Source organism: Mobula birostris, chromosome 1, assembly GCF_030028105.1.
Source record: "Mobula birostris isolate sMobBir1 chromosome 1, sMobBir1.hap1, whole genome shotgun sequence".
Taxonomy (NCBI): Eukaryota; Metazoa; Chordata; class Chondrichthyes; order Myliobatiformes; family Myliobatidae; genus Mobula; species Mobula birostris.
The window spans coordinates 34,178,893-34,323,071 of record NC_092370.1 but is presented as its reverse complement, the minus strand read 5'-3'; the positions used below and the strand labels follow the sequence as shown (position 1 = coordinate 34,323,071).

Genomic DNA, 144,179 nt, shown 5'->3' with positions numbered 1-144,179 from the left:
TTGCCTCTCCCACAAACCAAAACTGGCCTTGGACATAATCAACCTGAAGTGTCTTTTACCTTTATTCAGTTTGTCCAACATGAAAGTATAATGTTAGGCTAAGGTAGTTCATGTATAATGAATATTTAAAGTGTTGCCTTGCAGACAACACTGCAAAAATAAATCTATCCTTTTTTATTAAATTTTTTTGTGTTTTCCTTTGGAGCCGATCACAAAGGCACTAGAGTAATCAGCAATTCATTATGCCTTGCCACAGATTTCAAGTAACATCATAGTTTTCACACACAAAAATTGCTGGTGAACGCAGCAGGCCAGGCAGCATCTATAGGAAGAGGTACAGCCGACATTTCGGGCCGAGACCCTTCGTCAGGACTAACAGGACTAACGGTGGGAAGTGATGGGGTGGATGAATGGACAAAGGAGTCATGTAGGGAGCGATCCCTGCGGAAAGCAGAAAGTGGGGGGAGGGGAAGATGTGCTTGGTGGTGGGATCCCATTGGAGGTGGCGGCAGTTTCGGAGAATTATATGTTGGACCTGGAGGCTGGTGGAGTGGTAGGTGAGGACAAGGGGAACCCTATTCCTAGTGAGATGGCGGGAGGATGGGGTGAGAGCAGATGTATGTGAATCATAGCGTTATCTGTTTTGGAAGGACTCCCACTGGGATGGAGCACAGATGATGAAGGGGGGAATGGTGTGCTTGACAGCCCAAATGCAATATTAGCATCTCTGCATGTATCCTGTAGCTGACCTGAATGAGTAGGAACCTATGGTGATAGCACTACACATTTTGCTGAAATTGTTGTCGGTTCCCGGGGTCATCTAATCCTGGGTGGAATAAAATACAAGGTCTGCCTCAGAGAGCTTCTCCAATATACAATATATAATATGCTTTTGAATGTCAAGTTTAATATATCTATTCTCTACAAATAAGTTAGGATTTAGTTCCCAGTATAAGTAAAACTAAGCAGATTTAGCATATTACTTGTGAATAGATTCAATAAAAGCTCATTCAAAAACAATGTAATTTACTGTGTTAAATCTGGCTTAACTTTCCAAAATGTTATCATTTTGCACTTGTCTGAGTTAAATTCCATTACCCATTCCCTTGACCATTTCCCCAGTTGATCAATATTCTGTTGTAATCTTAGACAATCTGTCTCACTGTTCCCTATACCATGAACTTGGTGTCATCTGCAAACTTACATTACCCCTATATTTTCCTATATATGGTCTATGATAAACAATATCACTGGTTACAAATCTCCAATCTGAAAAACAACTTGTCACTACCACACTCTGCTTCCTACCACCACTAGGCCAATTTTGTATCCAATTTGCTGTCCTTGTGGATGAGTATACCATGCAGGGCAAAAGCTAAATTGCATATGGACTGTAATGTATGAATCTATTTCCATTAGAGCAATGATTCCCTTCAGCACCACACATTGACTAGTTGTCTATGCATGGGCATTGTTCTCTCTCTCTTGCTGCAATGTGAGTACACCAGCTGAAGCCATCTCCCAAGTGCATGCTTTTATTTCATTGATGGTGGTGGCATCCGTTAGTCTCCCGAGACCATGGATCTGTGCCTGGAAGGTCTCCAGGGTGCAGGCCTGGGCAAGGTTGTATGGAAGACCGTCAGTTGTCCATGCAGCAAGTCTCCCCTCTCCACAACACCTATATTGTCCAAGGGAAGGGCAAGGGCCAATACAGCTTGGCACTAGTGTCGTTTCAGGAGTTGCCAGAATGAGGTTGAAGGCAACATTGGACTGCCTTAGGGGCTCCAGCTCTGAAGTGGCCAGAGGTTATGCTAATGAAGTCAACCACCTCAGTGAAAACTGTCTCCGCTTTGAGAACTATCTTCGCTAGAAATGGCTTACCATATCAAATTGTGAGTGACAACAGACCACAGCAAACATCAGAAGAATTCTGACTGTTCATGAAGAAAAATGGCACCAGACATTTCAAGTCAGCTTCTCACCACCAAGCAGTGAATGGGTTCGCTGAAAGGTTTATCCAAACCTTCATGAAGTCCATTAAAGCAATGGACAAGAAGGACATTTCTCTACAGTGCAGGGTAGATAACTTCCTTTTTGTGTATTGGAACTGTCCATGCGATGACAAATCAAACACCTGCAACACTGTTCATGAGCAGATCTCGCATAGACCTACTGAAACCAGATCTATGGGGGGAAATGCAGAATACACAGTTCAGCCAGTTGCCAGGTGAATCAGCAAGGAGCGTCGAGAGTGGGCAAGAAGTCCTAGCACATTATTACGAAGAGAACAAGTGGACAACCGGTAGGATAGCTACAAGAACTGGACCACTGATGTACACAGTGAATGTTGGAGATCAGACATGGAGATGTCATGTGGACCAGATACTGGATGCTCAACCGAAGAACACACCTGAGTCGACTGCATTCGACAAGACGGACACTATACAGTCACTGGACTTACCTCTCTGCAATGATCATGTCACTGACAGCAACGTGACACCGGTAACCGAGAACATTGTTTTAGACAAGTCACCTCACACCACCTGATTCCACTTCACAGGTCCAGAGGCGCTACCCTGAGAGAAACAGAGCACCGCCCAAAAGAATGAATCTACAGTATAGTGAATTAGCTATGGACCATTATTGTGAAAGCATGTTTATTTGGAATATGGTTTATGAATGCAAAATTGAATGTTTTGTACATATACAGTTTTATGTTGCATTAATCTAAAGGCAGAGGAAGTGTAATGCACTGATCTAGTTCTTTTAGTGTTATAACTCCTTTCAGCACTACGTATTGATCTGTTGTCTATTCGTGCATATTGTTCTCTCTCGCTCACTGCAATGTGATTCACCAGTTAAAGCCACCTCCCGCGTGCATGCTTTTATTTAATTGATATGTAGTTGCAAACATGGACATTATTCACTGTTCTGCCCTTTCAATCCTCCTGATCACCCCCTCAGAAAACTCAGTCAAAACAAGGCTGACTCTCGTGAATCAGTTGTTGTGAATAGATCCAATAACACCAATGCCCTCCCCTTCTCTTTCCTGAACTCATTATCTTCTATATCTTTCTCCATGGAACATACAAGATTCAAAGATTCAAAGTATATTCATTATTAAAGTATGAATACAGTAGACAACCCTGAAATTCGTCTTTCTCACAGACAGTCATAAAATGAAGAATAACCGTGGAACCAAACCATTCAAAGAAAAACAATAAACATCAAACACCCTGTTCCCCGAGGCGCAAAAAATGAATCACACAAACAGCAACAAAAAAAGCGCCAAAGCACAGAACATAGAAACACAAAATCAAAAAGCATATTTCAGTACAGATGAGGAGTACTCAAGTAAGACCTCATTCATTTCCCATGGTCCCACACATAGATTACCAAAATCTTGCAGTCTAAATCTTGAATTGCAATGTTTAGTAGACTCTTGTATAGTCTTAACTTGCTCAGGGACAAATCTGTGAGGATCTTCCGTGGTCAGTTAGATGTTGATGGCAGGAGATTGCTTGCAATACAAAATAACAAGGAATGGCTTACTTGATGTATGTTGTTGTGAATAATGTGTTGGAACTTGTGACACCTCATTTTATAGGAAACTTCAGTGACTTCTATTGCCATGGCAGTATTCTAGGAAAGATGATGATCTGTTCCCTGGCATTAGTACACTTTGGATTAACCCATGTTTCTGACATTCCATTTTGTTTCTGAATAAGTCTGAAGCCTGAAAAATCAGAGCTGTAGCAGGCTTATTCACTACTAATTGATCAACAGCACCAGTTCTTCTGGATTCAAGCAAATGTCATCATTTGGGTTATTGACGCCCCGCAGAAACCAAGTCTGCAATGTCCAGAGTTTTCAGTTTTGATTTGTCTCATAGTTAGGCCTGGAAAAGCCAACAAAAGTACCTTCTCACTGTGAGGCTCCCTAATGAATTAACGTAATCATAATAAGGGTCTTGTTTTGTGAATAGATCCAATAACACCAATGCCCTCCCCTTCTCTTTCCTGAACTCATTATCTTCTATATCTTCTATTTCAGTAAAAGCAAAAAGTGAACCACTCACAGGAAGTTTCTCTATTGATCATGGCTGCTACCTCCTTGAGTCAAGAATGTTTGTATGTTTAAATTTAATTTCTCAAGAGTGCTTAAAACAATCTTCCAATTCAATAGAGTTACAACATTCCCTCCTTCTGCTAGTTCTTTGGAATATTTTCTCCTTTAGTTCACTACAACTCTTCAATTGTCTCTAGTTCTTTTGATTAATTCATCCCATCTTTGCTTGTTCTTTCTCTATCTTTTACTTTTATTTATTGAGGAAGTAAAACAATAGTTGCAACATTCCTTAGGTCTGAGGTGCAATAAGACCATAAGACACAGGAGCAGAATTAGGCCATTCAGCCAATCAGTCTGTTCCGCCATTCCATCATGGCTTATTTATTATCCCTCTCAAACTCATTCTCCTGCCTTTTCCCATAACGGTTGATGCCATGACTAATCAGGAATCCGTCAACCTCTGCTTTAAAAATGCCCAATGACTTGGCCTTCACAGCTACATGAGACAATACATTCCACAGATTCACCACCGTCTGGCTAAAGAAGCTCTTCTTCAGTAATACACACAAAATGCTGAACTTGCTCAGCAGGCCAGGCAGCAGCTATGGAAAAGAGTAAATAGTCGGCGTTTTGGGCCGAGATCTTTCCTCATCTCCATTTTAAATGGATGTCCTTTAGAACAGAGATGATGAGGAACTTGCAAACATTGGCGACTCCGCATGGAGAGGTTTGGGATATAGATACTGTGCGATGACACGTCAACGATCAGTGTAACAATCCAGTGATAATCATTTATTGCTGAGGTCAGCCCTGCAGTCTTTTCTATGTGTCCTAGAAATCTGAAAACACCAAAAATAAGCAAATTACTTTGATGGAACAAATATTATAGAGGATGATTTTCCTGTTTCAGTGTCAATGGTACCCTAAATAATAAGAAATTGGACGGCAAAAATCACCAAATGGCCTGACACCTACAATTTCTTAATAACAAGATGCACTTTACAAGATAGTCACTGTCAGCCACAAGTTTAACCATTACATAAATGTGAAATGTAGTACCTGTTACAGAAAATGGAAGGGTATATATCATCTGTCCAAGAAGACCATAAGACCATAAGTTATTGGAGCAGAATTAGGCCATTTGGCCCATTGAGTTTACTCTGCCATTTCATCATGGCTGATCCAATTTTCCTCACAGCCCCAGTCTCCTGCCTTCTCCCACTATCCCTTCATGTCCTAACCAATCCAGAGTTTCCTCCTCATCTCCATTCTAAAAGGATGCCTCTCTATTCTGAGGCTATTCTACAGTCTTAGACTCTCCCACCATAAGAAACATCCTCTCCACATCCACTCTTTCAAGGCCTTTCACAATTTGATAGGCTTCAAAGAGGTTACCCCTCATTCTTCTGAATTCTAATGAATACAGTCCCAGAGCCATCGGACACTCTTCATATGACAAGACATTCAATCTTGGAATAATTTTCTGAACCTCCCTTCAACCCTCTACAGTTTCAGCACATCCTTTCTAAGATAAAGGGCCCAAAACTACTCACAATACTCCAAATGATGCTGTATTCCTTCTTCCACATTTTTGCCCATTCTCCTAATCTGTGTAAGTCCTTCTGTAGCCTCTCTACTTCCTCAAAACTACCTGTCCCTCCACCAATATTCATATCATCTGCAAGCTTAGCCACAAAGCCATCAATTCCATCATCCACATCATTGACATATAACCTAAAAAGTATTGGTCCCAACATAGACCGCTGTGGCACCCCACTAGTCACTGGCAGCCAGTCAGAAAAGGCTCCCTTTACTTCTTATTTGCATCCTGCCTATCAGCCACTGCTTTAACCACACAAGAATCTTTCCTGTAATAGCATAGGCTCATAGCTTGTTAAGCAGCCTCATGTATGGCACCTTATCAAAGACCTTTTGAAAATCCAAGTAAGCAACATCCACCAATTCTTCTTTGTCTATCCTGCTTGTAATTTCTTCAAAGAATTCCATCAGATTTGTCAAGCAAGATTTCCTTTCAGGAAATCATGCTGACTACAGCCTATTTTGTCAGGTGCCTCCAAGTACCCTGAGACCTCATCCTTAATAATTGATTCCAATGTCTTCCTAACCACTGAGGCCTTACTAATTGGCTTATAGTTTGCTTTCTTCTGCCTCTCTCCCTTCTTGAAGAGTGGAGTGACATTTGCAATATTCCAAACCTCTGGATCATTCCCAAATCTAGTGATTCTTGAAAAATCAGTACTAATGCCTTCATGCAACACACATCAAAGTTGCTGGTGAACGCAGCAGGCCAGGCAGCATCTCTAGGAAGAGGTGCCTTCATGATCTTTTCAGCCACCTTTTTCGAAACTCGGTGCACACCCCATCCGGTCCAGGTGATTTATCTACCTTCAGGCCTTTCAGTGTCCTAAGAACCTTCTCTCTTTGCACACTTCATGCCTCCTGACACCTGGAACGTCCGCCATACTGCTAGTGTCTTCCACAGTGAGGACTGATGCAAAATACTTATTCAGTTCAGCCACTATCCTGTTGCCCCTACTCCATCACTACCTCTCCAGCATCGTTTTCCAGCTGTCTGATATCCACTTGCCCTTGCCCTTTATGTATCTGAAGAAACTTTTGGCATCCTCTTTAATATTATTAGCTATCTTATTTTCATATTCCATCTTTACCATCTTATTGACTTTTTATTGTTGCCTTCTGTTAGTTTTCAGAAGCATCCTAATCCTCCAACTTCCCACTAATCTTTGCTCTATTATATGCCCTCTCTTTGGCTGTAATGTTGGCTTTGACTTGTTAGCCATGGTTGTGTCATCTTTCTTTTAGAATACTTCTTCCTGTTTGGGATGTATTTATCCTATGCCTTCCGAATGGCTTCCAGAAATTCCAGCCTTTGCTGTTCTACCACCATCCCTGCCAGTGTTCTTTTGCAATCATTTCTGGCCAACTCCTCTCTGATGCCTCTGTAATTCCCTTCACTCCACTGTAATACTGATGCATCTGACTATAGTTTCTCCTTCTCAAATTTCAGAGTGAATTTGATCATATAATATGACTTATCCCTCATATAACTTATCCCTCAGGGTTAGAAACATAGAAAACCTACAAGCACAATACAGGCCCTTCAGCCCACAATGCTGTGCCAAACATGTACGTACTTAGAAATTACCTAGGGTTACCCATAGCCCTTATTTTTCAAAGCTCAATGTACCTGTTCAGGATTCTCCTGAAAGATCCTATCATATCCGCCTCCACCACCGTCACCTGCAGCCCATTCCACGCACTCTGCATGAAAAACTTACCCCTGACATCTCCTCTGAGCCAGCTTCCAAACACCTTAAAACTGTGCCCTCTCCTGTTAGCCATTTCAGCCCTGGGAAAAATCCTCTGACTATCCACACAAACAATGCCTCTCATCATCTTATACACGTCTATCAGGTCATCTTTCATCCTCCGTCGCTCCAAGGAGAAAAGGCCGAGTTCACTCAACCTATTCTCATAAGACCTGCTCCCCAATCCAGGCAACATCCTTGTAAATCTCCTCTGCACCTTTTTTATGGTTTCCACATCCTTTCTGTAGTGAGGTGATCAGAATGGAGCACAGTACTCCAAGTGAGGTCTGACCAGGGTCTGATATAGCTGTAACGTTACATCCCATCTGTTAAACTCAATCCCACGATTGATGAAGGCCAATGCACCATATTCCTTCTTAACCACAGAGTCAACCTGCACAGCAGCTTTGAGTGTCCTAGGGACACGGACCCCAAGATCCCTCTCATCCTCCACACTGCCAAGAGTCTTACCATTAATACTATATTCTGCCATCATATTTGACCTACCAAAATGAACCACCTCACACTTAGCTGGGTTGAACTCCATCTGCCACTTCTCAGCCCAGTTTTGCATCCTATTGATATCCCACTGTAACCTCTGACAGCCCTCCACACTGTCCACAACACCTCCAACCTTTACGTCATCAGCAAATTTACTAACCTATCCCTTTACTTCCTCATCCAGATCATTTATAAAAATCATGAAGAGAAGGGGTCCCAGAACAGATCACTGGGGCACACCACTGGTCACCGACCTCCATGAAGAATATGACCCTTTTACAACCACTCTTTGCCTTCTGTGAGCAAGCCAATTCTGGATCCACAGAGCAAAGTCCCCTTGGATCCCATGCGTCTTTACTTTCTCAATAAGTCTTGCATGGGGTACCTTATCAAAGGCCTTTGCTGAAATCCATATACACTACATCTACTGCTCTACTTTCATTAACATGTTTTGTCACATCCTCAGAAAATTCAATCAGGCTCATAAGGCATGACCTACCTTTGACAAAGCCATGCTGACTATTCCAAATCATATTATGCCTCTCCAAATGTTCATAAATCCTGCCTCTCAGGATCTTTGCCATCAACTTACTAACCACTGACGTAAGACTCACTGGCTATAATTTTCTGGGCTATCTCTACTCCCTTTCTTGAATAAGGGAACAACATCTGCAACCCTCCAATCCTCTGGAACCTCTTCCGTCCCCATTGATGATGCAAAGATCATCGCCAGAGGCTCAGCAATCTCCTCGCTCGGCTTCCACAGTAGCCTGGGGTATATCTCATCCGGCCCTGGAGACTTACCCAACTTGTTGCTTTCCAAAAGCTCCAGCACGTCCTCTTTCTTAATGTCTATAAGCTCAAGCTTTTCAATCTGCTGTAAGTCATCCCTACAATCGCCAAGATCCTTTTCTGCAGTGAATATTGAATCAAAGTATTCATTAAGTATCTCTGCTATCTCCTCCGGTTCCATACACACTTTTCCACTGTCATACTTTGTAGAGCCTTTGTGCACCACGGTTCCTGTACCCTACCATCCTTTCCCTTCTCATTGGGATGTACCTTTGCAGAATGCCACACGAATATTCCCTGAACATTTGCCGCATTTCTGCCGTACATTTCCGTGAGAACATCTGTTCCCAATTTATGCTTCCAAGTTCCTGCCTGATAGCCTTATATTTCCCTTACTCCAATTATACACTTTCCTATCTTGTCTGTTCCAATCCCTCTCCAATGCTATGGTAAAGGAGATAGAATTGTGATCACTATCTCCAAAATACTCTCCCACTGAGAGACCTGACACCAGATCAAGTACAGCCTCTCCTCTTGTAGGCTTATCTACATATTGTGTCAGATAACCTTCCTGAACATACTTAACAAACTCCACCCCATCTAATCCCCTTGCTCCAGCGAGATGCCAATCAATATTTGGGAAATTAAAATCTCCCACCATGACAGCTCTGTTATTATTACACCTTTCCAGAATCTGTCTCTCTATCTGCTCCTCGATGTCCCTGTTACTATTAGGTGGTCTAAAAAACCAACCGGTAGAGTTTTTGGCCCCTTCCTGTTTCTAACTTCCACCCACAGTAGACAATCCCTCCATGATTTCCTCCTTTTCTGCAGCCATTACACTTTCTCTGATCAGCAGTGCCACGCCCTAGCTCTTTTGCCTCCATCCCTATCCTTTCTGAAATGTCTATAGCCTGACACTCTAAGGAACCATTCCTGCCTCTGAACCATCCAGGTTTCTGGAATGGCCACAACATCATAGATCCAAGTACTGATCCACGCTCTAAGTCATCCGCTTTGTTCATGATGCTTCTTGCATTAAAATAGACACATCTCAAACCATCGGTCTGAGCATATCCCTTCTCTATCACCTGCCTATCCTCCCTCTCACACTGTCTACAAGCTTTCTCTATTTGTCAGCCAACAGCCCCTTCCTCCATCTCTTCAGTTCGTTTCCCCTCCCCCCCACAGCAATTTGAGTTTAAACTCTCCCCAACAGCCTTGGCAAACCTCCCTGCCAGGATATTGGTCCCCCTAGGATTCAAGTGCAACCTGTCTTTTTTGTACATGTCATGCCTGCCTCAAAAGAGGTCCAGAAATCTGAATCTTTGCCCCCTGCCCCAACCCTTAGCCACACATTTATCTTCCATCTCACTCTATTCCTATACTTACTGTCGCAGTAATCCCGAGATTACTAACTTTGAGGTCCTGCTTCTCAGCTTTCTTCCTAACTTTTCCTAATGTTCTTTTGCTTTAAGCTCTCTAATCAATTCTGGTTCATTGCATGACATCTAATCTAGAAGAGATGGATCAGGAGATAGCTCACTCAGAACATTGTACCAAGAAGAGGGGAAATAAAAGAGAGAAAAATGAGAAAGAAAGCAAATGGAAAATCAGGAAAGCAAACATAATGAATTTTTACATAGTTAAGATCTCTGAAAGTCCTTCAAAAATGAATACTTACTTTTGGAGTCTGGTTACTCTTATAATAAAAGGTTATCTAGCAGCTCAAGTAAGCTATCAGCAAAGTACCAACTTGGCCAAGTGGGTATTTACGGATGAGAAGTAGCCATATCACTGCAATTATGCATTTTCTGCAAACAAGTCATTTTGTTGACAAGCACTTGGGGTAGATTTGGCAATATTTCCAGTACTTGAGGTAGAGTTGGCAACATTTCCATTAGAAATTTAAAGGCTATAAACCAAATGACTCTAGTCATTAGAGTAAGATTTTACCTTTTTAACTATGTAATGTCCTAGTTCACAGTTTTGCTGTTATGCTGAGGGTATTCCATTTAGCAGTTCTGTAAGAGCAGTCTGTTCTGCTTTCAGCTTATTTGGGTTATTGGTGAAGATAAGGGATGATGAAGAATTAGGATGGTGGAACTGGGGGTTTCTGGTGTGGTTGGGCTTGGGGATTTTGTTCGGCAGGAAATGAAAAGAGAAGACGCTGGAGAAAAGAAGACCCGATGCAGGACTGTGACTCAGTGAAGCCAGGTGCCGAGATTGAGTGAGGATCGGTGAATATGGTGAAACATAGAGCTCCAACTTGTGCACATTTGACTGTTTAATTAAATTGGGTCCTTTTCTTTTTGTTTTTCTTTACTAAGTTAAGTTTCATAAATATAATTCCTTTAATTGTATGCAGTGTGCTGTCTGTTATTTTGTGGCACTAATTTGTAACAGGGTTAGCAAATTACACAGCGTCCACACAAACCAGAGTTTGGGACGGGAGAGGCGTCTCAATCTCATGAGCTTGGCGGGAGCGGAGTGTGTCTTCCCTAGACTTACGCAACCAAGGAAACCAGGGGTTTCAAATATATATTCCAAGATCTGCTATTGCGATAAGAGCAGATTATTGTCCATGCTTATCTATCTTTAGGAATGTGGTACTGAAATACCTTCAGGAGCTACTGTAGTCCATCTGTTGAAGTTCATTGCACTGAGCCATTGGTTGGTATGATGGTAGAGACAGTTTGCAAGATAGACGAAGTCTGCAGTTTTCATTCTGGGTCCTCTGCAACATTGATGCATTCAGGCATGTGGTCCCTCAGAATGTTCAGTGCCTTCTAACTGTGTACAGTGCATTTCTGATGACCACCTCTACAATTTTCTGACAAAAATACATGGTGGCATCATCTGCTGAATGCTCTTATAGAAACCGACTTTGATAGCACCTGTGTCTTTGTGTTTCCTGAGGTGACTTCCCCCTGAATCTCAGCTCATGACCTTCAATCAGCCTGACCCAACTTAATGATCTGTTCAACTCCTGGTGTCCTGACCAACAACTCCAGTGTATCAATACTCTGTACCTGCAAACACTGAACTTCTATTCACCTCACTGCCCCTACCCACAAACACCAAATCCAAGCAGCAAGCCTCCTGCTGAACAATTAACCCACTGTCGACTCCAATCAGATGCAATTAATACATATTTCTCTTTCATGTTCAACAGACTTTCTGGAGCAATGTTTTGGAAATTGATTCACAATGACCCGGCAGAGCTCAGTACTGAGAATCCTTGGCACAGCCATTGTTTCATGTAGCAACTCCATACGTAGACCACATTAGTTCATTCCTAATGCTTACTTTACCTCCTGTGGTCACCCTGCCCACACCATACCCAACTCCCTACCAATGGTAACAACATGCTCTTCAATCCCACCCCCTAGAATCCAACAAATGAACCAGCTCTGAATCTCTCTTTTGGCCTGATTCCTGGAACACTCAGTCCTTGATACCCTGATAGGTTCCCTACTCCTCCACCCACAATGCACCCAGTCTTCAGCCTCACTCTCTAGGCCCATATTGAACTCTCACACTGCTGACTTTCCTTGTGTTCCTGAACCTGTGGACCAGACCCAGTTTGAGTCCCAGATAGTGCATTTTACTCTGTGTGCTGCACATCTTGTGATGTAAAATAGTTAACAAGTCATTTTGGAACATACAACATCAAAGATGTTTTGTTAACACTTCTTATAATGATCTACGCCTTGTGTGGAACACATTAACTCCTAGACACCTCTTCTTTGTGATCCAGCATATAATAGTTGAACCCCAGGTTCAGGTACTACAGTGAAATGATAATGGTCTGAGGAATATTAAACAAGAAGAACCCCATCAGTCTCTCAGACCAGTTGATCATCCAGTTAAGTGCTGATGTATTTTCAACTTAGTTCAATTTTCTGCCCAAGTTTCATTGAACTGAGCCAACAAAAAGGAAGCAGAATCATTTTTATAGAAACATAGAATAGAAAATCTATAGCGCAATACAGGCCCTTCAGCCCACAAAGCTCTGCCAAACATGTCCTTACCTTAGAACTACCTAGGCTTACCCATAGACCTCTATTTTTCTAAGCTCCATGTACCTATCCAGGAGTCACTTAAAAGACCCTATTGTTTCCTCCGCCGGCAGCTTATTCCGCGCACTCACGACTCTCTGTGTAAAAAGCTTACTCCTGACATCTCCTTTGTACCTACTTCTAAGCACCTTAAAACTATGCCCTCTCGTGCTAGCCATTTCAGTCCTGGGAAAAAGACTCTGACTATCCACACAATCAATACCTTGCATTACCTTGTACACCTCTATCAGGTCACCTCTCATCCTCTGTCGCTCCAAGGAGAAAAGGTCGAGTTCACTCAACCTATTCTCATAAGGCATGCTCCCCAATCCAGGCAACATCCTTGTAAATCTCCTCTGCACCCTTTCTATGGTTTCCACATCCTCCCTATAGTGAGGTGACCAGAACTGAGCACAGTACTCCAAGTGGGGTCTGACCAGGGTCCTATATAGCTGCATCATTACCTCTCAGCTCTTAGACTCAGTCCCACGATTGATGAAGGCCAATTCACCGTATGTCTTCTTAACCACAGAGTCAACCTACGCAGCAGCTTTGAGTGTCCTAACTGACAATCGCTGACATGTGTCATGAAATTTGTTGTTGTGTGGTATCAGTACAATGCAATACATAAAAAACTGCTGAGCTTGAATAAGAAATAAAATCAAAAAAGGGTGCAAAAGAGTGGAATGGTGAAATAGTGTTTAAGGGTTCATGGAACACTCAGAAATCTGAGGGCATAGGGAAAGAAACTATCCTAAACATTGCGTGCGCATCTTCAGGCTCCTGTACCTCCTCCCTGTTGGCCGTAATAAGAACAGGTCATGTTCCAGATGGCGAGGCTCCTTAAAAACTGTCTAAACAGGATTATCTCTGCAGATTCTCCAGTGCTTGCCAGTTTTACTGTGGCTCTATGCAGCCACATGCAGATTTGGTCTGTCTCTAAATAATGTTAATGACACTCAACTCTCCCTGTAAACTAGACTGCAATTCCTGCGCCCTTGTGAAAGCCAGTTTCACCCTATATGCATTGATACCTCTGTGCAAACATTCTTTTAATCAAGTTAGGAGGTGCACTGAGACTGCACCAGATGTCAAGCATTTTGCATCAAAACCTGATTTTATAAACTGTTAAGAATGCTGTGGTTCTCAGTCGCTAGACCAAAGAGCATGGTGGGGGATACAAAGCCCCCATTGCTGGGGAACAGGACAAGACATCAGAGAGATACTGGATGAGAAAACTATGATGATCAATGAGAAAATTAAAGCCAGGATGCAGTGCCGTGAACTGTCCAGAAACCTCATATATGCGAACTGGATTGTGATTGCAAATGTCATATCACACTAACTTCATGTCTAGCCTGTTTAACACATCGCTTGCCCATCACTCACCTATCAACGTTTGCTGTCAATCAGAGCTCACAACTAACATTCACTGTGTTCTCTCTCTCTCTCTCTCTCTCTGTCTCACACCAATGTCACAAGGCTCTTATCACACAGTTTGTTCACACTGTTATATACACAACCTACGATAGACACAAAAGCATTTTACAATACTAGTCTCAGCCCTTTGCAGGATTAGGAGAAATCAAAAATTAGAGGCAACATCTTGCCATGGAAAGGGATGTATTGCCAGAAATCGAGAACCTGTAAACAATTGAGAACTAAAATCATAGAAACCCCTCAAAATGGTATCTGATTCCTCAAACAGAAACATTAGCAAACCTATGATATACGCAAGCACTTAAACTGATCCTTCCATTTGTAGCCATGCTTACAGAAGTGTGGGTCAGAGAGTCAAGGCTAACCATTGGAACTGTATCACTAACCTCTGACCCATCTGTATATGGTGTTCCCCATGGGACTGCAGGATATCTGAATAAACTGACACCTATGAAGGTGAATCATCTGAAGGAACTTGAAACTTCTGCAGGTCTAAACAAAATCAAGTTAAATCTAGCACAGTTTCTGTTTGAAGGTGACAATGCATGTTTTTCACATCTTGGTAAGTAAAAAGTTCAGCTTTAGTATATTATTCAAACTCTTTCTAGCTCCTAATCAGTTACTTTAAATCTTCGATTTTGTTGGCAATTAGATTTTTGGTTTTAACAAACATTTAAAACTCTTCCAGTAAAAAGGAATTTAAGGGAGAAATACGTTCTCGTTGAAGTGAGGCATAATAAGAGGAGGGACGTGGGAAAGATTGGCATATGGAGTGACATACAGGAACAATCCTTATTGAATAAGGAAATGAAGGGGATTTTTTTGGCTATGGCAAATGTAGAAGTTTATTCATGGAGGATGATAAGATAAATTTGCACCTTGCTGCAATTACATAGACCTCAGTGGAGCCCATAATTCAAAATAATGGGTGCAAGTGTCTCCTAACCTAAGGAAGGATATACTTATCATCAAAGGAGTGCGATGAAGATTTGCTTAAAGATGTTGCATATGACACGAGATTAAGCAGCCTTGGTCTATACTCATTAAGATGAATATGAGTCATCTCACCAAAGCTTACAAAATTCTTAATTTGACAGGGCAGGTACAGGAATGGTGTTTCTCATGCTGAATTGTACAGGACCAGGGACCTTAAAACAAAATATCAGCCAGTCAGGAAGAAATTTCTTCAAAGTTCAAAGTAACTTTTATTTTCAAAGTACATATATGTCACCATATACAACCCTGAGATTATTTTTCCTGCGGGCATACTCTGCAAATCTACGGAACAGTATCTGTAACTGGATCAATGAAAGATCAACTCGAGTGCAGAGACAACAAACTGTGCAAATGCAGATGTAAATAAATAGTAATAAATAACCAGAACATGAAATAACAAGATAATGAGCCCTTGAAGTGAGATCATTGGTTGTGGGAACATCTGAAAGGATGGGCAAGTATTTGCAGTTATCCCTTTCTGTTCAAGAGCCTGATGGTTGAGGGGTAGTAACTGTTCTGGAATCTGCGAGTCCTGAGACTTTTGTACCTTCTACTTGAAGGCAGCAGCAAGAAAAGAGCATGGCTTGGGCAGTGGTGAACTCTAACGATGGATGCTGCTTTCCTATGACAGTGTTTCATGTAGATGTGTTCAATGGTTGGGAGGATTTTACCCACGATACACTGAGCCAAATCCCGTACCTTTGTAGGATTTTCCATTAAAAGGCATTGGTGTTTCCACACCGGGCTGTAATGCAGGCAGTCAATACATGTTCTGCTGCACAACTATAGAAGATTGTTAAAGTTTTAGATGTCTTGCTGAATCTTTGCAGACTCCTAAGGAAGTAGAGGCGCTGCTGTGCATTCCTTGCAATTGCACTTAAATGCTGGGTGCAGGGCAGTCCCTCTGAAATAGTAACACATCAGAATTTAAAGTTGCTAATCCTCTACACCTCTGACCCTCTGATGAGGACTGGCTCATAGGCCTCTGGTTTCGCTCTCTTGAAGTCTGCAATCAGTTCTTGCTGACATTGAGTCAGAGGTTGTTGTTCTGGCCCCAGTCAGCCAGATTTTCAAGCTCCCTCCTATTCCTCACCACCTTTGATTCAGACCACAACTGTGGTTCCATCAGCAAACTTGAACATAGAACATAGAATAGTACAGCACAGTACAGGCCCTTCGGCCCACAATGTTGTGCTGACTCTTAAACCCAACCTCCCATATAACCCCCCCACCTTAAATTCCTCCATATATCTGTCTAGCAGTCTCTTAAATTTCACTAGTGTATCTGCCTCCACCACTGACTCAGGTAGTGCATTCCACGCACCAACCACCCTCTGAGTAAAAAACCTTCCTCTAATATCCCCCTTGAACTTCCCACCCCTTACCTTAAAGCCATGTTCTCTTGTACTGAGCAGTGGTGCCCTGGGGAAGAGATGCTGGCTGTCCACTCTATCTATTCCTCTTAATATCTTGTATACCTCTATCATGTCCCCTCTCATCCTCCTTCTCTCCAAAGAGTAAAGCCCTAGCTCCCTTAATCTCTGATCATAATGCATACTCTCTAAACCAGGCAGCATCCTGGTAAATCTCCTCTGTACCCTTTCCAATGCTTCCACATCCTTCCTATAGTGAGGCGACCAGAACTGGACACCGTACTCCAAGGGTGGCCTAACCAGAGTTTTATAGAGCTACATCATTACCCCTTGACTCTTAAACTCTATCCCTCGACTAATGAAAGCTAACACCCCATAAGCTTTCTTAACTACCCTACCTACCTGTGAGGCAACTTTCAGGGATCTATGGACATGTATCCCCACACTACCAAGTACCTTGCCATTTACTTTATACTCTGCCTTGGAGTTTGTCCTTCCAAAGTGTACCACCTCACACTTCTCCAGGTTGAACTCCGTCTGCCATTTCTCAGTCCACTTCTGCATCCTATCAATGTCTTTCTGCAATCTTCGACAATCCTCTACACTATCTACAACACTACCAACCTTTGCATCGTCTGCAAACTTGCCAACTCACCCTTCTACCCCCACATCCAGGTCGTTAATAAAAATCACGAAAAGTAGAGGTCCCAGACCAATCCTTATGGGACACCACTAGTCACAACCCTCCAATCCGAATGTACTCCCTCCACCACAGCCCTCTGATTTCTGCAGGCGAGCCAATTCTGAATCCACCCAGCCAAACCTCCCTGGATCCCATGCCGTCTGACTTTCTGAATAAGCCTTATTTCTGAATATGGTATTGGAGCTTTGCTAAAACAACATCAGAGGTGGAAAGCAAGTAGAGCAGAGGATTAATCACACAGTCCTGTGGTCCATCTTCATCCAACGAGTGATGAACCTTTGCAATTCTCAGCTGACAGGCAGTGCAAGTTCATAACGAATTCAAGAGACACAGGGCTACTGTAGGCAAGTGGAGTGGTGCTGGGGTTAAATATCAACCATGACCTAAAAGAGTGGCAGAAATTCAAAGCCACCAGGGGGCTGAATGTTTTTAAAGAGGCATGATTCTATTTCTTCCTTTCTTATATTTTTATGTGAAGTAGCAACTTGTCTATGGTCCCTTCCTCAGCGCTGAAGAGCTTGAAATGTATGTTTTGAAAAACCTTGACTGAGGGGCTATCTTGTTACTGCAGTCCTTGCTTTGGCCCTTTGCTTTTCTCTTATGAAAACAACTGATGTCACATGGTGGTTAATTCGTCACTTTTGTGGATAAACATGTAATGGTGTTCTGGGGTGTGCGTCCAAGGGTGCACCTGCCTGAGATCAGGTAAGGATATTGCCGGAATATTCCCAGGGATTTTCTTGAACAAGATGCAGAAAAATTGAAAATGAATAGGACTAGAAGAGCATCCAGTTTGCTTCTGCAGTTTCCTCAGCTGCAGCCCCAGCTGGCATGCAATCATACTGGAGGTATGCATTTGGAAAATGTTTCTTGGATTTCACCATTTATTGGAATATAAACACTATCTTGGCCCGAAGGAATATGAATGGATATGATTCATCTTGCGCAGACCAGAAGATCTCTCACAGGGAAATGTTCACAGGCAAAGAGCTTATCACCTTAGCTGCTCTTTCTGCTTATGGCCAGCAGACAGTATTTCTCTGCTTCTTTCTGCCATCCCCAAAACGAAGCACTTCATCAGGAATGACAACCTTTCTATCCCCTCCTTTTTCTATTAGTACTCCAATTTATAAATTTAACAGTTGGTGTAATGCATTTCGAAAGTACATAAGCGCAGGCGCAGCTTTTAAAAGATACTTTAATAAAACTTAATTTTCACTTGACAGTTTATTTGTGTATTACTTGTGATATATTTCTGAAAGTATGTTATTTTGTCAAGTTATTGCTAGTAAGCTACCTTTGTCTCTGCACATTTACAATCCAATATATAGCTTGAAATATCCTCAAATCTATCATGTGTAGGGATTAAAGATGTGGGAATGTTATATGATGCCATCATTCCTGACAACATGCTTTTATTTTAGTCTGAATTGATATATTGTAACATCCATGGATATTCTATGATAATTAACAATGTTCTGATGAAATTACATGTTCCGATGCAGAAGTTGTACAAAATAAAACACTTATGAGTTTATTATACTTTGCACCATATATTTATGTATACTGCCCTTGTTCAGGACCAAGCTCAATTCAATATAAAAGCTTAGAAATCGAGAAGATGCTGGGGGAAAAATGACCCAGTTCATCTTGTTCATTCATTTTCTACCATCCATGCATACAGTAACAATAATACAGTTGTCAAGTGATCATAGTAACCAATTTCTGTCATTTATACACAAACCTAGATATGGTTATAATGCCATGTGTTCTCCAAAGCCTACAGTGCACACAAAGAGGCTGCTTGAGGAACCCAGCATGTCAGGCAGCATCTGTGGAGGGAAATGGACAATCTCAACCCAGAATGTCATCTGACCTTTTCCCTCCACAGATGCTGCCTAATCCACTTTGTTCCTCCAGCAAACCTCTTTTTTTGCTCCAGATTCCAGCATCTATTTGCCACGTTTCAAATATAATTTTAGGATTGAACATATGATTATTTATCTTCAAATAAAAAAACATCATTTTAGTAAAGCAATGCTACCTGCTTCCACCATTTTTCTACATGTAGAGTAGATAGCTGACTTGTCCCATAACGTTACATGAATTCATACCACTTCTGCTGAATGCAGGCTTCATCAAAAAAGATTCAAGATGGCTTAATATCATTCCCAGTGCACAGCTGGAAAGGAGAATTAAGTAATTGTTACCCCAGATTCGATGCAGCACAAAAAAGACTAAGACAGTTAGAAACACAATAAATATAAATGCATGAGTTCCTGTACATAAGGTGACTCTGACAAGAAATGACAAAGTAGTGGCACTGGGGGCGGGGGTTGTGGAGGGTGGGTTAGTGGGTGGAGGTGTTGATCAGCCTTACTGCTTAGGTAAATGAACCATTTTTGAGTCTGTTGGTCCTGGCATGGATGCTACATAGCTTCCTCCCTCATGGTCCATGAGCAGGGTGAGTGAGATCCTTTCTGATGTTACTGGCCCTTTTCTGGCACCTTTCTGTATATATGCCCTTGATGGTGGGTAAGCTGGTGCCAGTGATGCGTTGGGCTATTTTGACTAACTTGTAAAGCCTTCCTACCACTAAATACATCAACTCTCTACTTTTCCCTGGGATCACTCCCTCTGTGAATCCCTTGTACATCTGTTCCTCACTACTAACCTTCCTCCTGGCCCATATCCCTATAACCGACAGAAATACTACACTTGCCCATTCACCTCTTCCTTCACCACCCATTCAGAGCCCCAAACAGTCCTTCTAGGTAAAGCAACATTCACCTGTGAATCCACTGAGGCCATCCATTGTATCTGGTGCTCCCGATGCAGCCTCTTCTATATTGGTGAGACCCGACATAAACTGGGGGATCACTTCAACGAGCACCTGCATGCCATCCACCAAAAACGGAATTTCACAGTGGCCAACTATTTTAATTCCTATCCCCATCTTGTTCTGACATGTTGGTCTTCTTCTGCAATGAAGAGGTCCCACTCAGGCTGGAGGAGCAATACTTCATATTTCACCTGGGTAGCCTCCAACCTGATGGCATGAACATCATTTTCTCCTTCCGGTAATTTTGTTTTCCTTTTTCTTTCTCCCTTACCTCTTCAATTCCCCAATTTGGCCTCTTACTTCTTCTTCTCACCTGCCTATCTCCTCCCACTGGTGTCCCTCCTTTTTCCTTTTCTCCCGTGGTGCATCCACCTCTCCTATCAGATTCCTTCTTTGCCAGCCCCTTACCATTCCCAACCACCTGGCTTCACCTTTCACCGTCTGGCATGTCTTCTCCCTCTCTATCCAGCCCTGATGAAGGGTCTCGGCATGAAGCGTTGGCTGTTTATTCATTTCCATAGATGCAGCGTGACCTGCTAAGTTCCTTCAGCATTTTGTGTGTGTTGACCTGGGTTATTTAGTTTGGAGTGCCTTATGGATGAACATACTTCAACAAGATTTAAAAGTACCATTTGTTCTTCAGCAGAGGGCACAATTCCCCAAGCTCAGGGTCTGAGCTGCTGAAACAGAATGAATTGCTTAAAAATATAGGAAAAATATGATTAAATTCCATTGGAAAATATAGCTTTGCTACAAGTCATCAGTTTTATATACTTGGAGGTATGAGCAGAAATTTTTAATATATTAGTTAAGTCAAGTTTATTCTCATTTATTGTACATGTATACCGCCAAACAAGACAACGTTTCTCCAGACCAGCATGTAAAGCACAGTAGTACACATAGAAACATAGAAAATAGGTGCAGGAGTAGGCCATTCGGCCCTTCGAGCCTGCACCGCCATTTATTATGATCATGGCTGATCATCCAACTCAGAACCCCGCCCCAGCCTTCCCTCCATACCCCGTGACCCCCGTAGCCACAAGGGCCATATCTAACTCCCTCTTAAATATAGCCAATGAACTGGCCTCAACTGTTTCCTGTGGCAGAGAATTCCACAGATTCACCACTCTCTGTGTGAAGAAGTTTTTCCTAATCTCGGTCCTAAAATGCTTCCCCTCTATCCTCAAACTGTGACCCCTCGTTCTGGACTTCCCCAACATCGGGAACAATCTTCCTGCATCTAGCCTGTCCAATCCCTTTAGGATCTTATACGTTTCAATCAGATACCCCCTCAGTCTTCTAAATTCCAACGAGTACAAGCCCAGTTCATCCAGTCTTTTTTTCATATGAAAGTCCTGCCATCCCAGGAATCAATCTGGTGAACCTTCTTTGTACTCCCTCTATAACATGTATATAACATAAAATAACTTAGGAAAGTAGGAATTAAATCTACATATCTACAAATCACATAAAATCCTTTCAAAATGTAACCTATCTATATTTTTAAGATGCGTTTTCAACAAGTCTTTGGAAGCCACATGTATGTATATACCCAAAATCACTGTGGAAGGTATTGTAGCTTAGTGTAAATATCACTGTGGGTGTGTTTACACAACTGAAATACATTTTCAGATTCACATCATTCATCAAACCTTTGAAAGTAGAGAGTCCTTTAATCGTTAGGATTTATGACAGCCCAGGATTAGCCAAGAAAAGTTAATGCCCTCTTGGAAACACGTATTTCTGTGATTTGACAGAAATGTAAGTTATGATGAAAATTTAGAAAGCTCTGCAGAGCCTGAGGTCAGATAAAGGTAAAGTTATTAGGAGGGAAACAATTCCTGGACTAAAGAATTCACTCATAGTACAGAATTAATTACCAGGATTACCATAATAAAAGCTGTGAGTTCAACAAACTTTTGTGGATCTAGGATGTAATGGGAACCATCCAAACTAACCAAGTGTCTTTGGTAGTTCTTGAAGATTTAATCCTTGTCAATGAGGCTATAAGTTCAGATGACTTAAACAAAACAGATTGTGTGTTAGTAGCGTAGCATCTGGTAATGTCTCTTAAAGACAGCTGTGTTAATAAAACATTTTGAAATGCAAGATAAGCAGTATTTTATTATATTTTTTGTTAATAACATGGAATAAAACACAATAAAATGGGAAGTTTTCTCCACAGCCTTTAATTTTGTAGCTTCTACAGAAGAGTCTTTGGAAAAATCCTAATATCTCCCAGTATTAATGCACTAGACTAGTATTTTGGTTAAAACTTAGCAAAATTTGTTTGTATGAAAAATAAGTTTAAAAGTGGCCTATGATTTCTCCCCAGTGATTGTGCTTTTATAGAAGCCATTCTGAATGTTAGGTTTGCCTCAGCCAGCTGTTAAATATTTTTTCAGCTGCTTTGTAGATAGGGCTCATTCATATGATGATATTAGGTCAGGGCTTTGTTATTTTGAATTAGTACAGCTTCTGTAAGTGCCTTCACACCAGTGGATCATCCATAGGACAATCAGGAACACTGAAAAATGGTACAAAAGAATGAAAAACTACTGAAACTAAAACTATCTTAAATATTATTAAAGTTTAATAAAACTTAAATGTTCAAAATAATTGTGAACAATAAAAAGCAACAAAGGAAACTGAATGAGTTCAAATGCTTCTTGCTGTGTATGTTGGCAGCAAGCTCAAGCAGTTTACCAGTTCAGGCAACAAGTTCTGACTCAACAAAATAGCACATAGATTGTATATGGACATTGTTAGCAAGTTGCTTAGTGATTTCCTGAAACAAAAAAAAAACAATAGAACAACACACTACAATACTGGAGAAGCTCAGCACGTCAGGCAGACTCTGTGGATGGGAATAATGAGTGACAGTTTATTCCCCTCCATAGATGCTGCCTGACTTGCTGAGTTTCTTCAGCATTTTATGCATGTTGCTCAGGATTTCCAGCATCTATAGAGTCTCCTCTGTCTATAGTCAACAGAATCAAGTAACTTACTGGAGAAGGGTCGCTGGAACAAGTTGTATGGTCCCAAAGACTTAGAGACGGGAGTGGAAACAGGTTCGGGTGTGAGGGTAGATAGTCAAAAATTTTCAGTTGTTCCTGAACCATATTCCAGTCTTGGGCCTGATCCTGGCCTTGTCTTAAGGAAAAACAGTCTCAAAGAGGAGACCTAAGCAGGCATTAGACATCTTATTTGTCTGTACAAAGTAAGGTTGACCTATTTCAGAATATGGACATTGTACAGTTCTTTGCAAAAGTCTTAGCCACATAAACAATATATAGCTAGGGTGCCTAAGACTTTTGCCTAGACTGTAGTAATTTTATGTATTGCACTGTACTGCTGCTGCAGAAAATGAACAAATTTCATGGCATATGTGAGCGATGATAAACCTGGTTCTGATATGGGTCTCTATTGTGGACTGACAGTGCAAAAGGGTCAGGGAGAGGGGAGTTATGCTTGGGAAAAGGGGAAGGGAGAGGAAAGGGAAGTACCAAAGAGGCATTCTGTAATCCTCAATAAACCACTTGTTTGAAATCAAACTACTTTGCCTGCTGTCTCAGGGCTGGGTGTGTCTACACCCGTACCAACACCCTTCCCCTGGCACTCCTTCTCTGCTACCTATCACACACCCCTCCCACCGAGCTCCACCCTCACCATTCCCAAAATCCTTTGCTCCCGCCAAATTTACCAACTCACTCTCCACTTCACATTGACCAATGCAGTATTGTGCACTAATATTTTAGCCATCAGTATGATAGGCAATGCATTGCAGCTTATAATCTTCATGTATAGGCTACACATCTTACTAAAGAGTACAGGCCTAAAAGCAGTGCATAGATGTGTACGTGAAGTGAGGGAGGTTGTTCATCTGTTTTATTCACTGCTGTCAGAATTTACTTGATACATTCTATTCTGTTCTGAATATTTTTATATTGAGGTGCGGGCAAGGTTCATAGATTAGCTGTTGTTAGAAATGTGGGAAGACAAAATAGACTGCAGATGCTACAATCTGGAACACAAAACAGAACACTATAAGAATCAGTGGATTAAATAGCATTTGTGGAAACACATGGTGTGAATCAAAGTTTTAAATTTTGACCCACTAAGTTCTTTGAGCATTCATTTTTTTTCTTGGGATAGCTGGTAATGGGTTTGTGGTTGTGGAGTGTGACGTAGCTCCTCTACTGTCATGAGGAGACCATACTCAGGTTGGAAGTGCAATTCCTCATATTCTGTCTGGGTTCTCTCCAACGTGATGGCATGGACATCAATTTCTCTAACTTTCAGTAATTTATACTCACTCCCTTTCTCTTTTTTTTAGGTGTACAAGATGATGATCGTGTGGATAGTCAGAGGCTTTTCCCCAGGCCTGAAATGGCTAGCACGAGAAGGCATAGTTTTAAGGTGCTTGGAAGCAGGTACAGAGGAGATGTCAGGGGTATGTTTTTTGGGCAGAGAGTGGTGATTGCGTGGAATGAGCTACCGGTGGTGGCGGTGGAGGCGGAAATGATAGGGCCTTTTAAGAGACTCCTGGATGGATAAATGGAGCTTAGAAAAATTGAGGGCTATGGGTAAGCCTAGGTAGTTCTAAGGTAGGGACATGCTGGGCACAGCTTTGTGGGCCGAAGGGCCTGTATTTTGCTGCAGGTTTTCTAGTTTCTATGTTTCCATTCCCCTCTCTGGTTCCTCTCTCACATTTTCTCTTCTCCTTACATATCCATCATCTCCCTCTGATTCCCCTCCTCCTCCTCTTTCTTCCATGGTCCACGGTTCTCTCCTATTAGATTCTTTCTTCTTCAGCCCCCTACCTCTTTCACATATCTCGCCCCTTCCCCCCACCAGCTTCTTACTTCATCACCCACCCAACCATCCACGTTCCCTGCAGCTTGCCTCACATATCACCTGCAGGCCAGTACTTCTTACCCTCTCCCCAGCTTCTCATCTGACTTCTTCCCACTTCTTTCCCAGTCCTGATGAAAGGTCTCGGGCCAAAACGTTGAATCTTTTTACCCATAGATGCTGCCTGACTTGCTGAGTTCCTTCAAGCATTTCAGTGACAACTTGGTGATAAAGCTAAGACACTCTATGTACAGTTTCTCAGTAAATCTGAAGCAAAGTTGGCAGTGGGGCCCTTCAGGCTCCTCAATGTATAAGATTTTCTCTGTCAGTATCATTTAAATGCATATTTCAAAATATATTTGCTCAATCTCATTATGTCTTGTCAGTAGAATAAATAAATATTTAAAAAATAGAACATTATAACATTCTATAAGACTTAACTATCATAATGGTCTTATGATCTTAAGCTCCACTGAACGTTTGAAAACAAAGCTCTTTTCAATAAATGCAAGAAAAATATGTTCTAGTTTGGAATCACTGAAATATCAGCATTCTGAGCCATATATTGTCTCTTATAAACTGGGGCACATGCCAAATAAATTGCCTTTATTCTTAATTTTCCTCTGTGCTGTGTGTGGGTTCTGCAGTTCTGTAAGAATTAATGCGACATTTATACGAGTAAGTTGCCTTTGGAGAAAATTGGCTCTGTGTGAGGTCAGGATAGAGGTGAACATCGCTGACAAGATTATAAACTCCCTTGGACAGTCTGCCAGTAAAAACATCCAGGATCAACACAGACCTTGGGTGGATCTGCAACTCATCAATAGCAACTTCCAAGCTTTTGAAATTATTTAGGATCTTTATATACAATGTATATTTTGCACACTCAGAAACCAGAGTACAAAAGCTATGAAATACTACATAAAATATAAACCAGTACAACTCAGAACTGGTTATATAAAACCAGGTCACACACAGAGTAAGTTTAACCATGTAACTCTGTTTCCTTAGTTTCAGATTATTTACTAGTGATCTGATCCACATCGAGAAAGTAGAGTGAAAGTTAAAAAATAAAACTGAACACAAACTAAGATGAAAGCAAATTAAGTAAAATACCAAAAGTTCATTGTGGGTGGAGATTCACTAGATTATTCTCTAGATGCCAAGCCATTTTTGTAGTGACAACACCATGACAGAAAGGCTCAACTAAAAAGATGTTTGGATACCCCTGGATAAAACAGAGACTCAGACAATAGTTCCTAGTTCAAACCTGGCCCACAACACTATTTTGAGTTATAGAAACATAGAAACATAGAAAATAGGTACAGGAGTAGGCCATTCGGCCCTTCGAGCCTGCACCGCCATTTATTATGATCATGGCTGATCATCCAACTCAGAACCCCGCCCCAGCCTTCCCTCCATACCCCCTGACCCCCGTAGCCACAAGGGCCATATCTAACTCCCTCTTAAATATAGCCAATGAACTGGCCTCAACTGTTTCCTGTGGCAGAGAATTCCACAGATTCACCAGTCTCTGTGTGAAGAAGTTTTTCCTAATCTCGGTCCTAAAAGGCTTCCCCCCATCCTCAAACTGTGACCCCTCGTTCTGGACTTCCCCAACATCGGGAACAATCTTCCTGCATCCAGCCTGTCCAATCCCTTTAGGATTTTATACGTTTCAATCAGATCCCCCCTCAATCTTCTAAATTCCAACGAGTACAAGCCCAGTTCATCCAGTCTTTCTTCATATGAAAGTCCTGCCATCCCAGGAATCAATCTGGTGAACCTTCTTTGTATTCCCTCTATGGCAAGGATGTCTTTCCTCAGATTAGGGGACCAAAACTGCACACAATACTCCAGGTGTGGTCTCACCAAGGCCTTGTACAACTGCAGTAGTACCTCCCTGCTCCTGTACTCGAATCCTCTCGCTATAAATGCCAGCATACCATTCGCCTTTTTCACCGCCTGCTGTACCTGCATGCCCACTTTCAATGACTGGTGTATAATGACACCCAGGTCTCGTTGCACCTCCCCTTTTGCTAATCGGCCACCATTCAGATAATAATCTGTTTTCCTATTTTTGCTACCAAAGTGGATAACTTCACATTTATCCACATTAAATTGCATCTGCCATGAATTTGCCCACTCACCCAACCTATCCAAGTCACCCTGCATCCTCTTAGCATCCTCCTCATTATCTTGTTAACATGCCTACAGTATCTTAGTTCATGGAATGTAAGGCACTGTTCTTGATGGATAGGCTATGCTTTTTCAATCTCCCAGTGCTGCAGAGTGATAGGGTTCAAGTGAGGATTGTATGAGGTGGTGAGGGGAGGGGAGAGTGGAAAAGAGAATTGTGTGGAGAAAAGCATTGAAAGGAGATCAAGTCAATAATAGAGACTGGCTGAAGACCAAGGTGGGGTACCAATAGCAAAGAAGCAAATTTAGAGTAAACAGCTACTTGGAGGAAGGTGAATGCCTCTGAAAATTAACACCAAAGCACCCCTTAATCTTCTGAGTAGCAACTACCTTGATGTCTGAACCTCAAAATCTGTGCCTGAAAGATAGAGGGGAATTTTATGAAATTAGTGTCAAAAAACATTGCTTGTCATTTTCCCTGTATCTACCCTAGGCAATGTGTAATACACATAGAAATGACAGCACTAATTTAGGCCTTTATCTTCTGCTCCAACTTGAAAGTGGCCTTCAAAGTCTAAAGAAAGCTAAGTTCCTAGGGAGTATTAAGAAGCAGAGGTAATCTGGTGTGAAGATCAAAAGATCTTTGAAGACAGCAGTGAACATTGATAATATTATTGAGAAAATGCATAGGATGCTGGACTTCATTAGTTGTGCCATTGAATACAACAGCAGGGAGATTACAGTCCAATTATTTAGAACACCAGTCAGACATCAGCTGTAGTACTGTGTGTAGTTCTGGCCAACACAGTGTAAGAAAAATGTGTTAGCAATGGAGAGAGTGCAGAGGAGATTCACCACAATGTAGCCTGGGATGGAGTATTTTGCAAGGAAAAACTGGAGAGATTAGGTCTGTTTTCCCTTGAGTCGAGTGGTTAAGAAGACATTATTATATACATTATTGTGCAAAAGTCTTGGACAGCCTAGATTTTTCATATAGTTTCAGATGGTATGGGCTTTATTAATCCCTGATCTCAACATCTGTCTAGGATTATCTGGGGAAGAGAAGCAAGTAAGACAGCAAACTCTGCAGAAGAACTATGACAAGTTCACCAAAATGCTTGGAACAACCTACCAGCCAATTTTCTTATAAAAAACCAAAGCTTTTACTTCTCTTTATAGTAAATATTTTGATATTTGGAAACTTTCCAATTCATTATTTTTGAAAGCATCTTCTCTTTACAGAATTGTTTAACACATGCCTAAGACTTTTGCACAATTCTGTAAAATTATGTTACACACACAGAATGCTGGAGGAACTCAGAAGGCCAGGCAGCATCTATGGAAAAAAAGCACAGTCGACCTTTCGGACCTGCTGAAGGGCCTCGGCCCGAAATGTTGACTGTACTCTTTTCCATAGATGCTGCCTGGCCTGCTGTGTTCCTCCAGCATTTTGTGGGTGTTGCTTGCATTTCCAGCATCTGCAGATTTTCTCTTATTTGTGATCTGTAAAATTGTGAGCAGTTTTAAATAAGGCTGGCTGTAGGAATCTTTTCCCCTTATCAGAGGTGAATGGAACCAGAAGACATAGATTAAAGACAGTTGTAAGAGATCTCTTACCCGGTGAGTGTTGAAAACCTGGAATGAGCTGCCAGCGAAAATGGTGAAAGTAGTGTCCTCAACAACATTTAAAAGGTGTCTAAATGAGCACTTAGATCACTCTACGCATAGAAGGCTATGTACCAAGTCTTGGAAGAGGAGATTAATGCAGACAGATGCCCACTGGTCTGTATGAACAAGTTAGGCTGTAAGGCACGTTTCCATGATGCTTGACTCAGTGACTCTAATAGCATGCGTACTCATGATCTACAGATTGAAATGTCAAAATCTGGGTTTATCAAGGAATTTTAAGATGTAAAATTTTAAAACTTTATTAATTATGACATCGGAAGTTCAAGGCGCATATCAGAAAAAAATCATTTCTGTTGGTGAGCAAACCCAGATCAAAAAGTGACAATCTTAAAATCAGGAATAACATTTTCACGTGTTTAGTGAGAACATGGAACTCTGGAGGCTGGATTAACTCAAATCAATAGGATGGAAATCAAGATATTTTTGAATTGTTAAGGTATCAAGGGACACAGAACAAAAGCAGACAAATGGAGCTTAGGTAAAAATCAGCTCTGATCTGATTGGCTAAATTTCAGAGCTTGTTCCCATGTTGAACCAAAAAAGCCACAGGAAACACATTCGAGATAAATATTTGGATATTTATTGAACAAACTTAAGTTAATGAACATACGTCCACACTTAGATATAATTTTATTTTGAAACCTCTCTTCACTTAACTCATCAAGATGTATAGTCAAATCATCTGAATTGCCTGATATTTCAAATGTTTCCTAGAATTAATTTTGCCTAATTAGTTAACAAACTGCTATAATCACAGTTACATTGTTCTTTTCCTTAATGGTTCTGATAATCAAGGAATGGATTCAGTTGATGCTGTTTTTCCAAGATTATAAACCTCTTGTTGTGAATCCACTATCAATTACCTTGACGGAAAGTCACCCCATTCCTCTATAATACTTCTATTTAAATATCTTCTAGACATAAGTTGCCACAATATCAAAAAAAAACCAAATTCGATTGTGTACAAGGTGCATATAATACATACAGTATTTCTAACGTTATAATGTTTAGCATATTGTTAAGGCAATCCTGATTGAATGCCTTGACCCAAGTTATTGACTATCCCTTTACTCCCACAGCTGCTGCTTAACCAATTGGGTTTCTAGAGATTTCTCTCTCTCCAGATCCCAGTATCTGCAATCTCTGTGTCTCTGTCACATCACACCATTCGATTCACTTTTAATATTAATTTTGGATAACCTTATTTACTTTGATAGATATAATCCCTGTAAGCAATACCACAAGGCTCCATGCAGATTCATAAAGTATTGTTAATACTTTGCAACAACCAAAACAAATGCAATAAGAATGCATACATTTAACGAGCACTAAATATATCAGAGCTTTCGACGTCAGTGTGGTTTAAAGCTTCCTGCTTTAATTTTTATCCAACAAAAGATGTACAGTTAAAAGTAATATTGCAGCACCAACATATTAAGTGCCTTTATACTCAGGTTTGTTACCAAGGGTAAACGAACAAGAGGATGATTATTTCTGAGTGCATTGCACTGATTTCAATGCAAGATCCCACTTGCTTCCAGCCTTCTTAAAACGCTGTCTTTTAGCTTTGATGTAGCATGAATATTCATCTTGGTCCCTGTCTTCTACCTCGGAAGAAATTCCCATCTTCTGAACTATGAGCACAAGCAGTTCATATTGTTTCTGAACGGAGGCTTCAATGTCCTTCAACCTGCAGGTTTAACAAATTGAAAGGAATAAGTGCAGCATAATAATACAAAGGGACAACATCTGAATTATTTTAAAACAATTACACACCTGTATTTCTGCTTCTCCAACTGTAATTCAAGCTTTTTGAGATCAGTTGCCTGATTGTTCATTTCAGAGCGCGTTTCGTTGTTTTGTGATTCTGAAAACCTCTGTAGGAAAGACTGAAAGATAAACATGAATTTTACCAATTGATATTTTTTAGCCGAGCCAAAGGTATATTACAATATTGTGATCTATTTTTGGATAATTGTTTCATGTCCTTTGAACAATTATCTAATAAATATAATTTGCCTAGATCCCATTTCTTTAGATATTTACAGATTAGAAACTTTTTAAATACTGCTCTTCCTACCTTTCCGAATTTATATCCAACGAATATTTTGGAAAAAATTTTAGATTTAAATACTTTTCAGAAAGGTGTAATAGCATCCATTTATAATATAATTATGAAAATATGTCCAGATTTGTCTAATAAGATTAAGAATGATTGGGAAAGGGAACTTGGAGGGAGGAGAAGATAGTGGCGTGACGCAGCGTGCGCGGCCATTCTGAATGATATTGATATGTGTAACTAGGGGTGTCGTGCACAATGGAGACAGCCGTGAGAAGCGCAGAGGAACATCGGGAGTAACTTTTGAAATGCCCGCTTCACTGCCATTGCTACTGTGCGATCGAGAATCTCCGGAGACGAAGGCCCCAGATCCTTGGCTTTGCGTATTGTCTGTCGCTGGGGCCAGGGTCGGAACGCTTGGCAGAGATGGTGTGCAGTGCTCAGTGTCGGGAGGTGGTCAGAAGCTCGGAGTTTTTCGGACGGACTCGGAGTCGGACTGTAGTCAGATGCTTCCAGGATGCTGCACCAGCAAGTTGGCGGCGCTGGATGTTTACCGTCTGCGTGAGATAGAAACCATAGAACCATAGAAACTAGCAGCACAGAAACAGGCCTTTTGGCCCTTCTTGGCTGTGCTGATCCATTTTCTGCCTAGTCCCACTGACCTGCACACGGACCATATCCCTCCATACACCTCCCATCCATGTATCTGTCCAATTTATTCTTAAATGTTAAAAAAGAATCCACATTTACCACCTCGTCTGGCAGCTCATTCCATACTCCCACACTCTCTGTGTGAAGAAGCCCCCCCTAATGTTCCCTTTAAACTTTTCCCCCCTCACCCTTAACCCATGTCCTCTGTTTTTTTTCTCCCCTTGCCTCAGTGGAAAAAGCCTGCTTGCATTCACTCTGTCGATACCCATCATAATTTTATATACGTCTATCAAATCTCCCCTCATTCTTCTACACTCCAGGGAATAAAGTCCTAACCTATTCAACCTTTCTCTGTAACTGAGTTTCTCAAGTCCCGGCAACATCTTTGTAAACCTTCCCTGCACTCTTTCAACCTTATTTATATCCTTCCTGTAATTTGGTGACCAAAACGGAGCACAATACTCCAGATTCGGCCTCACCAGTGCCTTATACAACCTCATCATAACACTCCAGCTCTTATACTCAGTACTTTGATTAATAAAGGCCAATGTACCAAAAGCTCTCTTTACGACCCTAGCTACCTGTGATGCCACTTTTAGGGAATTTTGTATCTGAATTCCCAGATCCCTCTGTTCTACTGCATTCCTCAGTGCCTTACCATTAACCCTGTTTGTTCTACCTTGGTTTGTCCTTCCAACGTGCAATACCTCACACTTGTCTGTATTAAACTTCATCTGCCATTTCTCAGCCCATTTTTCCAGCTGGTCTAAGTCCCTCTGCAGGCTCTGAAAACCTTCCTCACTGTCTACTACACCTCCAATCTTTGTATCATCAGCAAATTTGCTGATCCAATTTACCACATTATCATCCAGATCATTGATAGAGATGACAAATAACAATGGACCCAGCACTGATCCCTGTGGCACACCACTAGTCACAGGCATCCACTTGGAGAAGCAATTCTCTACTACCACTCTTTGGCTTCTTCCATTGAGCCAATGTCTAATCCAATTTACCACCTCTCCATATATATCTAGCGACTGAATTTTCCTAACTAACCTCCCATGCGGGACCTTGTCAAAGGCCTTACTGAAGTCCATGTAGACAATATCCACTGCCTTCCCTTCATCCACTCTCCTGGTAACCTCCTCGAAAAACTCCAATAGATTGGTGAAACATGACCTACCACGCACAAAGCCATGTTGACTCTCCCTAATAAGTCCCTGTCTATCCAAATGCTTGTAGATTCTGTCTCTTAGTACTCCCTCCAATAACTTACCTTCTACCAACGTTAAACTTACTGGCCTATAATTTCCCGGATTACTTTTCAATCCTTTTTTAAACAACGGAACAACATGAGCCACTCTCTAATCCTCCAGCACCTCACCTGTAGACAGCGACAATTTAAATATTTCTGCCAGCCCCCTGCAATTTCAACACTAGTCTCCTTCAAGGTCTGAGGGAACACCCTGTCAGGTCCCGGGGATTTAACCACTTTAATTTTCCTCAAGACAGCAAGGACCTCCTCCTTTTCGATCTGTACGGTTTCCATGATCTCACTACTTGTTTCCCTTAATTCCATAGGCTTCATGCCAGTTTCCTTAGTAAATACAGACGCAAAAAACCTATTTAAGATCTCCCCCATTTCCTTTGGTTCTGCACATAGCCGACCACTCTGATCTTCAAGGGGACCAATTTTATCCCTTACAATCCTTTTGCTCTTAATATACCTGTAAAAGCTCTTTGGATTATCCTTCACTTTGACTGCCAAGGCAACCTCATGTCTTCTTTTAGCCCTCCTGATTTCTTTCTTAAGTATTTTCTTGCACTTCTTATACTCCTCAAGCACCTTATTTACTCCCTGCTTCCTATACATGTCATACAACTCCCTCTTCTTCTTTATCAGAGTTGCAATATCCCTTGAGAACCAAGGTTCCTTATTCCTATTCACTTTGCCTTTAATCCTGACAGGAACATACAAATTCTGCACTCTCAAAATTTCTCCTTTGAAGGCTTCCCACCTACCGATCACATCCTTGCCAGAGAGCAACCTGTCCCAATCCACGCTTTTTAGATCCTTTCTCATGATGGGACTTTCGAGAGACTTTGAGACTTTTACTGTGTCATGGTCTGTTCTTATCAAATTACGCTATTGCTTTGCACTGTTGTAACTATATGTTATAATTATGTGGTTTTTGTTAGTTTTTAAGTCAGTTTGTTATGTGTTTTCGTGATATCATTCTGGAAAAACATTTTATCATTTCTTAATGCATGCATTACTAGATGACAATAAAAGGGGACTGCGTGTCCTCATAATCATAATCATAAAGCTTACTTTACCTATTGAAAAATGGACCAAATTCTTCAATTAGTTAATTCATCCTCTATATGTGCTAAACATGCGCTGATACAGTTTAAAGTAGAACATAGGGCCCATATGTCTAAGGATAAATTAGCTCGTTATTACTCTCATATAAATCCTGTATGTGATAGATGTCACTCTGAGATAGCTTCTTTAACTCATATATTTTGGTTATGTCTTTTTTTGAAAAAATATTGGAAAGATATCTTTGATATTATTTCAACTGTTTTGAGTATTGATTTACAACCTCACCCTATTACGACAATTTTTTGTTTACCAATGATAGAACCAATTCATCAAACCTCTTCAGCTCGTCGGTTGATTGCATTTGTGACATTAATGGCTAGAAGATCCATTTTGCTGAATTGGAAAGAGATTAATCCTCCCACTATATTTCATTGGTTCTCTCAAACTATGTTGTGCTTAAATTTAGAAAAAATTAGAAGTGTCATTTATGATCCTTCTATTAAATTCAAAAAGACCTGGAGGCCATTTATTCAACACTTCCATATGATGTAATTTGACCTTTTCCAAACCTATTCTATTACTTTTAAATATATGAAGAGTTAATGACACTAATGGTCCTATTTGACGTTACACAACAGCCCATGTCTTTTTTTTCTTAGTTTAGTTGCTTAGTATTGTTTAGTTTAGTTTTTTGGGGGGTATTTTGTTTTTTTTCTTTTCTTTTTCTATGCTAGTTCTACATTTTTTCTTATATTATATTTGTATTCATATTTTGTAAGATTTTGGGGGGTTTAATATCTGTGTGCTAACTGAATTTATATTTTTATATGCTAATTATTAATAACGTAAACCCAATAGCTTTGTAGTAATATTATGTTATGTTTAACATTTTGATATCAATAAAAAGATTGGAAAAGAAAAAAATGATATTTTTTAGCACTCCATATTTCAGTAAATGCATTGAAATCTCCCAGTTGATCTGTGAGCCATTAAGTCTTTCAGCTAGATGAACTGTACAATTTCATATTTTTAATATTATTATTACTTAGATTAACGATGGACACACATCTTTAATAGCTGAATATTTATGTAAGGCGAGGATGATAGTACATAATTGGAAGAGTGAAGGGAACTCCTCTACAAACGTATTTCATTCATCCTGTGAAGCTGTTCCTGCTTCTCTGAAGTTGGAATTGCTGCTGTGTCTCTGCACAGTAACAGAGGAGAAACATATACAAAACACAAATCAGCTGAATTGATCTTGCTGAGGTTTTTTTTTCCTAATTCAATCACTTTTCACTGGAACAAAGATATGTAACAAGTTGCATGTAAATAGCATATTTAATGTCACAAAATGTCTGAAGATGCATCATCAGACAGAATTTAACATGAGTCAGATATTAGAATATGCAACCAAAGTGTCAGACAAATATATGAGGATTTAATCATCTTAAAAGAAGAAGAAAGAGCGGCTACTGTAGTAAATAAATCCTATACAATATGAATTAGCTTTGATCAAAAAACTTGCATTTCAAAACCAGAAGCAAATCCATCTAAGTATAATTACATTATACCCTCAGGCAGCTGTTGGGTAATAACCATTACTTGCTTACATTTATAATACCAGTCTTTCGCTTGTTAGGATATACCGTTGTTTTCACTTCATCGACTTTATTAAGAAACCAAAAGGGAAGCTTCTCCTCCAAACTGGTATGAAGGAAAATCTGTAGGAATAGAATGGAGACATTGAAAAAGTTTTCTTGATAGTATTGTATTTTCTTGCCTTTTCGTAAAGGAATCACAAAGGCTCACCTGCATCGCCATTCTCTTTAAGGATGCAGTTCTCTGGACTTCAGCAATGTCACCCACTGCTAAACCAATCTAAATTGGAAACAAACACTTGACAGAAAGTGTTTACACTGATAAAATCAGATGAGCAGACTCTGCTAACAATGTTTTTCTGCTCCTCTAGGAACATACTTCATTTGCAGTTTTTGTCTCTTTCAGGTTGGAATTCCCGCTGTTCTCCGCACAGTAACAGAAGAGGAATAACTCGGCTGACAAACTGAAATTATTTTGCTGAGGTTTTTTTGCTCTCATTCAGTTGCTCCTCATTGGAACAAAGATATGCACAACAGGTTGCATGTAAATAGTGTATTTAACATCACAAGATATCTGGAAGCGCTTTAGATTCCGAATCAGGTTTATTATCACTGACATATAAGACCATAAGACGTAGGAGCCAAATTAGGCCATTTGGCCAATTGAGTCTGCTCTGCCATTTCATCGTGCCTGGTCATTTTTCCTCTCAGCCCCAATCTCCTGCCTTACCCCTATATCCCTTCATGCCCTGACCAATCAAGAATTTATCAACCTCTGTTTTAAATATACATAAAGACTTGGCCTCCACAGCTACCTGTGGCAATAAATTCCACAGATTCACCACTCCCTGGCTAAAAAAATTCCTCCTCATCTCTATTCTAAGAAGATGCCCCTTTATTCTGAGATTGTGTCCTTTGGTCTTAGACTCTCCCACCATAGGAAACATCCTCTCCACATCCACTCTATCGAGGCCTTTCACCATTTGATAGGTTACAATTAGGTCACCCATCAACAACGTTGTGGGCCGAAGGGCCTGTACTGTGCTGTACTGTTCTATGTTCTATGCTCTATACAGGCCGAGAGTCATCAGATGCTCTTCATATGACAAGCCATTCAATCCTGCAATCATTTTTTGTGGACCTCCTTCAAACTCTCTAAAGTTTCAGCACATTCTTTCTAAGGTAAGGGCTCAAAACTGCTCACAATACTCCAAGTGAGGCCTCACCAGTGCTTTACAAAGTTTGAACATTACGTCCTTGCTCTTATATTCTAGTCCTCTTGAAATTAATGCTAACATTGCATTTGTCTCAACCTGCAAATTAACCTTTAGGGAATCCTGCACAAGGACTGATAAGTCCCTTTGTATCTCAGTTTTTTGTATTTTCTCTCCATTTAGCAAATAGTCAACCCTTTCATTTCTTCTACCAAAGTGCATGACCATACATTTCCCAACACCGTATTCCATCTGCCATTCCTTGCCCGTTCTCTTAATCTGTCTGTCAGTCTGTAGCCTCTCTATATGTATCCTCAAAACTACCTGCCCCTCCACTTATCTTCATGTTGTCTGCAAACTTTTCAAAAAAGCCTTCAATTCCGTCATCTACACTATTTACATATTTAATGTAAAAGAAGCGGTCCCAACACCACTTGTTTTGAGGCAGCTGTATAGCACAATATGTAAATTACTATAAATTACAATAAGAAATATAGTTATACCATATATTTATTTGTTTACTTGTTATTGTAATTTGTACAAGTTGGACAAGATCCACACCAAATGGGTGCGAACTTCCATCCGGTCTATCAGTGGATTCTTGCTATTACTTTTAAATTTTATTTTCTTTTGCCTCTAGGTCTCAACACTTTCTAGAAACTTCAGTTTGACTTGACGATAGACCGGTGAGCCTTACGTCTGTGGTGAGAAAGCTGTTGGAAAAGAATCTTAGAGATAGAATCTATGGGCATTTAGAGAATCATGGTCTGATCAGGGACAGTCAGCATGGCTTTGTGAAGGGCAGATTGTGTCTAACAAGTCTGATAGAGTTCTTTGAGGAGGTGACCAGGCATATAGATGAGGGTAGTGCAGTGGATGTGATCTACATGGAGTTTAGTAAGGCATTTGACAGGGTTCCACATGGTAGGCTTATTCAGAAAGTCAGAAGGCATGGGATCCAGAGAAGTTTGGCCAGGTGGATTCAGAATTGGCTTGCCTGCAGAAAGCAGAGGGTCATGGTGGAGGGAGTCCTTTCGGAGTGGAGGGTTGTGACTAGTGGTGTCCCATAAGGATTGGTTCTGGGACCTCTACTTTTCGTGATTTTTATTAATGACCTGAATGTGGAGGTAGAAGGGTGGGTTGGCAAGTTTGCAATCGACACAAAGGTTGGTGGTGTTGTTGATAGTGTAGAGGATTGTCGAAGATTACAGAGAGACATTGATAGGATGCAGAAGTGGGCTGAGAAGTGGCAGATGGAGTTCAACCCGGAGAATGTGTGAGGTGGTACACTTTGGAAGGACAAACTCCAAGGCAGAGTACAAAGTAAATGGCAGGATACTTGGTAGTGTGGAGGAGCAGAGGGATCTTGGGGTACATGTCCACAGATCCCTGAAAGTTGCCTCACAGGTAGATAGGGTAGTTAAGAAAGCCTATGGAGCGTTAGCCTTCATAAGTCGAGGGATAGAGTTTAACAGTCGCGAGGTAGTGATGCAGCTCTATAAAACTCTGGTTAGGCCACACTTGGAGTACTGTGTCCAGTTCTGGTCACCTCACTATAGGAAGGATGTGGAAGCATTGGAAAGGGTACAGAGGAGATTTACCAGGATTCTGCCTGGTTTAGAGAGTATGCATTATGATCAGAGATTAAGGGAGCTAAGGCTTTACTCTTTGGAGAGAAGGAGGATGAGAGGAGACATGATAGAGGTATACAAGATATTAAGAGGAATAGATAGAGTGGATAGCCAGTGCGTCTTCCCCAGGGCACCACTGCTCAATACAAGAGGATATGGCTTTAAGGTAAGGAGTGGGAAGTTCAAGGGGGATAATAGAGGAAGGTTTTTTACTCAGAGAGTGGTTGGTGCATGGAACGCACTGCCTGAGTCAGTGGTGGAGGCAGATACACTAGTGAAGTTTAAGAGACTACTAGACAGGTATATGGAGGAATTTAAGGTAGGGGTTTATATGGGAGGCAGGGTTTAAGGGTCAGCACAACTTTGTGGGCCGAAGGGCCTATACTGTGCTGTACTATTCTACGTTCTATGACATTGACAGCTGGCGAAAACACATCCCCGATTTCACAATCCAACTTGTACAAATATGAATGCCCCAAACTAAAGAAAATAATGCTAAAATTATTTTTTAAAAACCCTACCACAGAATTCTATGCTCTAGTATACACTGTAAAATAGAAAAGTTCTTTGGTCATTTAGCCAAAATCCTGAATCTGCCCTTAGTTACTAATTTGACAGTTGGTAGTCTCCACATTCATTTTACCTCCTGAACAAAAAAGAGACACGACATTAGTAGCCTAATGAAGGGGAACTTGTCTACAATGCGGCACCTCTTGCTGATTTCCTGCCGAAAAGAAAGCATCAGCATGGCTGAGAAACTAATAATACTAATTTATGTTATTGCTAAGGTTCTAAGGCAGTGGCAAAGACATAGTCAGGGGCTGAGAAAGCAGGAGAAATATAAGGTGAGACCCATTGTAAAATTTCAGTTTACCCCGGTCCAGGAGAAGCTTTAAAAATCAAGTGAAAACTTGAATTCTGCCCCGATCCCTATTTCCACCACATTTTCCACTGTGCACATATCACTTGAATATAGCAAACAGGACAAGATGATACATTAGCATGATCTGTGTGTTTACAAAGGGCTGTGCTGTGACAGTGTTCTGATGGAAGTTTGTCAATTTGAAACACATATTCTCCTCTGTTTGCAGATTGTTGCTGACTTCCGAAGTATTTCAAACATCTGGTGTTTTTATTGCAGTATTTATCTACATGTTGCTTATGAGCCAGACAGACCCTGTTTTGCATCATGCATCTTTTGTTGTGTTTCTGTGTTACTACTTTCCTACCAGTTGAGCTGCACCTTCTTCAGCACAATTTTTATGTCCCACTTCTCAAAAAAAAACATGTAATTAAGGTAGATTATCTTGGCATTAAAAACAATTGTTAAAACCAAAATGTCCTCCCTGCCATTTCCAGGGTAAAGAAATGAAAAGAGAACAAAATGAGCTTAATAACAATGATGCATGTAAAAATGAAAGTCAGAAAAACAGATTGCTGCACTGGTTTCACTGACCTGATCACCTTCACATTTGTCAAAAACTAATTAAAGTGAATTTTAATTTTAAAAAAATCACAAGATCTGCAGATGCCTGAATTCTGAAATAAAAACAAACACACAGAAAAACCCAGGAACATCCAGCAGGTCAGGCAACATTTATAGAACAAGACGTTAACATTTCAACTCTTACAAAGGCTCTTTGATCTGAAACATCTATGTTTCTCCACCCTGAAACACTACTTGAACCTTTGATGTTTCCAGCATTTTCTGTTTTTTATTAAAATGAATTTAAGTTAAATTAATTATCAGGACATGCCCTCTACTCTTTACTACCACCAGGGAGGAAGCAGAAGAGCCTGAAGATGCACACTTAATATTTTAGGAACAGTTTCTTCTGCTCTGCTGTCAAATTTTGTAACAGTCCATGAACTTTGTGTACCATTTTAAAAAATATATTTCTTGTAACTTAGAATTTTTTATGTATTGCACTGTACTGCTACTGCGTAATAACAAATTTCATAACCTACGTCAATAATAGACCTAATTCTAATTCTGATTAAAGCCTTGTCAAATCTGAAGACATTCTCAAATGAAAATCACATTTGAAATGCACTCAAGATGTAATAATTGTTCTAATGTTGACAAAGCTATCCTTTAGACTTACCAGCAAGTTCATGAGGAGGATTGGTATGAACAGCATAAAAGTTGTTAGCATTGTGAATGTCAGGGCAGGGAATGGCATTTTCTTTTCAAAATATACTCTAAGAAAGTTATCATCGTAGTTAATATCTCCCAGCATCATTGCAAGTATCCTCAAGAGAGAAAGAAAAGGATTTTTGTATGCCATCTGCAAACATAGAACAAAGCATCAGTTTTTTTTCTCTGTACCTTCCTTATAGAAACATAGAAACATAGAAAATAGGTGCAGGAGTAGGCCATTCGGCCCTTCGAGCCTGCACCGCCATTTATTATGATCATGGCTGATCATCCAACTCAGAACCCCGCCCCAGCCTTCCCTCCATACCCCCTGATCCCCATAGCCACAAGGGCCATATCTAACTCCCTCTTAAATATAGCCAATGTACTGGCCTCAACTGCTTCCTGTGGCAGAGAATTCCACAGATTCACTACTCTCTGAGTGAAGAAGTTTTTCCTAATCTCGGTCCTAAAAGGCTTCCCCTTTATCCTCAAACTGTGACCCCTTGTTCTGGACTTCCCCAACATCGAGAACAATCTTCCTGCATCTAGCCTGTCCAATCCCTTTAGGATTTTATACGTTTCAATCAGATCCTCCCTCAATCTTCTAAATTCCAACGAGTACAAGCCCAGTTCATCCAGTCTTTCTTCATATGAAAGTCCTGCCATCCCAGGAATCAATCTGGTGAACCTTCTTTGTATTCCCTCTATGGCAAGGATGTCTTTCCTCAGATTAGGGGACCAAAACTGCACACAATACTCCAGGTGTGGTCTCACCAAGGCCTTGTACAACTGCAGTAGTACCTCCCTGCTCCTGTACTCGAATCCTCTCGCTATAAATGCCAGCATACCATTCGCCTTTTTCACCGCCTGCTGTACCTGCATGCCCACTTTCAATGACTGGTGTATAATGACACCCAGGTCTCGTTGCACCTCCCCTTTTGCTAATCGGCCACCATTCAGATAATAATCTGTTTTCCTATTTTTGCTACCAAAGTGGATAACTTCACATTTATCCACATTAAATTGCATCTGCCATGAATTTGCCCACTCACCCAACCTATCCAAGTCACTCTGCATCCTCTTAGCATCCTCCTCACAGCTAACACTGCCACCCAGCTTCGTGTCATCCGCAAACTTGGAGATGCTGCAATTAATTCCCTCATCCAAGTCATTAATATATATTGTAAACAACTGGGGTCCCAGCACTGAGCCTTGCGGTACCCCACTAGTCACCGCCTGCCATTCTGAAAAGGTCCGTTTATTCCCACTCTTTGCTTCCTGTCTGCTAACCAATTCTCCACCCACACCAATACCTTACCCCCAATACCGTGTGCTTTAAGTTTGCACACTAATCTCCTGTGTGGGACCTTGTCAAAAGCCTTTTGAAAATCCAAATATACCACATCCACTGGTTCTCCCCTATCCACTCTATTAGTTACATCCTCAAAAAATTCAATGAGATTCGTCAGACATGATTTTCCCTTCACAAATCCATGTTGACTTTGTCCGATGATTTCACCGCTTTCCAAATGTGCTGTTATCATATCTTTGATAACTGACTCCAGCAGTTTCCCCACCACCGACGTTAGGCTAACTGGTCTATAATTCCCCGGTTTCTCTCTCCCTCCTTTTTTAAAAAGTGGGGTTACATTAGCCACCCTCCAATCCTCAGGAACTAGTCCAGAATCTAACGAGTTTTGAAAAATTATCACTAATGCATCCACTATTTCTTGAGCTACTTCCTTATGCAAGACCATAAGATATAGATGCAGAATTAGGCCATTTGTCCCATCGAGTCTGCTCTGCCATTTCATCACGGTTGATCCATTTTCCCTTTCAGCCCCAGTTTCCTGCCTTCTCCCCGTATCCTTTCATGCCCTGACTAATCAATTACTTGGTCTCCACAGCCATCTGTGGCAACAAATTCCACAGATTCAACACTCTCTGACTAAAGATCTTCCTCTTCATTAACCATTCTAAAAGGATGACCCTGTATTCTGAGGCTGTGTCCTCTGGTCTTAGATTCTCCCACCGTAGGAAACGTCCTTTCCACATTCAATCTATCGAGGCCTTTCAACATTCAATAGGTTTCAATGAGGTCCTTCCTCATTTTTCTGAATTCCACTGAGAAGAGGCTCAGAGCCATCAAAAGTTCCTCACCTGGCAAGGCCTTCAATCCCAGTATTATTTTTGTGAACCTCCTTAGAGCCCTCTGCAATGTCAGCACATCCTTTCATAGATAAGGGGCCCAAAAAGGCCTCAGCAGTGCTTTATAAAGCCCCAACATTACATCCCTGCTTTTACATTCTAGTCCTCCTGAAATGAATGCCAACATCACATTTGTCTTCCTCACCACTGTCAACCTGCATGAGGATTCCCTTCGCAACTCTGATTTCTGAATATTCTCTCCATTTAGAAAACAGTCTATGCTTTTATATCTTCTACCAAAGTACATGACTATACACTTCCCGACACTGTATTCCATCTGTCAAATCTCTGAGAATTTTTGATATCGTGAAACCACATAAATACTCAAGTTGTTTTGATGTCTAACAATGACTAATGACAATTTTAAAAAATCATACACATTTGCCTGTCATATCTAGAGACACATTCACACACCCACATTCCATAATGATCTGCAAATAAAAAGAGTTGTTTAGTAAATATTTAGGCATTGTTCCTAAATTGAAGCTGCATACTCTTTCAACACTTGTATGTAAATTCATTCATGAATAGTTATGAATAGCTAACATACTGAGGAATGTAGTGCAAAGCATCAGCTTTGCTGCACAGATTATGATTACTTTTGGAACTAAAGTGAATCAATATACATGTACAGTATTTCACCAACGTAACGTGAAGCCTTGATTCATCAGGAATTAACTCATTAGGACAGAGATAAGCACGAATTGCTTATCATTCAAACCAGTACTGCCGAAGGATCTCAGCATGAAATATTGACTGTACTCTTTTCCATAGACACTGCCTGGCCTGCTGGCTTCCTCTATCAATTTGGGTGTGTTGCTTGGATTTCCAGCAAATCTGCAGATTTTCTCTTGTTCAAAAAATCTACCTATTTTCAAATAAACCTGGACGCAAAAGATTCTGCATATGCTGGAAGTCTTAAGTAATCCACACAAAATGCTGGAGGAACTCAGCAGGTCAGGTAGCGTCTGTTGAGGGCAATAAACAATCGACGTTTTGGGCCAAGACCCTTTACACAGAGCTGTTCACAGCATTGACAAATGAGCATTTCAGTGAGGAAAATTATTGCCATCAAAGGACAATACTTATTGTCATATCAAGAATAATTTAGAAAAAGTAAATATTGCTGAAACAAGGCTTCTTAAATGATTCTGCTTCAGAGATTTTCAGTGTTGCAAAAACAAAAATACATTGTTTGAACAGTGAATGTCAGTCCTCCCGGCATTACATGCAGCAACTGCTCATCAGTTGTACAATCGCACAAGTGCTATGAATTTTTCAGCAAGTTCATGTCAAAGATGGAGGTCTTAGAACATTCGTTCCCCACGAAGTACCAATAATCTCTGATAAGCATGCCATCAGAGGCAGGCACTAGAAAGTAGGCCTGGCCGTGGTCAGGGACACCATCAGGTAAGGGAGATGCTTTACTTTGGAGATGAAGACTATTGGGACCGGCAAAGAATTTTGTGCAATACTGCACTGTGGCTCAGAACAGGTCCTTTAAAAGATGCTGGAGCAGGCCTTCAGCCTTTGGTAAAGGGCTGTTCTGACGCATAAGGATCATATGATTTCTAAACATTTTGCTAACACTAATAGAACAACAATGTCAATCAATGGTCCCACCAACAGTAAAACATCGTTGATGTGCATTGGTAGTCTCTGTGTATTATGGCATCATTCTCATGAAGGACCTCATTACAATTTCCAAAAAAATAGTTTATGTATAAATGTATGTCCTTGTTTTTAGTAATCAGTTTTCAGATTAAAAATTTTTATCGTATAAAATTGCCCTACACTATTTTAAGCCTGGGATCTTTTGATACCCAGCTAATGAACTGAGATGAAAGAAGTTTCAGACATATAAAACAGAGAACTCTCTATTACAAAGATGTTAGAAAAATAAATAAAAGTATCTGCTGGGACTAATGAAAGTTTTTTTTCCCCCAATCTCTTCTATAAATTTGTACAGTGTTTCCTGCTTTTTTAATTTACTAAATATATTTGTATAATCCTGCTGCTTATAATGTAAAGATTGAACATGAGAAAAAAAAGAGGTGTACTTGTGGTACACAAGAGATTCTGCAGATGCTAGAAATCCAGAACAACACACACAAAATGATAGAGGAGCTCAGCGTGTCAGGCAGTATCTGTGGAAATAAATAAACAGTTGATATTTCAGGCATCAGCTTCTGCTTCCGGTTGGTACTACGCAAGCACTGCCGGACGGCTGTTATAACGCACATTCGGTGTGAACAGTGTGGGAGTTAAATTGTAAAATAAGCTTTTTTGACTATATCCCCTAAATCAATTTGTTTGAGTCTATCTTTAAAAATATCAATGTCAGAAATACTGCGCAGGTCTGGTGGCAGAAGATTCCACTCTCTTGTTGATCTTGGGCAGAGGGAGTACTGGTAGCAAATCTTATTGAATGAAGGAGTTTCCAATATGTGAGGTCCAGTTTGCTGTCAAGTCAAACTGACCCTGTGACGGATTTGGATGTTTGATGGAGTGATGTTGTGAACTTCTTTGAAAATGCAAATTAACCGTAGTTTAATACGTCGGTTTTCAATTGGATCCCATTGAAGGGCAGACAGCATGTTAGTCACACTGGATTTCCTGCTGTAATTGTTTAACACAAAGCGAGCAGCACAGTGTTGGATTTTTTTGATGGACTTCTTATTGTTAGCTTGATGGGGATCCCATATGGCCACGCAATACTCAAGCTTTGGACGGACGAGTGTCTTGTATGCCAGGTCCTTGACGGATTTACTACATGAGCGGCGGTTTCTTCTCAGGATACCCAGCATTTTATTTGCTTTGGTGTAATCTGATTGATGTGGGATGCCCAGTTAAGATCCTGACTGTTTCAAGAATCTGTCCATTCATGTCATATGTCGTGTTGATTGGTTTAACTTTGTGACTGACATGCATAGCATAACATTTAGATGAGTTGAAGGACATTTGCCATTGAGACTCCCATTGACATAATGAATCAATATCATTTTGCGGCAGCTGAGCATCTTGGTCATTTTTTATCTCACGGTAGATCATGCAGTCATCTTCAAAAAGTCTGACTTTGGACTTGACTATATTTGGCAAGTCGTTGATGTAAATGAGAAAAGGTAAGGGTCCCAACACAATCCCCTGGGGCCCCCTCAAGAAGCACACATTGCTGTCTGTTGGTAAGGAACATGTTTAACCAATGTAGAAGGCTGTTGTTAATGCCCACATGTTCAAGCTTATGTAGCAAGCTCTAGTGGGGGACCGTGTCAAAAGCCTTACTGAAGTCGAGTATGATCAAGTCTGCTTGGCTTCTATTGTCAAGGATCTTTGCTAGGTCGTTGATCAACCCTGCAAGTTGTGTGTCACAAGATCTGCCCTGACGGAATCCATGTTGATGATGAGTAAGAGCATTGTGTCTGTCTAGATGGTCCATAATGTGACAGTGAATAATATGGTCAAGAATTTTACAAGGGATGGAAGTGAGTGAAACTGGTCTGTAATTTCCCAGGTTTGTACATTTGCCCTTATAAATTGGAACAACATTCGCTTTCAACCGATCGTCTAGTAATGTCCCAGTATCAATAGACTTCTGGAATATCTTTTGCAAAACGGAAGCTAGACTGGAAGCACAACTCTTTACAATCATAGCTGGTATTTGATCAGGTCCTGGTGCTTTCTTAGGCTGTAATTCCTCAAGAAGCTTCTTAACACCTGTTACAGTTATAATGAGATCTGGCAAGTCTGGGGTATTGCAGGGGTCTAAAGTGGGGAGTTCATTCAAATTTTCCCTTGTAAACACAGAGCAAAACTGTTGGTTAAGTGCTTGTGCTTTGTCTGCAGCAAGAGATACCATGCGGCCCCGGGATGAGAGAGAAGAAATTCCAAAAACTTCTTGCCTTGTAGATTTAATAAAGCTCCAGAAGGGTTTGGTGTTGTCAGTCTTTAAGCTCTCACCTATTACCTCATTAACATACTGATGGTGAGCTTTCCTGATGTTTCTATCAATAAGTCAGCGCAAGGATTTAAACTTTTGCCAGTCTTCACTATGACCAGATTTCCTAGCTTTATTATAGACTCATCGCTTTCTACGTATCGCACGCCGGGTGGACTGGTTTACCCATGGTAAATTAAACCTGGAAGAGCTCATTTTAGAGGGAACATACTTGTCAACTGCTGCTTGAAGGACCTCTTGGAAGTTAGACCAAAGAGTATTAATACTGACCGATGATAAATATTCCTTAGTTAGTGACTGGTCAAAATCACTAACAAGTTCCACTAAAATCTGCTTTCCTATACAGAAATATTTTCCTTTTGGGGGGTTTAATTAATTTCACAGTAAGCTTTGCATTCACAACAACAACATCATGGTTGCTAATCCCTGCAGTGACATAGTAATTCACAACTAAAGCTGGATTTGACACAAAACATAAGTCCAGTATGTTACTTTCTCTAGTTGGATGTCTAACAATTTGTGTCAAATTAAAATCAGCTACAATATCAAGGATTAGTTTACTGACTGCTACATAACTGCCCCCTTAGCGGACAGTACTGCTGTCCCAGTCCAAACTAGGCAAATTAAAATCTCCAAGAAGCCAAATAGAAGCTGATTGAGGGATTTTTGAAAGAGACAAATCCAGTTCCTTTAAATAATCAACATCAGAAGATGGAGGACAATAGAATGCTCCAACGTACACTGGTTTTAGACCTTTAACATGAATACTAATCCACTTTATTTCACAATTTGAATCCAGGGTATTTTCTTCAGTAACTATGTGAGTATTTTTCACTGCAATAAACACTCCACCATGGGAACTAGATTTCCTGTCCTTCCTAAAAACCTGGAAGTAGGGGGGAAAGATTTCTCCCGAAACAATGTCGTTGTTGAGCCATGACTCAATACCAACTATTATGTTGGGGTTTTCATTGTCAATCGAGGCTCGAAAATAGCTTTCTTTGCTCTCATTCTCTGACAATTCATGTTTATAATTTTTAAATTTTTAAGCTGAGACCTTTCATCAGGATTGGAAAGTAATGGGGAAGATGCCAGAACTAGGAGGATGGAGGACAGGTAGGAGTACAAGCTGGAAGGTGGGGAGCGGGGGTTAAAGTGGGAAGCTGGGAGGTGATAGGTAGAAGAGGTAAAGGGCTGGTGAAGAAATAATCTGATAGATGAGGAGAGTGGACTATGGGAAGGAAGGGAAGAAAGATGGGCATCAGAGGGAGCTGATAGGCAGGTGAGGAGAAGAGGTAAGAGGATTGCCAGAGTGGGGAAATAAAGCAGAGAGAAAAGGAAAGAGGAAAAATTACTGGAAGTTGGAGAAATTAATTTCATGCCATCAGGTTGAAGGCTAATTAGATGGAAAATGAGGTATTGCTCCTCTAACCTGAGAATGGCCTCATCATGCAAAGGAGGAGGCCACGGGCCAACGTGCCGGGATGAGAATGGGAACTGGAATTAAAATGGCTGCCACCAGGAAATCCTAGTTTTTTTAAGATAAGAGTGAAGGTGCTTGACAAAGTGGTCCTCCAACCTATGATGGGTCTCACCAATCTAGGAAAGTCCAGATACTGTAGATGACCCCAACGGATTCGCAGGTGACGTTGCTTCACATGGAAGGACTTTTTGGGGCCCTGAATGGTCTGTTGTCTAGAAAGATAGCTTTAAGGCCTAGTTGTTGTCAAGAAAGATAACTTTAAGGCCTACTTGATGGGGGATAGAAGTGTGTAGGGACTGGACATCCATGCTGAAAAAAAGGCGACCAGGACCAGGGAATTGAAAGTTGTTGAGGAGATCGAGAGCATGTGAACTGTCATGGATGAGGTGGGAAGGGATTGAACCAAGAGGAATAAAATGGAGTCAAGGTATGGAGACAGCAGGACAGCAGCAGGCAGAAACAATAGGCCTATCTGGAAAATTAGGTTTGGGATCTCATGTATGAGGCAGAAACAAGCAGAGTGGGGTCAGGGTCATGTTCCAAAGAATGAGGTTTCCTTTCCTCCACTATTGATGCAGCCCTCATTCATATTTTTTCCATTTCCCGGACATCCGTGCTTACCCCATCTTCCTGTCATCTTAACAGGGATAAAGTTCCTCTTGTTCTCATCGCCCACCCCATGTACCACCACATCTAACACATCATTCTCTGTAACTTATGCCATCTTTGGGACCCTACCACCAAACTCATCTTTACCTCCCCACCCTCCCCTTAACTTTCTGTCTTCGCAGGGCTTGCTCCCTCTGTGATTCCTTTGTCCATTCTCACCCCCCACCCCACTAATCTTCCTCCTTTACCTTTTCCAACAATCACATCTCAGCTTTTTACCTCATCGTCCTCCCCGACACACCTGGCTTCACCTATCACCTTCTAGCTCGTTCTCCTTCCCTCCCCCCAGCCTTCTGATTCTGGCACCTTCCCTCTTCATTTCCAGTCCTGCTGACAGATCCAAAACATCGACTGCGTATTCATGGTCCATAGATGCTGCCTCATTTGCTGAGTTCTTCCAGCATTTTGTGCACTATACTCTTGGTAAATTTTCTGTGCAGCGCTTATGGTATTCCACAACATAAGAAAAATAGAATTTCTGTAATGTTTAAAAACATGAAAAAAGTAAAATTATATCCAAAATGAGAGATTAAACTACTTTAAGCAATTCTTCAAATGACCCACTTCATATTACGCCCAATTCTATAGGCTGAATTAGTTGATATCAAAATATCGTATCAGTAGGTTTACATGGATCCTGCTCACTGACCCATACTCAACATGATGTGTTTATGTATTGTTACCCTTGTCTACGAGTCTAACCAGTGGGCCACCTACCTGTTCATACAAAAGAATGTAGAAGGCCAATCCGAAAGCAAAGACGAGGAAGAAAAATATGGTCATGATGTGAAGCAAGGTTTTCAGAATCTCTGCAAACATTACTACATAGATCCCACAAATATCGAATCTGAAAGAAAGAGGCAATCACAGAATTTGCACTGAAGCAGAAAATTACCATGACATTTAACACTGTGCATATTCTTTGCATTTACTGAAATTAATGATATCACTGGATGCCGGAATCAGTGCTGTTGTTGTGCAAAACTATGCTCTGCTAGCTGGAAAACTGAGTTTTAAATTTCAAATGATCCAGTGCTCAGAGATCATCGAGCTGACGGAATACAATATTTCCAGTGAGAACTGTTCCTCTCACTGGTTGAGGCTCAGTTTTCTTTGGACCTCCTCTAGAAGTCGGATGTCAGTGTACCTGGAGATGTCGTAGGCTGGGATATGGGGGCCATCCCATTTGGTCTCTCAACTTTCTCTCATACAGGTAATAGCTTCAATCACTAGATGTCTCCATACAACTATCTTACATTATTTCATTGCCTTTAACTTTTTTGCCAATTTAACAGTTTTAATTAACTTCATTTGATACTTATTATAAATATTTAATGATCTTTAGACCTCTTATATGTCTTTATCAGGAGTATTTAAGAACAGCTCAAAGGACTCTGGAACCACTAACCTGGGACAGACTGCCAATGCATGGTGGGATGGAACATCAATAGAAGGTTGTCGATGCCTAGTCACTGCTCTATCTCACTTAAAGCTTCTGGAGTCTGGAGGTTTCCATCATCTGGCCACCCGCATCCAGTAAAGTTACGCATGAGTGGCCCAGGTGAGGACTGTGGTCAGTGCTTTCAGCAAGACCAGGTGTTGGGTTGGTTACAATGAGACCTGGCCCAGTGAGGAAGATGCAAATGTTGGCCTTGGCCTCCTGCCTCATCATGGAGACCCAGAGCCAGAGTGTGCTCCTGTTTCCTTCTGATCCTCAAGAAGCCATAAAGCATACAGTACACAACTGGTCTCAAGGAAGTCTCAACCAACTTCAGGGCTTCAATTAATATGATAGTTGTGTTCTGATGACATCATGGTCTTGGTCTGCATATTTATGGAAGAACCAAGCATCTCACATAACCCCAGTCTCCTGCACAAAGGGGAAGGTTAGCATGAGGTCATGCTGAGATATCAGCAGGATCAGAGGAGAAAATGACATAGAACATAGAACAGTGCAGCCTACGATGCTGACATTACAACCCACTCGAAGATCAATTTCACACTCCATTCTATGTAGTCCTCAAATTTCAATCTTCAAATTTGACCTACCAAAATGAACCACTTCACACTTATCTGGGTTGAACCCAGCCCAGTTCTGCATCCTATTGATGTCCCACTGTAACTTCTGACAACCCTCCTCAACACCACCAACTTTTGTGTCATCAGCAAACTTACTAACCCACCTTTCTACTTCCTCATCTAGGTCATTTATAAAAATCACAAAGAGGAGGGGTCCCAGAACGGATCCCTGCGGAACACCACTGGTCACTAACCACCATGCAGAATACAAACCATCTACAACCACCCTTTGCATTCTATGCTCAATCCAATTCTGGACCTTCAAAGGTACTAAGGTATAGAATGTAGCTTCTTCTGTTCACCAGCAACTTTTATGTATGTTGCTTGAAATTCTAGCATCTGCAGATTTCCTTGTGTTTGCGTTCTTCTGTTACATTCTGGTTGGGCAATGGCTTAACTATTAATAAGACACAGTATATTTTTGCTGAAATATAAAATATTATGATACCTTTGAAGAAAGAGTAGGAAATTCACCCATGATGTATATGCAGAAATCATACCACAGTGCCACTGTAGTGAATGAGAGATGCGGAACACCCAGGGAATTACAAACAGAATGGATGTCACGTACATGACTCCGTCTAAAAGATTGGATGAATCGTGGAAGTACTGCCATCGCTGTTTATTAAGACAAGAAAAAATTAGCAGCAATTAATGAAGTCGAAGTAGCACATACGTTATTATTTTATTTCATGAATTAGTATAGAGATAGATCACTTTAATATGTTACATTCTACCATCTTCCAGATGACAAATACTTCCATTACAGCACAGATATCCTAACTTTTCAAATTCTTTTATTTCTTTTACGTTTTACTGAGCTATTTTAAACTGCATCTTATCATGTCAGTGAACATATAGTGCTACTTTAGAGTTCCTAAATCTATTTCACAATGGTATTTGATTCCTCTAGCAGATGCACAAGGCCTCCCTGATTATATTTAAGTAGTTAGATCTACTTAAATAAAAAAAGCTATGTTATACATAGAGGTGAAAAAGGCGAATGGTATGCTGGCATTTATAGCGAGAGGATTCGAGTACAGGAGCAGGGAGGTACTCCTGCAGTTGTACAAGGCCTTGGTGAGACCACACCTGGAGTATTGTGTGCAGTTTTGGTCCCCTAATCTGAGGAAAGACATCCTTGCCATAGAGCGAGTACAAAGAAGGTTCACCAGATTGATTCCTGGGATGGCAGGACTTTCATATGAAGAAAGACTGGATGAACTGGGCTTGTACTCGTTGGAATTTAGAAGATTGAGGGGGGATCTGATTGAAACGTATAAGATCCTAAAGGGATTGGACAGGCTAGATGCAGGAAGATTGTTCCCGATGTTGGGGAAGTCCAGAACGAGGGGCCACAGTTTGAGGATAGAGGGGAAGCCTTTTAGGACCGAGATTAGGAAAAACTTCTTCACACAGAGAGTGGTGAATCTGTGGAATTCTTTGCCACAGGAAACCGTTGAGGCCAGTTCATTGGCTATATTTAAGAGGGAGTTAGATATGGCCCTTGTGGCTACGGGGGTCAGGGGGTATGGAGGGAAGGCTGGGGCGGGGTGCTGAGTTGGATGATCAGCCATGATCATAATAAATGGCAGTGCAGGCTGGAAGGGCTGAATGGCCTACTCCTGCACCTATTTTCTATGTTTCTATGTTTCTATGTAGGTACAGATAGGAGGTTCTGTGGTCATGACAGAGAATCCAGGATGGTTTGTTGCCTCCCAGGTGCCAGGGTCAAGGATGTCTCTGATCGCTTGCATGACATTCTGAAGTGGGAGGGTGACCAGCCAGATGTCGTGTTGCACATCGGTACCAATGACATAGCAAGGAAGAGTGAGGAGGTCCTGGAGAGTGAGTATAGAGAGCTTGGTAGGAAGTTGAAAAGCAGGACCTCGAGGGTGGTAATCTCAGGATTGCTACCTGTGCTACGTGCCAGTGAGAGTAGGAATAGGATGCTCTGGAGGATGAATAAGTGGCTGAGGAACTGGTGTAGGGGGCAGGGTTTCAGATTTCAGGATCATTGGGACCTCTTCTGGGGCAGGTGGGACCTGTACAAGAGAGACGGGTTACACTTGAACTACAAGGGGACCAATATCCTTTCAGGGAGGTTTGTTAGTGCTATTGGGGAGGCTTTAAACTAGATTTGCAGGGGGATGGGAACCAGAGTGCCAGAGCTGACAGTGGGGCTGGGGTGAAAATAAATGATGTTAAAAGTTCAAGCAAATCCGCTAATAGAAAGGTTGTGAGAGGTGGTAAAAATCTTCTGAGGTGTATATATTTCAATGCTAGGAGTATTGCGGGGAAGGCAGATGAGTTGAGGGCGTGGATTGATACGTGGAATTACGACGTTATAGCAATTAGTGAAACTTGGCTACAGGAGGGGCAGGATTGGCAGCTTAATATTCCAGGGTTCCGATGTTTCAGATGTGATAGAGGCAGAGGAATGAAAGGTGGGGGAGTAACATTGCTCGTTAGGGAAAATATTACAGCAGTGCTCAGGCCGGACAGATTAGAGGGTTTGTCTACTGAGTCCTTATGGGTGGAGCTGAGAAACAGGAAAGGTATGGCCACATTAGTGGGGTTGTATTATAGACCACCCAATAGTCAGCGAGAATTGGAGGAGCAAATCTGCAGAGAGATAGCAGGCAACTGCAGGAAACATAAAGTTGTGGTGGTAGGGGATTTTAATTTTCCACCTATTGATTGGGACTCCCATACTGTTAGGGGTCTAGGTGGGTTAGAGTCTGTAAAATGTGTTCAGGAAAGTTTTCTAAATCAATATATAGAGGTACCAACTAGAGGGGATGCAATATTAGATCTCCTATTAGGAAATGAGTTAGGACAAGTGACGGAAGCGTGTGTAGGGGAGCACTTTGGTTCCAGTGACCATAACACCATTAGTTTCAACTTGATCATGGGTAAAGATAGATCTGGTCCTAGGGCTGAGGTTCCAAACTGGAAGAAGGCCAAATTTGAAGAAATGAGAAAGGATCTATAAAGCGTGGATTGGGACAGGTTGTTCTCTGGCAAGGATGTGATCGGTAAGTGGGAAGCCTTCAAAGGAGAAATTTTGAGAGTGCAGAGTCTGTATGTTCCTGTTGGGATTAAAGGCAAAGTGAATAGAAATAAGGAACCTTGGTTCTCAAGGGATATTGCAACTCTGATAAAGAAGAAGAGGGAGTTGTATGACGTGTATAGGAAACAGGAAGTAAATAAGGTGCTTGAGGAGTATAAAAAGTGCAAGAAAATACTTAAGAAGGAAATCAGGAGGGCTAAAAGAAGACATGAGGTTGCCTTGGCAGTCAAAGTGAAGGATAATCCAAAGAGCTTTTACAGGTTTATTAAGAGTAAAAGGATTGCAAGGGATTAAATTGGTCCTCTTGAAGATCAGAGTGGTCAGCTATGTGCAGAACCAAAAGAAATGGGAGAGATCTTAAATGGGTTTTTTGCGTCTGTATTTACTAAGGAAACTGGCATGAAGTCTATAGAATTAAGGGAAACAAGTAGTGAGATCATGGAAACTGTACAGATTGAAAAGGAGGAGGTGTTTGCTATCGTGAGTCAAATTAAAGTGGATAAATCCCCAGGACCTGACAGGATATTCCCTCAGACCTTGAAGGAGTCTAGTGTTGAAATTGCAGGGGCCCTGGCAGATATATTTAAAATGTCGGTGTCTACGGGTGAGGTGCCAGAGGATTGGAGAATGGTTGATGTTGTTCCGTTGTTTAAAAAGGGATCGAAAAGTAATCCGGGAAATTATAGGCCAGTAAGTTTGATGTCGGTAGTGGGTAAGTTATTGGTAGGAGTACTAAGAGACAGAATCTACAAGCATTTGGATAGACAAGGACTTATTAGGGAGAGTCAACATGGCTTTGTGCGTGGTAGATCATGTTTGACCAATCTATTGGAGTTTTTTGAGGAAGTTACCAGGAAACCGGATTAAGGGAAGACAGTAGATGTTGTCTACATGGACTTCAGTAAGGCTTTTGACAAGGTCCCACATGGGAGCAACACACATAAAAGTTGCTGGTGAACGCAGCAGGCCAGGCAGCATCTCTAGGAAGAGGTACAGTCGACGTTTTGGGCCAAGACCCTTCATCAGGACTAACTGTCTCGGCCCAAAACGTCAACTGTAGCTCTTACTAGAGATGCTGCCTGGCCTGCTGTGTTCACCAGCAATTTTTACGTGTGTTGCTTGAATTTCCAGCATCTGCAGATTTTCTCGCGTGGGAGGTTAGTTAGGAAAATTCAATCGCTAGGTATACATGGAGAAGTGGTAAATTGGATTAGACATTGGCTCAAGAGTGGTGGTAGAGGATTGCTTCTCAGGGTGGAGGCCTGTGACTAGTGGTGTGCCACAGGGATCAGTGCTGGGTCCATTGTTATTTGTCATCTATATCAATGATCTGGATGATAATGTGGTAAATTGGATCAGCAAATTTGCTGATGATACAAAGATTGGAGGTGTAGTGGACAGTGAGGAAGGTTTTCAAAGCTTGCAGAGGGATTTGGAAAAATGGGCTGAAAAATGGCAGATGGAGTTTAATACAGACAAGTGTGAGGTATTGCACTTTGGAAGGACAAACCAAGGTAGAACATACAGGGTAAATGGTAAGGCACTGAGGAGTGCAGTAGATCAGAGGGATCTGGGAATACAGATACAAAATTCCCTAAAAGTGGCATCACAGGTAGATAGAGTCATAAAGAGAGCTTTTGGTACATTGGCCTTTATTAATCAAAGTATTGAGTATTAGAGCTGGAATGTTATGGTGAGGTTGTATAAGGTATTGTTGAGGCCGAATCTGGAGTATTGTGTTCAGTTTTGGTCACCAAATTACAGGAAGGATATTAATAAGGTTGAAAGAGTGCAGAGAAGGTTTACAAAGATGTTGCCGGGACTTGAGAAACTCAGTTACAGAGAAAAGTTGAATAGGTTAGGACTTTATTCCCTGGAGCGTAGAAGAATGAGGGGAGATTTGATAGAGGTATATAAAATTATGATGGGTATAGATAGAGTGAATGCAAGCAGGCTTTTTCCACTGAGGCAAGGGGAGAAAAAAACCAGGGGACATGGGTTAAGGGTGAGGGGGGAAAAGTTTAAAGGGAACATTGGGGGGGCTTCTTCACACAGAGAGTGGTGGGAGTATGGAATGAGCTGCCAGACGAGGTGGTAAATGCGGGTTCTTTTTTTAACATTTAAGAATAAATTGGACAGATACATGGATGGGAGGTGTATGGAGGGATATGGTCTGTGTGCAGGTCAGTGGGACTAGGCAGAAAATGGTTCGGCACAGCCAGGAAGGGCCAAAAGGCCTGTTTCTGTGCTGTAATTTTTCTATGGTTTCTATGGTTTTCTACACATTTCCCACCCATTTGAAAAGCAAAATTAATATTCATTCCAGTCTTTAATTTTAAGACAATAAATATATAAAAACCAGTATGAAAAGAAGGAAATAAAAGAAGGGATATTTACATCAAGAAGGGTTTGGTGATCTTGGTATGAAGGTGCAGAGGTTTCCTGGCAGATTGCCTTGCATTGGGAGGAAGGGAACAGTCTGAGGGAAGTCCCACTTGTCTTCACACAAGCACAAAAGTAAAAAGGAGTAGATGAAGCTCACCAGGACATTCAAGCTTGCCTCTCCATTAAATGTATTCATCACCACCTTAGCCCAGGCCTCAGCTTCTCTTCTGTTCCAGTTCAACATGGCTCTCAACAAAAAAAAGATCTACTTTCTCTATAAATACCTTCAGTGAACCAGTCTCCACAATCCACTAAAGTTTCAGAGGCTCAGAACCATCAACAACTGAAGTGTAGAGGAATCTTAGTTGTTCAATACTAAAGTGTAGAAGAAATTCCTCCACACTTCAGTTTTAAACAACTGCTACCCCTTCCTCTGGCCTCTCACTCCATTTTGTAACTATGGCCTCTTGCCTGAGACTCTACCACTAACATTTACTAACATTTTAACAGCGCCACTTAGGATTTTACGTCTTTCAATAAGATCTAAGCTCCAAAGAATAGACTAACATTTTTAGCCTTTTAGTAATAAGACAATCAGCTCATCCAAACAATTATCCCAATAGATTTTTTCTAGATCACCTTTCTTATGTAGAGGTCCAAACCTGTACACAGTATTTGAGATGCAACTTCACTAGCTTGCTGAACAATTGTAACTAATTTTCTGTTTTTTATTTCCAGTTCCTGAGCAAAAAAGTCCATCATGTCATTTGACTTAATTACTTACTGCTTACTTTGTGTTTCAAGCTCAAGAGTACTACCGTCTCTCTGAACTCCACTCATTTTCAGTTTCCTTTTCATTTTATTTATTTATTGAGACACAACATGGAGGAGGCCCTTCTTCCCTCTGAGCTGTGCTGCCCAGCAACCTCCAACTTAAAACTAGTCTTATCACATGAAAATTCACAATGACCAATTAACCTATCAACTGGTGAGCCTTTGGACAGTGGGAGGAAGCTGAGCACCCGGAGGAAACCCACGTGGTCGTAGGGGGAATGTATACACTCCTTACAGGCAGCAGTGGAAATCGAACCCGGGTCACCTGTACTATAAAGTGTTGTGCTAACCACTATGCTATGGTGCTGCCCCAGTTAACAGACTGCTCTTTGATTCATCCTATCAATGAGCATGCCCTCAATTTCCCTAGTTAAACTCCATATGCCCAGCTTTGCACAGTACTTCAACTGTGTTGCAAATTCTTAATATATTCATTGCAGCACGCCCTTCCCCGCATACTGCTGTGCCATCAGTGAAGTTATATACTGTACGTTATACTTTTCTCCTTTCTCCATATCGTTAACATACTGGCCAATAATTGTGGGCCAAAGGACTGATATTTGTGGCAATAATTAAGGCCTGAAAAAGACCATTTTCTCTGACTTCCTTTCTTTCTTGTAATAACCTGTCTTTGAGCATTTTTATCCTTGGGTGATGTGAACTCATTTTTTAGCACTGGCATTTTATTAAGCTACTTATAAAAAGGTTTTTGAAAAAATACACCATATTCAGTAGTTTTTAGCTATCAGCTCCAGCACATTTGTCAAACCTATTTCATAAAACTGTCTCCATTTAATTAGCTTGCATTAAGCCTTTCTAAATGACAATCTAATTCTTCCTTAATTATAGACACCAGCATCTTCCCAGTAGCAGAGGTAATTTTCTGCTTTTTGCCTCCTTTCCTACTTGAGCAAAAATGGCACATTCACTGTTGTTCATACTGTAGGTTCCCTCCCATAATTTTGTGAATTTGGAAGAACTTCAGTCATGGATCTACTGTCCCTGAAGATGCTTCCATTAAAGGACTTGGATACAGGCCATTGGTCCTGACAATTTGTCTGCTTTTAGTGCACTGGATTCCCTGTAATTTCATCTGTTGAGTTTGGGATCATTACCAATTATTAGCTCCTGCTTAAAAATACCCTCTGGGTATTTGTAGTGGAAACTGACGCAAAGTATTGTTTCAAATTATTTTGCTTTCTTTTTTCACATTATCCTCCACTGCAACAAAAGTGGCAATGCTATCACAGATGATGAAAAGGGGGCCCTTTACCTTTCTGTATTATGGTTCATCAGTTCTTATAAAGGTCAACCTGTGATCTCAATCCTGGATTTTTTTTGAAAGTTTTTTGCACATGCAAACTTGTAGAGGAATTGTTAAAGGAACAGGACATAAAACAGACCTTTTACCAGAGGGAAGTCCCATCAAATCTAAAATAATGTTTAGGCCAAGCATGCTGTCCTGAAGATTGGGATTCTGTGTGTGTGTTTTTTTTTAAACGCACAACAACCTTTCTCAGTTTCAGGTATATACGTAACAGAATTTAAATTTTGTGTGCAGATTACCTGTAGCAAAATTTGGAAAATTTCCTTGCATATACCCAGGATGCACATGGCAAATACAGTTATTGTGCATATTCTATGGAATGGAAATTCCTGTGGAAGGAACAATAGATCAAAATGGACAACAAGTTAATGTTATATCAGTGTTCTATCTCACACAAGTAAAACATTAAAATCATTCCACTTTTGGCACAAGATTTGCATAACCTGGGAATAAGACCATAAGACAAGGATACCCCGTATACACTACAACGCCCAACCAGCATTTTCAGATTTAAACATTCTGGAGAATGTTTTAGAAAAGCTCCGTTTTCGGGGGAGGAAAGCACCGTTCCAGTGTGGATGGAGGGTCAAAACGAAGAGAAAAAGCTTCGGTTACAGATTTATCTGATCTAGTGTGGCCGTAGCCTGAGGCATGAAAGCCTCCAAACCCTACGACAAGATTGCATTTATTTATCAACACCCACAGAGGTCATGAGCGATGATCTTTCAAAAGTCGATAGATTCTGGCATGGTTCCGGAGGACTGGAAGATTGCTAATGTCACTCCGCTATTTAAGAAGGGGGCAAGGAAGCAAAAAGGAAATTATAGACCTGTTAACTTGACATCGGTGGTTGGGAAGTTGTTGGAGTCGATTGTCAAGGATGAGGTTACAGAGTACCTGGAGGCATATGACAAGATAGGCAGAACTCAGCATGGATTCCTTAAAGGAAAATCCTGCCTGACAAACCTAATACAATTTTTTGAGGAAATTACCAGTAGGCTAGACAAGGGAGATGCAGTGGATGTTGTATATTTGGATTTTCAGAAGGCCTTTGACAAGGTGCCACACATGAGGCTACTTAACAAGATAAGAGCCCATGGAATTACAGGAAAGTTACATACGTGGATAGAGCGTTGGCTGATTGGCAGGAAACAGAGAGTGGGAATAAAGGGATCCTATTCTGGTTGGCTGCCGGTTACCAGTGGTGTTCCACAGGGGTCCGTGTTGGGGCCGCTTCTTTTTACATTGTACATCAACGATTTGGATTATGGAATAGATGGCTTTGTGGCTAAGTTTGCTGACGATACGAAGATAGATGGAGGGGCCGGTAGTGCTGAGGAAACGGAGAGTCTGCAGAGAGACTTGGATAGATTGGAAGAATGGGCAGAGAAGTGGCAAATGAAGTACAATGTTGGAAAGTGTATGGTTATGCACTTTGGCAGAAAAAATAAACGGGCAGGCTATTATTTAAATGGGGAAAGAATTCAAAGTTCTGAGATGCAACGGGACTTGGGAGTCCTCGTACAGGATACCCTTAAAGTTAACCTCCAGGTTGAGTCAGTAGTGAAGAAGGCGAATGCAATGTTGGCATTCATTTCTAGAGGAATAGAGTATAGGAGCAGGGATGTGATGTTGAGGCTCTATAAGGCGCTGGTGAGACCTCACTTGGAGTACTGTGGGCAGTTTTGGTCTCCTTATTTAAGAAAGGATGTGCTAACGCTGGAGAGGGTACAGAGAAGATTCACTAGAATGATTCCGGGAATGAGAGGGTTAACATATGAGGAACGTTTGTCCGCTCATGGACTGTATTCCTTGGAGTTTAGAAGAATGAGGGGAGACCTCATAGAAACATTTTGAATGTTGAAAGGCATGGACAGAGCGGATGTGGCAAAGTTGTTTCCCATGATGGGGGAGTCTAGTATGAGAGGGCATGACTTAAGGATTGAAGGGCGCCCATTCAGAATAGAGATGCGAAGAAATTTTTTTAGTCAGAGGGTGGTGAATCTATGGAATTTGTTACCACGGGCAGCAGTGGAGGCCAAGTCATTGGGTGTATTTAAGGCAGAGATTGATAGGTATCTGAGTAGCCAGGGCATCAAAGGTTATGGTGAGAAGGCGGGGGTGTGGGACTAAATGGGAGAATGGATCAGCTCATGATAAAATGGCAGAGCAGACTCGATGGGCCGAATGGCCTACTTCTGCTCCTTTGTCTTATGGTCTTATGGACACAGAAGCAGAATTAGGCCACTTAACCCATTGAGTCTGCTGCAACGTTCCATCATGGTTGATTCATCATTCCTCTCAGCCCTACTCTCCTGCCTTCTCCCGTAACCTTTGACACCCTTACTAATCAAGAACGTATCAACCTCAGCTTTAAATATACTCAATGACTTGGCCTTCACAGCCATCCACGGCAATGAATTCCTTAGATTCACCACCCTCTGGCTAAAGAAAATCCTCTTCATCCCTGTCCTAAAGGGACATCCTTCTATTCTGAGGCTGTGCCCTCTGGTCCTAGACTCCTCCACTGGAGGAAATATCCATTCCACATTCACTCTATTGAGGTCTTTCAAATTTGGTGGGTTTCACTGAGATTTTCCCTCATTCTTCTAAACACCAGCATGTAAAGACCCAGAGCCATCAAAAGACCGAGTTTCAACCTGTTTATATTGGGATTATGATTAATTCTTCGTGCCTTTAGAAGAGATGCATAACAGGAATAGAAAGAGTTTTCTATGTAATTCAAGCAGATTGGCTTGAGACCTCCCGAATTATCCTCCATTCCAGGAATGCTACAAAAACATGTGCTTTCACAAAAACAAGCCCTATAATAGAATGAGGTGGAGGATAAATGAGTGGATGAGGGATTGGAGCACGGGGCAGGGATTCAGATTTCTGGATCATTGGGACATCTTTTGGGACAGGTGTGACCTGTACAAAAAGGACGTGTTGCACTTCGATCCCAGGGGGACCAATATCCTGGTGGGGAGGTTTGCTAAGGCTACTGGAGAGAGTTTAAACTAGAATTGCTGGGAGGTGGGATCCAAACTGAAGAGACCGTGGAACGGGTGGTTGGCTCACAAATAGAGAAAGCTTGGAGACAGTGCGAGGGGGAGGATAGGCAGGTGATAGAGAAGGGATGCACTCAGATGGACGGTTTGAGATGTGTCTATTTTAACGCAAGGAGTATTGTGAACAAAGCGGATGAGCTTAGAGCGTGGATCAATACTTGGAGCTATGATCTGGTGGCCATTACAGAGACTTGGATTGCTCAGGGACAGGAATGGTTACTTCAAGTACCGGGTCTTAAATGTTTCAGAAAGGACAGGGATGGAGGCAAAAGGGGTGGGGGTGTGGCACTGTTGATCAGAGATAGTGTCACGGCTGCAGAAAAGGTGGACGTCATGGAGGGATTGCCTACGGAGGCTCTGTGGGTGGAGGTTAGGAACAGGAAGGGGTCAATAACTTTACTGGGTGTTTTTTATAGGCCACCCAATAGTAACAGGGATATCAAGGAGCAGACAGGGAAACAGATCCTAGAAAGGTGTAATAACAACAGAGTTGTCGTGATGGGAAATTTTAATTTCCCAAATGTTGATTGGCATCTTCCTAGAGCAAAGGGGTTTAGATGGGGTAGAGTTTGTTAGGTGTGTTCAGGAAGGTTTCTTGACACAATATGTAGATAAGCCTATAAGAGAAGAGACTGTACTTGATTTGGTATTGGGAAATGAACCTGGTCAGGTGTCAGATCTCTCAGTGGGAGAGCATTTTGGAGATAGTGATCATAATTCTATCTCCTTTACAATAGCATTGGAGAGAGATAGGAACAGACAAGTTACAAAAGTGTTTAATTGGAGTAAGGGGAATTATGAGGCAATCAGGCAGGAAATTGGAAGCTTAAATTGGGAACAGATGTTCTCAGGGAAAAGTACAGAAGAAATGTGGCAAACGTTCAGGGGATATTTGTGCAGAGTTCTGCATAGGTATGTTCCAATGAGACAGGGATGTTATGGTAGGGTACAGGAACCATGGTGTACAAAGGCTGTAATAAATCTAACCAAGAAGAAAAGTTTACAAAAGGTTCAGAGAGTTAGGTAAGGTTAGGGATCTAGAAGATTATAAGGCTAACAGGAAAGAGCTTAAAAAGGAAATTAGGAGAGCCAGAAGGGGCCATGAGAAGGCCTTGGAGGGCAAGATTAAGGAAAACCCCAAGGCATTCTACAAGTATATGAAGAGCAAGAGGATAAAGTGTGGAAGAATAGAACCTATCAAGTGTGACAGTGGGAAAGTGTGTATGGAACCGGAGGAAATAGCAGGGGTACTTAACAAGTACTTTACTTCAGTATTCACTATGGAAAAAGATCTTGATGATTGTAGTGCTGACTTGCAGCAGACTGAATAGCTTGAGCATGTAGATATTGAGAGAGAGGACGTGCTGGAGCTTTTGGAAAGCATCAAGTTGGATAAGTCACCGGGACCAGATGAGATGTACCCCAGGCTACTGTGGGAGGCGAGGGAGGAGATTGCTGAGCCTCTGGCAATGATCTTTGAATCATCAGTGGGGACAGGAGAGGTTCCAGAGGATTGGAAGGTTGTGGATGTTGTTCCTTTATTCAAGAAAGGGAGTAAAGGAAATTAGTAACTTATAGACCAGTGAGTCTTACTTCAGTGGTTGGTAAGTTGATGGAGAAGATCCTGAGAGACAGGATTTATGAACATTTGGAGAGGTATAATATGATTAGGGATAGTCAGCATGGCTTTGTCAAGGACAGGTCATGCCTTATGAGCCTGATTGAGTTTTTTGAGGATGTGACTAAACACATTGATGAAGGAAGAGCAGTAGATGTAGTGTGTATGGAATTCAGCAAGGCATTTGATAAGGTACCCCATGCAAGGCTTATTGAGAAAGTAAGGAGGCATGGGATCCAAGGGGACATTGCATTGTGGATCCAGAACTGGCTTGCCCACAGAAGGCAAAGAGTGGTTGTAGACGGGTCATATCCTGCATGGAGGGTGGTGCCAGTGGTGTGCCCAGGGATCTGTTCTGGGACCTTTATTCTTCGTGATTTTTATAAATGACCTGGATGAGGAAGTGGAGGGATGGGTTCATAAGCTTGCTGGTGACACAAAGGTTGGAGGTGTTGTGGATAGTGTGGAGGGATGTCAGAGGTTACAGCGGGACATTGATAGGATGTAAAACTGGGCTGAGAAGTGGAAGATGAAGTTCAACCCAGATAAGGGTAAGGTGGTTCATTTTGGTAGGTCAAACAGATGGCAGAATATAGTATTAATGGTAAGACTCTTGGCAGTGTGGAGGATCAGAGGGATCTTGGGGTCCGAGTCCATAGGATGTTCAAAGCAGCTGTGCAGGTTGACGCTGTGATTAAGAAGGCATACAGTGTATTGGCCTTTATTAATCGTGGAATTGAATTTAGGATCTGAGAGGTAATGTTGCAGCTATATAGAACCCTGGTCAGATTGCACTTGGAGTATTGTGCTCAGTTTTAGTTGCCTCACTACAGGAAGGATGTGGAAACCATAGAAAGGGTGCAGAGGAGATTTACAAGGATGTTGCCTGGATTGGGGAGCATACCTTTTGAAAACAGGTTGAGTGAACTCAGCCTTTTCTCCTTGAAGTGACTGAGGATGAGAAGTGACCTGATAGAGGTGTATAAGTTGATGAGATGCATTGATTGTGTGGATATTCAGAGGCTGTTTCCGAGGGCTGAAATGGTTGCCACAAGAGGACACAGGTTTAAGGTGCTGGGGAGTAGGTGCAGAGGAGATGTCAGGGGTAAGTTTTTTTACTCAGAGAGTAGTGAGTGCATGGAATAGGCTGCCGGCAATGGTGGTGGAGGTGGATACGATAGGGTTTTTTAAGAGACTTTTAGATAGGTACATGGAGCTTAGAAAAATAGAGGGCTATGGGGAAGTCTAGTAATTTCTAAGGTAGGGACGTGTTCGGCACAACTTTGTGGGCCGAAGGGCCTGTATTTTGCTGTAGGTTTGCTATGTTCCTATGTTTTTAATAATGCTGCAAATGACCCACTGAGAGATTGCCCTCTTTCATTTGTGGTTCTGTACCCAGGATTAACGCTGGGTCCAACCTAGGCAAGCAAGGAGAAAGGAATCCCAGAGTCTCATTTAATTAGTCTAGCAAGGTGTTCAGAAAACTTGGCTAACTTATTTATTTGTTGATTGAGGTCCTTCCAGCACTTCTGGCCCTTCAAGCTGTGCCGCCCAGCAAACCCAAATTTAACCCTAGCCTAATCATGGGACAATTTACCATAACCAAATAACCTACCAATCTTTGGACTGTGGGAGAAAACTGGAGCACCCAGAGGAAACCCATGCAGTCACCAGGAGAACGTACTTGTTTGATACCTTTATTCATTTTCTATGGACATTTTTCATAAATAGGGTTGTTTCCTAACTAAATGGATTTGGAGAGTTAATGCAAGGTGTCCAAAATTGCAGATGATACTAAACCAGGAGAAACAATTAAACCAAAGTGATAATGAAGTAATTACAAATAATATTCATGAAAGTGCAAATATTTCTGGCACATCAGAGCCCGAACAAAATGAAGCAAGGAACCAATTCCTGTCTTGAACCAAAGGATAGCCATATAGTGATCAGACCTGATTTTCCTTGTCGAACATTCCCGGTGTTTCCATAGAGCTGAGAGCATTCTGTGTTTCATTGGTGAAAGCAAAGGGCCGTGAAACAATGATGATGTATGTTATTGGTAGCAGTAGTAATGAAAAGAGAGCCATGTTAAAAACATGTGCCCTAAGTCCATACGCTCGCCTAGTAAAACAGAAATAGATTAGAATTCTGTAAATATCAAAATTAGCGTAAAAGTAGAATCATATTTACCCTTCCATATACATACTTTCATGTTGTTATGTTAGGTAATATGTTTTTGTAAGAGAAAGTAAAGCTAAACTATGATGCTTGCAAATTGTTTTGTTATTAATTATAATTAATTTTTGTCACTTAGAATTAAGAAAAAACACATTCAGCTTTTCTGGATGCTGGTGCAATCTATAGACCCATGTGCAATGGAACTTGAGAAAAAATGGTTTGTAAACAACATACAAGAGAAAATCTGCAGATGCTGGAAATTCGAGCAACACACACAAAATGCTGGAGGAACTCAGCAGGCCAGGCAGCATCCATGAAAAAAAAGTACTTTTTGTGTGTGTTGCTTGTTAACAAGTAAGGTTCTAACCTACCAGCAGATTTTGTAAGCGATGAAGATCTTTAAAACTTGCTGGGTTTTATCTACCTTTTTATAATTTGACTTACGCAAATTGCAGCTCATCTTTATCCTGACATTATTTTTAAGAATATGCAGGAGTTGAATATAGATTTTCTATTAAACTTGCCCACAGTAATTAACAGTGTAAACATTTTATTTTAACAATGTGGTCATTCGCTGTCCAATGGCAATCTTTCAGCATTAGAATGGTTCAGACTGTGGAATCAGATTCCTTCAAATTTTTAAGAATATTAAAAGTGATCAATAGTATTTCATTTATATTCATTTGTTAATTTTCTCTTTCAAGTACATTTCTTTTTCTTTAAATCCCATCCTGTATTTCGACTTTATTCTGTATCTAATTTAACTGTGATGTGGTTTAATTCATTCTAAGCCATCCGTTAAATTATTTCACAGATCACTCACCAGAGAGAAAGTCGGTCTCTCCGGTGGCTTCACATATTTTACACCTTGCACCACTACTGATTTACAGCTAAAAGATTTATGAAGTAAATTAGCTAACAGAGCTTTCCTGTGATGCTGTACTTTAGATGGGCACCTCCACACTGACTGTAGCTCAAGATAGTGTCAGAGTGAAATAAATTTGAGAATTAGACTTCCTGGAGTTCCTTAACACAGAAATACAAGGAATAGGAGCAGGAGTAGGCCATCTGACCCTTCAACCCGGTCCCAGCTTTTAATAATATCATGGCTGTTCCTCCCCAGTCTCGAATCCTCTTTATTGCCAATTTCCATATCCCCATTACCTGATCCTTCAAAAAAATTATCAACCTCCTCTTTAATTATCTTCAATGCTCAAAGCTTAATAATGTTCTGGAATTCCACAGATTCTGTATCCTCTGCAAGAGGAAATTCCTATGCCCCACAGTTTTAACTGACAGAACCCCCCCAACCCCACCCGCAACTTATAGTAACTATGTCCCTTTGAAATCTTCCTGATGGTGAAGATACCTTAATATTTCAATTTTGCAGTTAGGATTAGCTTGGATTGACTTTATGGCCAACACAAACACTGTGGGCCAAATGGCCTGTTCCGGTATTCTACAGTACTGTGCAAAAGTCTTAGGCACATACTGTATATATAGGTAGGGTGCATAAGACATTTGCATAGTATTGTAGTAATTTTATGATGGCACTGTACTTCTGCCACAAAATAAACAAATTTCATGACATATGTGAGTGATGATAAGCCTAATCTTGATATGGGTCTCTATTGTGGACTGAGAGTGGGAAGGGGGCAGGGAGAGGGGAATCATGGCTGGGAAAAGGGGAAGTGAGAGGGGAGGGAGCGGGAAGCACCAGGGAGACATTCTGTAATGATCAATAAACTAATTGCTTGGAATCAAATGACCTTGCCTGATGTCTCATGGGTGGGTGTGTCTACACCTGTGCCAACCCCTGCCCCAGAATTCCTTCTCACACCTGTCCCACACTCTGCCTGCAGTTCTCCACTCTCACCATTCCCAATGTCCTTTGCTCCAGACAGATTTACAAACTCATTCTCCACTTCACATTGACAAACTCAGTACCGTGCACGAGTCTTAGGCATCCTAGCTACAAGTATACTGTATATGTGACTAAGACGTTTGCACAGTACCGTATCTACTTTTTCTTTCTGTCATGTCCTCTTGTGATCTTACATGCTTTAAGAAAGATCACCCCTCATTCCTATAAGCTCCAAAGAATACAGATCCAACCTAATGGAAGATTACAAGAGTATTTAAGGATCGATATTCGTTTCAGGATTCTCAACAGTTGGACTTGATGATGCTTATAAACTTCAGTTTAGCATGCTCCATTCCAGATGGAAGATCACTGAGGCATGCCAGGCCAGGAGAAATATATTTCATCGTACCTTGGCAGAGAGGAGAAACAGCCTGTGCCTGTGGCCCTGTGGTGACTCCAGGTTTCTGCATGCGTTCAGGGTGCCGCTGTTTCTTTGCACAGCGTACACTGAATACACCTGCTACTTTCCAGATGGGCACGCCGACAAAATGTCTCACACTTCCTCAGCGAGGAGCTGGTGTGTGATCAGAAGCAGCACAAAATGGAGATCAGTGCTCAATAACCTGGCAGCCTTTGTAGAAAAGTCCATTGCACCATCTGCATTTGAACTACATTAACCACCCAATGAGGTAACATGCGCCGTCCACTGATAATATGGTTCAGAATTATACAATGCGACTCAGAAGTGACGTGCAGGCAATGAAAACCATGCTGCTTTGTTAAATATGATGGAAGCAAACTGTGATATTCTGAAACAATGATCCCACCCTGGAGGACCACTATAGTCTTCAGTTTGCAAGTGCTCGGATTTGTGGTGAACTGCTATTTGGTACACAACCTTGCCATAACAATGATACAAGTCCTGCCGCCAGGTATAACCAAAGGAAAATAAAGAGAAGGAGCAAAGAAGGAAGTGGCCAGTTTCGACATTACCTTTATACCCAAGCCATCCGCAAACAACTCATTCAACTGATGATACTGGTGAACAACTTCAGGAGGGACAGGATATCTCTCAACTTTCCTTTCCTACTGACAATAACATTGTAAATTTCTTTGAGCTCCTTATTCACTCCACTATTTCAGGAAGGTTTTCTGGATCTTCTTACATAAAAACGATAAAAAATACTTGTTAAATTTTTCTCTCATTTCCATTATTTACTGGTATAACATTTTTCCCAGTTTCTGTAAGGAACTTTAGCCATTCCTTTCCTTTATACAGATCTAAAGAAATTTGTATCATCTATTTTCTGCTTCTTGTCAGACCATTTACTGTTCTGCTTGCTCTTTGATTATCAACACCCTTGGCTGAATTTTGAAACTTCCTCAATCATCAGGCTTCCTGCTTTAATGGTAATCTTGAAAGCCTTTTCCTTCAAACTAATACTATCTCTATTTTTCTTGATAGCTACAGTTAAGATTACTTTTCTTGCTGATTGTATTATTCCTTTAATTGCTCACCACTGCTCATTTCTTTCATACCTCTTAAAATAGTCTCCCAATCTACCATAGGATATTCATCCTTATGCCTTCATCATTCATGTTGTGCTGATTTAACACTCTTTTTCAGATTAAACTGAATAACTTTCTCTTTTTTATATAAAATTCTATCATATTATGATCCAATTCTTCAAGGCTATTTAACTATTAAATCATCGATCAGCTGTCTCTCGTTAGATCATAAAAAGTCTAAAATAGTCTTTTCTTCACTGGCCCCTTAACCTATTGATCACACACACTCCATGGATTTATGCTATGATTTGTAAACTAGGCAAATAAAATTAAGAGCAATATGCTGATTATTAAACAAGCATTGAGATTCTTAATTCCTCCACATTTCTACTTTAATTTGGGATTATGGACACCAATGTTTCCCATCACTTACTGTTTCACAACTCTACCCACACATGGCTTTTCTGTGATAAGTTTTTCTATCTCTACTGCCTTTGTCTTCTCCTTATTCTCAGGGCTACACCTCCACACCTTCCATTTATCTGTCTCTTTGAAAGTTATGTATCCTGGAATATTTACTCTTCTTGCTTGGCTATTTTGAAGCTATATTTCCATAATAGTTATTAGGTGGTCCCCATATATTTCTGTTTATAACATTCGTTCACCTACCTTTTTACAAACATTGTTTCTGTTTAGATTTTAAAAAAAGCTTTCAGTTGGTCTTTTAGCCATTCTTCTCAGCACTGACTTTAATTGCAGCTATCATGATTATGTTACCCTACATTATCACTTTTCCTTCATTTTGCCTCATCAGAATCTTACCCCTTGCCCACTCAATGATTCAATGTCTTACCTCGTATTTAGAGTCCTTGTCATTCAATTTCCTGGAATTTTGATCCCAGTCTGAATCAAGTAAAGCCTTTCCCAACAGAATAGTTTTCCCTTTCCCCGGTAGTAAACACCACTTTCCCATTTCTCCCAAATCAGTGTCTGAGTTACTGATTCAGTTCTCTAATTTTGGTAACTCAGCTCCAATTTCCACGTGGATCAGTTCATAGTCCAGAGGTTATTACATCTGTAGTTCTGCTTTTATTTATACTTTCAGTATGATGTCCTTCTTTATCCTCACTATGTCTTTGGTTCCCATTTGGACCATGTTTCCCTCCAGAGGAGATGATAGAGTTCTGGCTCCAAGCAAGCAATGCCTCTTTCAGGATACAACCCGACAGGTGTAGAAACCAGTATCGGTCCCCCAAAATGTATAGTTTCCTTTCAACCACTGCGCTACTGTTCATTTCCCCAGCTTGAATGGTTCTCAGTCCACAGTGCTTCGATTGGTTTTCTCATCAGCCCTGCAGCCTCTGCTCCTCCATGCAGACTGAAAGAACCCTGTCCCTTTAGAACAAGTACAAGAATGTAGCTGCTGCCAGTATGACTGTCTCCACACCAGCCTCACATATGGCAAAGCATCCCCCCTCTCCTGAATGACCATGTTCACAGTATCTCATCTAAGGAGTGTAACTGCATCCTAATTTGCATTAGAAGGCTATAAGGTCATAAAATACATGAGTAGAATTAGGACATTTGGCCCATCGAGTCTGTTCCACCATTTCACTCTGGCTGATCCACTTCCCTCTTAGCCTCAATCTCCTGCCTTCTTCCAATATCCCTTCATGCCCTGACTAACCAAGAACCTTTCTAACTTCTGCCTCAAATAAATCCAATGACTTAGCCTCCATATTTGCCTGTGGAGATTCACCACTCTGGCTAAAGAAATTCTTCCACATCTTTGGTCTAAATGGATGTCACTCTGAGGCTGTGTCCCCTGGTCTTAGACTCCCCACCATAAGAAATATCCTCTCCCCATCCACCCTATCAAGGCCTTTCAACATTCGATAGGTTTCAATGACGTACTCTCTCATTCTACTGAATTCGAACGAGCACAGGCCAAGGTACATCAAATGCTCCTCATACGATAGGCCTTTCAAACCCATGAACCCTCCTTTGAACTCCCTCCAATGTTAGCGCATCCTTTCTTAGATAAGGAGCCCAAAACTGCTCACAATACTCCAAGTGGCACCTCACCAATGCCTTATAAAGCCTCAACATTATATCTTTACTTTTATATTCTAGTCCCCTCCAAAGTAAACGCTAACATTGCATTTGCCTTCCTCACCACTGATTCAACCTGCAAATTAACCTTTAGGGGATCCTGCACGAGGACTCCCAAGTCACTTTGCACTTCAGGTTTTTGAATTTTCTCTCCATTTAGAAAATAGTCTACCCTTTTATTTCTTCCACCTAAGTGCATGACCATAAATTTCCTGATATTGTATTCCATCTTCCACTTCTTTGCCCATTCTCCTAATCTGCTAAGTCGTTCTGTAGTCATAAAACCATAAGACGCTAAGACATAGGAGCAGAATTAGGCCATTCAGCCCATTGAGTTGGCTATGCCATTCTATCATGGCTGATCCTGGATCCCACTCAACCCCATTCACCTGCCTTCCCACCATATCCTTTGATGCCCTGACTGATCAGGAAACTATCAACTTCCACCTGAAATATACCGATGGACTTGGCCTCCACCGCAGTCTGTGGCAGAGTATTCCACAGATCTACCACTCTGGCTAAAAAAAATCCTCCTTACCTCCATTCTAAAGGGTTGCCCCTAGATCTGAGGCTGTGCCCTTGAGTTCTGGGTACCCCTACCATGGGAAACATCCTCTCCACATCCACCCTATATAGTCAACATTCAGTGGGTTTCAATGAGATCCCCCCACATTCTTTTTAATTCCAGTGATTACAGGACCAAAGCTGCCAAACACTCCTCATATGTTAACCACTTCATTCCTGGAATCATCCTCGTGAATCTCCTCTGGACTCTCTCCAATGACAATACATCCTTTCTGAGATATGGGGCCCAAAACTGTTGACAATACTCCAAGTACGGCCTGATTAGTGTCCTGTAAGGACTCAGCATATTCTCCTTGCTTTTATATTCTATTACCCTTGAAATAAATGCCAACATTACATTTGCCTTCTTTACCACAGACTCAACCTGTAGATTAACCCTCGGGGAGTCTTGCACGAGGACTCCCAAAACCCTCTGCGCCCCTGATGTTTGAAAAGCCTCTCTACTTCCTCAAAATTATCTGTCCCGCCGCTTACCTTCATATTCATCTGCAAACTTAGCCACAAAGCCATCAACTCCATCACCAAATCGTTGACATACAACTTAAAAAGAAGCAGTCCCAACACAAACCCCTGTGGAACACCACTACTCACCGGAAGCCAATACAAAATGGCTCCCTTTATTCCCACTCTTTGCTTCCTGCCAATCAGCCACTGCTCTATGCATGCTGGTATTTTTCCTGTTATACAATGGGCTCTAACTTGTTAAGCAGCCTCAAGTATGGCACTTTTTTTAGACTACTATCTGGACAGCTTTCCTACTCTCTGATGTACTCAGTATGGAGTTGCAGATTCCAGCACATCAACTCCATGTTAAAGTTTTCAGATCTACGGCGAATCTTGTTGTTGTGGATTCCATCAACTGCCATGGCTGCAAACCATCACCTGCCTCCTGATGTACTCCTCTCAAATTAATTTCTATATTTAATTGAATCACCTTTATTTAGTTCTGTTGTTGTCACTGAATGCTGCACGCAGAGACAGCAAAGAGTCAACCACAGGGATGGGTCTGGAGTCACAAAGGAACAGAAATAGTATGGATGGCAAATTTTCTTTCCTGAAAAATGTGAACCTGGTGGATTTTAAAATAACTCAATAGCTATATGGTTGCAAATACTAATTAAGCTATCCCGATTATTTTTATTTGAATTTAAATTCCCCAATAGCCTTGGGGATATTCAGTTCCGTGTCTCCAGATCAGTACAGGCAGAATAACCACTCTCTGACTGTACTCTATAGTGGTCTCTACTAGCTGTCTCCAGAAAGTTTGTACAGAGTGGAAATATGGACTATATATAAGACATCAGTGCAGAATTAGACCATTCAGCCTATTGAGTTTGCTCCACCATTCAACCACGACTGATTTATTTTCCCTCCCAATCCCACTGTCATGCCTTCTCCCATAATCAAGAACCTAAAGTCTCTCTGGCTCCTTGTCCCTTTCCACATTCTGCACTTGAGACTCAGCTATATTACCCCACACATATGCATTCCCATCTTCTGTGTAGTGACAAGGATTACCCCCCAACTTCACTCAGCAAGTCATGCTCCCCAAACTAAAAGAAATGAGCGAGTTTTAATAGTGCATTGTGAGATCAACACCCATTTTCTGGAGATCCTTAAATATAGTTCTTGCTGTCCTTTGGATGTGAAATCACACTCAAAAGCTTCTATAGTTTTACTGCGGAGAGCACTCTGACAGGCCGCATCATTATCTGATATGGAGGGGCTACTGCACAGGACCGAAAGAAGCTGCAGAAGTTTGTAAATCTAGTCAGCTCCATCTTGGGCACTAGCCTACAAAGTACCCAGGACATCTTTAGGGAGCAGTGTCTCAGAAAGGCAGTGTCCATTATTAAAGACCTCCAGCACCCAGGGCATGTCCTTTTCTCACTGTTACCATCAGGTAGGAGATACAGAAGCCTGAAGGCACACACTCAGTGATTCAGGAACAGCTTCCTCCCCTTTGCTATCCGATTCCTAAATGGACATTGAAGCTTTGGACATGACTTCACTTTTTAAAATATACATTATTTCTGTTTTTGCATATTTTTAAAAATCTATTCAATATATGTAATTGATTTATTTGTTTATTTATTATTATGTTTTATTTTATTTATTATTTTTTTCTCTTTCTGCTAGATTATGTATTGCATTAAACTGCTGCTTCTAAATTAACAAATTTCACATTAGATTATTAGATTAAATTAGATTATGAGGACACTCAGTCCTCGATTATTGTCATTTAGAAATGAATGCATTAAAAAATGATACAATGCTCCTCCGGTATGATATCACAGAAACACAAGACAGACCAAGACTAAAGCTGACAAAAAACACATAATTATAACATATAGTTACAACAATGCAAAGCAATACCGTAATTTGATAAAAGCAGACCATGGGCACGGTTAAAAAAAAGTCTCAAAGTCCCGATACCCCAATAGCTCATGCAGACAGTAGAAGGGAGAAATTCTCCCTGCCATGAGCTTCCAGCGCCGCAAACTTGCCGATGCAGCATCCTGGAAGCACCTGACCACAGTCCGACTCTGAGTCCGTCCGAAAACTTCGAGCCTCCGACCAGCCCTCCGACACTGAGCACCGAGCACCATCTCTGCCGAGCGCTTTGACCCCGGCCCCGGCCGCCAAGCAACAGGCAAAGCCGAGGATTCTGGGCCTTCCCCTCTGGAGATTTCGGATCACACAATAGCAGCAGCAGCGAAACAGGCATTTCAGAAGTTTCACCAGACGTTCCTCTGTGCTGTCATGTCTGCCTCCATCAAATCAGAATTGTGCACGGCATCCTACTTGACAGATTACAGATATTCATCACCAGAGAGGCCGCGCGCGCTGCGTCGCGTCGCCATCTTCTCCTACCGCCAGTGCCGGTTTATTATCACTGGCTCATCACATGCCAGTGATAATAAACCTGATTCTGATTCTAAACTCTATCTGCCCAGAGAACAAGAACGCTCTCCCTTTATTCTGGCTCAACCATTTAACCCCTAAACAACACCATTAACACAAATCACTTGATGTTTCTTTGATTTTCTCATCATTGGACCTTGCTAATGAATTACCAGCATTACTGAGGTGATAATATTTCAAATGCACTTAAATGGCTGTAACACTCATTGCAATGCATTCATAATCTCTAGTAAATTGTACTGTCAAATTTTATTACGAGCATCCTCAAAGTTTTAATATCCTGTAACTTAGATAGGAATATATTCTAATCATTTATCACTTTTCACAAAAAAGATCCTTTCTTTTACTTGGCTTAAAGTTCTTTTAGTTTTTTTCTTCATTCTCTTTCTTACCTTTACATCAGGTTTTGAAGTAATAGTTTGTAACTTATTTTGAATAAAAGTATACATCTAGACTTAGTAAACTCAGACAAAATCTACCCATTAATATTTCTTTCAAGACTTTAGGACTTGAAGTTATTTAATGTCTTCTCAGAGGTTTAAATTTCAATTGATTTTTTTTTTCTGTTCTTAACATAAACCTGGGAAAATTTGTTCTTCCCAAACACAAAACCTTACTTGCAAATGCAAGATTAATGAAAGATTTCAGCATGCCATTATATTTACGTGAATGTGGTAAACATTCATTAAGTGCATCAAAAATAGGTGTATAATTTTCTGTAGCATGATAGTATTAAGTTTCAATTATGATTTGAATATGCAGATTATACCAGGACATGTGGTCAACCTGTGAGTTTAATCCAACCAAATGCATACCATTTCATTTTCAGAAACTCTTCACAGACAGGATGATTCAAAAGGTCAACTTGATTGTAATATATCATAGCCTAAAAAAAAAGCTCAGAATCAAATTTTAAATTGCAATAAAGGGTAGCATGCAAAATGTGCATTTGTGTATAATGAAGAGGTGAAACAGTTATCCACTAAGATTTAAGAGCACTTTGCCTTCGAATATACAATGGACTTGTATAAGCTATTAAGTCCTTATTGGGGTGGCATAGTAGCATGGTGGTTAGCACAATGGTTTACAGTACAGGTGACTGGGGTTCAATTCCCACTGCTGCCCATAAAGAGTTTGTACGTTCTCCCTGTGACTGCATGGATTTCCTCCAAGTGCTCTGGTTTCCTCCCATAGTCCAAAGATGTACCTGTTGGTAGGTTAGTTAGTCATTGTAAATAGGATTAAATCGGGGGGGGGTGCTGGATGGCATGGTTTGAAGGGCCAGAAAGGCCTATTCCGTGCCGTATCTCAATAAATAATAAATTAAATGTATTAGTAATTTGGCAGATAAAATCTGTTCTGTTCACCACATCCTAGATGTTTCAGTTAGCTTGCTTGGTCCTGATGAAGTGTCTTGGACCAAAATGCTGACTCTTTATTCCTTTCCATAGATGCTGCTTGACCTGCTGAGTTCATCCAGCATTTTGTGTGTGCTACTTTGGAATTCCAGCATCTGCAAAATCTCTTGTGGTTATAGTTTTGTTACAGTTGATTCTCAATGATGACATGATTCGGAAATAATTCAAAACTTTGAGAAAAGCTTCCAGGTTGTTTGTGAAATTCTTCAGTCAAGTGCCAAACCTTCATTCGACACAAACCTTGTGACCGCGCTGTCTTGTAGGGGCCATGCACCAGGACTGTCTGGAGGATTGGGTGCAACTCAGGAACTGGCTGCTATACAAGGTGTAGCTTTGCCATTGTCGTGGCTGAAAGTTAATGCTGTTCACCAGGACAATGAGTTTAAAGTAAGTTTCCTTTGCTAGCTAAATTAAATGTAACACATGCAAAATGCCAGAGTAAGTCAGGCAGTATCCGTGGAGGGGAATAAATAGTCAATGTTTTGGGCTGAAATCCTTCAACAGGATTGGATAAACAGTTGACCTTTCAGCCAAGAGCCTTTATCAGTTCTGCCCTCAGTAGATGCTGCCTGGCTTATTGAGTTTCTCCAGTGTTTTATTGCTCAGATTTCCAGCATCTGCAGAATCTCTTGTGTTTATGATTAGCTAGATCAAATGTTTTCTTGCATCTCTGGTGTCACGCATTATGTAGACATTTTGTGTCTTCCCTACAGCTCACTCTTTCATTGAGCTTCACATCGTTCCTTTTTGTACTTGTTGGAGTTCTGAGATTGGGGACACTGGTGTTGCAACTCTTCCTCCATTATGAACATAAAGAGTGCAGCTTTGCCTTTGCGAGAAAACATTCCTTTAAATTATTTATTATTTATTGTGATACAGCATGGAATAGGCCCCTTTGCACTCCCCTGAGCCACACCGCCCACAAATCACCTGATTTTTAATCCTAGCCTGATCACAGGACACCTCCAAGAGGACCATAGCGTTGTTACGGTTTGGAGGCTTGCGTGCCTCGATGACCCAGAGAGCTATGCTGACTAGACTCTTTGGCTCATGGCAAACAGGTCATAGGATAGGAGCCAGACTAAGAGTGGTCCACTGGTCCTCCGTGTCTGGGGGTTCAGCTCAGTGCCAACAATCCTGACTGGTCAAACAAAACTGTTACAGAAACAGCAATGAAGAATTCTACATCTGTGTGTGACAGTATTCTTGAGTCTCCACACAGGACTTACATGACTGACAGTAAACCGAGAGGAAGCTATTAACAAGATGAAGGAAGCTGTGAACGTCGTCAGACGGAGGACGTTCATTGCTGTCCTAAACGGCACTGGCGTAACGGGACAAGGAGGAATCACGGGACAATTTACAAAGACCAATTAATCTAGCAACCTGAATACTTATTCAGTTTGTCCACTACCTTTTGTCTCCTAATACTGCCTCTCCACCATAATTTTCCAATGGTCCAATATCCACTCTCACCTCTCTATTACTCTTTCTATATCTGATAAAAAATTTTGGTATCCTCTTTTATATTATTGCCTAGCTTGCCTTCATATTTCATCTTGTCTCTCTTATGGCAGTTTCAGTTACCTTCTGTTGGCTTTTAAATACTTACCAATCCTCCAACTTCCCACTAATTTTTGCTATATTATATGCCCTCCCTTTTGCTTTTATGCTGTGTTTGACTTCCCTTGTCAGCCACGGTTGCTTTATCCTCCCTTTAGAGTACTTCTTCATCTTTGGGATGTATCTTTCCTGCACCTTCCAAATTGCCCCAGGAAACTCCAGCCATTGCTGTTCTGCCATCATCCCTGCTGATGTTCCCTTCCAATCAATTTTGGCTAGCTCCTCTCCCACGCCTCTGTAATTCCCTTTTTTTCACTGTAATACTGATACATCTAACTTTATCTTCTTCCTCTCAGACGGCAGGGTGAATTCTATCATATTATATAGACTGTATTGAAAGGGTTCCTTAACCTTAAGCTCCCTAATCAAATCAAATTACACAACACCTTATCCAGAATAGCCTTTTCCCTGGTAGGCTCAACCGCAAACTGCACTAAAAAAACAATCGTGTAGGCATTCTACAAATTCCCACCAGGGATCCATCACCAACCTAATTTTCCCAATCTATCTGCATACAAAGATCCCCTATGACTATTGCAACATTGCCCTTATTACATGCCTTTTCTACCTCACCATGTCCAAGCTACTGTTCGGAGGCATGTTTGTAACCTTGCAGGTTCTTAACTCTACCCACAAGGATTCTATATCTTCCTGTCCTGTGTCAGCTCTTTCTAAGGATTTGATTTCATTTTTTACCAACGGAGCCACCCCACCCCCTCTTTCTACCGGCCTGTCCTTTTAATACAATGTGTACCTTTGGATGTTAAGCTCCCAACTATGATCTTCTTTCAGCTACATCTCAGCGATCCCCAAACATAATAGTTGGCAATCCCTAACTATGCTGCAAGATCATCTACCTTATTCCATATATACTACATGCATTCAAATATAATACCTTCAGTTGTGTATTCATCATCCTTTTCTATTTTGTCCCCATGTTACACTTCACCTTATCCCACTGACTGCAATTTTGCCCTATCATCTGCCTGTTTTTCCTCATAGTCTCGCTGCACACTGCATTGACTTGTATAACAACTACCCCATCTCAGCCCTATCATCAGTTCCCATCCCCCTGCCAAGTTACTTTACTTTACTCCCACCCCCAAATATTAATGCAAACCTTTCCACAAGGATATTGGACCCCCTAGAGTTCAGGTGTAACCTGTCCTTTGTGTACAAGTTAAACCTTTCTCTGAAGACATCCCTATGATCCAGAAATCTGAAATCCTGTTCCCTGCACTATTTCCTCAGACACTCATTCATCTGTACTGTTATCCTATTCCTGCCCTGATGAACACGTGGCACTGGGAGTAACCTGGAGATCACTACCTTGGAGGTCCTGCTCTTCAGCCTCTTCCCTAGTTGCTGGCCTATCCTCACAGTGCAGGACCTCTTCCCCCTTTCTACCTATGTCATTTGTGCAAATTTGTACCACAACCTCTGGCTACTCATCCTCCCCTCTTGAGAATCTTCTGTAACAGCCCTAAGACATCGTGGACCCTAGCTCCTGGGAGGCAACACACCATCCTGGCATCTTACTTTTGGCCATAGAATTCCTTATCTATCCTCCTAACTATCATGTCTACTATCACTATCACTCTGCCTGACTTTACTCTTCCCTGCTGAGTCTCAGAGATAGCCACAGTACAACTTTCCTGGCTGCTACTGCTGTGTCCTGATAGGTCATCCCCCAGCAGAATCCAAAGGGGTATATTTGTGCTGAGGGGAATGACCACAGGGTAAACCTGCACTGACTGTTTGCTCTCTTCACTTCTCCTGGTGGTCACCCATCTACTCTCTGAAGCTTGCACTCTGCACCTGACCACCTCAGTAAGTGTCTCATCGATGAGGTTTTCAGCCTCTTGGATGGTCCCGAGTACATCCAGCTCCAGCTCCAGCTCCTTGACCTTGTCAGTCAGAAGCTGCAATTGGGTACGCATCCTGCAGAAATAGTCATCAAGGAGATTGCTAGGTACCCTGAAGTCCCATATCTGACAGGAGAAGATTCAATGTAAATTTGTTATCAAAGTACATACTATATATGTCACCATGTACTGAGATTCATTTTCTTGTGGGCATACACAGTAAATCCAAGAAACACGATAGAATCAATGAAAGATCATAACCAGCAGGACAGACAAACAGACAATGTGGAAAGGCAACAAGACTGTGTAGATACAAAGGAAATAATAAACACATAAATATTGAGAACATGAGATGAAGAGTCATTGAAAGTGAGTCCATAGGTTCTGGGAACAAGTGAGGTTGAGTGAAGTTATCCCCACTAGTTCAGAAGCCTGATGATTGAGGGGCAGTAACTGTTCCTGAACCTGGTGGTGTGGGTCCTGATGATGATGGCAGCAGTGAGAAGAGAGCATGGCCTGGCTGGTGGGGGTCTTTGATGATGGATGATGCTTTCTTGTGACATCACTCGTTATAGGTGTGCTCAATGGTAGGGAGAGCTTTACCCATGATGGACTGCACTGTATCCATTACTTTTTATAGGCTTTTCCATTCAAGGGTATTGGTGTTTCCATACCAGGCCATGATAAAACCCGTCAGTATACTCTGCACTGCACATCTACAGAAGCTTGCCAAAATTTTAGACGAGACACCAAATCTTCGCAAACTTGTAAGAAAGTGGAAGTGCTGCTGTGCTACCTTTGTAATTGCATTTACTTGCTGGACTCAGGACAGATGATAAAATCTGAAAGGATAATGCCAGGGAATTTCAAGTTGCTAACCCTCTCCACCTCTGATCTCCTGGTGAGGATTGTCACATGCACGTCTGTTTTCCTCCTGTTGAAGTTGATAATCAGCTCTTTAGTTTTGCTGACATTGAGAGAGAGGTTGTTGTTATTGCACTGCTCAGCCAGATTTTCAATCACCCTCCTCTATGCTGTTTCATCACCACCTTTAATTTGGCCAATGAAAGCAGTGTCATTAACAAACTTAAAAATAACATCGGACCTGTGCTTTGCCTCACAGCCATAAAGGTAAAGCAAGCCTGGGCCTTGCGATGCACTTGTGCTGACGGTGATCGTGGACAAGATGTTGCCAATCCTAACTGACAAGCATCTGCAAGTGAGGAAACTGAGGATCCAGTTGCACAAGGAGGTATTGAAGCCTGGGTCTTTAAGATTATTGATTAGCTTTGAGGGGATAATAGTATTAAATGTGAAAGTGTAGTTAATGAAGAGCATTTTGTTGTAAACCTCTTCACTGTCCAGATGCTCCAGGGTTGAGTCCAATGAAATGGCATCTGCTGTTGACTTCTTGTGATAGTAGGCAAATGGGAGTGGAGCTGAGTTGCTCCTCAGGCAGGACTTGATATGTTTCCTCTCCGACCTCTCAAAGCACTTCATCGTGGTGGATGTAAGTGCTACTGAACAATAGTCATTGAGCCAGGCTACTACGTTCTTAGGAACCGGTATATCAGAAGCAACACACACACACAAAATGCTGGAGGAACTCAGCAGTCCAGGCGGTATCTATGGAAAAGAGTACAGTCAATGCTTCACCAGGACTGCCTGAGGGATAACCGAAGCCTGCTTGAAGCAGGAGGATACCACAGACTGCCAAAGCAATATGTTAAAGTTATCACTGAACACGCCAGCCAGTTGATTAGCACGGGTCTTCAGTACTTGGCCAGGCACGCCACCTGAGACACATGCTTTTCATGGGATTACTCTCCTGAAGGATGCTGAGACTGAAATCACAGTGTCGCTGTGGTACGTGAGAGTTTGAAATCACAGTGTCGCTGCGGTCCGTGAGAGTTTGTGAAGTTGCCTCATTTTGTCGGTTAAAGTGAGCATAAAAGAAATTGAGCTAATTGGAATATAGAGTCAGGACGCGTATGGTCATGCCCTTTGATAGAAGAAATAAAAGAGTTGACTATTTTCTAAATGGGGAGAAAAATTCAGAAATCTGAGGTGAAAAGGGACTTGGGAGTCCTTGTGCAGGATTCCCTAAAGGATCATTTGCAGGTTGAGTCAGTGGTGAGGAAAGCAAATGCGATGTTAGCATTCATTTCCAGAGGACTAGAATATAAGAGCAAGGATGTAATGTTGAGAATTCATAAAGCACTGGTGCGGCTCACTTGGCGTATTGTGAGCAGTTTTGGGCCCCTCCTCTTAGAAAGGATGAGCTGATACTGGAGAGGGTTCTAATGAGTTTCACGAAAATGATTCCAGGATTGAACGGCTTGTCATATGAAGAGCGTTTGATGGCTCTGGGCCTGTTTTCACTGGAATTCAGAAGAATGAGGGATGACCTAATTGAAACCTATTGAATGGTAGAAGATCTTGATAGACTGGATGTGGAGAGAATATTTCCTATGGTGGAGAGTCTAGGACCAGAGGACACAGCCTCAGAATAGAACAGACATGAGGAGGAATTTCTTTAGCATGAGGGTGATGAATCTGTGAAACTCGTTGCCCCTGACAGGTGTGGAGGCCAAGTCCACAGAAATTGATAGATTCTTGATTGGTCAGTGCATGAAGGGATACAGGGAGAAGACAGGAGGCTGGGGTTGAGAGGAAAAATGGATTAGCCATGATAAAATGGCAAAGAAGACTCGATGGCCCAAGTTCTACTACTATTTCTTATCATCTTATGATCTTAAACTGTAATGGGAAGGCCTTTTTCTTCCTCAAATAATTTCAGCTTTGATCTATGTCAACTTTAAGTATGCAAAATGTTTGTCCAGACCACAATGCCACATATGTCTAAGCTAAGTACAATTTACTAGGGATTGAACCACTTTCTCAGCAATAATATTAACACAGATCCCTGTAGCAGCCCACTAGCAATTATAACAATCAGATCCCATAAATCCAGAACATTTTCTTGTCTGTGAGTTTGCAGCTCTCTTTTAGCCCATCATAGCTATTTTCCTGTTAATTCCAAAGGATTTTGACCTGTAGAGTAATTTGAAAAGAGTTACTGGAATCCATTTAGACAATATAAAGGGAAACCCACTAAATATTTCAATTAACTGCTAAATATTAAAAATGTACTTACATTTAAAGTTGCTAGGGGTGGATCTTCCACCCGCGCGTCCTCTTTTGCAAGTTTTCTATACTTAAGTGGACATTGTAGGTATTTGAAGTTATATTCAATCTGCATAGTAGAATTAAACCATTAGGGCTATGTTATTGTTAAAACATGGGCAATCCTAAATTCCAATAAAATGTTCACTTACTGAGTAGTCTATACTTTTCTTGTCTTCTGAGGATTCTGTCATGCATATGTCCAAAAGACCCTTAAAATGAATGGAATAGACCCTTACAGAAAGTTGTACATTTTACAAGGTAACACAATGTGATTATCACACTTTACTCAAGCAACAGGGAAAAATTGAAATTTGTAAATAAAAACAAAGAATATTAGATATGTGAAAGAGTAAATAGAATGGAATAATAAACTTAGAGTATTAAGGAAGCCAGATTTTGAGGAAGAAGCCTTGTGCAGTGCCCTTCACAAACATTTCAGAAGGTTATGAAGAACTTTACAGCTAATGATATATTTGTAAGATTATACTGTTTAACATAAGAAAAGATGGGAATAAGTAGACAGAGAAAGTAAGGAATTAATTATGCAATGTTATAAAATCCCAAAAATGTTTCAATTTGCATTCAATTCAATTTCAGATGTTTTGTCAATTTAAAACCCACAGAAGCACTAAAAGGCCAAAGTTAATAAAAGCTTGCGGCAGATTAGACTTATTTTGGAGCAGCCTTTTCTATGGACGTGTACAAACAGAAAGAGTGCTTAAGTCACATTACAAGAATATTTCAAGTGATTTGATAAAATCATTGAGCAGTCTAAAGAATAATGCAATGTCTCAAGATTATTCCAAAAGCTGACTTACAGCAAAGGCTTCTGGGAGATGTTCAATCATTTCCAGTATCGGGCATTGCATAGAGGAACCATGTACAAAGGCTTGTACAGCTTCATCAAATCTAAAATGAGAAAAGATAACAAAACTCAAAAAGTGAATCCCACGGCAAACCATTCTGTCTGTTATATGTGTCTTTGAATTAATTATTCTGAGCTTGGTATTGTTCCATTCCCTGCAGTGAATTATCTAACTGCATTCTGAGTCTCATCTACTCATTCTTGCAAGATCTTTGTTTAAACCGAAATTGTCAAGTCTCCTCTGCATCTTCACTTGTGTTTGTAATCCCAGGGGTTTTTACGTTAAATATCGTCTACCCAGAGTCACACACGTTGCTGAAGTGCCTTAAAATCTCTTCACATTTCCCACTCCCACTTCACTCCTGTAATATTTTGGCACAGAATAGGGAGTCAATAGTGTGGATTTGGTAGCAAAATGATTGAGTCATAGTCTGTCCATGACTCTTTGACTATGAGAATCTGAGTGATCCCTCTAACAGGAGAAGATAGTGTCGCCACCTCACAAACTCCGACAGCAAAAGCACGCACGAGCAATATCATTGGCAGAGAGGTGGCAAACAGCACTGAGTATGCTCGATCTGGAGGCCATACACAGCGGAACTTGCCTTTCTTTCCACCTAACCCTCACGTTTGAACATTGTTTTGTTCACACTCTGCAAAACAATCATAGAGCAACAGCTGACAGTGGCATATCAACAGTCCAGCAGAACTTTGAAGTAACTAATCTTTGTGTGGCACGTCACCTGCTCTCCTTTTGCTGCACACAGTAGGCCTTATTGCCTGCATTCTCTCACCTCCCTATTGCTACAAAGGCCTACTGTGGAAGAACTATCTGGATGTATATTTAACAACTGATGGATGTATATTTAATAACTGATAATTTGGCAAGCACTGACACATTTAATTTTGCCTTTTTTGTAGGGATGATACTTAAACTAAATATTTTGATAATAAATTGTTTCAAAAACTTGCACAAGCACAGCAATAAGTGAAATATCACATTCGTACCTTTCACTTTGGATAATAACTAAAGTGGTGTCCTTTCTTTTACTGCGAATTGCTTCATGAAAAAAGGAAGCTTCATTCTTGTTCAGGGTAATTGCAGCTCCCCTGGCTAGCAAGAGGCGCACTGCACCATTATGACCTCCTTTTGCCGCCAAGTGGAGAGCCGTATTCTTTGGAATGAATAATAAAGAAGATTTTTGAGAATTACTTTAATAGCACAAGAAAAAATACAATGCCATCTGTACCAGTGTAATCATTAACTATCTTTATAAAATACTGATGACTTCTATCTGACCAAGTACAATGTGAAAACTGCAATCTTTTCTATACCTTTTGGAATGGCTGAATGACAATGAAAGATGATTGAAGATTAACCAACAAAAAGCTCTCTCACTTACACACAAAATTACAGACGTTTTCCTTGCCATCAGTATTAGTGGTATTGTGAGTTCTTTTACATTTTTAATCAGCTAAAAATCACACCATCAGTCAATGGCTAATCAGCATGGTTAAAGTTTTAATTACAATGAACTAAGTTGAACTGATGACCATATTCAACTCTCCTCCCACCCCATTCATATCTGAAAGGATGAGTTAAAATTTCTCCCTGTATTTCAACATGTAGCACTATAGAACGCATTATAGCTATCTGATGTATCTTAACACAATATATTTGTTAAATACCATATTCCTTAAGGTTGTTATAGCCGGGGTTGGTAGTGGGGACAAGCTCCCAATGGTGTGCACCTCAAGTAGCCTTTGACAACCAGGTCCTGGCCTTCACGTGTGGCTTAGCTACTAAGCCCGGTGGAACCATTTATACTGACAGGAGAAGGGGCAAAGGCGGGTTACTGGCATCTTAAAATAAGTTGCTTTGGGTGGATAGGGCTCATCGGCTGTGGTTGGCAGCTCGTCTAGGAGAAGGAAATCTCTAGCCTCGAACCTCTGCTGCCTTGCAGCTGTTCCCACACATGGGGAAGGCTTCGGGAGTAAACTCAGAGGGAAAAACCCGGAGCTGGAGTCCCTAAGGCAGACCTATATTGAGTTCAACGCTGACTGGCAACTCCTGCGACACTGCTGGTACCAAACTGTGTTGGTCTCTGCTATTCCTTTGGATTCATCAGAATTATGGAGAGGGGGAGCTTGCTACATGGGCAACAGCTTGCTCTCCATATCGTACTGCCCAGGCTTGCGTATCTAGACAGCTAGGGCGCAATATCCATGGTCAACTCTGGCCGACGGAGGCCTCAGATTCAGACTTTACCTAATTTCAACCTCCTGTCCCATCCTGCCACAGATACATATTACAAAACTGCATTTTCCTTTAAACTAGAAATACAGATGGAGTTTGTTCATAAGCGCTTGGTTACTAGTGCCCACAGTGAATCAGTGTTATCCAATCAAAAGAAGTCTGTGTGGAGACTTTGCTGATTTTACTTATGTTTACTTGGTCAATTAATGGCCTCTCTCTCTAATAATGGTGTTATCTTTTTATTGGCTTAATCTGCTCTGAGGGTAGCTGGCAACATGAAATTAATGAAGATGGTGAAGTTTAAGGCAGTAGAGAGGGTTGAGTAGGACCAGGAATGGTGTGGCAAGGGAAAAATGAGAGCTTCATTTGTTAAACAGAAGGTTAGGTCAATAGCGCCTTGGATATGTGAACAGAAAATTCTATTAAAAAAGTACTTTGGTTTACTAAGCACCAAAGTTGCACAAGTAACATATTGTGGTTTTACCCAACAACAAAAACTAAGTAGCATGGTCTAAATGAAAATAAATAAAACATATTCACTCACTCCTTTTTCATCCACCTGGTCAAGAAGTGATATATTACACTGTAATAATACTTCCATTGTTCGCGAATATCCTCCAAAGGCAGCATAATGTAAAGCTGTCCAACACTTGTAGTCACTTCAATGGATCGAAAAATAAAGTAAAAGCTTATTTATCTGTCCAACTAGATTTTGGGTAGTATAGAAAAGTTAAGCAATGCCATATTCTATTAGAGTAAAGTGAGCTGATCTGGTGTGTCAGAAACCTTTGCCATGAGTTATAGAACTTGTATTGTCCATTCTGTACACATATGGGATCTGATAATTGTAATCCCTTTGAGTGGTTATCAACCAGCATGAGGAAATGCTCCAGACCCAGCTGAAAGTGGACAGTATGCCTCAATATTTACAAGAGAACAGTGGCCGCTCTGGTCTGCAGTCCTGCTTACACAACAGGAGCTCAGAAATTTTCTATATCTGAAGCAGTAACTGTTTCCCTCCTTACGGATGCTGCCTGGCCTGCTGATCATGAGTGCCCCGTGTCACTTCCCTTTCTGACCATCACTAATGAGGTCAACCAATCACTATGTTAAATCTTCAGCAGCACCATTTTGTTCCACCTTGTGCTATTCTTCCTTCAGATGTTGTTTAAGATCATGAGGAAGTGGACTCGAATGATATTAATTGTGCTTGACTCCAGAGAAAAACAAATGTTAATGTTGGACACGGGAACAAAGCATTTTGCAAAGTGCTTCTGTAGGCCTTCAAGAGTTCCAGTATTACAGTCAATGTGCAGTGCCTTGAGCCAATCCGCTTCCGTCAGTATAGGCTGCTGCATGTACAAGCAGATGTCCATCTACAGTCGCTCACTGCTTCCTCACTATGTCCTTACATAATACATGCAGGATCTATGGCACACCATTTGCTGAATGGCACTGCTCACAAAAATGCCGTCACAGTGAACAGTATTCGAAGAAAGGCCGTGCTGACATTGGAGAGGGTTCAAAGCAGCTTCTGGGATTGAAAGGCTTATTATATGAGGAGTGTTTGATGGCTCTGGGCCGGTACTCGCTGGAATTTAGAAGAATGGGGGGGGGGTGCAAATCTCATTGAAACCTACTGACTGTTGAAAGGCCTCAATAGAGTGTGATGTGGAGAGGATGTTACCTATGGCGGGGGAGCCTAGGATCAGAGGACACAGCCTCAGAACAGAGGGACGTCTATTTCTAGCGGAGATGAGGAAAAATTTCTTTAGCCAGAGAATGGTGAATCAGTAGAATTCGTCACCACATGTGACTGTGGAGGTCAAGTACATTCAAGGCAGAGTTTGACAGATTCCTGATTAATGAAGGGATCCCGTGAAGGGATACAGGGAGAAGGCAGCAGATTCCGGCTGAGAGGAAAATTGATCAGCCATGATGAAATGGTGAAACAGACTTGATGGGCCAAATGGCCTAATTCTGCTCCTACATGGTATGGTCTAATCATTATCTATGTTGCCACATGATCACATGTGCCACAAAAGGCACAAATGATCCACATCCCCTTAGTCTTCATCTTCATACAGTTGCTTCACTGCTGGAATGGTTTGAAACTACTGCATGTTCTTGAGTATTACTTCTAAGGCAGAGCTCATCATGCTGTCCTTAGCCTGACCATGTATTAACCTATCAGTTCCTGTGATTACATGAGCCAGATCTCTGACCGGGCACTACATGAAGCCATGAGAGCAGGTGATGGATGGTCATATGAGCAGCTGGTGCGTATCACAAGTCCTGGTTGTGCGACCACTGACATCAGCCAGACAGTCTGGGAAGTGTTGATAATGGCTGCGGTCACCCATCTCGTAAAGATACTGCCCAGTAGAAGGCAATTGCAAACTACTTCAGTAGAAAAGTTTGTCAAGAACATTCATAGTCATACGGCGCAGCACATAATAATGATGTCTACGTTAGTGTTTCCCTTTAATGAATTTACTATATCCTGCAATAGAAACATGTCGGTAGGTTATGGCACAAGTAGACAGGCCAACATTTTGCATGTTTCAGACCGTACTGCCAGTGATAACATCACCCTCCTTTCTTCACTCATATTATTTCCCTAAATTTTAGAGAACCATGGAAATTTTGGATCCTTACTCCCATTCTCTCCTCTGTAATCTTACAATGGCAGTATGACTGTCGGCAGGTGGAATCGAGAATTGTGCCTGTTGCTTCCAGCTGGAAGGAAAATAGTGTGGGACCTTTCTCTCCAGGTTGCCTTAAAGGTGCTTGGGCCAGTGTCTAGTCCATTGTGGAAGGTGAGTGGTAGCATTGCTGATCCTCATGGTTGATTTATTTCAGTGACCTTGTGTACCCACGTGAGGTTTGCAGTTCCTTTTGATGCATTTTATTTCACACTGTGATGGACAGATGAGACTTCAGTCTTGTATGAGCCATAAGCTAAGGATAGTACTATTGCATTTTATTTGATCTGATGGTAACTCCGATGCTGTATTTTATTTGAAATCAGACTTGCCTCTCTCTGTTTGTTGATAAAATTTGTTATAACTTTGTACTATGTTGTCTGATCGCCTGCCTTAAAGAGATCCAGAACCTGCCTGTACTACTAGCTCAGTAGTTACATAAGGTTCCACCTATAGCTAGGTCAACTGAGAACTGCCAGTCCAGTGTCTAAAAAAAAATTATCATTAAAAGACAGATCTCTTAATGCATACAGGTCATATCAGAAACAATAAACTAGAGCAGAATCTATAACACATTTCAAAAGGGAATCTGACAAATAGTTAATTAAAAACAAAACAGGGAACTTAGAAGTTAGAGGAATGAAAACAAACCAGAACTATCTCAGGGAGGTGGTGGAGAGAAGGAGACGAAAGATAATCCGCAGTGCTGTAGAAATCTGATTCTGAAACAAAATGGCAGCTATTGAATAAGACTCTCCAGCAATAGGGCAGGCATCAAATTATAAAACCTTAAGACGTAGTAGCAGAATTAGCTCATTTGGTCCACATAGCCAGCTCTATCATTCCATCATGTCTGATTTATTATCCAGGTATTAGAAAAAATCCTCCTCCAAGAATTTTGGAGTAACACTGCCTCGAAACATGAACTGTTCTGCAAGGGTTATGCATGGGCATTAACGTTTACCAAGAGAAATCTGAGTGAAAGCTGGTGCAGGTAAAGAAATATGTGAAGATTGGGAAGAACTGCAGATGATGTAGATCTGATGTAAAACAGGAAATACTAAGATAAGGGGGTCGGGGAGCATCTGTAAAAAGGGAAACAGTTGGAATTTCAAATAAGGGACCCTTCAGCAGGCCTGATAAAGAGAAAGACATTTTACTGTGTGACAGGAAGAGCAAAGGGAATTTCTGATAGAGGGAAATCACATGGCAGATGAGATCACATCAAACTGGTTAAGTCTGTGTAATTTTGCTGAAGTGGGTCAGGGACAGTAAGGAAAAAGAATGGCAGGAGGAAACATAGACAGGTAGTAAGAGTAAGAAGAAAATAAAGGTTTACATTAGAATAGTGAGCTGCATTTGTTTGAAGTGAGGATTGTTTCACTGTATGTTACATGGAGAGAATAGAGAAAACCCATTCTGAGTGCAAATAATGAGAAAGTGATCTAATCCAATCAATGGCAAATTTTATGAAGTTTAGCAAGAAAGTGAAAGAAGTGAGAAGTCTTTCCTTTCTCATTTTCTTCAATAATCAGTGTGGTAGAGAATGAAAACATGACATCGCCTCACCACTCACCACATGAGGAGAGCTCCTTTCCTGAGGAGCAGCTGCACCACGTCGGTATGCCCATTCTGTGCCGCCAACAGCAGTGGCGTCATTCCTTTCTCATCCCCTTCGTTCAGTAGTTTGGAGTCATTTATAGCCTGCAGCAGCAGTTTGCATGTATTGAGCCGGCCACAACTGGAATTACAAGTATATTGGTGTCAGTGGGTTTGACTTTTACTTTGATTTATATTTTGAGATAAGGGGCAGAATTGGCCCTTCTGTTCCTTCAAACCACGCCATCCAGCAACCCTTGATTTAACCCCAGCCTTGTCACTGGACGATTTACAGTGACTAATTAACCTACCAACTGGTATGTCTTTGGACTGTGGGAGAAAGCGGGTGCACACCAAGGAAACTCTCACTGTCACGAGGAGAACGTACAAGGTCCAGTGGTGTGAATTGAATCCAGGTCACTGGTACTGTAAAGCATAGCTCTAATCACTGCTCTATTGTGCCACCCCACACTATATTGAAGAATGTCATATGAGGAACTATAATATTTACTTTTCATAAGTGGAATGACATAGGTCTCCTTGACTCTTCTGACCCCACCATCTCTCCCAATGTCATTGCCAACCAATCTGAAACTCACACCACTCGAAATCCCCACATTAAAAATAACTCCCCCTACTCTCACCCATGTTAAAGTCATTCCCTCTCTCTCTCTCTCTACCCATTTCCAATCTTCTAATTCCCCACTCATTGGACCCCTTAAATCCCCCAACCCTCTGATGTTGATATCCCCGTAGTGAAACGCTCTAATGACCAAGATCTCAGGTCCTGTCATATGATTCACTGAAATCATGACCACTTCACCATCTCAAGCTCTTGATCCCGATCTCATGTTCTCCACAACTCCATTCTACCCCCAGCTATCTTCTTTAGCAGCAAAGCAAGAAAACAATTTTCCAGCTGGACAACTATAATGCATACCTCCAGAAAATCGTAATCACAGTAACAGGAGACATTTTCAAAAATGACTTTTTCCTTACAGATCACCCCAAAGCAAGTTTAGCTCCTCCTGAATACAGACTCTAAACCCAGTTTAAGATCTCTTCCTGCCCCATTTCCAGAACCAATTCTTCATTGAAGAACTTCACCCAATCCCTCCTGGCCCAGATCCTTCTTCCAGACAGCACCTGCATCCCCCTCATGTGCTGACCCACCCCCCGGTTCATTGCCTTTGTCCCTTTGCCTACTTTTGTCTGAACCCAGAGACTTTAATCTCAGAAGTCATTTTTTCCATGATGGAAAAGTTCATATGTCTTGGAATAATACCGAAGCTCTTAAGCAGAAATTTTCATCAAAAGCTAAGAAGGTGCTACAAGTATAGAATCTAGAATATAAGTGGCTTGTATTATGAGGAAACGTTAGACAGACCAGGTTTGTATCTAACTTACCTAAAAAATGTGATAGCCACTATGACTGACGCATAAAGATCCTGGGAAATCCTGACAGGGTGAACACTGAGAGCATTACAGTTACAGAGAAAGTGCAGTGCAAGTAGGAAATAAGGTCAAGAGTCTATTTTATCTAAACTAAGAAGAAACTAAACTTAGAGGTTGCTGATTGGGAAGAAGGAATTGCCATTTAAAACGGGGTTGATGTTATCTTTCTTTCTCTCAGAGGGTTGTGGCTCTTTGCAACTATTTTCCTTGAAATGCAGTGGAAACTTTGAATGTTTTTAAGGTGGAGTTTGATTCTTGTTGCGTAAGGGGACAAAAAAAATTATGGAGTTAGGTGGGATTGTGGAATACAAGTCTCAGTGCCCTGGTCATTGGTTTCGTGAATGCTCGTGCTCCTGGTTACATCAACAGTATTGAACGGGTCAAGAGTTTCGAATTCCTGGGGGTGAACATCACCAAAGCCAGTCCTGGTCCAACCATGTTGAAGACATGGCTAAGAAAGCTCGCCAGTGCCCCCACTTCCTCAGGAATCCAAAGAAATTTTGCATGTCCCCTTTGACCCTCATCAATTTTTATCAAAGCACCATAAAAAGTATCCTGTCCAAATGTGCCATGGCTTATTATGACAACCGCACTCTTCGTGACTGCAATAAAGTGCAGAGAGCTGTGGACACTGCCTGTAATTCTTATTACCTCAATAAAACAGTTATTGTAAGCAGACACCACCCATCTAAGACTGTCTTTCTTCTCCTCCTCCCATTGAGCAGAAGGTACAATGGCCTGAAACATGTACCACCAGCCAAAGGAAAACTTATGTCCCATGGAATGTTTTCCTCAGTACGATAAAATGGAATCTTGACCTCAATCTACCTTGTAATAACCTTGTACCTTATCAGTTGCCTGCACTACACTTTCTGTGTAACTGCAACACATTACTCTGCGCTCAGTCATTGCTTTCCCTTGTACTACCTCAAAGCACTGTTGTAATGAATCCATCTGTTTGAAAGGTATGCAAGACAAGTTTTGCACGATACCTTGATACATGTGACAAAAAATGAAATAATTGACTAAATAATCAAGCAGACAAGAGGGGCTGAGTGGCTTACTCCTGTTCCTAATTTGTTTGCTAACTGAGGGATACAGCAACTAAAGGACACTTCGAAAAAACGACATGGAATCTTTAATGCTCACCAAAGAGAAGCATTTATTTCCAAAGTATTTAAATTTATTGCAACCTACATATACACAACCTTAAGGTTGTTATAGTCAGAGGTGGTAATGGGGATAAGCTCCCACTACCTACTAAATGCTCCCAATGGCATGCAATCTCAAATAGCCTCAGACAACCAAGTCCAGCTCCTGGTTTTCATGTGTAGCCTAGCTACTAAGCCCAGTGGAACCATTTCTACTGACAGGAGAAGGGGGCAAAGTCGGGCTACTAGCGCCTTAAAGCCAGTCACTTCGTGCAGATGGGCTCATCAGCCCTGTTTGACAGCTCATCTAGAAGAAGGAAAACTCTGATCTCAAACCTGAACTGCCTTGTGGCTACACCCAACAATGGGGGACACTTCAGGAGTAAACCCCAAGGGAAAAATCCAGATCTGAAGTCCCTAGGGCAGTCCTATGTTGAGTTCAATACTAACTGGCAACTTCCATGGTGCTGGTAGTCCCAAACTGCACTGTTCTCTATCATTATTTTTGGTTCATCAGATGCATAGAAAAGGTGAGCTTGTTACATGGGCAACAGCTTGCTCTCCATTGCAAGCTTTGGCTTGTGTATCTAGACCGATAGGATGCAATATCCTTGGTAGATCCTGACTAATGGATGCTCAGATATATAAAGAAGCTAAATCTTACAATCAAAGCAATACATTTGAGATTTGCGAGCTAACCTACCTTGCTGCAAAATGCAGTGATGATCTTTTGTCTGTTGCTTTCAAGTGAAGAGATACATTTAGTGCCAACATTTTAACTACAGAGTCTGTTAAACCCTGTTTACACACATAGTGCAATGGAGTACAGCCATTAATATCTTTGTCATTCAAGAGCTCACGCACTTCTACAGACTGCAAAAGAATACACAAAAGATAAAATGGTAAATAGATTAGAAATGAATAGACCCACAAAATGTTTGTTTAAGTGTGTCAAAATTGCTGATAAACCTTTCTCCCCAAACTTGTTACTTTAGAACAAACTGGGTTTGAATTTTCAGTTTCTAGCTCAATTTTTAATAATTATGGAAAAATAGTGAGAATTCCAAAAGCTGTCAATGTAGAAGCACAAATAATCATTTACCTGAAGTATTTCTTCACTGAGGTTTTGTAACCCTTTTGGTTGCAGGACAGTTAAATGAAGGAAGTTGCATTGCATATTATTCTTAATTTTTACATTAGCACCTAAGAAAAGAGATTGTTATACAAGTTATAAATATTATTAGCTATATTAAAAAGTTATGGAATGTTTCTTACAATAGCAAAAATCCATAATATACAATTCCAAATCAATTACCTCACTGGTGGCACAATTACTACAGAAGTCTGCTCCCTTACTAAGTGCAGAAGATCTGTAAGGAACATTTGACGTAACTCTGGCCCTAGAAAGCTTGGCTTGTGAGTGCACTTCTTTAGCATGAGTGACACACATCAAAGTTGCTGGTGAACGCAGCAGGCCAGGCAGCATCTCTAGGAAGAGGTGCAGTCGACGTTTCAGGCCGAGACCCTTCGTCAGGACTAACTGAAGGAAGAGTGAGTAAGGGATTTGAAAGTTGGAGGGGGAGGGGGAGATCCAAAATGACAGGAGAAGACAGGAGAGGGAGGGATGGAGCCAAGAGCTGGACAGGTGATTGGCAAAAGGGGATACGAGAGGATCATGGGACAGGAGGTCCGGGAAGAAAGACAAGGCGGGGGGACCCAGAGGATGGGCAAGAGGTATATTCAGAGGGACAGAGGGAGAAAAAGGAGAGTGAGAGAAAGAATGTGTGCATAAAAATAAGTAACGGATGGGGTACGAGGGGGAGGTGGGGCGTAGCGGAAGTTAGAGAAGTCGATGTTCATGCCATCAGGTTGGAGGCTACCAGACGGAATATAAGGTGTCCCCATCTCCCCCTCGTATCCCATCTGTTACTCATTTTTATGCACACATTCTTTCTCTCACTCTCCTTTTTCTCCCTCTGTCCCTCTGAATATACCTCTTGCCCATCCTCTGGGTCTCCGCCCCCTTGTCTTTCTTCCCGGACCTCCTGTCCCATGATCCTCTCGTATCCCTTTTGCCAATCACCTGTCCAGCTCTTGGCTCCATCCCTCCCCCTCCTGTCTTCTCCTATCATTTTGGATCTCCCCCTCCCCCTCCCCCTCCAACTTTCAAATCCCTTACTCACTCTTCCTTCAGTTAGTCCTGACGAAGGGTCTCGGCCTGAAACGTCGACTGCACCTCTTCCTAGAGATGCTGCCTGGCCTGCTGTGTTCACCAGCAACTTTGATGTGTGTTGCTTGAATTTCCAGCATCTGCAGAATTCCTGTTGTTTTTAGCATGAGTGAAGCTGGTTGACAGATGACTTTAAGGGCTGGAACATCTGATGCTAATAGAAAACTGCACCAGACACACAGCAATGTCTCAGTAACAAATGTTTACCATGCAGTGATGGCAAATGCAGGTTACCAATGCATGACACACAAATATGCATTTGTCCTAGTTTTGGAAATGCAATAAAAAGTCACAAGTCTCCCATGTAGTTCCATATTAGCACATCTTTTTAATGTGTGAGAACTTCCAGTTCTTTATTTTCACATTGACCTGACTTCAACTGATGAGACAGATTATCCACAGTAAACCAGAGAAATGATTCTCTGGTGAAACAATTGAAGCTCATGTGGAGGTATTCAGAACAGAATTTACCATGATACAGAACCAAACATTCTGCAAGCTTAATCGTAGTCTTGGAAATCCAAAGGCAAGAAAGCATGCAAAGGGAAAGGGAAAAGCACGTAAATTGCAAAGAATAGAATAGATCCTGTTTCTGAAGGACAATGAGTGTGACAAGACTATGCCACCCATTATTTGGATATAGATTATTCTCACCCATTATTTGGATGAGAAATAGCCCAACAACACTTGACTGAAAAAAGATATGCAATTAACAGCTCAAGTTATGAGAGGAATTTTTTTTTGTGGAAGGCTACTGCCTCTCCCTGGTTATAGAAATCCAGCATTAAGATTCCTGTTAATTCATAAAGTTTTGATAAACTGCTATTCAGCTACATGAAAACATAACAAAACAGCAGAAATCAGTCTAATGCTGTAAGAAATGGACAATAGAGGCAGCTGACCTCTCTTCACCAGAGTTTTCACTGTATTCCAGGCTCCATGTGAAGTTGCCCACAAAAGTGGGGTGCGAGATTCACTGTCAGTCATATTCATATCCGCTCCCTGGAATTAAAAGAGCCCCAAAATTACTTGCACATGAACTAATTAGTATTCTTTACTTGCACATAAACCAATGACTTTACAAATATGTTCTGCTTGAGTACCTTGCTGGAAATATGCTTCCCTTGCTCAAAATAGCCTAGTTAATGGCTTTAGAATTTGTAAGAAATGAAAGAAGTACTTCTAAAGTTTAAAATAAAATCACTAAATGTCTGAAACACTCAACAGGTTAGATATCATCTGTGGAAAGGAGAAACAATCTACATTTCAATTCTGAAACCCTTCATCTTAGTGTTTCACTTTCTATAGCAGTTGCTTTACATAATGAACATTTTCATCATTTTCTATTCTCACTTCAGATTTCTGGTATCTATGGTCAATTTTCAAATTTATTTTTAAAGTTTAGCCATTATTGCATTTAGGAGAAGTAGCACTGACTTGTACAGATCAAGGACACTTAAGAGAACAAAGTGATGATGATCAGTAATTCTGTTTTAGTGGTGTAGCTGAAGGGGTAACATTTGCTTCTTTGACAACTGCCTTGCATCTTCCACATTGACCTCACATGAATATATCGTCCAAGAGGTAGTACTGCACCACTCTCTGAGGTTTTACTCAAGAACACTGTGCAGTGGTGTGGGGAATGAGCTAAAATGATCCTTTTCTCACATGATTATCATAAACATTAATATCCAGGCATGGACATGAACATAGGACATTACAACACAGTGCAGGATCTTCGACACACGATATTGTGCCGATCTTCTAACCTATTCCAAGATCAATCTAACCCATCCCTCCAATATAGGCCTCCATTTTTCTATCATCCGTGTGCCAATCTAAGAATTTCCTATATATCCATAATGTCCTGCCTCTATCACTAACGCTGGCAGGATGTTCCATGCCACTCATGTGTACCTCTGACATCCCCCTGATACTTTGCTCCAAACGACTTAAAATTATGCCTCCTCTATTTGCCACTGGGGAAGAAAGTCTCTGATTATCCATTTGATCTATGCTTCTCATCTTGTACATCCAGTCCTAACTGGATCATGAAATTCACCAAATTCTGGACCTGAATCTGTGGCCATAGAAGTTAATTGTTAAACTTACATCATATGAGCAGCTAAGATCATCATATTCATCTTAGACAGGAAATCACTTTGTTTATCTTGATAGTTGATTCATTCAGACTCAGACACTGGGGCACATTTTTGAAAGGTTACCTTGCTCTTAGAATATTTTTCATCTAATTCTCTATCCAGAATAGAGCTCATTAAAGTTATCGTTTGTAATTGTTTAGACAAATGATGATAGAATACCTGTTCAATTAAGTATTCCACTAGCTCTGAGGAATCATATGTGGCAGCCCTTCAGGTTAAAAAAAAATACACATTATTCATTAAAAATCTGTAATGACACTCATAAGTTATTGAACAGAGTGAATTCTTTAACTAGGCACAGTCACTTTTAAGTTAGTCTTATCTTACTTGTGTAGTGGTGTTTGTTTAATACCATCCAAAACATGAAGTATGTTTTTCTCTCCTTTGTACTTAGAAAGCATGAACTTGACAGCCTCAAAAGCCCCCTGCAAGCAGGCAAAGTGAAGGGGAGTTGATTTATCCTTCTGCTAATAAGAAAGAGAAATAACGTTGATTCTGTTACGAAGTTTAATAACTTTAAACTTTAAGCAATTATGGATAATCATTTATGAGGAAAAACTTCATCGGTATTACTGATATACTCACAGTGCTGGATCACTTTCCAATGGAAATATGCTTGGAAGTAATTTCCATTACTTGTATGACTTCAGATTGCTACTAGTTGACTGACCACTTAACCCTTCAACTGCTGCTCTTCCTCTGCATAGTAAAGGTTCGGAGCCCCAGTTTAAAGCTATCCACCATTCACCTGCCAAGCTCTGCAAAATGCTCACGTATGTACTGACTTCTACCACCCAGTGGCACTGTGTGACAAACTTCCTGCTTTTCTGTCTTTCCTGCACTTCAGGAAAAGCAGCAGATTAGATTTCACATCATCTAATCCAAATGCAAGAGAATAGTGTAAGGCTGAAGAAATTACGTTTAATTATTTCCAGAGTTTAAAATATGTTTTCTTCTTATTTTACAGTTACTGAGGCAATTCCTTTGCTTTATTCAAATACCACAGCCTCACCCTAATCAAACTGTGTGCAACTGAAAGATTAGTTCACTAAACACATTTTTAAATCTCAGACATTTTAAAAATATCTTTGCAACATTAAACAAGGAACAGAATACTGAAAATGCATAATAGCACATGAGACATTCAGTTCATCATGGGGTTGCTGACTTCCATATGTAGAAATGTCCTATCAATGATATCCATAATGCATTGATCATCCTAATCTATGTAAACTAGAAAGGATTCAATTCTTGAGCATGCTCAATTTTGTGACGCCATTCAGCAGCCTGTTTACGTCAATGCCTAGTTTACAGGAAGCTACAACTATGCATCCTTCCTCCAACACTATGCTCTTCCCCATCCCTTCATAGAAGAAAATAACTATAGGCTGATAAGGCAGTCTCCGTGGTGAAAGATTATAACTGAGTCAAATTTCAACCTAAAATTAATGTTGCCAAAAAATTACTTATTTTGTGACCCTCTTGTCATCTTACTTCAAAAGCTATTAATCAATTTTGAAATGTTTCTAGGAACTGTGATTATATAATTTGCACAACACACCTTCAAATTCCATATTCTTTGAAATATCTCCTTCATATTTCTTCATATTTATTTCGAGCCCTAATCAATCTTCATCTAATAATATTTTTATACAAGCTTTTCCACTCCAGTGGAATTTTCACATTCCTTCATTAAAGCAATTTTTCTATCACATGGTGTTTTCTGACCAGTAATATGAACACCATTCAGGAAAGGAATATTACCCACTTTTCTGGGAAACTTTCTCTTGCACAATTGCCACACTTTTGTATAGGTTCCCATGCGAAACATGTTGAATAATAAGATTAATCAGTTTCTCTCTCCATCTTCCAGGTTTTTCCCTATCACAAGCAATTAATGTGCTATCGTGTAAGAGGACTAACAGTTATGTATGTATCTGGGGTCTTTCTGGAGAAGTGTTTCATTGAAATTTCCTCTTGCACTTCTATTACACTAATTGATGCACTCTTCCCCACAGTTACATTACAGTCTACACTTAACAGATAACTCAGGATATTCCTTATAACTGTTCTCCTTCAGCTGGCTTAACGTTGATGTATAAACACACCTTATCCATAAAAACAGGATTATGCCACAATTTTACAATTGTGGCAAATTTGGAGTAATACATGTACTGTATGAAATTAAATTTCATAATCTTGCATTTTCTCTCATTCATAAATCTTTGTTGATTACACCGGACAACAATTTTTTTTGGAAGTGTTGCTTCCTCAGAAATGCTTTGTTTATGATAGACCACTTGAAGCTGAACACAAATGTAATTTTAGAATACTTGCATCACATAGGAATTTGGATAAAAAAGAAATTAACTTTTATTGAATTTAATGCATTTAATTGCATAACAATGCTGACACTTTGTAATTGTACAGCTAAGCTAAATATGTTTTTCATTTGTGCTCAGAACCTGAGACTTCTCGCTTAAGTGTCCAACAATAATCAGCCAGCACTGATGGATTCCAGTTGCCCTGATACCATTTCTCCATGACCACAATCTTCTGGTGAAACCCTGCACTATTCTCATCACTGATAGTGCGGCGACTTGCAGGGAAGAAGTCCAAATGGGAATGCAGAAAATGAATCAATGGCCACATCTGCACCAGGTGCATCGAGCTGCAGCTCTTTAGAGATGTGTTAAGGAACTGGAGCTGCAGCTCGATGACCTTCGGCTTGTTAAGGAAAGTGAAGAGATAGTAGACGGGAGATACAGGGAGGTGATCACTCAAGACTACAGGAGACAGATAAATGGGCGATTGTCAGGGGAGAGAGGGGAGGAAGTCAGATAGTGAAGAGCACCCCTTTGGCTGTCCCCCTCAACATTGAGCACTTCATTTTGAGTACTGTTGGGGGAGATGACCTAGCTGGATGAAGCAACTGCAGCTGTGCCTCTGGCATTGAGTCTGGCCCCATGGCTCGGAAGTGTAGGGAACTGAAGAGGATGGAGGCAGTAACAGAGGACTCTATAGTTAAGGAGATAGATAGACGATTAAGTGGATACGAAAAAGAAACATGGATGGTAGTTTGCTTCCCAGGTGCCAGTGTCTACAATGTTTCTGAACGTATCCACAATATCCTGAAAAGGGAGAATGAGCAGCAATAAGTTGTGGTACATATTCGTACCAGCAACATGGGTAGAAAAGGGGAGGAGATCCTGAAAACAGAATACAGGGAACTAGGAATGAAGCTGAGAAGCAGGACGTCAAGAGTAGTGATCTCGGGATTTCTGCCTGTGCCACACGACAGTGAGGATAGGAGTAGAATGAGGTGGCAAAATTCAAAAGGGCAAAGAACACAGGACTGAAAGTGTTGTATTCAAATGCGCATAGCACTTGGAATAAGGTGGACAAACTTGCGACGCAATTTGAGATTGATCGGTATGATGTTGTGGACATCACTCAATCATGGCTGAAAGAAGGCCATAGTTGAGAGCTCAACATCAAAGGATATACTTTGTATCGAAAGGACAGGCAGGAAGGCATAGGGGGTGCTGTGGCTCTGTTGGTAGAAGGAGGTGACATAGGGTCAAAGAATATTGAATCTTTGTGGGTGGAATTAAGAAACTGCAAGGGTTAAAAAACATTATAGGAATCATATATACGCTCCAAATAATGGCCGAGATGTGGGGTTGAAGTTGCAAAGGGAGCTGGAAAGGATGTGTCACAGTTGTAACAGGGGAGATCAATATGCAAAGGGATTGGGAAAATCAGGTTGGTGTCAGATCACAAGAGAAGGAATTTGTTGAATACCTATGAGATGGCTTTTTAGAGCAGCTTGTGCTTGAGCCTATTCACGGAAAGGTTATCTTAAGATTGGATGCTGTGTAATAACCCAGATCTTATTAGGGAGCATGATATAAAGGAACTCTTATGAGGCAGTGATCATAATTGATACTGCAAGTTGAGAGGAAGGAGCACAAGTCGCATGCATCAGTATCGCAATGGAATGAATGGAATTGGAGAGGCATGAGAGAGCAGCTTGCCCAGCTGGATTGGAGGAGGATACTGGCAAGGATGACGACAGAGCAGAGGTGGTTGAAGTTTGTGGGAGTAGGTCACAAGCCACAGGATAGATCTGTCCCACAGAGGAAGTTGTTCACAAATGGCAGGGGTAGGTAACCGTGGCTGACAATGGAAGTTAAGGAATGCATAAATGCCAAGGAAAGGGAATATAAGGTAGCAAAAGCGAGTGGGAAGTTGGATGATTGGGAAGCTTTTAAAATCCAACAAAAGGCAACTAAAAAAGCTATAAGAAGGGAAAATATGAAATATGAGGGCAAACTAGCGGATATTATAAAGCAGGATGTTAAAAGTTTTTCAGTTATAAAGAATAAACGGGAGGTGAGAATTGATATTGGACCACTGGAAAGTGATGTTGGTGAGGTAGTAATAGTGGACAAAGAAATGGCAGATGAATTAATTGGTACTTTGCATCTGTCTTCACTGTGGAAGGCACTAGCTGAGTTTCAGAGGTCTGTGAGTGTCAGGGAGCGGAAGTGAATGTCATTGCTATTACAAAGGAAAAAGTGTTGGGCCACTTAAGGTCTTAAGGTGGATAAGTCACCTGGACCAGGTGGACTATATCCCAGAGTCCTGAGAGTGGTCGCTGAAGAGATAACGGATGCATCGGTCGTGATCTTTCAAGAATCTCTTGATTCTCATATGGTCCCAGAGGCCTGGAAGATTGCAAATGACACTACACTCTTTAGGAAGGGAGGAAGGCAAAAGAAAGGAAATTATAGGCCAGTTAGCTTGGGAAAGTCTATTATTAAGGATGAGGTTTGGGTGTACTTGGAGACTAATGATAAAATAAGTCAAAGTCAGCATGGTTTCTGCCTAGGGAAATCTTGCCTGACAAATCTGTTTGAGTTCTTCGAGGAAGTAACAAGCAGGGTGGCCAAAGGAGAGGCAGTGGATGTCATTTACTTGATTTTCAGGAGGCATTTGATAAGGTGCCACACATGAGGCTGCTTAACAAGAAAAACTCCTGTGGCGTGACAGGAAAGATAATAGAATGGCTAGAGGAATGACTGACAGACAAGAGGCAGCGAGTGGGAATAAAGTGGGCCTTTTCTGGTTGGCTGCCGTGACTAGTGGTGTTCCTCAGGGATCTGTGTTAGGACCATTGCATTTCACATTATTTGTCAACGATTTAGATAATGGAATTGATAGCTTTGTGGCAACACAACAGGACTTAGACAAATTGGAAGAATAGGCAAATAAGTGGCAGATGGAAATCAGTGTTGGGAAATGTATGATAATACATTTTGGTAAAAGGAACAATAGTGCAGACTATTATCTAAATGGGGAGAAGATTCAAACATCAGAGGAGCAGAGGAACTTAGGAGTCCTCATGCAAGACTCTCAGAAGGTTAATTTGCAGGTTGAGTCTGTGGTAAAGAAGGCAAATGCAATGTTGGCATTTATTTCAAGGGGAATAGAAGATAAAAGCAAGGAAAAAATGCTGAGGCCTTATAAGACACTAGTCAGGCCGTACTTGGAGTATTGTCAGCAATTTTGGGCCCCATATCTCAGAAAGGAGGTGTTGTCTTTGGAGAGCGTCCACAGGAGGTTCACAGGGATGATTGTGGGAAAGAAGGAGTTAACATATGAGGGGCATTTGGCAGTTTTGGGCCTGTAGTTACAGAAATTTAGAAGAATGGATGGGGCGGGGGGGGGGTATCTCTTGAATCCTACCGAATGTTGAAAGGACCACTTAGGGTGCATGTGGAGAGGATGTTTCCTATGGTGGGGTATCCAGAACTAGAGGGCTCAGCCTCAAAATTGCTGGGCAACCTTTTAGAACTGAGGTAAGGAGGAATTTTTTTAGCCAGGGAGTGGTGAATCTGTGGAATGCTCTGCCACAGACTGCACTGGAGACCAAGTCCGTGGGTATACTTAAGGTGGAAATTGATAGCTTCCTGATTGGTCAGGCATAAAAGGATCTGGCAAGAAGGCAGGTGTGTGGGGTTGAATGGGTTCCAGGATCAGCCATGATGGAATGGCAGAGAGGACTTGATGGGCTGAATGGCCTAATTCTGCTGCTATATCTTAAGGACTTAATCTTTACTGACATGTTGCACTTCATGGTTTTGTATGCTTGAAGCATGTTGTCAACCAGCTGCATGTAGTTTGGTGCTCTCTAGTTGCCAAGAGCATTTTCATCAACATCCTTGAATGCCTTAAATGTGATTTTCTCCAGCCCCACTAGATGTTCTTTGAACTGCCTGTCATTGATGACCTGATTGATTTGTGGACCAACAAAAATGTTTTCCTTAATTTTGGCATCAGTTATTTTGACTTGAATTATGAACTGAAATAATAATTATAGGTGATTTTTAAAAAAGGATGCATGATAGGGAAATTTCCTGGTGATTTTCATAACTAGCAACCCAAAATCCATAAGACCATAAGATCATAAGACAGAAGAGCAGAATTAGGCCATCTGGCCCATCGAGTCTGCTCCACCATTCAATCATGGCCGATCCTTTTTTTCTATCTCCTCCTTAGCCCTAGTTCCCGGCCTTCTCCCCGTGACCTTTGATGCCATGTCCAATCAAGAATTTATCCACCTTTGCCTTAAATACACCCAATGACCTGGCCTCCATGGCCGCACGTGGCAACAAATTCCACAAATTCACCACCCTTTGGCTGAAGAAATTTCTCTGCACCTTTGTTTTGAAAGGGCGTCCCTCTATTCTGTGGCTGCGCCCTCTTTTCCTAGACTCACCCACTATGGGGAACATCCTTTCCACATCTACTCTGTCTAGGCTTTCAACATTCGAAAGGTTTCAATGAGATAAATCCAACAAAAGCACCCAAAAGTATTCAGGAAGCAAATTGAGGACTGTTGTCCAATGTTATTTATCTCCATTTGTCTTATTTCCTGCAGCTGTCAATTAAATTTATTGTTTTTGCTGGATTAACTTCATGTTTCCTCTTGTTCTTACAAACATTGATTCTTTATATCTGATTCTTAATATTTAGAAAAAAAATCACCAAGAGCAATACAAATCATAAAAGATGAGTTTCAGCTTGTGAAATACGTATTGTCGAGCGTCCTGGTTCTAATGAAGAGTTATCCTTCAAACATTGCATGCTAGTTCAAATATTGATGGTTGATCTGCTCAATTAGGATTTCTTTTTCCTACTCATAACATACATTTATTTTTAGGTTTTGTTCACATTACTCCTCATTTGGTTCACACATACCTCTTGTAAATCAATTTTTGCTCCATTTTCAATGCAGGTTTTAATCGTCTCAATTTTTCCACCAAGTAAAGCCAAATGAAGAGGAGTATGCAGTCCTTTATCAAGACAATTAGTATGTTTTTCACGAGAGTAACCATGTTCCTCACCTTGAAAAACAAATAGCATGTGAGTCGCTGCTTACATTCAGTAGTTAAAGCAGTAAAGGCAAATGCTTCTATAATAACATTTTTACCAACCTTTCTGAATTATTATTTCCAATGTCTTGGTTGCTCCTGAAAATGCAGCTTCATGAATAGGTAAACGACCCAGTCTATTCTCTTTGCATAACAATGCTCCATGCTTAAGCTTGTAAAAGGTAATCAAGCGGTTAATTTACTATGGTTCCAGAAAACATGATTTAGATACATAAATCTGAGCACTGCTCCTAACAACCAGTTTCATAGCAATAGGAATTGAGTTAAACATCACATAGAGTTTTGTGGCACTGATTTAGAACATTAGTCTTAAATACAGGTTAGTCCAAATTAGTTGCTAATAATATTTCTTCTGATATGAATGCTAGATTTTATAGGACACAGATCAGCAAGATCAGCTTTAGTATATTTTGGCTATATTTTGCAAGTCCAGTTTCTCTAACTTTTAGCAAGCTGTGCAAAAAATAAGAAAACTGTTTACACTAAGGTTCTGAAAAAAAGCCTCTGACACGAAATGTTAACTCTTTCCACAGATGATGCCAGACTTGCTGCGTATTTCCAGCGTTTTCTGGTTTTATTTCACATTTGAAGTTCCACTACCTTTCAGTTATATCATGGCCAGCCATGGTAACCTCCAATTACCATGTTGGCTCCAGCAACCTTGGTGAACATACCTAACAAAACATGTTAATCCTAGACTGGAAGCTAAAATCTAAAGGTGGGCAGAGAGTTCTAAATTACCAGACCTTCCTTTCAAGTTGGACTCAATTTAAATATGAAATATTTATCTAAGAAATTTGTGTTGTAGCTAGAGGGTGTAAGTCTGCTGGCCTTTTCAATGTGTACATTCATTGTTTTAACAGTTGCATTCATTTATTCACTTTTATTAACCTAACAGTCCTTTTTCACATGAAGGAAGTCAGTATGGTGAACTTGTCATTTGGATTATGTGCACCTTTAAAACAATATTATTCCTTCCTTGTTAATCATTCAGATAAACCATGATGTAAAAAGAGAATTAAATGAAGTATAGCGGCAAAACCAAAACAAAACAGTTGTCATTACCCTGCAACTGCTACCAAGTTGTTATACTCGCATGACGCACCGCTAGCTCCAGTGAAATGATTGGTCCAAAGAGTTGAATCCTTTATTCGATCCTTTATTAGTAACTAGCAAACATACAATCTTGAAGCGATGAACTTAATCATAGCCATGTAAGCTAAGCATTACTCAGCAATACTAAGGGGTCAGCAAAAAATACGACCTCTGCCAGTCCCAAACCACAAACTGCTTTGAAATAAGCAAGGATACGTAACTTCTTCCCTTTGCCTTTACCACGCCCCACTCATGTGGCCAGTTACCATAATAAACATATGAAACCCACAACACAGGATACAAAGCAGATAGAGAACAGGTACATAGCTTCCATATAAAGTACAAATGAGATCAGAGAATTGACCTTTCAAATCTCTCAGCAATAATGTGATCTTCTTAAAAAATAAGTATTTCCCTTAAACCTTGTCCAAAGAACAAATCAGCAGGGTGTAAGATAATTCCAGTTTTGGTAACTCCTAGGTCGGATCCAGAGGCAAAACTCGCTGTTGATGATTTCCCTGATTATTAATCTGATTAATGATGTGACAGAAGGTAATTTTCAGGAAATCATCTGGATTTTATAACACCTATCAGGACCACAGGATTTAGCATGGCACCTTAAACCTAATGAATCAGTGTTGCAATGTAAGAGACACCAGAGTCAATTTCACATAACAAACCTCCACACACAATAACAAAGAAAATATTGAAACATACACAGCAGATCAGGCAGCATCTGTGAATAGTGAAAATTCAGATTTCAGATTTCAGCATTTCAGATTGAAGCTCCCAACAATTGACAATCACCTTCAAATAATTACATTAGTGATGTCAATTTAGAGGCTAATTTTGGCTAGTGTGCCAAGGTTAACACTGAGCTCCTCTCCAAAATTTCCACATGGGAGAGTACATTGGGACACAGTTAGTCACCTCATCTGCATATCTAAAGCAACACACACAAAATGCTGGAGGAAGTCTGCAGGTCAGGCATCTATGGAAATGAATAAACAGTCAATATTTCCAGCATCTACAGAATCCCTTGTGTTTATCATCCGCACATCTGTTAAAGCAGTTCTTCATCAGTAATGAATCATGTTGTACTTCAGTCTCAAGAGCAGGACTGGAACATGCCATAGAGTTTCTGCCTCAGTGATCAGAGTGCTACCAAATCAGCTGGGGTCTGTAAGCGCCTGCAACTTGTTAATTCAGTATAGAGTGCTCACAAACATAGGAAACAGATTTTTTTATGGCTTGATGAAAATAAGACCTGCTGTATATGCATTCATATCACAAGTTATATCTGTCATGTGGGTATTAAACTGAAGCAAATGGTTCTTGGAAGCAACTATTTGTAATACAGTTCTTGCCACCAAAGTATATGCTACATAGGTGACAAACTTTCTCTATGATGTTACAGCAGGAAATGTCAGGAAGATATATATTAAGAACATAACATAAGAAATAGGTCATCTGGCCCATTGAGCCTGCTCCGCCATTCAATAAAATCATGGCTGATCTGACCATGGCTCATGTCCACCTACTTACCTTTACCCTAGAACCCTTAATTCCCTTAAGGCTAACTAACAGAAATACAGAAAACATAGAAAACCTACAGCACAATACAGGCCCTTCAGCCCACAAAGTTGTGCCGAACATGTCCCTACCTTAGAATTACTAGGGTTACCCATAGCCCTCTATTTTTCTAAGCTCCATGTACCTATCCAAAAGTCTCTTAAAAGACCCTATCGTATCTGCCTCCACCACCCTTGCCGGCAGCCCATTCCACACACTCACCACTCTCTGCATAAAAAACTTACCCCTAACATCTCCTCTGTACCTACACCCCAGCACCTTAAACCTGTGTCCTCTTGTGGCAGCCATTTCATCCCTGGGAAAAAGCCTCTGACTATCCACACAATCAATGCTTCTCATCATCTTATATACCTCTATCAGGTCACCTCTCATCCTCCGTTGCTCCAAGGAGAAAAGGCCGAGTTCATTCAACCTGTTTTCATAAGGCATGCTCCCCAATCCAGGTAACATCCTTGTAAATCCCCTCTGCACCCTTTCTGTGGTTTCCACATCCTTCCTGTAGTGAGGCGACCAGAACTGAGCACAGTACTCCAAGTGGGGTCTGACCAGGGTCCTATATAGCTGCAACATTACCTCTCAGATCCTAAATTCAATTCCACAATTGATGAAGGCCAATATACTGTATGCCTTCTTAACCACAGAGTCAACCAGCGCAGCTGCTTTGAGCGTCCTGTGAACTCAGACCCCAAGATCCCTCTGATCCTCCACACTGCCAAGAGTCTTACCATTAATACTACATTCTGCCATCATATTTGACCTACCAAAATGAACCACCTCACACTTATCTGGGTTGAACTCCATCTGCCACTTCTCAGCCCAGTTTTGCACCCTATCGATGTCCCGCTGCAACCTCTGACAGCCCTCCACACTATCCACAACACCTCCAACCTTTGTGTCATCTGCAGACTTACTAACCCATCCCTCCACTTCCTCATCCAGGTCATTTATAAATATCACGAAGAGTAAGGGTCCCAGAACAGATCCCTGAGGCACACCTCTGGTCACTGACCTCCATGCAAAATATGACCCTTCTAATAACCATGTAATGAAAATAAGGCAAATAATAGACTTATTTAATGGATTTAGTGGATAGCAGGGATATGGAGGGCTATGGTCCCGGTGTAGGTCGATTGGAGTTTGTAGCTTAAATGCATTCAACATGGACTGGATGAGCTGAAGGACCTGTTTCTGTGCTGTACTTCTCTGTGACTCTATTTGAACATTAAATGAGAAAAGACCTATAGGGGACAGGAAAGAGTGGACAAATAGAAGGAAGCAGTTTCAAGAAAAGAAGCCCAAGTCTATCTAGGATGTGTCAGCATGTAGAACATTAGAAAGTTTTTGACAAGAACTGACCATTCGGCCCAACAGAACTTGCCAAATTCCTATTCACCTAGTCTGTTGAAATAACTATCAAATTTAGATTTAAAAGTCTCTAAGGTACTACTCTCAACTACACAACTAGATAGTTTGTTCCATGTGTCCACAACTCACTGTGTAAAGAAATGCGTCCTGATGTTAGTCTGAAATCTCCACTGAGCCAGTTTCCACCTATGGCCGTGTGTCTTTGGTGAAGGTTAATTTTGAAGAAGCAGCCAGCAGCCACCTTAATTTTACCCTTAGTGATTTTGAACACTTCTATTATGTTCTCCTCTCATTCTACATCTACTTAGGCTAAAAAGATTTAATTCTTTCAATCTTTCTTCAGAGCTCATACCCTGCAGACCTGGAATGAGTCTCGTCACCCTTCTCTGAACTCTTTCCAGTGCCTTCACATCCTCACAAAATATGTACACTGCTGTACACAGTACTCAAAGTGTGGCCTCACAAGCGCATTATACAGCTTAATGAGAACATCTCTAGACTTGAACTCCACTGAGCCCAACACTGATGATAGCTCTCAGGTTTTCATATGCCCTACAGTTAACATGATTACTATTTTTTGTATTCTTTATATAGCTGATATTTCTTCAATAATTTTTATGTATATCTTTATTCATCTATGTAGTTGACCTATTGTTTTTCTTGCTTCTGCCAACCTTGGGCATGAACATTTCCTGCACTGCATATATAACCTGTTGAAGTCGACCCCATTGTTCCTCAACCAATTCAACATCAAGCCATTGCTTCCAGATTACCTTCTGAAGTCCTTGCCGCATCTGCAGAAACTTTCCCTTTCTGAAATTCAATTTAATGGCTTTGATTTTCACTGATAAACTCCTAAAACACTTCAAAGCTAACAATTTTATGATCACTTGTTCCTAAAGAATCAACAATCTGTACTCAAAATTCTATCCTGATTGTGACAGGATATCAAATCTAGATGGGCCTCCCATCTTGTTGGTGCATTAACATACTGGGTTAAATAACAATCATTCAATAACTCAATGAATTCACTTTCGCTTAATTCATTAGTCACTGGGCTCTCCCACTTTAATATGGGAAATTAAAGTCATTCATAACTAATACGTTACTTCAGAACTTGCTTTTTTAATATTTTGATAGTTGCTTATTAAAATCACCATTAGCATTAGGAGGTCTATAACATACACCCAATGATATTTCTTTATCCTTATAAGGAGTGTTTCTGTAAACACAAGTTCTAAGGAGCTTCCAACCTGAATAGCGGATTTTATATACAGCATACTCGGTGGCCACCTTTTAGGTACAGGAATGGAGCCCAGTGTGGTCTTCTGCTGCTCTAGCCATTTCAAAGTTTAACATGTTTAGAGATGCTCTTCTGTACCCTACTGCTACGTGCGTGGCCTCTCTGGTGATGAATATCTGTAATCTGTCAAGTAGGAGGTCGTGCACAATTCTGATTTGATGGAGGCAGACGTGAGAGAACGGAGGAACATCTGGTGAAACTTCTGAAATGCCTGCTTTGCTGCCGCTGCTACTGTGTGATCCGAAATCTCCGGAGGGAAAGGCCCCGAATCCTCGGCTTTGCCTGTTGCTCAGCAGCTGGGTCCAAGGTCGAAGCGCTAGGCAGAGATGGTACTTGGTGCTCAGTGTCGGAGGGCTGGTCGGAGGCTCGAAGTTTTCGAACAGACTCAGAGTCAGACTGTGGTCAGGTGCTTCCAGGATGCTGCATCGGCAAGTTTGCGGCGCTGGAGGTTCAAGGCAGGGAGAGTTTCTTCCTTCTACCGTCTGCGTGAGATGTTGGGGCTATCGGGACTTTGAGACATTTTTTTACCGTGCCCATGTCCTGCTCTTATCAAATTACAGTATTGCTTTGAACTGTGTTATAATTATGTGGCTTTTGTCAGTTTTAGTCTTGGTCTGTCTTGTGTTTCTGTAATATCATACTGGAGGAACATTGTATCATTTTTTAATGCAGGCAGTTCTAAATGACAATAAACGAGGACTGAGTGTCCTCATAATCTAATCTAATCTAATGTGTGGTTATTTGAGTTAATGTTGCCTTCCTGACATCTTGAACCAGTCTGGCCAACCTCCTCTGACCTCTCTCATTAATAAGGCATTTTCGCCCACAGAATTGCTGCTCACTGGATATTTTTTGTTGTTCGCACCATTCTCTGTGAACTCTAGAGACTGTTGTGTGTGAAAATCCCAGGAGATCAGCAGTTTCTGAGCTACTCAAGCCAACCCTTATGGCACCAATGCATATTCTATGGTCAAATCAATTAGATCACTTTTAGACCCCAGATCTGATGAAGGATCTCTGCCCGAGACGTCACCTGTGTACTCTTTTCCATAGATGCTGCCTGGCCTGCTGAGTTCCTCCAGCATTTTTGTGCGTTACTCGGATTTCCAGCATCTGCAGATTTTCTCATGTTTTAGACCACTTTTCTTCCCCATTTAGATTTTTGGTCTGAACAACAACTGAACCTCTTGGCAACACTCACAACATGCTGGAAGAACTCAGCAGGTCGGGCAGCATCCGTGGAAACGATGAGTCGATGTTTCGGGCCAGAACAGAGGCCCTATAAAGAAGGTGGGGGGAGGGCGGGAAGGAGAAGGCTGGTAGGTTCCAGGTGAAAAACCAGTAAGGGGAAAGATAAAGGGGTGGGGGAGGGGAGGCAGGGAGGTGATAGGCAGGAAAGGTGAAGGAGGAATAGGGGAAAACACAATGGATAGTAGAAGGGGGCGGAACCATGAGGGAGGTGATAGGCAGCTGGGGGAGGGGGCAGAGTGACATAGGGATAGAGGAAGGGAGGGGGAGGGAATTACCGGAAGTTGGAGAATTCTATGTTCATACCAAGGGGCTGGAGACTACGTAGACGGTATATGAGGTGTTGAACTGAACCTCTTGACCATGTCTGCATGCTCTTATGCATTGAGTTGCTGCAACATGATTGGCTGATTAGGTATTTGCGTTACCAAGCAGGGGTATAGCTGTACCTAATAAATTGGCTACTGGAGTGTATACGAACTATATATATGATACTCATATATATAGTGGTTCCAGCAAGAACTGTCTAGGGTTAAATTGCAGGCTGAATTTTCATTAGTCTTTCTTTTTGGATATTCAAATCTGTTCTTTGGCAAGACGTTTTGTGATCATGAGAAAGTGACTATTTTTAGATTGGGCAATTGTCAGTGCAGTAAGAATTTAAAGGGCTGCAAGGATTTTCAGAAAACATTGATCTCTTCCAAGGAAGTATTGAAAATAATTCTATAACTGCATTATAATCCTTCCGTGATATTTTACGAATCCAACATACGTGCTAGTGCTCTTCTGTTTTTAATAAATGCATCATAATGAAGGATATGAGGAACACTACATCAAAATTTGCTGCCAAAATGAAGCCAAGGGTTCATCAGTTTAAGAGGCAGACCATAACAGTCACAGAGAAGTAAATTTTTAGAACTGACATCATAGCCCAGAACAAGGTTACACAGTGTCTTAAAATTCATGACTTTGCCATTTAAAGAATCACGTATATAATTCTAATGTATATTAAAGTGATCTGAAAGAATAAGAGCAAAGAAAAGTAATGTAAAGAACAGAGATGATCATAGCTTTCTATTGGACATCTGTTGATCAATGGTTTGATTTAGTCATGTGAAAAGTAGTATGCACGGGAAGAGCATGTACTTAAAGCCGGAGAGGGTGATAGGGAGGTAAATTGATAGTCATTTGGCCCCATTAAGTCCATGCTGGCTCTCTCCCAGGACAACTGTCTAATTCCTGCTACATCCTTAGCTTCCACCATATGTGAAGGTAGCTCATTTCAGATTCTAGCCATATGCTGCGTAAGAATTGCTTTTTCTCAAGCCACATAATTCCCCATCCTTTTATCATGACCGCTCACGGCTTGATCCTACCAACAACAAGACTGGCCTTTCATCATGTCCTTTGTATGGACTCCTCATGATTTCCCTGTAATTGTGCTCTATGACTATTATTAAGGCCCAGAGTTCTTTACTACTTTCTCAACCACCCCTGTCACTTTTCATGACTTGCGTATCCATAGATCCCAGGTCCCTCTATTCATGTACCTCTTTTAGAATATTTTATCCTGTTTTGCCTCTACACAATCTTTCTTCCAACATGCATCACCTTACATCTTCTGCATTAAACTTCATCTACCAAACATCTGCCCATTTCACCAGCCTTGTTATACCCTGCAAAATTCCCTTCACAGTTCATAATACTGAAATGTTCCATGCCTACAATATGTCCATGGAATTAAACATGGCTGAAAATAATGAACAAAGCCTTGTTTGAATCTTGAAACTATTTTCTGTTATCAATGCCACATATTCATCAATTTCTAATATTCACTGAACAGCAGGAGTATGTTTAGGAAAACATATTGTAAAAAGAGTTAGTGTGTATAGGTGCAGGAAATAGTTTCGGTGGAAAGTATTGTTCATTTTAAAAGAAAAGTAGATCAATATTTCAATCATGAGGATATGATTGTCCAAAGGAAAGAGAAGAATTTTAATTATAAACTCAGAAGTCATATTCAATTTAAAGTATTGCCTTACAGTAAAGATATAAAAGCAAAAGGAACAGTAAAGCTGGGTTTATTGAGTTTAGTAAATGTGCTCCTGACAAATGCCCTCGGGATTGCAAAGTATAATGATTAATTGAGTAATAATAGATCATTTACACTTGTCAAAAATATCTACAAATTTAAGGTGATCATAAAATTAATTAAGATATACAAAGAGAATGGCTAGAAGGCAGTGTTTGAAGATAAATTATTAATGAAGCTAAGACATTAAACATTTAAAAAGTCGTCAGTCACTGGAAGTTAAGGAATAGAAAAGAGCACAGGAAGTTTCTGAGCTGCAACAAATCTTAACTCCTTGAGGGACGCTAGTAAAAGTGGGGAGCATTCCAATGAAGGAGACATCAGCGGGCTGATAGCTTTGAACTGCCTTATGTAAACGGCATTAATCAGTGGCTCTCAAGTCTACCTAAGACTGAGTTACAAATGCAGTCAGGCCCATCACACAAAACAACCTTCCCCCCCACTAACTCAGTCTATTTTACCCGCTGCCTTAGGAAAGCAGCAAATATAATCACGGACCCCTCCCATCCAATCATTCTCTCTTCTCCCCACTCCTGTCAGACAAGAGATTCCACCAGTGTCAAGGACAGCTTCTATCCTACTGTTATCAGACTCCTGAAGAAATCTCTCATTTGCTTCAAGTTGAACTCTTGATCTCTGAATCTATTTCACCGGGACCCTTGCAATTTCTTTGTCACTGCAACACTATGTTGCATTTTGTTTTCATTTTACTACCTCAACGTACTTATGTATGGCATGGATCTATCTGGATGGCACACAAGCAAAAGCTTTTCACTGTGACAATGATATACTAATACCACCCTCAAGAAGCAGGATACACCATGAGTTAATTCAGACTTTAGAGTTTGGCACTGAAGCTTCTTTACGTTCAAATTTAGGCAGCTGGGTTTCTCACTGCAGAGATTGGGACTTTTGCTACAAAGTTGTCTGTCAGAACAAGAAGGAGTACACAAGCAGTGCTCTCTCAGGAAGATCCATTGATATTCAAGAATGACTTTTCTGGAAGATTTTGTGGATTCAATGTTCTAATACAACCTTGATTTGATTGGGCATCTGAGGATCTGTTTCGGGTCACCAGTACTATGTTCTGTGACCACACTGTTGATTTGGATTCACTCTTTGACCACAGGGCATATGGTGTGATAGGTTTGGAAGTTTTAAGCTGTGCTTTTTCACTGAGCCCAGCTGAAGAAAGTTGCGTTCAAAAGAATTGTAAATACTTAATGCAACCTACATAATCCTGTATCACAAATGGATTCTGACATACAAAGCATTATGCTTCACAAAGGCTATTAACAAAGGAGCTCAAGAGTAAATTAAGGAGAAGTCAAGGGAAGGGATACAGGGAGATTGGGGCTGAGGGGGAATGATAAATGGCAGAGGAGACTCGATGGGCCAAATGGCCTAATTTTGCTCCTCTGTCTTAAGGTGCTATGGTCGAATATTGTCTTCAAAATAAAAGAACATAGAAAACAGAGATAATTTGACCAAGTCACAAAAGCGATAGAACCTCCATTTTGTAATTATACGTTTTGCTTTCTAATAAATTATATCACTTTTACTGAAATTATATACAGGGAATCAGAACAGAGGGGAGAGTTGGAACAGGCGGAAAGGCTAGGAATTGTGGTATTACCTCACAACCAATGGTGGGAATTTATCAGCACAGCAATCTAGATGACAAAATAAGCTACAATTCCACATCCCGTACCTAAGAATTGATACAGGTGCTAGCAGTGGATGTAGTATTTCTAATATTGTAAAATATGCTGAAAGAAAGCACTACATGAATACCATAAGTTCAAAGTTAAGAAACAGAACTTACACTCAGTCACCAGTTTATTAGGTACCTTCTGTACCTAGTAAAGTAGTCACTGAGTGTACGTTCAGGGTCTTCTCTGCTGTAGCCCATCCACTTCAAGGCTTGATGTGTTGAGCATTCAGAGTTACCCTTCTACACATCACTGTTTAACGTATGGTTACTTGAGTTCCTATTGTTTTCCTGTCAGCTTGAACCAGTCCAGCCATTCTCCTCTGACCTCTCTCATTAACAAAGGTGTTTTCTCCCATAGAACTGCCTCACTGGATATTTTCCTGTTTCTTGCACCATTCTCTATAAATTCTAGAAATCTGACAACGGATAGTCAGCATGGCTTTGTCAAGGGCAGGTCGTGCCTTATGAGCCTGATTGAATTCTTTGAGGATGTAACGAGACACATTGATGAAGGTAGACCAGTGGATGTAGTTTGTATTCATTTGATAAGGTTCCCCATGCAAGGCTCATTCGGAAACATGGGATCCAAGGAGACCTTGCTTTGTAGATCCAGAAATGGCTTGCCTACCGAAGGCAAACGGTGGTTGTAGATGGTTCGTATTCTGTGTGGAGGAAGGTAACCAGTGGTGTTCCACAAGGATCTGTTCTGGGACCCCTCCTCTTTGTGATTTTTATAAATTCCTCGATGAGGAAGTAGAAGGGTGGATTAGTAAGTTTGCTGATGACACAAAAGTTGGGGGTGTTGTGGATAGTCTGGAGGATTGTCAGAGGTTACAGTGCAACATCAATAGGATGCAAAACTGGGCTGAGAAGTGGCAGGTGGAGTTCAACCCAGATAAGTGTGAAGTGGTTCATTTTGGAAGGTCAAATTTGAAGACAGAATATAATATTAATGGTAAGACTCTTGGCAGTGTGGAGGATCAGCGAGATCTTGGAGTCCATGTCCATAGGACACTCAAAGCTGCTGCGCAGGTTGACTGTGTTAAGAAGGCTTATAGTGTGATGGCTTCATCAACCGTGGAACTGAGTTCAAGAGCCGTGAGGTAATGTTAAAGTTATGCAAGACCTTAGTTTGTCATATGGGGGCGCTGAGAAGCAGACCCAAATGCAAAACACAGACACTGAAGTACAAACGTTTGTACTAGGAACAGGACAAGGAACTTGGAACAAGGAGCCTGGGCTAAGACTCCGAGCCAGAGACTGGGCAGGGACCCAGAACCTGGGTCTTGACTCCGGCTCGGACCCTGGATTGAGGGGAGGACAAGACATGGCTACAGGACTGGACGTGGCTAGGCTACAGGACGAGGCACATGGACAGGACGAGAACACAAAACCTTGACTTGGACAGGACGAGATTCTAGGATGTGGCTTGGACTGGATGAGATTCTCCTGGACAGGATGAGGTTCTTAGACGTGGCTTGGAGAGGACGAGGTTCTTGGACGTGGCTTGGACAGGATGAGAGACTCCTGGACAGGACAACGGAACTCCAGCACTGGGCTGGGCAGGGAATTTCCAGGGATAGGCGAGGAATCTTCAGTGCAGGACGTGGCTCTTGAACTAGATTTGGCTCAGCTCTTGGATTCGGCTTGGTTAGGCTCTTGGGTATGGAGCCAGGACTCCTCCTTGGAGCGCAGGGCTGGGACCCTTCCTAGGACGCAGGGCTGGGATGACTGCCGAGGACACTTGCCAAGGGAACTGCCAAGGTAAATTGCCAAGGGACTCCTGGACTGGACGAGGGGATCCTGGACTGGACGAGATCACAAAGCCTTGACTTAGACAGGACTGGAACATGGCGCTTGGAACTTGGAACACAGGAACACAGAACACAGAGTCAGGACTCTTCCTTGGGAACAGGGCCTAGGGCCGGGACTCTTCTTTGACACAGACACTAAACACGGGGACACAAAGAGATAGTTCCAAACTCAACGATAGATATTTCCTTATCTTGACGTGGCAAGGCTCCAGTCTCACTCCAGCGTTTGAACTTGACGGGGATGCAGGCGAGGCTTCAGAAGGAAGGGAAGGGGAACAGTCCAGCAAACAATCCCTGGTTTGCAGAGGTCTTTATGTGCCAGAGCTAAATGAGAATCAGGTGCCTCAATTAAGGTACCCAACAGAACAAGGGAGAAAACAGGAAAACCCGGAACAAGGATCAATGGACCTGACCGCGAACCAGAATGCGTACTTACGGACCAGACCATAACATAGATAGACCTCACTTAGTGTACTGTGTTCAGATCTGGTCACCTCACTACAGGAAGGATGTGGATACTATAAAGAGAGTGCAGAGGATATTTACAAGGATATTGCCTGGATTGGAGAGCATGCCTTATGAGAACAGGTTGAATGAACTTGGCCTTTTCTCCTTGGAGCAAAGGAGGATGAGAGGTGACCTGACCTGATAGAGGTGTGTAAGATGATGAGAGGCATTGGTCATGTGGACAGCCAGAGGCTTTTTCCTAGGACTGAAATGCCTAACATGAGCGGGTATAGTTTTAAGGTGCTTGGGAGTAGGTACAAGGGGGATGTTAAAGATAAGTTTTTCGTACAGGGAATGGTGGGTAGGTGCGTGGAATGCATTGCTAGTGACGGTGGTAGAGGTGGATACAATGGGGTCTTTTAAGAGACCTAGAGCAGGCTACATAGTCAGCACAACATTGCGGGCTGAAGGGCCTGTAATGTGCTGTAGATTTCTATGTTTCTGTATTCTATGTTGTATGTAAAAATCCCTTGAGATTTGTATTTTCTGAGATTTCTGGCACCAAAGATGGTTAAAATCACCGATCACATTTCTTCCCTATTCTGGTGTTTGGTCTGAAACAACTGAACCTCTTGACCATATGTGCATGATTTCATTCATTAAGTAGCTGCCACATGATAATTTGATTAGATATTTGCATTAACAGGCAGGCGTACCTAATAGAGTGGCCACTGAGTGTATCTTGAGTACATTAAAGGTCAACAATTCATTGTGCTTATAGATTTGGGAGCACATATGCCATTTTAAGACTCCAGTGCTTTTAAAACCACTGCTAAAAATAATTCCACTACAAGAAAAAATGTCATAACTTATGGAAATTTCTTAGTGATTTACCATCTTGTCAGGAAATAACTGACCTTAATACAACAGTTTTACTGACACTTTTTTTTCTGTCTGTGGGAAATCTACAGACTGTTACCAAAATAAACCTCTTGCCTTCCCAGGGTATATAATACCACATTGTTTTTATTCTCTCATCTTCAATTAGATTAGTGCAAGCTTGTGCAGAACTTTTTCTAACTTTATTAACTTTGAATGACTGTTCAATATTTCCAGATCATATCTGGCACAGAATGGGCACAAATCAACTCTCCTATTACTGACCCCAGGATCTTAACTTAACTCAAACTGAGCCCAGGAAAGAGCATGTCCATAACACTTTACAAATCACACTGCCACCATCGTGAGGTGAGGTGCAGAGCTGAAATTATCAAATGATAGGTGGAGGGGTAGGAAGTGCTGAGGAAGCAATGCAATTGCTGCACGACTTGGACGAGTTAGAAGAATGGGCAAAAACTGGCAGATAGAATACAGTGTTGGGAAATGTATGATAATGTATTTTAGTAAACGGAACAATATTGCAGACTATTAGCTAAGTGGGGAGAAGGTTCAAACATCAGAGGTGGTGAGGAACTTAGGAGCCCTCGTGCAAGACTCCCAGAAGGTTAATTAACAGGTTGAGTCTATGGTAAAGAAGGCAAATGCAATGTTGGCATTTATTTCATGGAGAATAGAATATAAAAGCAAGGAGAAAATACTGAGGCTTTAAGACACTAGTCAGGCCGCACTTGGAGTATCACAAACAGTTTTGGGCCCCATATCTCAGAAAGGGTGTGTTGTCATTGGAGAGAGTCCACAGGAGGTTCACGTGGATGATTCCAGGAAAGAAGGGGTTAACATATGAGGAGCGTTTGGCAGCTTTGGGCCTGTACTCACTGGAATTTAAAAGAATGCATGGGGATCTCATGAAACCTACCAAATGTCGAAAGGGTGGGTGTGGAGAGGATGCATCCTATGGTGGGGGCATCCAGAACTAGAGGGCACAGCCTCAAAATTGAGGGGCGACCTTTTAGAACAGAGGTAAGGAGGAATTTTTCTAGTCAGAGAGTAGTGGATCTGTGGAACGCTCTGCCACAGACTGCAGTGGAGACCAAGCCCATAGGTATATTCAAGGTGGAAGTTGATAATTTTCGGATCAGTCAGGACGCCAAAGGATCTGGCAAGAAGGCAGGTGTATGGGGTTGAGTGGGATCTGGGATCAGCCATGATGGAATGGTGGAGCACACTCAATGGGCTGAATGGTGTAATTCTGCTCCTATGTCTTATGGTTTTATGGTACCTCATTCTGGTAACTCCTGCAACAACACTGGTGCCAAGCTGTATGGGTCCTAATGCCCTTCCCTTGGACAACATCAGTGTCGTGGAGAGGGGAGACTTGCAGCATGGGCAACTGCTGGTCTTCCATACAACCTTGCCTAGGCCTGCGCCCTGGAGAACCTTTCCAGGCGCAGATCCATGGTCTTGCGATACTATGCCACCACCACCATAGATAACATTGTGGTTTAAATCCTTGAAAACTTCATTAAGATCACAGAAATTCAATTTACATGGGAACCTTTCAGGAAATAGTTTGGGAGACATTCAGAGGCAGAGAGCAATAGAGAACTGAACAAGGCCCTTCAGCCTAATTTATCCATTCTGACAAGATGCCCATTAAGCTAGTTCAATTTGCCTGTGCTTGGCATTCTTGGAAACATTCTTATTCATATAACTGTACTTATCTAAATGCCTCCTATATATTGTTATTGTACCTGCCTCAAATGCCTTCTCCAGCAGCTCAGTCCTTCTAAGTGAAGAAGCCTGAATCTTCTGGTTTAGCTTTAAATCCACCTCTCAAAGCTAAGCATTACTTCTTTTTAAAAAAAAATCGCTTACATTATCACAGACTGAAAAACAGTGAAATTCATTTACTTTTGTTATATTTTGATAGTCATGTCTATAAAGACACAGATAGCGTAGGTAACAATAAGGATACATACCAATATGGACAATCCTTCTGAATTATCTCTCGAACATGCTAACATCACTGGTGTATTATTAAGATCGCCTTCCAGGTCCAGATCTGTAGCTTTTTGTGAGGCTAGTGTCTGAGGGGAAATTAATAAGATCATTTAATTGGACTTCAATATACAAAATACTTAAGGGGAGACCCCAACAGTACAATAATGTAAATAGTTGGTAATGTGGCCCATTAAACATCTTACCCACTGCTGTGTACATACATCTACTGATGCTTCTGGACACATCTTCAGTGATGTTCCTGGAATCATCGGGTGTTTCGGCTCTTTCAACATCAGACACCCTCCTCCAGGTGACCCAGCCGGGGCTGATCAGACCCCAGCTGGTGTCCAGATGGCTAGCTACTTATGACTCCATGGCTCCCCTCTTTTGAGCCACAGCCATCTTGAGGCCCTCTCTGCCGCATCGGTGGTACTGCGGATGGCTCTCCTCTTCCTCTCTCCCTCGATGCCCAAAATGCTGAATGCTCTAACTAAAGAACGGGCTATGAATCCCCTACAACCAACCTCCACCGGGAGACACCTCGCTCTCCATCCAGCCTGCTGACAGTTGCTGACCAGTCCTGCGTACTTGGAGAGCTTCCTTTCAAAGGCCTCCTCCAAGCTATCTTCCCATGGGACTGTCAGCTCCAGCAGCACTATAAGCAGTTGTAAAATAGATTTCCAGATTGTTATCATCCATAATACACAGTAATCCAAATTTAAGGTCTATCCTACGTAGTGAAACAGAAATTTAAATTCAACTGGACCCAAATAATTCTTATTAGAATTACTGTTTTGCAAGGAATATTTCAGTTTTCTACTGATTGTTCCACCAATAGTGGGGTGGTGAAAGGAAGAATTCAAAATTGCAAGTTACGTACAACAGAGGTGCACAAATTGGACTTTTTTTATTCTTTTTTGGAATGCGGGGTTTGAGGGAAAACTAACATTTATTTTCCACCTCTAATTGCCATTGAGAAGATAGTATTGATCCGTTAGTCTGGAACTATTGTGGCAGAGAATGGATCAATACTCCTTCTAGGTTGTAAAAGCCATATGATTGAGATGTGATAGGTAATGGCTGGGCAAATAGATATTGTGTTTATTGTGGATGTGTACAATGTGCTGGTGGTGAATAACATTAATGTTTGAAGAATGTAGCCATATAGGTTGCATTGTATTGTATCAGACGTCTTAAGTGATACTGGAGACAGACGTACCCAGAAAAGAAAACAATACTCTATTACACTATTAACATACCTTTTTAGATGGTGGAAAGACTTGGGGGAGTCAAGAGATGAGTTATTTGGCCCAAGAAATCCAACCTCAGATTTCCTCTCCTAACCACAGCTTTTCTGTAGTTGGTCTTGTTAAGATTTTGACCAGTTGTAACCCTCAGAATATTAAGAGCAGTGAACTGGATAATGTTAATGTTGCTCAAAATCAAACCAAGGTGATCGCCTCTATCTTATTGGGCCACATAATAATCATCTCCAAGTTTAGTCACCTTCTAACTCAAGCATAAATGTTGTCTAAAATGTGCTGCTTGTGTCACAAAATTCTTCACAAGCAGAAAAATTTCAAAGATACTGAATACAATGTTAACATCCTCATTTCTAAACTTATATGGAAGTGGGAGGGAATGTCGACTCAGACCATGAGAGGCCTGCATCAGGCATTTTCATGCCTTACAAGGCGCAGATTGGAAGTCTGTGTGGGGCACCACTCCTCGCACAGATGGAAAGAAAAGGACATTGATGAAGTGACTGATAGCTGTTTCCAGGATAGTACCATGAGCGACTCCTCCAGCAATAATTGGCTCCCAAAGCCACAATCAGCTTACTTTACATATATGAAATCCAACTCCAACCAGTGGAGGGTCTTTCCTCTGATAGCAAATGCCTTTAACTTTACATGAATTCCTTGATTTGAGATGTCAACAGCAGTTTCCAGCTCAACCCTAGAACTTCACTCTTTTAATCATGCATGGATCAAGTCAAATTCAAAACATGAGAGATCTAATTTATAGTGACCAGTTGGCATTTGATAATATTGTCAATGTGACACATCATCACTTTGCTAGTGCTGCAGAGTAGGTTCCATTCATCCAAGTTGAACAGGTTGTCAAGAATGGGTGTTTCCTATATTATCAATTAGAAATCGGTGACAGCACAGCGCATGGCTAGAAGTCTTAATAGAGCTGGAGAAGAAGTCTGCAGTACTACAGTGAAGGATATTCTATGGAGCCTTGACCTTACTGTGTACAAAGCACTCAGCCACTTCTTGATATTAACAGGAGTAAATTGAATTGCTTAATCATTCCTTCTATCAAGGTAGAGAAGGGAAGGAGGCTAAGTGGAAGGTGATATGTGAAGTCAGGTAGGTAGGAATTGTCAAAGGCTGGAAAAGAAGGAATCTGATCTGAGAGAAAAGTGGACCATAGGGAAAGGGACCAAGGAGGAAGTGATAGACAGGTGAGAAGAAGTAAAAGGCCAGAGTGGGGAACAGAGGAAGAGGGGAGGGGGAGGGAATTTTTTTTGTCAGAAGGAGAAATTGAGAGGGAGAGAAACACCTTCAAATTCCATTTATTACATATAGCAACATTACTGATATTTGGGGAAGTTTTACAGTTGGAAAGATAAACTCTTAGGAGCACAAAAATCCCTCTGAAAAATGAGGATATATCTTTCTTCAATGGTGCTAGATTACCTAGAAGAGTGAGCAAAATTGCTCCGCTTCAGAATGTTGGTTTTCAGTAACATAACTCAGTTTTGCAGAATCATGCCAGCAGATTGTTTGATTTTAGTCTACATTGGCAAACTCAATTCGAATAGGAAGCAGTAATATGATTAGAGCATCTGGGCATCATTATATTTCCTTTGTCAGAGCTTAAGAGGGAGAAAGAAATATAACAATTGTTTCAGATCAATAACCACTCAGCAGAATTATCACTGACCCGAAATGTTAATTGATGTTGCCTCAGAAGCTAAGTATTTCCAGCCCTTCTTGTTTTTATTTCATTTGTAGTTTTTTTTTGATTTTCAAGTAAAGTGTATGGATGTGTTTAAATCATGTCAGTTGTAATCAGGTTCATAAAATTAGTGTTTGGGGCAGATAAAAACATGAATTCAAATCCAGTTTACTGCAATTTAGCCATCAACTTTATGACACTGAGAAATGGAACTGCTTATTATGAACCTATATGAGACAATTGTAAATAGAACAATTTTTTTTTTGTTTCTTTCTAACTCAATAAGTCCAGACTCAATTTGATCGGTAAAACTATCAACATCTAATAGTCATATTTGCCCTGTTGCTGTCCTAATCTCTTTCCTCATCTGAATTTTGCAAATACATTTGAATAGAATATATTTGAATTGAATAGAATAAATTTAATTTCATCCCTTTAATGAGATTTCTTATGAGACCATACTGAGTGAAGTTGTTTTTGAAGGGAAGCTGTAATCATGGGCTACTTTATTGAATCTTTCATCAGTCACATTCCCTTTCCAACTCTACTTACTCTTGCATTCACCACTGGGACAACCTTCCTCTCAGTCACTTCTACTAATAATGCAAGACTCTAATAATCTCCTATCCATCAGCTTGAGACTGTAGTTTGTCAGGTAATATTTGCAGGGTTCCTTTTCAACTCATCAGGGTCTGTAGCATATTAGATTTTGTAAGACACTGAATGAATGTCTGTCCAGTCAAATGACACTTAACTCTTTCTGATCTTGTATCGTGTGAGGTCTGTTATTAACTGATGTCTGTTGGTGAGTTAACACTGAGAATGTCTGTCAAGCAGTTCGATAGCTGGTTTCATGGACCCTTTTTGGATTCAGACTTACCGTTTATATGTGTAAACTTTAATGTGCTTTATAAGCCCAAGGAATGTTGTGTGCTACATTAAAATGTATTATTGATTTAAGAAGGTGTGCTGAAATACTCTGTTAATGGACACAGGTGTTGTTTGAATGAAAGAAACCAGACTGTGTTAATGGACGAGAACAAAGAGTTTTTCTACCTCATGGTCGCTCTGCACGTGTGAATACTGTATATTGGACTGCTTTTTGAATTTTCTTTGGACTTCACCCAGACTGGGATCACGATTTGTGCCCAGGGCTCAGGGGTGGTTTCACGAGCAAGTCAGAAATGAGAGTATTTCTGAGAGTATGAGAAATGAGCCGACAGGATCCACTGAGTGGTGAAGGAATGGGGAGGCCAGAAGTGTTTGTGATTTGCTGTGTAGTAACTTGGGTGGTTTATTTGTGCTACCTATTTTATGATAATAAATTGGGCGTAAGTTACTTTGTTACGCTTGTACGCTTATTACTACATTTCCAGACACTCACACAGTTGGTCCTGATTAATCCAGCCTGTTACAGGACCCAAATCCTGCACTTCCATCACATCAGCACTCATGTACACCTTGTCTGAATGCCCCCACCCCCCAACTCACAGACACACTCTCATCCTGCACTCGTCACTTGTCAACTTTTATTACATAATTGCTTCACATATTTGTACTACTGCTTGCTTCATTATAATATTACCAGTAACATTATACTGTCTTACATAAACACTTTACCTCACACTCCATCTCAACCTCCCAATATTCAGGCCATGCCAGTGCTGGATCATAACTCTACAGTATGTACTGTGTGTGCCTTCATGTACTGCTTTTTGCACCTTGGCTTCAGAGGAACAAGTTTTTGTTTGGCTCTATACATGTGTATTGTTGAATGACAATAAACTTGAACTGTCAGGAAAGTAGTTTCCATGGGTTCCCACATTTGCTTCCTATTCACCCCAACCCCAGATTCTGTATTCCTTTGCATTCACCAAGACCTCAGTCCCCCTGCCTTATTTCACCTTATCTGGTTCACTAGAGAATTTAGTAGTAGTGTAACATCCAAGTAAATTTCTTCAACTTCCTATTGTTGTCACATTTTCTAACACCTAAAGATGTTAAATAAGTGAGGATTTTTGTTGATAATTTATAGCATTGTGTCCAGTTCTGGACTGGCAGTACAGAAGAAAAGGCTGGAGCAGAACAAATGAGGCTTTGATCACACTGCACTGCTGTGGAGAAGGTTACCATCTGTGGTAAACCATGTATATATGTTGTAACTCGGTTACCTGTCTGGACACACCCCTCTGCTGACTGCCCCTGTGGCTCCTCCCACAGAGTCCTGTATAAAGGTGTTCGCCTTGCCCCTCCCCCTCAGTCCGGGGGCAGACACTCACTGTGGAGGTCGTATTGTACAGCGAATAAAAGCCTTTCAGTATTTTTACCAAACCTCAGTCTTTTGGAGTAATTGAAGGTGCTTCACCATCCCTTTTATCAACTATTTTCTCTGGGCTCTACAGCTGTCAAGTGGTTTTAAACTGAAATTATGCATATGAGCCACACAAAAATAGTGAAGTAACATAGGTAGGTTTCCAAAGATACCACCTGCCTGACCCCGCTTTCCTATAAAACTCTAAAACAAAAGAGGTAAGTACTGTTATGTGTAAATTGAAGGAAAATCACTATGTTCACTACCAACATGCACAAGAATTGCAGTCATAAGATGACAGAATTTAATTATCTTACCTTCACCACCGCATTATGATTTAAAGACACAGCCACGTGAAGAGGTGATAGATACATATTGTTCAGAATGTTAGGGTTTGCACCTCTGTCAAGTAGAGTTTGTACAATATGTGCTTGATTTGTTTCTGCAGCCCAGTGCAAAGGCGTGTTTCCATTGGAATCAATGACATTTAGTACTGGGAAAGAAAACAAACCTCAATGTATTGTAGGATCACCACAAGGTGTCTTTAGACCAGACATCATGACACCAAATTTGTGTTCATTCAAGATTCATTTATTATCAAAGAATGTATAAATTATACAACCTTGAGATTTGCTTGCTCGCAGGTAGCCACAAAGCAAGAAACCCAGAAGAACCCAACTTAAAGAAACAAAATAAAATAAATTAAAAAAAATAAAAGACCAACATTGGATACGCAAGAGAAAACAAAAATACAAATCTTGCAAACAATTGAAATAGCATTCTGAACCAAAATTGAGTCCTCAGATCCAAACCCCAGAGTAGGCCCAAAGCCAGTTTATCATATTAGTGGGCATGGAGTACAGCAGCTGGGGCAGTCTTCATAGCCTCGGTGTCATGCAGGTGTGCCACAGGGATCAGTGCTGGGTCCATTGTTATTTGTCATCTATATCAATGATCTGGATGATAATGTGGTAAATTGGATCAGCAAGTTTGCTGATGATACAAAGATTGGAGGTGTAGTAGACAGTGAGGAAGGTTTTCAGAGCCTGCAGAGGGACTTGGACCAGCTGGAAAAATGGGCTGAAAAATGGCAGATGGAGTTTAATACTGACAAGTGTGAGGTATTGCACGTTGGAAGGACAAACCAACGTAGAACATACAGGCTTAATGGTAAGGCACTGAGGAGTGCAGTGGAACAGAGGGATCTGGGAATACAGATACAAAATTCCCTAAAAGTGTCGTCACAGGTAGATAGGATCGTCAAGAGAGTTTTTGGTACATTGGCCTTTATTAATCGAAGTATTGAGTATAAGAGCTGGAATGTTATGATGAGGTTGTATAAGGCATTGGTGAGGCCGAATCTGGAGGATTGTGTTCAGTTTTGGTCACCAAATTACAGGAAAGATATAAATAAGGTTGAAAGAGTGCAGAGAAGGTTTACAAGGATGCTGCCGGGACTTGAGAAACTCAGTTACAGAGAAAGGTTGAATAGGTTAGGACTTTATTCCCTGGAGCGTAGAAGAATGAGGGGAGATTTGATAGAGGTATATAAAATTATGATGGGTATAGACAGAATGAATGCAAGCAGGCTTTTTCCACTGAGGCAAGGGGAGAAAAAAACCAGAGGACATGGGTTAAGGGTGAGGGGGGAAAAGTTTAAAGGGAACATTAGGGGGGGCTTCTTCACACAGAGAGTGGTGGGAGTATGGAATGAGCTGCCAGACGAGGTGGTAAATGCGGGTTCTTTTTTAACATTTAAGAATAAATTGGACAGATACATGGGTGGGAGGTGTATGGAGAGATATGGTCCGTGTGCAGGTCAGTGGGACTAGGCAGAAAATGGTTCGGCACAGCCAAGAAGGGCCAAAGGGCCTGTTTCTGTGCTGTAGTTTATATGGTTCTATGGTTCTATGACCATCGTAGAGAATGAGTTAAATCAGTTCTTGTCCTGACTGACACCCCGTGTTTTCAGTCTATCTGTGTCTATCTATGAGTTCATGACGTTGACCTCATGCTGAGTACAGATTAAGCTTCATTTTGAAGCCCCATTCAAATTTTACATAAAAGCCATTTCTTTAGCATGACATGGCAGGAGGATGGTGTGGACAAACTGTACATACACATCAAGGACAGGAACTTCCATGGGTTTACAATCATGTCCCTAATCCAATTCAGCAAACATTAGCCACAGGACAAAAGATAAACAATTTTTAAGATCAAAAATCCATTCAGCACATATCACTTTATTATAATTTTTGATGCATGTTTGAAAGTCATTGCCAGAAGCAGACCAGAAGACCCATCCCAGATAAAAATTAGTCTCCTCTGTTGTGTTCATTTGAGTGGGTCTTAGAGGATGCTTTTAAAGCAAAACGTTTTTGTTAGTGGCTAACCACAAATTTTCTTTGCCCTTTTAAAAGCTATTAAAAATTATTGTTTAATCTACTCAGAAAATGAGCACTGTACACCAATGAAACTAATACCTGCATACATTTTTAAAGTCATTTTCAGTTTTCTAAAATTGAATCAATTGACTAAAAGCTTTGACTAATAGTATTTTTTGCACTAAACCCTTTTCAGCAGACCGAATCAACTTATTAATCTGATATCAAGGAATACCTTGGTTAAACTAAAATTTAAGATATAAATTCAGTCCAATGTACATGTTTATGGAAGCTTTTATGTAGCACAACAAGCAAATGATTCAAGGAAAAGTCCTTAGGTTGGAGACTACCCAGATGCAACATGAAGTGTGCTTCTCCAACCAGAGAGCGGCCTCATCATGGTAGTACAGAGGAGGCCACCGACCAACATCTCAGAATGGAAATGGGTGGTGGAATTAAAATGGTTTGCTACTGGGACATCCTACTTATTGCAGATGGAGCAAATATGCTCGACAAGGCAGTACACCAATCTCCATCGGGTCTTACTGATATAAAGGAGGCCACACAAGGAGCACCAGATACAGTAGAAGACCCCCCAGCTGACTCGCAGGTGAATTGTTGCCTCACCTGGAAGGATTGCTTGGGATTCTGAATGGAGCAGAGGCAGGGTAGATTAGGGTGGATGTTTTCAAAGTAAGATCATTTTTTTCTCTCTTTTGGTGCTTCTTTGCAATAAAATGAATGTCTAAGTCGGAATTAATTAGATAAATGATCTAGAAACATTTCCTATTCACAGTCACCCATCCAGCAATTCCCTCTCTTCTCAAACTAGCCACTTTCCTAACTACTCTAGCTCCTGACCTTAAATTTTCTAATCTTCCACTTACCCACTGCCACTCCGAAACCCAAAAGCTACACCAGCACTTCTCTCAATCTTTCCATGCACCACTCTCCTGAGCCTTGAGCCCAGTCCTCCCAAACAACCACCAAAGAATCCCCAAGCAAGGGCTCCTGTTGCCCTCTCCACTACTAGTCACTAAACTCTGCCCATCACCAGGAATTTTGCAAAGGTGCAACACCACCCTGGGCATCCATCTGAGCACAACTAAGCCTGAGATATTCCTGTGGCATACAACATTTTTACAAATATACTTTGCGTCTATTGCACTCATGAATCAAAGTCAGAATGAATCTCAGAAGAATTGCCTTCTTTGTGCTCAGTGTTATTCTGTTAATATATATAATGGCTTTAACAGGTAAAGTCACATCCATAAGAACTCAATTTAATCTAGAGTGCACTGGATGTCAGAGGTAATAAATTTTATAAATTGCAAACATGAGTGCACACATACAACATGGTGATAAGCTTATGACCCTAGTGACTTGACAGAAACCAATACTCCATCAGCATAAAGTTAATGTAAAATCATTAAATGAAATATGAGGACCTGAGTTATAGTCAAAGGTTGAACAGATTAGGAATTTACCCCCTGGAGTGCAGAGAGTGAATGCAGTTCCTATAGAGATATGCAAAATTATGTGGGGTATAGATAAGGTAAATACATGCAGACTCTTCTCCCTCGAGGTTAGGCAAGCACAGATCTACAAATCATAGGTTCAGAGTGAAATGTGAAATAGTTAAGAGGAATCCAAGGGGAAGCTTCTTCACTGAAAGGGTGACGCACGTGTGAAATGAGCTGCCTTCAGAAGTGGACGTGGGTTCGATTGCAACATACCAGGGCAGTTTCGATAGGTACATGAGAGAAAAAGATATTGAAGTCTATGGACCAGGAGCAGGTAGAACTAGACAGAGAAATAGGTCAGTATGGGCCAGATGGGCCAAAAGGTCTGTTTCTGTGCCTTAGCTCTCTATGACTCAATGAATCTATGTGGCATCACTTTTACAATGTATTTGAGAATAGGTCTTTCTCCAATGTTCACTGGCCTCAAGTGGACTAGAATGCAACAGCGCTGATTACCTGCTGGAGATAAGGCCACTGACAGTGGCTCACCAGGGTCCTCTATCCTGGGCCCGGCTTTAATGTTGTCTCCAGGTGTAACCCATCTTCTTGATGCATCCTTCCTTGCCCAGGAATGAGGTCTTTAGAGCTTCTGCTGGTGTTTCTGTAGCACTGGGTTTTTCCCGGGATGCAGTTTCTAGCCCCATGCCCAACCCCCCTCCTTTCGCATCCGGGCTTGGGACTATTCATGCCGGACTTGGGACCATTCATGCCAGAGTTTGATTATCTTTTTTCCCTTTTTTTTTTACCTTTTCCCTTCTCTTAAAATCTTTTTTTTTGTCCCCCCAGCAGCTGAATGACTGGGCTGATAAAGCTTTTGGGAAACAGAAGCAGAAAAAGGATGCGGCTGGTCTCAATGTGCCAGCTTCATTCTAAGACTGGATGAACATAGAACATAGATGTCCCACTCTTTCCCTGTGAAGGTGGAAATTAAATTCTGGCCAGTAATGGAATTGGACTCTACTAGACACTTTCGATTACCGTATGAGGAATGCTTGGTTCCCAGGAAAAGTAAAAAAAAACAACTTTGCATTTCCATGGAATACCCAAGTTTCCTGCAGTGATAATACTGTCTACTGCCAGCTTTTGCTGTAAAGTTTGAAATTGTGATTCAGCCTATATTAAGGTGCCATCTAAGAAAGGATTTTGTCACCATGGTTCACACAGTCTTTTCAAACCTGTCTTTGTGTAATGTAAGATGTCAAGTGGCTATAAATGCATAACCTGCAGGGTAGGAATGTGAAATCATCCCCTTATAACTGCATATAATGTAAAAAAAAGTCCTTTTATTTTTAACATATTTTACCTAGTGACCACTTACCTTCAGGGTTCGTATACCCAATGATTAATGTCAAGATGTTATGGTGGCCCGCTCCAGCAGCGTGATGCAATGGGGTTGACTTATCCTCATCCATTTGGCTCAGGCAGTCACTATCTACTTCCATTAACTTTTCAATCTGTGTTATGTCACCATGGTCAACCAGCTAAGAATACAATTAAGCATCTTAATTACCTATTCACACATAAAGAGTTCAATCTTTTCTCATTTTTGAAAGATTTAAGGAATAAATCTGGATCATTTCAGGAACACACAGGATTTATATTAGCAAGGTACAGATTCCACATTTCATTCAGTCAGTAATTTGATTTTATTCAGAATACTTCATACGTTTACCTTGAATATGTTAATGTTCTTCTGTGAAGAACATTCATCCATATTTTGTATCGAAGAATAAGAACGAGTATTTTGTTGCCCATTTGTTATAACACATTGCATTGTTCCTCAGCAAATAACCAAACTTGTTTCCCCCGAGTATAATCTAATTTCTTTTCAGGCACTCATTGACACATTCTTAATCCTAGAAAGACACAAAAAGAACACTCTAAATATTATTAACAAACCATTTAAAATCTTGACATTTTGACGGCAGTTAGTGTAAGTTCTGTCATTATTTTGGTGAGACCATATGAGGAAAGTCTGGCAGCTTATTCCCTGGAGTTCAGGAGAATGAGGGGGATTTCATAGAAACATTCCAAATGTTAGAAGGCCTGACCAGATTAGATATGGCAAAGTTATTTCCCATGGTAGGGGAGTCTAGGACAAGAAGGATGACTTCAGGATTGAAGGACATCCATTTAGAACAGAGATGCGGAGAAATTACTTTAGTCAGAGGGTGGTAAATCTGTGGAATTTGTTGCCACAAGCGGCTGTGGAGGCCAGGTCATTGGATACATTTAAGGCAGAGATAGATAGGTTCTTGATTAGCCAGGGCATCAAAGGATATGGGGAGAAGGCAGGGGAGTTGAGATGACTGGAAGAATTGGATCAGCCATGACTACATGGCAGAGCAGACTCGATGGGCTGAATGGCTCCTATATCTTATTGTCTTATGGTCTTATATCTAGCTAAATTATGTTCACAAAATCACAGAATGAAAGAATTAAAGAAGGCCATTCTGTCCAGTGATTCCGCATTTGCTTTGAGTAAAATAAATTCAGTTAATTCTACTCCCCAGCCTCGCTCCATAAACCTGCAAACCCTTCCATTCAAATTGTCACCCATATCTTTTTTGAATACTACAGCCCAAATGTACCTCTGCTGATACTCCAGGCTGCATATCCCTGAGTCCAACCACTCACTGAATAAACATATTTTCCCTCATGCTACTTCTGGCCCTTTTGGCAAATACCAACATTTTATGGTTCTCGACATCTCTGCCAATGGAAATAATTTCTCTCTATCTACTTCCCTGTGCACCCTTCATGTTTCTTGGTACTTCTATGAGATCTCCTCTTAATCTCCTCTGGTCTAAGAGCAACCTCAATTTCTCCAATTCATCTGAATAAGCGAAGTCCCTCTTCTCTAGGATCATTTTCTGAAATTGTTTCTGCACACACTAAAGTTACTAATCTTATCTAAAATGTGGCATCCAGAACTCCAATTATAGACAAAATACTTTTAATATGAAGTTTAAAAATGTAATCTATTCTCTGTGCCTCTACTTATAAAACCCATGATTCTGTATGGTGCTTTAACTGCTTTTTCAACTTTGCCTGTAACTTACAATGAGTACCCCCAAATGTCCTGGTTACACCATAAGGGCATAAGACATAGGAGCACAATTAGGCCATTCGGCTCATCAAGTCTGCTCTGCCATTTCATCATGGCTGATCCATTTCCCTCTTAATCCCATTCTCCTGCCTTCTCCCCAGAACATTTCATGCACCAACCAATCAAGAACCTTTCAAACTCTGCTTTAAATTCACCCAATAACCTGGCCTCCACAGCTGCCCATGGCAACAAATTCCACGGATTCACCACCTTCTGGCTAAAGAAATTCCTCCTCATCTCTGTTCGCAAGTGACATTCTTCTATTCTGATGCTGTGCCCTCTGGTCCTATCACTGCCCCACTATAGGAAATGACTTCTCCACATCCACTCTAAGTCTTTCAACATTCAGTAGGTTGCAATGAGTTCAACCGTTCTTGCAGTTATGCAGTTATTATTTATGCAGTTATTTTTTCTTTTCTTTTTCTTGCTAGCAAAATGTCACATTTGTTATGTATACTACCATTCCACCATTGGGGTGTATGGGGTGTCAAGGAGGGGTAGCACCTCTGGTGGGGGAACATGTCGCATCCTTTTCAGGGCGGTTAGTCCACCTTTGGTCCCCACCTGGCACTCAACTCTCACCTGTGGCTCCCTGTAGCTGTTTGCATGCGACAGCGGCCACACCCCGGGCAACGGCTTCGACAAGCCGGCTAAACCAGGTGAGGGTAGCCGACGGGTCTCAAACCCTCGGTGTGATAGGGAGTTGTCTATCCCAGCATGTGAAGACAGACTCCGGCAGATTGAGCGGACGGGACCTATGGAAGGTCTAACGGTCAAGAAGGCGGTCTCGGCAAGCGTCGTGGAACGCGTCGAGCAGGACAAGACACAGAAGACGTCCTGGTCATCCACTGCACCTAGTCCCATCTCCAGCCGTCTAGACGCTGTCTTGCCACTGGATCCAGATGGGAATTGGGAAGAGAGAGTGAGACTGACGCTACGCAACTCTCCCTCACTTAAATCCAAATCACGCGCTAGTCTCGACACCATCATAATGGTGTCAAGGTCCTCATCGACGTCAACGATGGACGAACAACCAACCAACCAACCATTCCACCCAACTATCTACATTTCCCTCAAATCCACAACCATGCTGCTGAAAATTCACTATACTCTCAAATTCTGTTTCATCTGCAAATGGGTAAATTGTTCTCTGAGTCATTAAAATGTTCAAAGAAAAATACTGGCCCAGATATCCAGGCATCTTGTCCACATTTCCCTCCAGCCCAAACGTCTTTTTAATGAATATCTGCAGGCTTTCAGTGAGAAATGTACACCTTTATGCTAATTCTATCCTCCTTCAAATTTCTTGAACACTCTGATGTTAAACTGATTCCTTGAAGTTACTGGATGTTTCCCTACACTCTGTTTCTTTTTGAATAATGGTGTAACATTTGACATTTTCCAGTCCTCAGGTACCACCTATAGATGCCTGGAAGATTATGGCCAGGGTCTCTGTAATTTCATCCCTTGCTTTCCACAGCAAACTAGAATACATCCCATCTTGATCAGACAATTTGCTCAACTTAAGTGCAACTAACCCTTCTAATACCTCCTCTTTATCAATGTTTAGCATTCCAGAATCCCAACATCTTTTGATGAGATTTCAGCTGCAAATTCTTCCTCAAAAAAAAGGTAAAATATCCATATACCCCTGCTTCCAATTTTGGTCTCTGTTATTTAGTCAATCTCTCTTAAAAACCTCTTTTTACACATTCATAGATTGGATTCAGATATACTTTCAAATCTACTGCCAGTCTTTTCTCACGCTCTCTCTTTGCCTCTTTTACTTGGATTTTTCCTTCTTCTGCTGATTTCTGGTTTCCAATTTGTTACAGAAAACACTTCACTGATCTCTCAAAATCTCAGTTCTCCCAAATCAATTTACTCATCCTTCCCTCCAAATTGTAACTCCCAGTTCACCAAAACATATGTGTTGTTCTCTGGCTCCCATTTTCTCAAAAATAACCTTTGACAACATTGGGTCACAATTTTCCAAAAACTCATTTGAAGTCATCTCTCACTGCAAATTCCCCGAGAATATATAATCAGTATCCGGTTGCCAATTATCCAAAACAATAGTGAGTCATTAGGATATGAACTATTATAAAGTAATTTGTTATGTCTTCTGCACTCTACATTGTGCGTCTTGAAAGCCTTGAAAAAAAAGCATGTAAGCTCTTGACACCTTAATAGATATCATTACCGGGGCCTGCAAAATCAATAATCTGGAAAATTCGTAATGACCTAAAATGCTGAGGTTAATGTTGCAGCAATTAGAGCAGAGTGCTTGACATGTGACTCACCTGCAAAGCAAAACATCAGATGGGGATGCTGGAACACCTTCTATAGGTGTACGATGGAAAGCATTCTGACAGGCTGCATCACGGTCTGGTATGGGGAGGGGTGGAGAACTACTGCACAGGACCGAAAGAAGCTGCAGAGGGTTGTAAATTTAGTCGGGTCCATCTCGGGTACTAGCCTACAAGGAACCCAGGACATCTGCAAGGAGCGGTGTCTCAGAAAGGCAGCGTCCATGATTAAGTAAGTACCCTCAACACCCAGGGCATGCCCTTTTCTCACTGTTGCCATCAGGTAGGAGGTACAGAAGCCGGAAGGCACACACTCAGCGATTCAGGAACAGATTCTTCCCCTCTGCCATCCGATTCCTAAATGGACATTGAATGCTTGAACACTACCTCACTTTTTTTTAATATGTATTATTTCTGTTTTTGCACGATTTTTAATCTATTCAATATATGTTTACCGTAATTTATATATTTATTTATTTATTATTATTTCATTTTTTTCTTCTTCTAGATTATGTATTGCATTGAACTGCTGCTGCTAAGTTAACAAATTTCACGACACATGCCGGTGATAATGAACCTGATTCTGATTCTGAGCTGTAACAATATTCACATGACATTCAAGTTAAAATAACCTGCTGGAACACTATCCAAAACACCACATTCAACAATCACTCCCTCTCTTCCATCATCAGCACACCTAAAGGATCCAGAGCGAATGTTTAGCTGGACATTTAAAAATCATCTTCATCAGCTTCCAGAACAGTCCTGGCAAAGCAGATGCATGGAACCAGTATGTTAGTACAATTACACTAATCCAGCACGCATGGGACTTCATCGTGCCAAGGTAGCATTATCGGATGTTAATTTAATTACACTCCAATATACATTTAAATTATTTTTGTAAAAGATGTGACCGAGTAACATTTAATTGAACGTATGAAGTTTCAATACAGCATGTGCAACAGAACCAGGGGAGTTTAAAGGAAACATAGAACATTACAGCATATTAGCTCACGGTGTTGTGCCAAACTTTTACCCTATTCTAAAATTATTCTAGCCCTTCCATTGCACTCCAGCTTCTTTCACCCATGTCCTTATCTATGAGCTTCTTAAATGTCACTAATGTATCTCCCTCTACCATAACCCCTGGCTGTGCATTCCACATATCTACCATTCTCTGTATAAAAAAATCTGCCTCTAACATCCTATACTTCCCTCTAATCACCTTAAAATAATGCCCACTGGTATTAACCATTTCCACCCTGGAAGAATGTCTTTGCTGTGTACTCTATCTACGCATCCTATCATCTTATACACCTCTATTGAGTCACCTCTCATCCTCTTTAACTCTAAAGAGAACAGACTTAGCTTCCTCAACCTATCCTTACAAGCCAAGTTCTCTAACGCAGTCAGCATCCTGGTAAGTCTCCTCTGCACCTTCTCTAAAGTTTCTACATCCTCCCTAAAATGAGGCAACCAGAACTGAATAAAATACTCCAAGTGTGGCTAACCAGGGTCTGCAATGAACTAAACCAGGGCCTTGCAGCTCTTGAACTAAATCCCCGAGTTAATGAAGGCCAATACTCCATTTGCCTTCTTAACTACCCAGAGTGCGTGTGGATCCAGATGTCCAGTAAGAGGAAGGGAGCATAGGAAATGAGCACTGAGCAGGAAGAGAGGATAAGAACAGGGTACTGGTGAAGGGAGAATAGAAACTAGAACTGCAGTAAATATTCAGAGAACTCAGGAACTGTTGTTCTGGTGATCGTTCAGGGAGTGCAGGAACTCTAGGTAGGTGGAAGACAGCACAGAAGAAAGTCTTGGAAATTGCAAACACCACCCAGAGAGCATTCTGCCAAAACCACTGGAATTTCTGAATAATTTGATCACAGATTATTGGAGTTTTACAAACAGATCACTCTGTCTTGTAAATACACCATTTTGGATACTGGGTCATGATCCCAGAACTTACCATGAAGAAGCTCCATGGCAAACTTTCAACACACAGACTATACCAGTCTGGGAAGTGGAGTAGATCTCTGTAACCATTTCAGGGCCAACCAAGGATGGACAATAAAGAACGTTTACAAAAATAAATATAATGAGATAACGAGAGACATTGATCATGTGGATTGTCAGAGGCATTTTCCCAGGGCTGAAATGTCTAGCATGAGAAGGCACAGTTTTAAGGTGCTTGGAAGTAGGTACAGAGGAGATGTCAGGGGTAAGTTTTTTATGCAGAGAGTGGCGAGAGCGTGAAATGGGCTGCCGGTGGCGGTGCTGGAGGCAGAAACAATAGGGTCTTTTAAGAGACTCCTGGATGGATACATGGAGCTTAGAAGAATAGAGAGCTATGGGTAACCCTAGGTAATTTCTAAGGTAGTGACATGTTCGGCACAGTTTTGTGGGCAGAAGGGCCTGTATTGTGCTGTAGGTTTTCTATGTTTCTATGTTTCAATTTTTTTTTGCTGATTTTGGGGTTGCTGTCATGACAGTGTCATTACAGGGTTGATTAACTTTTTTTCTGGAGGTTGACAACACCATATTTTATTACAAAACATTCAGACTGGGCTATTAATAGCTGGTAGACTGTTCAGAACTAGAAGCAATAAAGAACAAAGGATGAATAAGAGTCTTAATTAGTGACAACAGGTCATCAGAACAAGGTTATCTTTTAAGCAAAGACTTTGGAGTTCCTGTTGTGGGTATTAGTCCTGCATTGCTCCAGCAGCTTTGACATTTATCAAACATCTTACTAAAATTGATACACACCACATCCACAGCTCTAGATTCTTCAATGTGCTTAGTCACATCCTCAAGGAATTCAATCAGGCTCACAAGGAATGGCCTGACCATCACAAAACTCTGATGTCTGTTCCAAATCCGTCTGTGTTTCTCTAAATGCTTGTAAATCCTTTCTCTAAGAATCTCTCCAATAATTTTCCCAATGCACTTCTTATGGACCTTCTGGTCTATAAGTCCCAGGTTATCCCTATTCTACTTTCTTGAACAAAGGAATAATATGTGCCACCCTCCAAATATCTGGTTAAGGTTAGGAGAAATAAGAAAAAATAAAAATAAAACTTTAAATGATGATAATGAAATTGGTAATGATAGCTAGTCTGAGGTGAGTGAGAGAGCATAGATTCATAAGATTATACCATCATGTAATGTTAAAAATGGAATAAATGGTAAAAAGATAAAATTAAAGGTGTTTTATGTGAACACACTCAGTATTCACAAGATAAACAATTAGTGTCAGGAAGAAGGTTTGAGTAACCTAACATTTTTGCAGTCAATTAGAAGATAATATACCATTTTGATGAAGGCTGTTTTAGCATAATGAACTAATTACACCAAAAAGCTAATTACAAATTCTCCCAAAGGGATATTCAGAAGAGGTAATTCTGGGAAGTAACAAAGAGAATCTTCAAAAGGAAAGAATGATTAGATATTAAAAATAGCAAAGGAAGTTAAAGGATTGTTCAAAATTCAAAATTATGTAAATTCTCATTCAAGAGAACTCCCAAAGTGAATGAGCTCAGAACAATCCTGATATGCTATTGTTTTTGGCAAAATTCACTGAGTATTTTCCAGTGATACTCATTAAATTCAGCCAGGAAGATTATGTGTTGTAACTTCAAATCATGAAACTAATTCAAAGGAGAACACAGGAGTCAGATAATGCAGGTCTAGCTTCACATTTACTTTAAGCGAGGCATGTACATATCACATGGTAGTGTGATGATGATCTATGCAATTCACGTATTTATACATATAACTCATAAAGAATTATTTAAACAAAGGAAGAATGCTTAATCAACAGCATATTTACAAGATTACTCAAATATTACTGAAATATTAAATACACAACACTCCTCTGTGCTTAACTATAAACTCCAATTAAATAGAGAATGCATCTCAGCTATATATACGGTATATTATACCAAGTACAGACATCCACAGCATGGTAAATTGTCAAATTATCCTATTCAGGCCTAAAGATTTAATCGCTATGGAGGCTTTCTTACTATTGTGGGATAATGTATTTTTTGACAAGAGCAGTCACTTTGCTTGGCAGTTGAGACTTGTGGCTATAAAAACAATCTCAAGTTCTGGGGCTTCCTCTGTGGTGGTTGAAGGAGTTGACTCTGAGACTGCAGGAAGTCGTTCTTTCAGCTCTGGACACCTTTCTTCTCGTTTTGTCTCCCTGGATCTACGATCCCTTTCTTTTTCTTTCTCATGTTCCTTCTCTCTTTCACACCATTCTCTTTCTTGTTTATATTCTTTCTTTCTATCTCTTCTTTCCTTTTTCTTCTTCTAGTTTGTGCATCTTGATCTTGGGAAGCTCCATTTAGTTCACTGGAGTATTCTCTTATTAATCCTTCTTTTGCTCCTTTCATGCTCTGATCTCTCCTTTTGGTTTCCTCATCCACAACATCACCTGAAAACCCCCTGTTTTCGTATCTCCATCAACTCCTTTCTTTTTGGCCTTCCATTCATCCAGCTGGGCTGTGGTCTTTGCCTCTAATTTTACAAGCACTCTTTTATCTCCCACTTGAAGTAGTATCTGATTGTTTATACTCACAAAAAGCCAAATACTTGCAATTTTCCTGAAGCTCCTTGAACTCACTTTCACAGAGTCATTGAGAAGCAAAGCACAAAAAAGCAGTTTAAAACCAAGCCACATTTTTCAAATAACTGCCTGATTAACATATCAGAAGCTTTCTCAGAAATGCTGCCTACAAAATCTATTGCTGTCGGACCACTATTTTCGTCACTTCCACAATTTCTCATGAAGGTGACAATGCAGCATGGCCTTTCCTTGGTCAATATGCTTTCCAACCAGAGTTATGGACCAACACCTATTTATCCACTGTTGGGCAATGGTTCATGGTGTTCAGCATGGCGACAGTTGTGGCATCATCCAGAGCCGTTCTTAATTAGTTGGCTTCATTGCAGAGATGTGGCATGCAAGTGGTGGATGGATCTCCAATGAAGTTGTAGTTGTGTCAGTCAATCATGTCCCCACAATGCTGGTCCTCCTGTTTTTACCACATACAAGCTCAATGTGGTTTGTTGGTTGTTGTATTTCACTGTTGCAAAAGTCATTCCCACAGGAGTTATCTTTTCTCCAGTATAAGTCCTTAGTTGGATATCTGCAGGCTTCTGTTTGGTATCTTTGAAATGCTGTTCAAACTCATTTTGTGGAATGACTGAAACAGCTGAATATGTGTCCAATTCCATTTTAATTAATTTACCATTCATATTGATTGGCTATGGTTAATTTTCACATTGTAAATCTTAAGGCTAGTCAGTTCTGTGTCACTCTCATCTTTATCAGATTTTTCATCAACAGCTTGCAGATCAGTGCTCTTTTTGAAACTGCAACTTGATTTTTTAGCTTTTCTCTTCCCTATGCAGTCCAGTTATTTTTGTCTACCCGGCATACTCTTTGTATGTGCGCTACCTTGTTGTAATTTTTGCTTTTAACCCACATTGATCTGTCGAATGTGAGTCCCTGCCCCGACGGTAACACAATTTGTTCAGCCTGGCCAGTTTCAGTATAGACTTTGCAACTTTATTCACACTGTCATATCTGACTCAGTTGTGTCTCACTCTGCAGTTTTCATTGAACAGCGATTTCAACTCCTTTTAAATGTAAGTTGTACTTCATTTAGGAGCCATTTTTGAATGCTTTCTTGTAAGATTCCACGAACTAAATGATCTCTTCGTGCATGATTAAGCCCATACCAAACTGACCGTGCTCAGACAATCTCTTCAATTCAGCAACATACACTGAACTGGAATCCCCTTCTTTTTAATTCTGCTTAAGAAACCTAAAGCATTCTGCAATTAACGATGATGTTGATTCTAAAACATCAACTCTTTTCTATGATTATTATCTGCCAGTACTTACTCTTTATGAACCTGTGAATTGTTCTGTTTTCCATGGTTACAGTTACAGATTGCACAAGCTACCTGGGTCATAAGGACGCTGTACAGATGAACGTTGCACAAGTTGCCTCCGTCTCTCACGGTTGTGGGTGAGCGCCTGGGTTGTGGCAAAGCTCTCTCCAGTCCACTCTGCAATGTTGTCTGTCCATTTCTTCCTCTGTCTGCCACTTTTTCTTTCCCCCGCACCGTTCCTTGAACAATGGTCTATGAGAATCCATTTGGTCTTGTTATGTGGCCGTACCATCTCAGATTCCTCTTCTTTACTGTGGAGAGTAGGTCTTCATTGTGAAGCTTTTTGTACTTCATCGTTTGAGACATGGTCTGTATAGGAGATGCCAAGGAGCCTTCTGAAGCTGCCTGGATCTTCTTTTGCAGTTCTGCTGTCAAAGTCCACAATTTGCATGTATACAAGAAGATGGAGAGCACAAGTGCATGCAAGAATTTCAACTTGGATCTAAGAGCAATGCTATTATCTCTCCAGACTGGTTTTAGTTCAACCAGCATTGCTGTTGTTTGGGCTGTCCTTGCAAGGACTTCAGGCCTTGATCCTTCTTGGTCGATGATGAGCCAAAACTTTTGAACTGTTTGACAGTCTCTGGTTCGTGTTCAGTCCCTGTGATTTTTGTTGTGATTGGCTCCCCAATGTTTCTCATCAGCTTGGTTTTCTCTGTGCTGGTTTCCATGCCATATCTGGTAGATGTATCAGCCAGACAGTTAACAAGGCATCCTCACTTCCTGCCAGCCCATCAATGCCATCAGCAAACCTGAGGTTGGTTATGATTTATCTTCCAATGCCAACTGTGCTGATATGGTCTTCCAGGGCATCTGTCATTATTTGCTCCTGGAAAATGTTGGAACAGCGTGGGTGAAAGGAGGCAGCCTTGTTGGACTCCAACTGATGTGTGGAACCACTCTCCAACTGTGCTCTGAAAATTACCACAGCACTAGATTTGGTGTAGAGCTGCTTAATGGTTTGCATCAGCTTCTGGCTCATGTTGTATCTCTTCATGGTGGTCCAGAGTGCATCATGCCACACCCTATTGCATGTCTTCTTGAAGTCTATGAACCCATGGAGGATGTCCTGTTGATGTTGATATTTCTGATGTCCAACATTTTTCAAAAACTCGTGTCTTCCCTTCCAAAGAACATGTGCTGTTTTGTTTCGCTGTTCCTTGCTGCAATTTTTTTTAAACTTTAAACTTGTGCTTCAACAGGTTGGAAGCCTTCCAGGGTTCATTTTAAAAACACCTCATCACCAAAGTTATGTTTAGTAATTTCAAAACATTAAACTAATTGAAAGGAAGACACAGGAGTCCAGGAATGCAGGTCTAACTTGGAGTTTACTTTAAGCAAGGTGTGCACGCATCACATGTAAGTGATGACATGTAATTCACATGTTTATACATATAACTTGAAATGAATTATTTAAACAATGAAAGAATGCTTAATCAACAACATATTTACAAAATTACTCAAATATTACTGAAATGTTAAATACACAACAGCTACTTAGTGTTGGGGAAGCAGAAAATCTGCAGCAAGGCATGGACAGATTAGAAGAATGGACAAAGAGGTGCTAGATGGAATTCCGTGAGGGGAGGTTATGGCCTCGCAGTTTGGTAGAAAGAATAAAAATGCTGACTATTCTCTAATCAGGAAACAAATACAGAACGTAGAGGTGCAAATGGACTTGGAAGTCCTCAAGTAGGATTCCCTAAATGTTAACTTGTAGGTTGAGTTAGTAGTAAGGAAAGCAAATGCATTAATTTCAAGAGGACTGGACTAGGATGAAACACTAAGGCTCTATAAGGCATAGGTCAGACTGCGCTGGAGTATTGTGAGCAGTTTTGGGCTGTTGGCCAGAAGAACTACAATCAGCGAACAGGAAATGAAATGGCCATTTTGTGGGACTGTCCTTGCAACTGCCATTCTGCGCATTGTTCAATGAATTGAATCTTGCTCTGAGCAATTGAACACGGACACAAGAGGTTTCTGCTACTGATCCGTTAAACCTGAGGCCATTCTCAGATAAGCTGATTATTGTGCATAATGGTAGGTTTGCAGAAGTAATCTCATAATCTTGGGCCAGTGTCATCCTGATCTGGTTTAACTGGTTTGAACCAGTCAGAGTTGAATAGAACAGATGTAAAAGGATCTAGTTGTTCCCCAGCATATATGATGAATAAACTCTTCTCATGCTTCCAACCAAAAGAAGTCACCTAAGGCACAAAGTTGAAGATGGGACATAACATAATAATACTTATAGACCCTGGGCTACATCCAATGGAATCTGACACAGTTAAGTCAAATGACCTTGAGCCAACGAAATTGAAAAGACCATAAGACCATAAGATATAGGAGCAGAATTAGGCCAGGCTATTTGCCCTATTACCTCCCTATGTGCTGTTCCTTATCGTGGTGCGGAGGTTTGTGTGCCCTAATGATCCTGGGAGCTCTACCAGCTGGGACTTCAGTCCCTGGTAGGTTCAACCTTGCTGGGCAGGTTCCAGGTGAAGGGCCAGATGAATACAGCACCGGGTCCTCCAGGTTGGGGGTTGGGCGTAGGGCCAGCAACCCTACCCTGTAAAATCTTTACCGCTACAGAAACTGCAGGCCCCGTGTGCCACCTAGGCACTAAGGGTTCAGACGACGATTTGCTCTATCGCATCTGCTCCGCCATTTTATCTTGGCTGATCCAATTTTACTCTCAGCCTCAATCTCCTGTCTTTACAAGAAGGGGATGAGCAGGCTGTATTTTTTAAGGAAGTTGAGATCCTTCGATGTGTGCAGCAGGATGTTGGAGATCTTTTACCAGTCTGTTGCAGCGAGTGCAGTCTTCCTTGTTGTTTTATGTTCGGGGAGTCGCATCGGTTCTGGTGATGCAAAAACACTAAATAAACTCATCAAAAAGGCTGGCTTTGGCTACAATCCAGACACTTTGGAGTTAGTGGTGGAGAGGAGGTCACTAAACAGTTATCCATTATGGACAATCCAGCACATCCTCTCCATGTCCTATTGTATTAGCAGCAGAGCACCCTTTCGAACAGACTCATTCAGCTCCCCTATCATAAGGATCGTTACAGAAAATCTTTCCTACCAAATGCAAAAGCATATACAACAGCTCATCTCTTTGTGACAGGAGAACACACATCATAGAAAATATTATTTCGTACATTATTATTGCACATTGTGTATTAAACACATTATTGTGTATATTATTATTCTGTACTATTATTAGCTACGTCTGCACACTTGTATGTTCTTAAATATTGCTGCTGTAACAAAAGAATTTCCCACTCAGGATCAACAAAATACTTCATTATTATTATTGTATCCTAGTCTTCTTGAAATGAATGCTAACATTGCATTTGCCTTCCTCATCACAGACTCAACCTGCAATTAGGGAATCCTGCACAAGGACTCCCAAGTCCCTTTGCACCTCAGTTTTTTTTTGTATTTTCTCCATTTTGAAAATAGTCAACCCCTTCACTTCTTCTACCAAAGTGCATGATCATACACTTCCCAACACTGTATTCCCTTTGCCATTTCTTTGTCCATTCTCCTAAACTGTTTAAGTCCTCCTGTAGCCTCTCAGCTTCCTCAAAACTACCTGTCATCTGCAAACTTTGCAACAAAGCCATCAATTTCATCATCCAAATCACTGACATATAATATAAAAAGAATCAGATCCAACGCAGACCCCCTGTGGAACACCACTAGTCACCAGTAGCCAGCCAAAAAAGGCTCCCTTCATTT

The 144,179-nt window shown here is 41.1% G+C and overlaps 1 protein-coding gene across 1 annotated transcript; it reads right to left on the bottom strand.

Annotated features, from left to right (window-relative positions):
* Positions 1–30,296: 30,296 nt before the first annotated feature.
* On the bottom strand, positions 30,297–141,432 carry trpa1b (transient receptor potential cation channel, subfamily A, member 1b). Its single transcript, XM_072243021.1, has 27 exons — positions 141,361–141,432; positions 130,366–130,528; positions 125,458–125,633; positions 119,838–119,945; positions 104,330–104,438; positions 104,094–104,239; positions 97,155–97,291; positions 96,987–97,035; positions 95,568–95,667; positions 93,538–93,638; positions 93,139–93,308; positions 89,807–89,971; positions 86,070–86,184; positions 84,277–84,443; positions 83,222–83,312; positions 82,553–82,612; positions 82,372–82,470; positions 75,124–75,194; positions 65,088–65,256; positions 58,686–58,775; positions 51,276–51,445; positions 49,466–49,595; positions 40,399–40,581; positions 35,660–35,728; positions 35,461–35,571; positions 30,585–30,697; positions 30,297–30,498 (listed from the first exon to the last, which is right to left on the bottom strand). Exons 1-27 carry the CDS (start codon positions 141,430–141,432, stop codon positions 30,297–30,299), a joined length of 3,336 nt encoding a protein of 1,111 aa, XP_072099122.1.
* Between the last annotated feature and the right edge of the window lie 2,747 nt (positions 141,433–144,179).

Excerpts from the sequence above, each read along its gene's own strand:
- trpa1b (XM_072243021.1), bottom strand. The coding sequence starts at position 141,432 with ATGAAGAGATACAACATGAGCCAGAAGCTGATGCAAACCATTAAGCAG. Across the intron at positions 89,972-93,138 it reads TCACTGCATTTTGCAGCAAG|TTGTGGCCGGCTCAATACAT; the intron begins GTAGGTTAGCTC and ends TTGTAATTCCAG. Across the intron at positions 30,698-35,460 it reads GAAAGACTGGTATTATAAAT|TCTTTCCTACAGAGGTTTTC; the intron begins GTAAGCAAGTAA and ends TTTATCTTTCAG.